This window comes from Tauraco erythrolophus, chromosome 6 (assembly GCF_009769465.1).
Source record: "Tauraco erythrolophus isolate bTauEry1 chromosome 6, bTauEry1.pri, whole genome shotgun sequence".
Classification (NCBI taxonomy): Eukaryota; Metazoa; Chordata; class Aves; order Musophagiformes; family Musophagidae; genus Tauraco; species Tauraco erythrolophus.
In genome coordinates, this window is record NC_141470.1 from 21,601,215 (window position 1) to 21,745,393 (window position 144,179).

Genomic DNA, 144,179 nt, shown 5'->3' on the forward strand with positions numbered 1-144,179 from the left:
GTGCTATGCAAGGTGAAGCTGACAGAGCCAGAGGAAAAACACCAAAACCAAGCAAACAAGAGAAAAGCACACTTAGAAAGTACCCCTGAAGATTAGGTATTTTTCTAAATTAACAGCTGTATTCAGCATCACCATCAACCAATGACAAAGCAGTGACTATCCCCAATACCTGTCTCAATGGAAGTAGAGAGTTGTAGCCTGTTATTACAAATCCAGGCCTGCACATCCCCCCCCATGCAGAACCACTTCACGCACCTGCTGCACCACACAGCCAAAAAGCCATATGGCCAACAGTTGAAACCAAAAGATAACACACCTTTAGAACATCTACAGCTGCAAGTACCAGTTCACAGTTTATTGCAGAGTCTGGTACAGACTTTTGCTTCTTCAAGACTTTGCTTCTGGTATTTTCTCACTACCAGCCTTACTCCTGGCTGAACTTACGCCAGCCTTTGCTCATCTGGCTCCGTCTGCTGCCAGAAAGCTTCAGGCTGCTCAAATCCTGGAACAAAGCTGCTGGCTTAAAATTTTTGCTTTAGGAATACCTCAGTTTTCACTAAAGGCAGACACCTGAAGTGGAGAATGACAGTGGAGCAGGTACCTGTCCTAGCTATTGAAGAGGTGCCAGGTCCTTCAGAAGGCTGGAAAGCAATCCAGATGCAATGGCTAGTTTCTGCTCATCTGGAAGTCGATGGCACTACAAAGCACCCCAGCTGATGGATACTTCCTCCTTATGCAGTGACAACAAGCAACAGATCAGTGAAAAAGAATGATCTAAGGTGCACTATATACATGATTTCCATGTGCTCCAAGAAAATGCTTTATCTGAGGGAGGACAGCCGTCTTAAATATAGCCATATTCCTTGCCAGTAAACAGACATGGTTGCCAAACCAATTCCCTAGTCTTCCCATTGCTGGCTGAAAAAAAAAAACCAACACAGGAGAGATCCTGTATCTACATCCAAAAGGAAGGACTGGTATTTGGTGACTTTTTTCCATTTGACTCAATTGATAAAATAACCAGCACTGCAAGCAAAACAGGGCAGGTACCGTTAAAGAGCGATGATGCCTGTCTATTCCACAAGGAAACCTGACAAGAAATTCCATATACAAAACAAGAATTAGATTTAAGAGTTATAGCAGCTTCTTTCCCAGAAAAGACTTTGGTGTAACAGCCTTATAAATCTGAAAATTTCAGCCTAACTCTATAGTTATGTGTAATGTGCATTCAAAGCAGCACTCTGCTCCAAGAGTCTAAAATTTGTTGTCTATAACCTTTGTATCAAAATAATATCAAAAGTTAACAACTTGCTAAGACAAATGGGAATACTCTGTAGCTTTCCAGGTCTTGTTTCACGTTACTGCAGGCGCAGATTCATGGAAACAATACCTTATCTTCTCATGTTTGAAACCTGGATTTTCACAACCATAACTTCTATTTTTGAATGAGATTCTGTTATTATATACTTTACTGTATTGCAGCAATACCAGCTGGTCCTGTTATGTTTGCCATTCTACTGGCGTACACTGAATGATGCTTCTCTGCGTTGCCAGTGGTGGATCCTGCTGTAGCCACAAAACTCAGAAGAAATCCAGATAAGAAGTGATATATTTCATCCATGACTATTCATTTCTTAACCCACAACGGATGAGCATAAGGCACTTGCAGCTCGGTACTAATGACCAAGTGAGGAAGTACAAAGGTTACTGCCTAATCAATTTTTCCTCCTGTCGTCTGGAATAGCATCCTACAAGGCTTAACTGCGCAAACTTGGTTGCACTGAATTACAACATCTGAAGACAAAATCTCTTCTGTCTAAGAGAAATGGAAAGATGGATGGCAGAGAAACGGAAGGAGAAGTCTGAGTGCTTTATCGACCCAAATGACATCCTATGAATGGTAAGCAATAAAAATTTATTGAGAAATAGAAAACTTCTTACTTACCCTTATCACTGCCCATCAAATTGTTAATGCCGCAGAAAAATGCAAAATTCCCTTAAACCGCATATTTAAAAATCTTGCAATTTTATTTGCATATAAAGGCCGCTAGATATAATATCACAATAAATTTAAAGAAAAAACTGCTTTTCTAAATTCCATTAACAAGGTAACATAAAAAAGAACAAAGCTCAATAGCATTTACAGTGGTAGAACAGAAGTAACTATCTGCAACAATATTTTGTGCTAGCGAGATTGCATTTACACACAGTGCAAAATAAGAAGAAGGAAATAAAGAGACAAGAAGAATATTTAAATATAAAGGACAACTAAGCCTTATTTTAGTTAGGCTTGATTGTATCCATTTGACTCTATACATGCCTGAACTACAACAAAGATTTAACTTGGGCTCTTGAAGGCCTTGAGCACTTGGAAAATGTGTCACATCCTTCATAATTTAGATGTGCTGTACAGCATAATTTTGCAGATGCTATACTGGCAATATTAAATCCTAGCTTAGTTATAATGCACAAAAAATACATATATATATAAATTCATATTTAAAAGGAGTCCGCATTTACATTTTTTTTTTACTGCATGAAATACCTGCTCTTTGCAGCTTTCACCCACAGTCTTTTAAAGCTAAAATAATTTAAAAACAAACAATAAAAAGTAGATATCACATACAGGCTGTGGCTATCTATATCAGTCTTTAACATAGAAAGCAGGTAGAGACAAACAATTGAGAAGCCTATTTTCCCCTTGCAGCATTCTACTGTTAATAGAAACAAGTTTCAGTACATGCACACGTATCAAGAGGCAAATGGACCCCAAAATACTGTTTGTGCTACAAAAAAGAAAATTGATATAAATGGAGATGAAAAGCTAACATTTAGACTAGGGAAAAAGAAGACACTTAAAAAACCCCGACAATAACATAAGTTGTGCAAATTTGGGTGTTTTTAAATGCTGCCTATTTTTAGCTTATAATATAATATTAAAATAAGGTCTCTCACTTATTAAAAGAAAGCTTGGCTGTCCTTTTGAGAACACTATAACAATTTACAATGGCAAATTTATTGAAAAACAAAATTCATTTTACAAATTCACAATGCTTTATCAATTTAAAATGAATGCTGCATTTCCAAAAAGCACAACCTCTAACTCTTCTTCGTTTCCTTTGTACCAGTAATTTACAAAAACAAACAAACAAAAACCTCCCCAAACCCACCCCAAACCAAAAAGCCCATAGTTCCCCCAAATTCTCACACCTCCCCCCGATTTTGAAATAAACATGTAACAATGTACGTTTTATAATTAGAAAATGGCAGTTTATAGACCTTCCCCGGTTCCAAATGTGTAGTAGTGCTTCATGAACCTTGAGGGGTTGGAAGGTCAAATATAATTGGAGGGTTGGTTGGTTGAAAGCTGACTGTACATGTTGAAGCGTTGATGTACGTTGTGTAACCGTCTGTCATAATGCCATAACCTGTAGGGAGAACATGTTACACTCACTGTAATATAAACAAACAACACTGCCCATGGGCAGCTGCACTGAAAGCTTGTTGTGAGATCAATGCTTTGGAATAAAATTAAATTAATTCCTTCAAAATGATACAAGCTCTTGAAAGCTGCCACAAAAGCTTGATTAAAAAAAAAAAATACAATGTACTGTACTTGATATAAGAACTGATGTTTTCGTTCTATGTACAAACTTTTTACCCCCATGGAAAATCCTCTGTTGCAACTGATACAGCAAAACCAGAAAAAAAACCCACATATGTACTGTTTCTAATTACTTAATCAGTGAGCTGTAGTTTGCATGCCTGTAATGTCTGTCACAAGAAAAAGATCAATCAGGAGCAAAGGATTTAGAAGTAACTTCAGTTTCACCTACAAAAAACCACCCCTCTCTGGGCAATGAACGGAACCCAGTAAGCCTTCCCCATGCCAGCCCTTATCATCCAGTTCCTCATCACAGGACTGCCAAGCTGGTGTATGTGCTGCCTTGTGAAACCTCGGAAACTCGTTAGTGGGTTAAAAATGTATGCACATACATATTTTATTTATTTATTTATTAAATTTACCAGTGAAAACCATGACTAAGGAAAGGAATCTCCGGCTACAAACACAACAGAGCACTGGAGGCCAATGGATGATCCCTAGCTTAAGCAGAAAATTGAGGTGAAGGTTAAACAGATGACTGCTTTTCATTACGAAGGGATCTTGATAACTCATTCCCGAATAAAAAAGCAAGAAGCAGTGAATATTAATCACAGGTTTTTCAGCATGCCAAGGACCTGACCCCTCAGTAACACTATGGCATCAGTTTCAGGATGCTGAAGACTGTTCTCAACCTTCTAAACATCTGGCCAGTAACGCTGTTGTTCAGAGTGCATCTCAGTAAACAGCAGCAATGCTGTTTCTCTGCTGGCTTTTGTCTTCTCTCCCACTTGCCACACAGGAATAGGACATAACGGAAGGCTGTGTACTCCAATGCTTTTGGGCAAGTGGAGCAAACTATAGCAACCCATGAACTGAGTCACACCTGAGCCTTCTTTCAACAAACATGATGTGAGAAAACTAATGATAGCAAAAGTACAGAGATACTGAGAAAGCAGAAGCTCTCCTCTTACAGACATTCTCTCAAGGATAAGGAGAGAGGGGCCCCAGTTCCACCAGTGCAAAACATGAGAAAAAGTTTTGCTGTTGTTTTCAGCTGACATCCACAGAAAGCCAACAAAGAAGCTAGTAAAAAAATCAAGAAACAATTTGGCACCAAATGTACTTTTTCTAAAAAAAAAAGAAAACCATCAGAGTTTCATGGAGGAAGAGAAATTCCCATTGCTAGCCCAGAGGGAAAAAATGTTTTTCTTTTAAACCATTATGATACAGTACAGATCACCGCTGTCTGAAAGCTAAGATAAATACAGCTACCCACAGTGTCTATCAGAAAGAATAATCACGTCAGAATTGCTGCACTGTCCGCCTGTATTACTTTATTTATTTAGACTGGCAATTTTGATTTAGATCATCTCATGGTGGGAGAAACCTTGTGTGCAGTTGTTCTTGCTTATCAACCAGGAAAAAAACCTGCATCACCAAAATGTATGTATAGCCTCCATTGACTTAATGGAATGTGGTGCTTGTTCATCTCAGCTGGAGTTGGATGAGAATTAATTGCACTGTAAGATAATGCTCTTAACACTGGGCTATTTCTTTCTGTACTGAAACAAGCCATTCTTATGTCTTCTGTGTAAGTACTACACAGGATTTTAACTTTTCTGTAGTATTCTTGTAAGAATGTATTTGAATTTCACTTTTAGTATGTACTACCACCTCTCCCATGAGATTTAAACGTAAGGTGCTGCCCATGGTTCCTCAGTGCTTTCTCATAATAATAATATTGTACATTAAAATACCTTCCTCTTCCGTTACTTAACATTATTACAACTAGAAGTTTCATCATCCAACGTGCCTACAAAGGGTGTAGACAATTTACATATTTTAGCTGAAAGTCTTGTTGTATTATTCACTTATTCTTAATATATAAGGATTAATATTTATACAAAATATCCAATCTTTTACTGGGTATGTTAAAAGACTGCTATTCATGCCACTACACTTAAGGTCATGTCAGTATTTCCATTATAATCTCTTTATTTACAGATACCAGGCATGAAACTCATTGTAAAAAGTCAAAAGGGCTTCAGAAAAACCAACACCACTAGTAGAGAAAGCTGTCCTTTTTTTATTTTTCTTTTACAAAGTCCTCCAAATCTTTAAGCCTATGGAGAACCTAATTAGAGTCAATGGAGAAACCTCCAGGGGAGACAATATTAAGCATTTAATGTGTAATTTTGAGTTCTAGGGTCACAAAGTCTTACACTCTCTCTCAGGCAGAACTCAATGTTTGTCTCTTAGCCACATGAAAGCTACAAAATGGTATTAAATATTTAAGTATCTCCAAGATGTGTTTAATCTCTCAGTCTCTTCCACTACCACAAACTGAGCTTATTGTTCTTGAAGCTTCATACTCTGCCGGATCTGGTACTGACAGTGGGGAAATGTCTCTTCTAGAATACGAGATTGCTGGAAGGTTACATACACGGTACAAACTGTATTACAGGATGCTTTTAGAAATGTATGCAAAGTGAGTTCTGGCAATCTCTCCTCCTGATGTCTGATTCAAGATGCCCTCCTTTCTGCTTTTCCTTATACACTGAGGGAGGTAAGCTGAGACAGTGAGTTGTCTATGATTTTCTTTTTTTTTTTCTAGCACCTTTCTTGGCTCCTGTGCTCGGAATAATGGGAATAATTTTCATTTTGGCTTGCAAGTGTGGGGATCTCATCTGTTTCTCTAACTAAGTTTGTCAAAATTTGAATTGCTTTCAAATAACCTGTACAGAACAACCTTTGCACAGTGAAGGATGTAGGTGGCTAAATGTAGCACATGTTCCTGAAGCACCCTGTTTTAATTCTGGCATAAATTTACAAAGTATTGTGCATGCAATTGCTCCCCTCAATTCCCTACCTACTTTAGTCTGATACATCATTATTTACCCTTTGCAAGGCACCATCAAAATGCACTTCTTTGAAATTAGCCTGAGATCGAAGAGGGGAGTAGTGCTGCTCCTTACCTTCATGAATCCCACCAAATACATGGAGTTTGGGCCTTACTCGCCTCTGCACTGTGTTCAACAGTTCCACACAACCCACTCTCTGCAGCTCCTTTGGAACCCAGTCTCGAAAACCTGAAGGCAAAATGCAATCAATACTATTAATTTTCCTCTATTCAGGTAAGGTTTCACGTAGTCTTTCAGGAAGTCATAATTCACGGAAGGTTTATTACATTATCTGTAGTCGTAACCTCTCCAATTAAAGCACACAATGGCTTTTAAGAAACGTTTCACTGTCACTTTGTCTTCCTTAAGATTTCCTCCCTCCATCTGCATTAATATTTTTCTGGATGTGACCTGTTTTTTTAAACTATAGGTTTAGACTCATCTTCCACCTTGAAACCCTGGGACGTTTATTCCTGGCACTGCTGCAGATTTTTCTTCTCTTTCCTCTGGCTCTCACAGCAGTCAGCTTCCCAAGCCAGCTAGATGGTTACTCCAGAAACGAAATACCTCAGGAAGATCAGCTGATCTATGACCCAACACCTCTGCCACCCTAAAGATTTAAAATATGGTCTCCCACAACTACCAGAGAACCACAGTCTGAAAGCATCGGGTTAATTCTGAGTCGCTGGTCACCACCAACAAGCAACGTAGCAAAACAGCTTTCAACAAGCTAGTGTGAATTGACCATGTTGCCACTCAGTCCTTCAGATAATACGGAAAAACGCACAGAACTTGACATCAGTTTTTGCAGAAGTCTGCTGCCTGGACTAGCACCGATAAGGATCAGCAGAGCAAGATGAATAAGGAGGAGTAAAAGGGAAATCCAGAGCCACAACCAACTGTAGCACCCTTCTACTGACTTTAGAGTAATTATACCCTGTGCCAAGTTTATCCCCCTTAGTAAAAACATGTTGTGACGTGAACTTGACTGAATTTCAGAGAGAACAGAGTCCAGTTACAGCTCTATCTCCCTTAATATTTATGTAATTTAAAAAGCAGCATTTTGTCAATATTATCATGCAGGCTAAGACCTAGACCCCCTCTTTTTAGGCACAGTACTAGCACCTAATCTGTATCTGTAGTTAAAATACGGTACCAACCTTTTGAAATTGAACTTCATAATCTTCATCAAACTCAAAATTTAAGAACCCTTATTCAATTAAAGCACTCATTAGCGTCTGCAGCATCACAGCATTTCTATATGAGCCCAATTCAGAGCAGATGGATTAGCAACCCATTTAAAACAGCACCCACGAAACATTATAAACATGCTTGGGGTTTTTTTTTCTTCTTCGGGAAAATAAACAGATTAAAAGAGTGCTATTTGAAGCGTTGGTTTCAATACCCAGTGTGCTCCACTGTCAGTGGATGGTGTATCACTGCTTTATCAACGCAGCACGCTGGTAGCTCTAGTAAGATTAAACAGAATTTGCAGATCGTCTTATCACATTCTCTAAGCAGTATTAATAGAGTAACCAAGATATGAGAGAAGCGGTAAGTGCGTTACTGGTCAAAAACTTTCTGTACGTTTTTTCTCCATTAGCTCTGCTTAGATTGCTGACTCTTAACTTACTCTTGATACAAAACATAAGCAGGCATCAATCCCTAACTCCACGGTCACCAAGACGCTCTATGAGTGCACCAACACAGCCTGGTAGCATTTAAATGCTGTTTTACAACGGCACCTTGCAATTCTGAGAAATTTTTTTTTATATTCACTACCATCTCAAAAGTCAGTGAGTTCATGTGATCATGTGAGGATCTGACCCCTTGGATTTCAAAAGATTACTAAAACCCCGACGAACTCACAGTCTACCAACAATAACGGTAATGAAGAGATTGACACATTTTCTTATCCTGATAAGTCATATTTAAAAAGCAACCAAAACATTAAAGGTAAGTCCTAGACTGCTTGCTACACATGTCTTAAACAAAAGCAGTACGTAATGTACGATATCTTGTGGGGTACATGATAGGGAAAAAAATAGTGGGGAATTTCAAATGGTTTTAGTGTAGGCTTTAATGACTTTAGATATGCTGAAACTAAGTACTCCTTGCCTCTGTTGAATGAGCGTCTCAGTGTCTTTTTGAGACCATGAGAACTTAGTTTAGAACTTAGAATTACAATGGAGGTCAATGAATTACATTTACAAGGCAAGCAATCTTTAACTAAATGAGAAACTTCAACTAATTCATAAAAAACCAAATTATGCATTCATATACTTGTCCTCACCTGTCGTAAGTTTGAGTAAGGAACAATTATCTGAAGACATAATTTTAATCCTTCACAAATTTGCTATAAGCCAACTAGTATCTTTAACACTACTGTTACATAGTCTAAGTTTCCAAGGAAATGATCAAGGAGAATATGTGACTACATACTCCTGAGCCCTGGACTGCATACTCTAAAACCTTAACGAAACTTGTCATTGTAGCAGAAAAATATTTTAGAAGTTTTAGTCAATCTCTGAAAAATCACGTGGGATTGGAAACTGTTTGTCAGAGGAACACTATTCTTAAATAAAATGCCAAACTCTAACGGCTATGCAATCAGATATTTGATTTTTCCTAGCTTGAGTTAAACAAAAAATATAATTTTTAGTAAAAAGCACCAGGAAGCTCAACACATCTGCTAAGCCTAATAATTACTTCACGCTTCTTCCATAACAGGTTTAGCAATAGTTTTGAGTTAGGGTGACATTACAGTCTGGCTTATAGCATTATTAATTTTGCTTATATTTGAAGTAAAATTCTCATGCAAAAAAATCACACACAGCTTTTGTTTCACTTACCAAGGGGAGGTCCATGTGTCATTAGTATATCAATTCCCTCAGGAATAAGGTTCCACTTGTCTAGCAAAGACTGACCTCTGGGTAGGTTAAAGCCCCATCCATTAAACCATGGCGTCCTTTGGGGGAAAATAAGATGAACTGCATCAGTGTAAAATAAAAATATCTTCCCTTCTCCAATTTTTCTGAATTGAAATAACTTCCGTACTTCAGAGATTACTTGCAGATAGCCTTTTTGAAGGGGATGTTGCTAAAACAAACTGGTTCAAATCCATACATACACTAATCCATACGTTTGAATTTAGATTAATATCCTGTGCTCTTTTTGTACACGAATTTTCAGCCCTGAGGGTGTTTATCCACCAGAGCGAAGGGAAAAAAGTTAAAATAACACAGACTAAACCCAAAGCTTTCTTCCAACGTTGAGGATGTTCAAAGAGAAGAACTCCTTCCTTATGTTACATACCAAACCAAACCAAAATCTCAGTAGTTTTTGGAGGCAAAAGAATTTCTCACAGCACAAGGCAGCTAGTGGGTAACAGCTGAATGGAAAGGCCGTATGATGCAGTGGTTATACGCACCATCTGTCCTACAGTATTTCACTACAATCAAACTTGCTCCTTCTAGCAATTTTAATATCAGAACACTGTCATAACTTGTCTTTCAACTCCTGAGCCTCCTAGAGGTCTTGATCACATAATGTTTAGCCTCACAATGACTTTTTAAAGCAATCTTATAATTTAAATTCATTTAGTATTCTTAAGGGAAGCTGAGATCCTCAGCATCCTCCACCATAGCATAGCGTTGTTCTGAGACGTTGGTTTATTCATCAACTCAGCACGTAGTGATGAAAAGTGCACCTTCTAGGAGCACTTTTTCAATGTATAGCAGCCAAACTGAATCATTTTGATGCAGGTATATTATAATACAGCCTTTCCTTATCACATAAGTCCACAGAGCAATTGTTCTGAAGAGATAATATAATATTTACATCCGTTACTAACAACTTTTTATACACCTGTTAGAATTTTACTAATTTTAAGAGTTTTCATCCATGCATGTGTTTCCTAAAGCTCAAGCAACAGATTTAGACTGTGTTGCTTCATTTTCTAGGTAGGTACTCCCATCCTAGCCCTAGCCATCTGGGCTATCTTTCTAAGAGTTCAAGCTACCTCTGTGATCTTCTGTGCACTGCAGTTCTGAAAATAAAAAATAAGAATTGAGGGGAAAAAACTAACTCCAAACCAATCTTAAAGAAAAGCATACCTGTTAAAAGGAGAGAGATCATTAAGAGTCCCTACATCATTTCATTATGTAATCTGCCTCCTGCACCCTCTAAATTATGCATTTTTTCAGCCTCAAATATGCATTCAAGTGGAAATTTCCTGCTGAGATTTCATCTCTATTTTTTTTTTTATTATTAACTGAAGTTATTTTGTTTTCCAGAGACAATCATTTGACGAGTGAATAGTATACCCGGTTATATGTATGGTCTGAATTCCTGACAATCAGCAGTATGGGAAAACAGCAGGCGCTGCTAATATAGGAGCAGGAAGGTCACTGGTGTCTTAATAACAAATAATAGACATATCCCATGCAGTCTTACTGAACTAATACTTATATTACACACACATAGGAACTCGTTAAACCTAGCAGACTTCCTGGATACTGGATGAATGCTAAAAAGAGACAGGAAAATTAGATGTTAGTTAAACATTTTATGTAAGCTATGGGTTCCCTCACGTGCATAGCAACGAAACTTCACCTTTCACTGCTGTCTTACTCTGCACCCACTGAAATGTTTAAAAAAGTTCACGTGTTGTAAAGTAAGGTCACTGTACCTCACACGGGAGCTCTGTAGGCAACTGAATTGAAACTGAAGCACGTGTCATAGCTTTAGCTAAATCACAAGTGTTTCTGCTTTTCTATGATTGACCTTTCTGAAACACGTATCTGAACTTCCTTTCCTATAACGTTCCTAGATTTTAACATATCAAGATTATCGTAACCTTTAGGGCTCAGTTAAAAGTTAAAATATAGTTTGGCTAAACATTTGGCTGCTTAAAAAAACCAAACACAGCGCACAGGTTGAACTTTTCACTGTCAATTAATGATTCTTTCCCCACTTGCCTTCTCTTGCAGATAATACTGTAGTTATTACACCATAGTTAAACCTGAAATGTGAAACCACATCTGTGATCTCTCTGGAGACTACCACCACAGAAAAACCTGGATTTGTCTGCAGGTTTTTTTATTTATTTTATTTTCTTCTGAAGCACTGGGGGGAGGAGGAGGAGGGAACCTGAGCTCTGATATATTCTTCATTCCCCAGCCTCTGTAATTAGCTGTGACTAACAGGCACCACATGGGAATCCACTTGTAAGAAAACTTTCGAGAAACCTTCTCCATTATGCAGCATGCGCACAAAAAAAAAAAGACGGCCAAGTACTTCTTAATATACTAAATATTTTCATACTAAATAAATAATCGAGGAGAAGAGTAGGCATGACTGGAGGAACACCTGGATTTAGGTTTCAGGCATTTAAAACACAACGAGCATTGCATATTGGCTGAGAGTACCGTGCCCTGACCGGCCCCCAGCTCTCCGAGGTGGCTCCGGCCTCACCAGAAAGCCAAGAGGAAAGAAGACGCGTTCAGAGCACCACCAAGAAGAAAAATGGCTTCATGGCACAGATCCAGGTTTAGATGAGACCACAAGGAAGGTCACCCGATGTTTGCGTTAAGCTGTGTTGCAGCACAAATGAATGGGAGTTGACGTGCTGTGAATCCTGTGAGGGGACAGAGGAATCGCTGTTTACCCCCAGCAAATTTTAAATGGGTGTGGGAAAGACAAAGACTGCACTGTAGGTAGGTAGCATCCCCATCGAGGAGTATCAGATAGGGATATTTCACTCCTATTAGTGCTCTTTTTTGCATACGTAAGAGTCAAAAAGAGTTGCTCTCAGCTTTTAAACAATTTAGAGAAAAAAAAACTGTGCACATAGTATACATGCCTTCTGCAGCACATTCCCAAGCTGATTATTTACTGGAGAAACTTCCTCCTATCTAGGAAGAAAAGTCTATAATGAACTTTGGCTGCACCCACCTGTGGTAAATTGTCATCAGGTGCAAATAAAGGCTCCTTAGTCATTAGTAACCATATTTAAGATCTGATATATTTTTCTTTCCTATGAAGCTGTAAGTAGAAGATTTTCGTTAACTCCTAAAACCATTATAGTATCCTTCATTTTTAAGTAGCTGGCAAGAAAAGAAAGCTATCAGCTGTTGAATAATGTCACAAGGGAAGCACAGACCTAAAAACCACAGGGATTAGTAATGAGAGATTACAAATTATTTTGTCATTTTACATTTGATGGACCAGAAACACTTCCTCATGCTCAATGCACAGTGTGACATGGCTCCCGCTAGCCTGGCGTGTCAGCCCACGTCCAGGAGAACCTAATTGAGCCTCTGCTCATCAGAACCACGCCACACTTCACAGCATCCTTCATGTGCCATCAAACCGTCACGATAATTCTTGATCCCTGGCTCACCTGACAGCTCAGCCCTCCCCCGACTGCAAAGCTTCCTTATCATTTAGGGGTAGCAGTTATGTTGGCACCAGATGTGACACAGGGAATATCCTCATGAAAGGCAGACACCTGGCCCATCGTTACTCTCTTCAGTTCTTCATTTCTAAGCAGAAATCTCCACAGATGCCCCTCCACCTGGCATTTTGGAAGTTACATTTTCTGCAATTAAAAGAATGCTTATGCAGTAGGCTGCATATTATCTTCACATCTTGTGCTGTGAGAGAGTCAGACATCACTTGACATATTACCAAGAAGGAGGGGATCTTAAGCTTCGCAACAAGACTCACCCTCCCTTTGCAGGTGTGTTGGAAGAACCCCCTCACAAGACACACAAATCCATCTGCTTTAAAGGCAGGGAGCTGCCTCTTCAGCTGATCCAATCTCCCTCCTCCCAAGTAACTGTGTATAGTTTTACTATTTACCTTACAGTTTAAAAAAAAAAAAAAAAAGGCACTGTGATAGAGTATTGTTTCATGACACAAAATCACAACCACTTCTTGGTGTTATTACACCTCAGAAGCAAACAGCATCATACGGGGAAACAGGAGACACAAGGCCATGGCCAAGTTCATCCAGGAGATAACAGGAATTTAAATTCCTTTTGGAACTTTAACATTTTTAAAGGATGATATCTCCTACTACCTACTTTCATCTCTTCTCTGGCTCATGAATTTAATTACCTGATCCTCAGAGTTCAACAACTCAAAAGGTAAATGTACAATGAGACCTCCTAGATTCAGGTTTTCGTTTTACCTCCACCAGTAAATCCATTTATTTCAATAGTTACTTCTAAACAGGATTAGAAAAAATAAATTATCTCACAGGTTTTTAATCCTGTGTATTCATTCATTTTTAAGGCTACCCAGTCTTTTAGGAACGCTTCAATTTTATCCTTAATCCAATGAGTAAAGTGCACAGGAGGCAAAAATCTCAATCTGTTTCCTTCCACAGGACAACAGCCGAGGGGGTCTCTAAAAGCCATCGCAGCAGGAAGCACTTCTACACAACTAATAACAATAATGAAATGTTCTTTATTTTGTCACTGTTCAACTGAATGTACAGACCTGGCTCCCTGTTAGCAGAACAAAACCAGTGGGACAAGACACCGATACGCACTCCTAGACCTGTTTGGTTACAGGATTAGCCTATGAACAAACGCCCAAAGTATCTAGTACAGTCCCAGAAGAAAGCTGCAGCAGTGTGGTGAACTAGCAGAGAACAAAGTGCAAAAGGGGAAAAAGAGAAGAAAAGGGGGAAAATAAAAAGTGGCCTTTGTGCACATAAAAGAAAAGCCTTTCAATTCTTCTCCCTCCATCCCAAGCACTGTGCACAAATGTTTGCCCGGGCAGAGCAGCACACACGTGCCCGTCTCCATTCAGTCAATAGACAGAGCGTGCCTGGTGGGAATACACAAAAAGGGATTGTAGCATGGGGCGAGGGAGAAGGGGAAGGAGAGTGTGTGTAATCATGGAGACAAAAGGCTGAGCAGGGCAAGGGCACATTGTATTAAGGAAGCACATTTTACAAGATAAGAGCTTCTATAAAGGCTCTGAAACTTGCCTTCAGTGCTACAAAGCAGGTTTTAGTTAAGCTCTTTCTTACAGTGAATATTAAAATGCTTTTTCATAATGTAACAACAACCAGGAAATCTTAAAGGCTAAATGATTTCCTAAATGCGCTCATTATAAGTAATGTTGTGATACTGGTAAAAGGCATGGTCTGGTGGCTCCAGCTGTATTCATTCCCACTAGCATTTACCTGCTGTGCCTCAGTGTCCCATTTAGAAAGTGAGGACAAATACACAACCAAGAAGCAAGGTTCCTTGGGATTATGCTTACCCTGCATCTTTAAACAGCCAAAGCTCTCACAAAAGCGGGTACTAGCACTGTGATTATGTTAGCCATGTCACTGTATGTGTCTCCTTATTACCGACCTGCACAGAAGTCGTGAAGTCCCTAAAACATAGGTTCTGCTATTTTTACAAAGTTACAAAATCTGAAGCCTCAATAGCTGCTGGTAATTTTTTTTTTTTTTTTGGTAGGTTTTCTCTCTCTCTTTGAACTCACACACACAACCTCTAAAAACTTACTGGTTGCCTAAATGACAAAACATGTGAGAAACACAACCCGCACAAATCCACCATGTTTGGAGGGAAAGAGTCCACACAATGTCTTTTCTGTTCGAAGCAGTCCTCCACAATGAAAGTTGCAGCAACCACCACCATCCCCACAAGCTAGTGTGACCTAGTATCCTCCTTGTACCAAGCTGTTTTCAATTTCTACCTCAAACTGTGCAAACTGGTCAATGGAGATTTTAGCTCAGATTCCTGCCAGATAGAGACCGGTGCTTGAATCTCTCAGCAGTAAGAAGAAAAAGCTAGAACCTCAACTGCTGCCATTCATCATGTTCCACAGATGTGCTGATCTGGATCAGGTTATTGCCTAAACAGGGACAGATACAGAAGTAAGCACAGCTTTAGCCGTCCTATACAGCTAAAAAATGCTACATGAAAAGAATTCTCTTATGCATCTTGCAGTTCTTCCCTCTCCCACTCTCTGTGCATCTCTGCCTTTGCTGCTTAACAGGTAACTGAGCTCTGGTTCCCAAATCAAAAGCCTACTACTACCTCTGTGGATACCTTTCAGTGCTTGGTTTCTCTGATGGTCCATACCAACCACTGGCATCTTCTATCCTGTGTCTTGAATGGTAAGTGATGCATTTTGGAGGAGGAACATAAAACATCTGCTCAGTTCACGTTTTATGTTAAAAATGCAGAACATCACAAAGAGTATTTAAGACCACAACTCGTCTTCTATGGGGAAGATGTGTTTTAAATAAAAAAAGAAAACAGAATGAAGTTGTGTAAAGAAACACATGAAAACATGCCAGGGTTTAAGAATCTGAAGTCCAAAGGAGCAGACACGCAGGAGGTTCAAATGCCAGCAATGTCACGGAGGATGACAAGACGCAGAGGACAGCAGGATGAAGAGCACAGGGCCCGCTGAGGACAGTGGGAAAGAATACACAATGAAGTGGAGGAGAAGACAACACCAGGAAACCACTGGATACTGGAAAGGAGAAGAAAGGAGTGGATGAATTTTTTAAAGTTTACGACTCAGACAACCTTTGCTCAAGTGTCTGAATTGCTCATCAAAGAGGAAATTTCCTCCAAATCTTCTGAGGTTTTCCAATCCCTAACTGTATTGTAATTATTTTATTTAGGGCTTTACTTAATGAGGTCTGGGAGGTATTTTAATATCCCAAAATATGAAAATAATTCAAACTTGACTCAAGGGCTAATTTCATTCTACTTTTAAAAAGAACAGAATTATGAAGGCCTACTAATAGAAGCAAGTATTAGACCTTGCGTATTTCTGTGCTGCATATGGTTGAGGATGGCGTGAAGGACAGACCTCATCTAAGCTAGCACCAGCCTCAGCTGGGTCCATACAGTAAGTACACTGCATTTCCCCGCACAGTGATGGGTGCACTGTGGCAGCAGCTCAGGCTATGAAGTACCATGCAGGACTGATTTGCAGAACTACTCCTCATTCCAGAGTGGTTACATTCTCCCCTTCATTGCCATACTGCATCCCTGTGCAGGGTACATGCACCCTTGAAGTGTCAAAGGATGCTGCAGGACAGAAAAGAGTTTGAACTCCTCAATTGTTACAGTAGAATCTTGCAGTCTTTGTAGAAACATAGAGAATCATGGAATATCTATCCAGAGGAAGGAGCTCTCTGAAGCTCATAACATAAATCTAATGTCCGTTCCGAGGGACAGGCTGGGGGGAAGAGGAAAGAAAAGGAAAAAAGCAGCAGGCTGAAATTTTCATTCAATTTTGCTCAACGACTGTCCATGTTATAGAATGATGCTTGGATGCCTGGTTTCTTCTAGTAAACGTGATCACAATACGCTAGTTGTATTACATCTTAAATTAATTTTCTACATGCCTCTTATTATCCTTGCAGGAAATGCAAATTGACAAAGCTTCCACCCCAGGTAGATCTGGAAGAGGGTTTTATTAGTAGCCCTGTTTCTGCAATGACAACATGAATTAAAGTAGAGCAAAAGCAAAGGGAGGTAAAGACTTCTCCAAAACACGCATATTTGTGCATATTTTTGATTAACCTGGGGAATGTATGTGCCTGTGATGTAAAAAAGCAAAATCTGTAAAGATGTAATTGGAATCCTGTAGCTTCTGTTGAATACTTTATATATTTATAAAAGTATCCTTTGGAAAACACTAACTGAAGATGAATCACCTTTAAAAGAAGCAAGCTACATTTCAGTGAATTGTGAAACAATGTTGCCAGATATAAGGCAGTACAACAAATAAAACACAAGTAGTTATGCCTGCCTGCCTGCCCTATTGGTAAATTCGGTTCTTGTTCCTAAAACAGCCTCTAGAAATGTCATGTTTTTGAATGCCACTTAAACCAGAATTCTTTAGCATCGCTAGTGCGTCTCTGTAGTTCCCCTGAAAGGCTATGCTGGTCAGAGAACAACATGATTGCTTATTTATTCATTAATAAAAACTGAAGTCACAAACCAGAGGAATTCCAAATATGTGTTTTGATGTAGTGTTTCAGCACCTTTACATAACTTTACATCTGCACCCCATACTGCTCTTAATATAGATAACTTAATGACATTGACATGAAAGGTGAGTCTTCCTCCAGAGGATTAGGTTTGGCTGGGGACTCCCCAAGAGCCTCTGAGCCAATGTACCAGTTCACTGCTGCCCAGAGGGGCCACAGCCCCCCCCATACATCCCTCAACAGCCCTTGTACCAGCTCCAGTTCTTGCAGGTCCTATTTGAATCCTGACCAACAAATGAGGGAGAACACTAGATGATGTCACTACTTCTATAAGCCATGGTGCAAAACCCAGCCACAGATGATGGAGGAAAAACCAATAGCTGGGCTACCTGAAAGGCAGTAACTTTCTCAGCCTGTTGTTCTCCAAAGACAAGAGAGACCTGCCTTTTTATGCTTACAGGAATACCTACTAGTTATCACATCTATGTTTTGAGCCACCTTAGGAATGAAATCTATCACCCACTACTCTTAATCTCTCACCGTAAAACTGTGGCTAGTACACACCTAAAAAGGACTCTGAGTTAAAAAGTCTCTCAAACAGTGGGCTTACATCAGAGCCAAATTTAGCTCTTGTTTTTCCATTGCTTTAGAGCTTTCCACATAATACACGTCCATGCTCTAGCACATAGAATCAAGAAGAAAAGATTTTGGTCTTTGCGCCTTTATGTCCCGGATGCCTGGGTTGCATTTGCTTTTCCTGATCTAATTTCCAGAGTTAACAAATCAGTTTGTTGTTTTGAAAAGTAAAAAACAACCAAAAAAAAACCCCACTAAGCACAAACTTGCATCACAATCACAGGAACTCAAAGGCTTTCAAAAACTCTTTTCAAGTACCTTACAAGTAATAATTACTTCAGCCTTGGAACAGGCTAGATAGAGGTACTGTGTAGAACTAGACTGATTACACCAGAATATATATTTGCCAGGATAAGTGTCTAAGTGACTTGCTTAAAGAGAATCAGATGGTAGACACAGAATGCCGCCCTCCATGATTTTCACTATTAGTCTTTAACAATAAGTAATTACCCTTACCTCCTCCAAACGATTTAAAATCAGACACTGAGATTGCTTATTGCCAGATGGTGCTGTTTATCTATAAATACCTCACTATTTTTATTTATATTTTGCTCAAATGCTGCTTAGCATTCTTCAGAAAGAAACTGAGACTTTCCAGAATGCCTGGTAGGAAAATCAAACAAGTTTCACATGTGTTAGTCTTCCGTGCACACATAGCCCACCATATCTAATTGTAGGAACTTGTAACATAATCTTCCGAAATTTACAGAAAAGAATGGAAACAGTTAGTTATAATTAGGCCACAGGATGCTCCCAGCATTTCTTGTTTGTTTGACGTCTGTGCTACCTTCCGTTTCAGCTTATTCTTGAAGCTGGATGTCAAGTCGCTTACCCTTGCTAACCAGATGAAAACAGCCAAAACAAAGTTTCCAGTGTCACAATACCACTTATTTGGCATTTAGGTACAGTATAAAATAGCATGGCTGGAATTTAAGCAATAATACTGATTTACTATTTAATTATAAGCTTTAGGAAATGTCATTTATTTAAAAGATATGCAGATTTGCTTCATTTTCTTCATTTATTACAGCCTTTGCTTTGTGCAGAAATTTAACATCTGGCCTACTCAAAATTTCACCTTTACTGAAAACCGTGATCCTGCTTTGGAGTCTGCAGGAAGGGAAAGCTAGCAACTCCTGTCCAATCTTCATGCAAAACACTGCTATTTAATTTGTCAAACTCTGTCAACCAAAAACTAAAAAAAAAAAAAAAAAAGTCATCTGGGGAAAGGGGTGATTGTGGATCTCCAAATGCATCTCACACCTCCTTCTCAGCTCAGCAAACCTCGGGAGGCTTTTGTGCAAACAAAGTTCACACATACAAAATCCTATACCCAATATCACATGCATACTGTGTGTGTGTGTGTGTATGTACAAAAATACATTTATCTCCTGTTGCTCTGCCTGCGACAAGGAGTCCAACAAATAACTTGAAGAAACGGCTCGATGTACTCCCAAACCAATGAAAACTCCAACTGCTGTAGCACTCAAGCATGACCCTAGTAATATAAGCTAACATTTCAGGTTATTACCTGGAGGAGCTGTCTTATGCATGAGCCAATTTAGCAAACCAATTAAAGTAATACAGTTACGTGATCAACAGGTGAACACGAAGAAAAAAAAAATGACAGAAGACACCAAGAAAAAAAACATACGGGGGTCATAAAAGAAGCAGAAGCTGCTTACAAGACTGCAGAGAGCATTCGGCATCACAGAGGTAAAAGGAGCATTATTTTAATTGAAAAGGATCTGTTTTTATGCATGGGTCACTTGCTTTTGTTGGCTTCAAGATCATTAAACAAAGAGCTCAGATTACATGCAGGTCAATTTACAAAAACATTTAATTTTAGGCTCACCCACTTCATGTCCTCCTTCAAAGAGGTTTGTGGGAGATGCAGGTTATCATAGACTGAAAAAGTAGTTTCACTCTTCTGGTGAAAAACAACTAACATGAAAACTTAATTAGAAGCCAACATAGTAGAATTTTTACCTCAGTATCAGTGACTCCACCTGACCAACAAAATGCTATTCATGCTCTTTCCAGTTCTCACCCTGATGAAGAGGGGATTTTGACCCCCACATCTCCCCAAGGCAACGTGCAACAACCAATTCCTCTCGAGAGATTGTTAAGGGAACATAATTAAGTGCAAGCAATCAGCAGTAAAAAAAAAAAAAAAAAAAAAAAGAAAAAAAAAGAGGTAGGGAAGATGTCTTTCTCATCAACCAACAGTCAAAACTCCAGGTTTTATTGAAAAGCCGAGTTGCCTCCTAGTTGGATTGCAACGTAGTACCAAACCTCTGGGTAGCAGCTGACCCAAACTGCTTCTCCTAGAACCATAAAGCACGAGCCCCAGCCAGGGGCACAGCCCAGTGCGCAATGTGCTGGCATGATCAGATGTTTCTGGCGCTAAGAATGCTGTGCTATAGGTTCACAATTACATATTCGTCCCTTGGGATCATATCCACTTGTATTTTTAAAAATTACACTTTCAAACAAAAAGTTGTGAGCTCATATTCCAAGTTCTCACCTGAAGTAAATTTTTTACTGCGAGTTACAAGCCTATGAATGATGGTTATAATAGAAAGGCAGACTGACATTTAAATAGAGTGGCATTAGAATAATAGCTTTACATTAGTATTTATGAGAGGCTGAATAACCACAGAGTTAACATACTGTATTTTCTGGCAATAAAAAATCTGTTGAAAACAAAAGGTCATTTTATTTGATAACGTAAACAAATTAGATTTGTATTGTATGGTCAAGAGACTAAAAGAGAGATCAGTTCTTAAGAGGAGAAGTCAGTACATCAGGATGGCTAGGACTGGTTTGGTTTTAATTCTTTAACCACGTCGCAAAGCCTGCGGTTCATAACCCACAGCCATACGTTGCTGTACATCGTAGGTTTTAATACAGGTCCCAGATTCAGCCTGATCCGATAAAAACCTGAAACTTGCAGTAGGCCATTATGTGGGCAAACTATTCATTTTATATTCACCTCCTTGTCGTGTCAGTGCAGAGGTCATCTAAAGAGGGGGCCTAATTAATCAAACTGTCAGAGCCAATGAGGAGGAGCATGTTAATAGGACTTTTATTTCACCCAGGAAAGCAGCGGTCTGACAGGAACCAGAAAATATGGCCTTGATGTTGCTGTTTATTAGCAATGCTGAGATCAGTGGTAATAGGTGCCAAGCAGCCTGTGTTTGATAAAGCGCTGAATGTCAAGAACCTGCACCAACTAGAAATTAGACTGACAAAGGCAAGAATCTCAGCATATTGATAGCCACCGGAGAGCAGGTACGGTCTCGGATGCGATCACGAAACCAGAACCTGCACAGGACATGTTCTTGTTTCTCCAAAGTAAAGCAAAAAAAAAACCCCAAATCCCAAAACCACCACCCCCCGCCCTCAAATACCAAAACCCACCAGCTATTTTCCTGCACTTAAGGTGAGGCTTGCAATATTTAACTCCTGTTTGGCATAATAAGCAAACACAGTGGCCTTAGCACAGAAAGCCCTAAACTTGGTACAACAGTGCTGAATCACGCAGAAGCATAGAATGTTAGGGATTGGAAGGGACCCCAAAGTATCATCTAGTCCAATCCCCCTGCCAGAGCAGGATCATCTAGATCAGATCACACAAGAACACGTCCAGGTGGGTTTTGAACATCTCCATAGAAGGAGACTCCACAACCTCTCTGGGCAGCCTGTTCCAGTGTTCCGTTACCCTTACTGGGAAGAAGTTCTTCCTCATGTTTAAGCGGAACCTCCTACGTTCCAGCTTATATCCATTTCCCCTTGTCCTATCATTGGATGTCAGTGAGAAGAGCCTGGCTCCATCCTCATGACAGTCACCCTTTACATATTTATAAACATTAATGAGGTCCCCCACAGTCTCCTCTTCCCCAAGCTAAAGAGACCCCCTCAGCCTTTCCTCATAAGGGAGATGCTCCACTCCCTTAATCATCTTTGTGGCCCTGCGCTGGACTGTCTCGAGCAGTTCCTTGTCCTTCTTGAACTGAGGGGCCCAGAACTGGACACAATATTCCAGATGCAGCCTCACCAGGGCAGAGTAGAGGGGGAGGAGAACCTCCTCTTGACCTACTAACCACACCCCTTCTAATACACCCCAGGATGCCATTGGCCTTCTTGGCCACAAGGGCACATTGCTGGCTCATGGTCATCCTGCTGTCCACCAGGACCCCCAAGTCCCTTTCCCCTGTGCTGTTCCCCAACAGTTCAGTCCCCAACTTGTACTGGTACATGGGGTTGTTCTTACCCAGATGCAAGACTCTACACTTGCCCTTGTTGTATTTCATTAAATTTCTCCCTGCCCAACTCTCCAGCCTGTCCAGGTCTCTCTGAATGGCAGCACAGCCTTCAGGTGTGTCAGCCACTCCTCCCAGTTTAGCGACATCAGCAGACTTGCTGACCATGCACTCTATTCCCTCATCCAAGTCAATGATGAATATGTTGAGCAATACTGGTTCCAGTACTGACCCTTGAGGGACTCCACTGGATACAGGCCTCCAACTGGACTCTGTCCCATTGACCACTACCCTCTGGCTTCTATCCTTCAGCCAGTTCACAATCCACCTCACTACCCAATCATCAGATCACACTTCCTCAGTTTAGCTGTAAGGATGTCATGGGAGACTGTGTCAAATGCTTTACTGAAGTCAAGACAGACGACATCCACTGCTCTACCATCATCCAACCACTGGGTGATGTCCTCATAAAAGGCTATCAGGTTTAAAGGATTGCCTTGATGGGATCCCATGGTGGTGTAAGGCCAGAACACCACTGTGGCCCTACATTACCCTTTGAGAGAACTGGTAGGATTGTGAATGGTCTAAGACTTGTTTAATAAGCCGACACTAACTGATCCAGATCAATGCAGAGGCTGCACCAGATGAAGGCAGCGTGGCACAGGCAGCAGTTTCGGTCTGTGCACCTCTTGCCTGTGTTAGATCGAGTTAAACCCCGGCCCCACAAAACACAACGACAATGCAAAAACAAACGCAGTGAAGATTCATTTCTTATCCAAAGCCTTTCCACAAAATTGATGTTCTTAACACAAAGTGCATGCCCATAGTAAGAAGAAAGCAAGTCTATCTAAAAGGGAGTGAGTGGGAGATATAAGAGACGCTCACCGTTTTTGAAGGGCGCTGGACTCTTTTTAGCAGCAGCCATGGCATTGCTGTGTGGGTGATATATGTAAAATTTTAAATTAATTATTTTAGTAATGCACCCTTACATGATTTCTCAGGCTGCAATGTATTTTGTACTTCAGGCCATGGTAGGCTTTATAATAACTACTTTCTGAAGCCATTTTAATTAATTTTTTTTTCCCCCCAACACCATATTTCCAAATGAATAGAGAGCCAACATTAAATAGCCTTCTAAATAGAGAGCTGCAGGAATCCACTCTGATGGGATAAAGCACTCAGAATCACACCCTTAGCAATGCCCCTAGAAAGGTTTAAGCATAAACATAGTAGCCAAAAGGAAACACACTGCAAAGGGGAACCTCAGACACTGATGGGGCATGCAAGTTCCTGGCTAAGTCAAAATCTTTCTTGGTGGAAGAGGAAAGCTGTTTTGTTTATGTTTGCTGCCATGGATCCAAATATCTTCATACTGAATTATCTTCTTTTCATTTTTTTTTCTTTCCCCTCCCTAAGAATACTCCATTGTCTGGATCTTCCTCTTAAGCCAGGAATACTAAATTGGAATCAAATGATGCAGAACTGAGTTCTGTGCCTCTCACTCGGGTGAGTCAGCCTCCCAGGCAGCTGCACTCCATCCTGGGGCTCGCAGCAGCCTGTCGGGAAAGGCAGGAGCCCAGAGTAGTCCTGCCTTCTGCGCTGCCCACAGCTGTCCCGTGTGAGTGGACTAACACAATTCACCCTACGAAGATAAGAGAGAGATGCTCGCAGTGAGGTATTTTTTCTTTGGTGGCAAAGCCACTTGGAAAACCTCCTGCCTCTCTCCTGAGCCTTCCCTGCTCCTCCATGCCCCAGGCACCGCTCCCTTCTGGTGGTACTGCTGAGACTGAGATGGGGTCACCGACATCACCCATGTTAAAAAAAAAACCTGGAAGATCTTTTCAGTTATTGGTTTTACAGAGTTTCAATCTTCAACAGCACAAATACAGCACTGGAGAACGACAGCACTGGGCTCAGGGCAGGAACTGCTTCTCTGATGGCAAAACTCACTTAAAGCTTTACCATCAAACTACAGCTTTAAAGATAACAATTCACCCCGATCGTAAAAGAAATATGAAGAATAATCAAGACATTCCTCCCTTCCTAATCTTCTGCTGTTAACAGTGTCCATTCGAACGGTTAAATTATACTTATTGCCCCTTACAGTTTCATACTTCCTAATTTAAGCAATGTAAGGCACACCCTCTATGCTTCACAGAAAATATGTCAGATTGAAAACAAATGCAGAAAGCTAAAATGTGGTCCAAATGACTATCTTTGGAGCTTTAGATGGCTGTTTTCACAGCTACAAGAAAAATAAATGTTGGTGGGTAAAATCTAATAATGTTTACGAGCCTCATTTTTATATTTCTCAGTGCAGCAGTATTAAAAACGTATTAAAGTCAGTTCAGCATATGAAGTAGCACAAAAATTGAAACTATGTTAAGTGAGTATCTTTTTAATAAGTATTGAGAGGGTTTTTCTGCCATTGACAATGTATTACTTAGCCATTAACATAGCATTTCATCAGGAGTAGGATTTTATTACCTAGATTGTACTATTAGTTTATGGGATGTGGGGGGAGGTTTGAATTTTTTTTATAATGACATATCTTCATTTACTATCATTGTGTAGTCACAGTAGACAAGTAACTATTTCCTCAGAAGCTTTGTAAAAGTGTAATTTTTAAATTGCTTGCCTAACTTCACAGAGATATTGCTTGTATTTTGAAACAAAAGAAAATCTGCACCTTAAACCCAATGACATTGCTATAGGAACCTTATTTACAGTATGATAAAAAAACAGTCCTTTCTTACAGCCTCATTAAATCTAAGCCTCATTTAACTACTAGGACATTTTTACAATGGGTTTACTGACATACTATGATAAATGCCTGTATAACATCCTTCAACAATAGCCCCGACTATAGCCATAACCACAATGTGTATAAACACTGCATCAGTTTAACAATGCGCTGTCCTGAATAGTAGGAAGTGAAGTACGCTAAAACACATTTTTACTAACCCCCACATCTCCAAACCCTGCGTTTGCTGAGTTGTTTCACTGGTTTCTGTTTTGTTTTGGGAGGCTGCTCTGTTTTGTCTTCTCAGTGCGAAAAGAAACTTTCTCCTTAAAATTATGAGAATTCCGATGCTGAACTTTTTTCATATTACAGGATCCCTTTGAAATTTTGACTAGGCAGAAAGGTTTCCTGAAATTTGATTCTTTAGAGATAAAAGGGTTGGCTGCAGGATGAAAGCAGCCCTACCCTTTTTTCCATGTCAGAGAAATGAATGGAATAGCTTATGAATACATGTAACTCACCCATTCAGAAGCCACATTGGTGCCTATTTGTCCTGAAATATCAGTGTTAGGTTACTGTGCAAAGCAAAATAACTGTTAGCCAGCATGAACTTGATTCACAAGAACAATGAGGGCCAGAACAAGGTTTTTAGAGACTTAACAAACTTTCCAAACTTTAAAGTAATGCAAGGAATTAAAAGGCATTTCTGTGGCAATCATGCTTTCAAAACACCTTTATAAATGGTTAGCCATTGCAAGGAATCGAGGAGTACCAGAATTGTATGACAAAGTAAAACTGAACAGGCTCAACTGCTTTCCTGTTCATGGCTGGCCTCTGATTTAATTTCACATCAAATGATATCACAAAGCTGGACATGGTAAACCTACAGTATTTTCACTGGAGACTAGGGTCTGACATTCTGTCTAAATGAAATTTCCCAGTTGTCCCAAACACTTTTTATCTTATTTCCATGCTAGCAGTTGAAATGTCACTATGTATTGCCACAATGACAGATGAGCAAAGACACAAGAAAGCAACAGAGCTAGTTTCTCCAACGAACCATGCCTGGGAAATGTGAAAATTTATGTTTGCCCCTAGCTTCTGGTCCACTCTCAGGTATTAATGGTAATATAGGGAGTAAGCTCTGCAATGTGACTTCATGCATGCTGAAATATAGAGCACGAGTTAAGAAAACTTTGTATGCACCTATGTATGTATCTATATACATACACATTATTAAAACACACCACTAAGGGCCAAATCTTGCAAATACTTTTTACTTCCCTTCCACAGGTTATCTCGCTAAGGTTAGTGAGAAACTGACAGCAGTAAAACCCCTGTAATATAGAATATTGAGCCATATAGCCATAATACATATTTTGTGTGGATTAATAGACTGAGGCTTGGATGGTTTTGATAAAAAAAAAGGTAAAGAAAACATCCTTCAGAAAACTTTTGTGCAAGAGATGATGCCTCCTGCTCACTGGGATTTCAGAATCTGCAAAGACTTACATTTAGTGACAGTGGCAAGAAGCCCATGGTAACATTTATCATGACACTAACTTGTGTGAGTATTTCTATTAACTACAATCCAACTGTTTTAAGGCCAATTTCAAGTTCAAACTCTGAACTTCAGTTTCTCTTTTCTAAATCATTTTCTTGCTGTAATGAAATAATAAGCTTCTGCCTTTAAAAAGCAACTTCTTTGTCACAGAGCTGGTAACTGCTAGAAGAAAAATGGATGGGCTTATAGTACCAATTAACACCTAAATACTGCTTACCCTCTCTTCCATTTCAGTAACTGCTCACTTGGAATAACACTCTTGTCTACCTCACCTCAGTGAGACAGGAGCACTGGCCACTCGTGGCAATGACTCTTTCTGAGCAAAGCTAAAAAAGGAGCAGAGCATCTGCATGCAGCAACCTCCATCTAGAAACATCTAGTACCTGTCATCAATGTGTGTGAACGCTGGTCTCAGTGAAGTCAATGTTCAAAATTTCACCCATGATTTATTTTTCAGTAAGTCATTTCTCACTGTTCTGCTCTTTGATGTTGCTTTGCTTCTGAGAACACAGAAGATACAAAAAGGTGCATTTCTATTAGCAACATCCACTTTAAAACTTCACATTCTACCCTCTTTATAAGGCCCTGCTGCCATCTACTCTTTGATACAAGCTGTTCTTCAGCCTTCACCTGCCTTTATCCTCAGAAGAAATCATTTGACTATCACAATACCTTATGTGTAAAAAAACCCAGAGGTCATCATGGTCTCTCTTATAAGCATTAGGAAATGAACGTTTGAGTAGTAGAGGTAGGGTAAAAATAGGGTTCTGCACCACATTTTGGCTAGTTTCCCCCTGAAGATGTAAATCCATACAACTATTTTCTTTAACAGTACACAACTGAGGTTCCAGATGATCAGAGTCTTCCATGACTGAGATGACACGAGTGAGATATACCGTATTTAAGGAATATATTTTCAGAGCTCAATAGTGGGATGCATCTGAAACCCTCCTCTTTCAGGAATGCAGGAGACAACCTGCCCCCAGAAGACAAACAACCCGAGCCATTTCCTTAGCTTACCATTCCTTTGCTACAGCTGAGAGAAAAAAGGGGGAAGGGAAGCACAAGACTACAGATGGTGACTTCAGTTTATTCAGTACTTTAGTGGTTAAAAAACATCCTCAGAAAGTCCTCCTCATTCAGGAGACATGAATTAAATACTCTTTAAACAAAAACTAGAGGAATAGCCTCACCATCCCCTACAGGCAAGGCCAGTAAGTCTATGCATGCATGCACAGACACATATATAATATAAATATTCCATATATTTTTTTCATTATAATGAATTTTACAACGTGCATAGAAAATGAGCATGATTTGGCATGTTAAAGTAGCGTGACATACTTGCATATCAAAACATACAAGACCTTATCAACGTTGTATCAATATGAATTTTTAAAAGGGAGAGCAGTATTAACTTTCTGTTTCAATGTCTAATTGCTTAACCGCAAACTGTATTCAGATAGATGAATTAGCAAAGTGTTTAAAATACAAGCTATTGCTAGCTGTCATCAGGAATGAGTTTTCCACAATGCTTAACATTTTCAGTGTCTAAATCTCTGTCATGACATCCTTCTGAAGTAAGTCTATCCCTGTTGTACTTTATTTCTTACAATAACAGGTCATATTTGTTTCTGATGTATTATTAGGTACAGTGAATGCAAAGCTATTAATACGAGTCCTTGTCAGCTAAATTTAGCCATTCAAAAGTCAAATGTTTGGTACAAGGTAGTTTGCTGGGCTCCTTCATATGCAACAGAGACAGACAAGTCCTTGCAAAGGGTAATTCAACTTTTCCAAAGGCTGACGTTCAAAGCAGCTGGGATGGATTGCAGGCAGTGCTTTCTGTCTCCTTTAACTAAAAATGAAGCTGAACTTAGCTTAGCTTAAACTCTCAACTTTTAAATAAAATAAAGCACCTCAAACTCCCTCAAAAAACTCAACAACAAAATAAAACATTTTTACGTTAAGGAACATCATACGTTATGTAAAATATAGCTTCTGTAAAAAAGTAGTGAGAAACATGTTTGTTCACATGAGCGTGCATGTATATATACAGCACATAAAATCTGACACCTAAAAAAATGTATATACCAACTTCTGGCAATATTGAAAACCCTTCAGCATGTTTCTTCTTTGAAAGCATGCAATGCTTATAAGGAGGCAACTGTGATACTGCTTTTAAGCTATTTTCGTAAGGGCCCTTGACAAGCTTCATATAAAATATTCAGCATTGATGCTTTCAAGTCCACACAATTTAACTTAAAGCGCTCTCTGTCTCACATTATAAATAGGGTTATTATAAAGGTGGGTGGTGTGTGATTAGATGCTTTCCCTTACCCTTCCCTTACCTTGTGATTGCATCACAAACATAAGCAAAATCAAAAATGATTTCTTTTTAGAATTAAAATCAGTGAAAGTTTTAACAGTTTTTAGGAAATGTTAAGAATTTCACATCCCCTGTTTCAAATAGTCATGTTTACATCTCCAACAAGTACGGCACAGCTGAAAAGCAGTTGGAATTGTAAGGGTCCTCTATTTATTTAGTCCTCTAGTATGACACTATATTGGTCAGCCTTTTATTGGGAAGACTTGTGTTCTGAACTAAACCTTTGAAATGAAATCCTGGCTTTACAGAACTCAGAAGTCAATGCTGGTGATTTCAGAGAGAGCTGGCTTTCCTCCTTAATCTTTTATTTTATCTGCATAATGAACCAATACCTGCTCAATGTAAGAAGTTCTTAAAAAAATATACTGAAATGTTGGAAAACATCTACGCTGTAGAGAACACAGCACCCACATAACTTTTCAGATTATAACTGCAATGAAGGACTCTTTGCAGGCATAAAGCAAAAGCCATTTTCAAATTCTTACAGTCCTGGAGACTTCAATAAATTTTTCTAAGCTATTTAGATGCCAAAGCTGGCATCAAGATGGAGATATGGTTGAGCCTGTATGCTGTATTTCATAATGTAAATCTGCAGGTCCTTATCAGGCAGAATTCCAAGTACAGTATTTAATCTTCTCATCTGTTGTCTAAGAACTTCAGGATCAAGCACATAATTTAAAGCCTACTGAGATCAGTGGAAAAAATCCTATTGGCTTCAATAAGCTTTTGGATCAGACTCAGAGGACCACAGTCAGAAAGTTAGCTAGGGCCTAAAATGCATCTAGTGAGTCTCCCAGAGAACCAGCGCAGGGCTTTCTGCAGATGCTGAACACCCTTTCATGACTGAGTGCTTTCTGCATGGATTCTGAAAACATTCTTAGTTGAACTATGCCGATTTTGCTAGCTCAGCATCAAAACTTCTAGTTATCTTAAGTTTTCCTCTCAATTTTTCTATATTCCTAACCTGAACTATACTAATCAGACATCTTTTTAATTCTTGTTTTGCTGGAAATCTGGTGCCTCTTTCACTCTCCTTTTTTTTCCACCCTTTCTCCTGCCTGTTTCATACACTTGGGAATTTATCCTTGACAATAGAACTTCATGATAAAATAGAGACTAATACACTTTTTAACTTCTACTCGTGTTATGCAAAGATATTTTAAACTTCTGTTGAACTCAAGCTATAGGAAATGGTGATTTCAAACTGGACTTGATACATTCTATGGTCATTCAGCTATCCCTATAATATTTTAGATGTAATTCTGTTCTTCCCAAAGAGAAAATTGCTTAATTATCAGGGCCTTTTGCTCACACTATTCATGGAAATAGATATACTTTTTTTAGCATATTTAAAGATATTAAATTATGAAAACCAGTTCACATAAGGTAAACTATCAGAGATAATTATTTGATAGTTCATTACAATGACTACAGTAGATTTATTTATAGTAAGTGCCGTGTTTTATAACATGGTACCAAAATCAGATACTTCTACACACCCTAAAAGCCTCCTTTGGCACTAGCAGATTGAAAATCACTCAACCTGTTAGTCCAGTCCTCTTAAAATCCAGACACACTTCTCTCTGTTCTATCACATCACACGGCCACTGCAATCAATTTCCTTGTCCAAAGCCCACTCAGGTCAGTCTGCTGTCTTACAAGAGCTGTATATGCACACAGGTAAATATGATTTGCAATCTTCTGTGTTATTAACCTACCATTTAACCTTTAAAGATATGTTTTACCAAAGCCTCTACAAGCACAATGTCTATTTTAGCTGGAGAATATCAGGCGTACAAAGCAAGGTTTATACAGTAACTTCTGCTTGACTGCAAAATATATCAAAACAGAGTGAGTTCTCTGTCTGCCTTGAGGGGAACAATGGTCCTCTGTCTTCTCATCCCAGAGCTGACAGTCATTTCCAGGGACTGAAACTTCATTTGCCATTGAAATGAGCAGAAATTTGCCCACTAATTTAACTGTATCAAGATTTAATTCCAGGTGATGATTGGCAAGACATTTACTATAGAGTTATTGCAAAACATATTTCATTAACGACAATAAAACACTGGAAATCCATGAAGGTGGAATCAAAAGGACCAGGCCAAATGCTCACTAAAGTCAACAGAAAGACGAAGTGAGCTCTGGATCGTACCTTGCTTACAAAGCAAAATCTTCTTTAGAGCTAGCAAACTTTTACACAAAGGAATAGAGGCATGTTACTGACCATCTATATAAAATCCCCATAGAATAAAATTGAAAATGTAGATACAAATGGTGAAAACACAGCGAGGAAGCAGGAAGAGAAGCAAGATCGTGTTTCCACAAACACTTACGCACAATACTCACACGCATTCAGGGAAGCCATTTGTAATAAATTAAATTTTTCACAAAGAAATTTGCAGGATAAGGTCCTCTGCTTACTTTCAGCGGCCTCATTACATATTTGAGAAATCAAGCACAGAAACCACAGTTCGTAAACTTCTTTGCTGCAAGTTCTAAACAGCAACTTTTCAATCCTGAACAGTTACACACGCAGGGCAATATAAGTAGAATCAGAAGTATAGATGAAAGGTATGATATGAACAGCTTTCCAACTTTCACCCTCAACTATTTAGTCCAACTAGAATAACATCTTTTGCTTACACCAATATTTACCTCCTCGTCATTGAAGAGGAAAAAAAAGTCAGACCAACTTTTAAATTAAATTACATACCATGCCTCCAGAAACAATTAATACTTCTTGAAAGGATAGTTAAGAACAGCAATAAAAGAAAAACCTAGATTATTATAACTGTGCAGAATTTCTTCTTGAACTAAAGTTTATTCCTTAAATTCCTTAATCTTACTCCTTAATTTCTTCTTGAACTAAAGCTTATTCCTTAAATTTCTTATTAATTGCTCATGTTGTAAGGTCAGCTGCTACAAAATCACAATTAGCTAAGACTTTTAACGCACAATTCAGCATGACACTTCTGTATGAAAGCCAGCGCTTTTGACAGGTAGGCTGAAAAGCACAAGAAACAAAACAAAAAAAGCAAACACGAAAATCTGAGATTGATCCCTGGGGAAGACTTACCTGCAGCACTTGCTTGCTATCAACCCTGACTGAATCCATCAGCAAAAGCACCACCCATGCCCATGAGCTTCTCCAGACTTTGTGAAGAGCACCGCAGCTTTCCAGAAGCTGCAGCTGTAACAAGCTCACCAAGCTCATCTCGATTTGCATTAGCTGTGTTCCAGAAAGCACAACACAACTCCAGAAGCAGAAAAATACTGAATTTTAGCTTGCTATGTATGCAGTTTTAGTTTGCAATGAGTGGGATGGCTTCTTATTATTTATTGCTAGTTTTCACTATTCCATGACAGAAGAACGCTGATGCCTTCACTCTTCTATCACTTCCAAAGGCATTCAGTCTCCAAAAACAGCTCTGACTTTACTGATTGGTTGCTTTCTTGCGCAATTGATTTTAAATAAGTTTCCATGGGAAAGAATATTTTGGAACACGCAATAAGAATAATTAACAACTATAATTAAAATAAAAACACGGTGGAATGACATTCAAAATCTTCAGCACATTGTTAGCATAAACTTCTCATATTGTGTAACTAAACAAAAAAACAATTATCACAAACAGCTGTAATCCCTAGCACAATAAGAGGGGGAACATGCTACTAAGCAGAAAAGTAGCCTGACATGTGGCTTCTCTGTTCTCTTCAGCAAGTTTATCACAGCCTTGCAGCAGAAATTATGAAGACTCACAACAACAAATGGTGGTGGGGAAACAAAGTTATATTTCTGATTTAATTAACTTGGATTTTTATTTTAGGTTTTTACATAATGAATTCTAGTTTGTAATTAAGTACATTATTAGTATTATTTTGGACAGCTAATTATTTTAACACTTACCCTCAATCTGTAACTACCCACATGAAGTTTACGCTTACAATAATATATTAAAATCATTAACATGCTAAAAAGTGCACAATATTTAATTGCTCCTAAAGTTAAAAGTCAAGCCGCTGAACTGGCAGAAATCACGAAATAAGCCTCCGAGAATCACAGTTTGCTGAAAAGATTTTTATTGTCTGGTTATTGTCTGCTTTGGAGACGATAACATGTTTTTTATTTTAGCCCGTACACGTACTTCATATGAATGTTTGGTTAAAATGAAAAAAATAATATAAAACAGAGTGGGAATCAGAAAAGCAAGATACCACCTGCAATTAATGAATAAAAACTAAGTATGAAATACGAGGTCCATTATCTCTGCAATCTTGAAAGACTAGCTTGACCAGGAACAATAGTTCAGTTTAAAAACTGAGACAAAGGTAATACTTTGTCTTACAAGATAAAATTTCCTGTAATGAATTTACTTTTTCCTCTATGTATTTAGAGGTCCTAGTAGTTTTATTCTGGTAAGAGAACAAATTTTAAACTGTTGCTTGTATTCATTCAGAAATTAATTCTAATAATTTGCATTTAAAGATAGCTTGAATTAATGAGAAAAAAAGTTTAAAAAGCATAACTCATCACTTTATTACCAGCAAAATTTTAAACGTATATACAAAAAATATAAAGTGTAAGAATGTAAAATAAAAATGTAATTACTCTAATGCATAGTAAGCTGTGCTGTTATTTAAATAATAATATGTAGCATAATGCCCAAAGGTAACAAGAATGAAACGTTTCCAATTAGCAACAATCAACTTTCTTCAAATAAATAATTACTTGTAGATTTTCAAGTAGTACAAAAGCAAAACCAAGAGTGCAGCTAGTTATAAAAATCACTTAGATTTAAAACAGCCCACCGTGAAAAAAAAAAACCACTTTCTTTTACAAACGGGTTAACTTGGCAAACGGTACCATGTTTTTTTGATGTGCTCCCGAGGGTTTTCCGTAAGTAATATTGTCTACCTAAATCTTTCTGCAGCTCCTTTACGGTGCTAGGCAGCGCTCTACTTCCCACAGCATGCCCTCGCTCTGCACCTTGCCCCTGTTTATCTACCTTATCAGCTCAGGAAGAAATTTCGGCAAAACTCTTCCTCTGGTCACCGATATCTCTGGGAACCGAACCCATTAAGATATTTCTGACCTCTACTCATGCTATTTTAACTGTCTGCTGTACAGGAAGGAACTGATAAAAATAGGATTACAATGCCCTTACAGATGAACTAGCAGGAGGCTTGATTGTGATTGATGCCTGAATAAATATACAATAACAGGCCCTACATTTCAACACTGCTTTTGATAGAAGGTAAGAAGTAGTGTCGGTTTTCACCGCCTGGACTGCAAGACTCTTTTCTCAAATACCTGGGAAATACCTTTGATTGACGATTGAATCTTCTACTTTTAGTCTGATTTAAATAAAGAGCAGGAGGTGGTTATTAGTAGGTAGGAATGAATATTAGCATTATTTTGTAAGGCACAAAGGTGCATTTCTTCCCACAGGTACTTATATGTGGCCCACCCCCAAGTTCAAATGAAGGTCTAAATTCCTTTGAAGTCTAAATATCTTCCCCACAGATATTCAGTGCCAAGATAGGTCTATTGGAAAAATAAGCCACATCCCAGCAGTTCCATGGAAAACAAACAGGCTGGACTCAGAGTTTAGGGTGGGGAAAGGAGGGCTGGGATGGCCAGGTCTTTGACAACTCATCACTTCCTTGGGAGATGAAGTTCTCAACAGGCATTTCGGTACAGACTTGAGTCTGGGGGAACAGCTTCTACAGCATAGGCACATTAGCCAACCCACTGCCAGGTTTGGATAGCAACAAGAGAGCACAGTATTTCCAGCAAACAATTTCAGATGGTTTGCCTGACTCCGCTGTACTGCAGCACAGACTGAATCCTGTCTGCACTCTTTTAATCCTTCTTAATAAACTAATTATTAATGAGTGATGCATTTACCATCTCAAACAGAAATTCAGGAAGTAAATTCAGCGCAGTTTTTATTAACCTTCCTCTTTTTGGAGAAGAGGGCTTCAAGTGTCCTGAAATCACACGTTATCAGCTCCTACTTCAAGTAACACAGTTATCTATTCCACTTCAACAGTATCTTAAATACGCCCCTTCTTATCCTGCAAAAAATAGACACCTACTTAGCTTCCCAGAGCAATGATCCAGCCAAGTAGCTAAGTAAGTACACAAACTTCAAGCAAATAGCTCCACTGGCTCCTTCGAAATCATTCATGAAGGTCAGTCTGCATCTGCTCAGTGCCTTGAGGATCATCTTGCTAAAAAGTTAACAGTAATACATGACACTTTCACAGGGCTTCGCGTGCTAAAAACTACTGTCCAAATGGCAAGCAGCAAGGAAAGCATATACATATTACGAGCCTCATTTTGTAGATGAAGAAATCAAGGCAAAGAAACCAGTCACTTGCTGATCCTTGTACAGTGAGACAGTGTCAGAGCTGGGACTCCCCTTCCCTGTTCCCTCACCCATATGCTCCATCCTTCTGGCATCCACGTGGATCGCTAACTGGAAGCATAGTCAGCACAAGCAGCAGCTGCCTGGCAGCCTGCAGGTCTGCAAACAAACTTTTAAAATTCAGTTCCACTGATTACTACAGTCTGTGGCAATTAATATAGAGCAATACTATTATTAAAAAGTCATTTCATTAAACTGTGATACATACCAGCACAGTATCATTCAAGAAGCAGAAGGACCAGACCGCCTTGAAGATATGTGTTGTTCTACAAGTGTAGTAACTGTGCCAACTATTAATTCTGAAGGCATTGACAGGCATACGTGACCAGCTCTCACAAACTACGACACTTTTCTAGAGCACTCTCTCTCCGCTTCACCAAGAAGCCATGACCCGACAGCTCACCTCCTGAAGAAACCAATGCATTTATTGTATCTCCTTCTTATCCACTTACCTTTCTGAAATATGTCCAAATTAAAATTATTTCAGAGCGGTCACCTATGTGAAATTGCCTTTTGCATACACACATAAGTGCAAATCCCACGGCTTTCTGATGGGAGGGTACAGTAACTTCTTAATGGATTTCTCCTCAAGGGTTCAACATGCTAAGAACATACGCCAGCTAAGTAACACTGTGAAAATATATCATGGCCGCTTTCCACTACCTGCTTTATACAGAAAGCCCTTTACTTCAAATGGGACACCCTTACGTTTACAGAAGTACGAAGTTATGTGCCAAACCTGTCACTCCATCTCTCACTATTCATTATTAGCAGATCTTACTGAAGTACTAATTCTGTTTTGAAGCCATCGTTCAACAAGACGGTAAACCCCATTCGAGTGTACCTAGCACTCGATCAGAACTTGATCAAACCCCAAAGCACTGCAGCAACAAGATGCAAAGCATTTACCCAGTACAAACTCAGCCAGTTCAAAGTTTGGAGCACAACTGAAGGAGTAACTGTGTCCCTCCCGCAGTCACCACACACTCCCTGCTTTATGCTCTGGGGAATGAAGCAGAAACCTGACTGACTCGGAGGAAGTCTGTATTAGCAGGGAATACAGCAGAGCTCAGACTCAGTATTACGGATCACGGAACTGAGATGAAGTTGCCTCCCGGCCTCCCTTCCCTTCCCTAATTTCAGTGGGATTTAAACGTTTGCAGAGTGACATCAAAATCACTGTGTTTAAGGTCATTTAATACAGCATCTCACTGCATAGTGGCACTGGAGAAGTTGCCCCCTTCGGCAGGGAGAAGCAAGAAAGCCTGGCTCAGAGCGGCTGGCGATGTACGAGCACCGCACACGCCGTGAGCAATTTCTTCATTCAGGACTGCAGTACTCTCCAGCCCTAACCAACCAAAAGGTAGTAACAAGTGCTCTGGTTTTGTGTTACTATAGCTCTGGATTAGCACAGTCGTAAATCAGGGCTGTGACCCATTTTTAGTACCTTTTCTTCTCTGGGTTATGATGATCCAGTTGTGATTTGACCCGCATGCCATTCCAACCAAGCTGTGACGAATAAACTCTCCACACTACACTTCATAATGTAAAAATCAATTTTGCACGGAGCTTGTAAAATCAAGCCAAACATACAGAAAAGAAACTGAAACTTCCCAAGATGGTTGGACTTGATGATCTCTAAGGTCTTTTCCAACCTAGAAATCTATGAATCTATGAATCTATTCAACTGCTGATGACACAACTCATTATTCAAGTTCATGCAGATGTACACAGCGTAAACGGAAAAGTCATGAAGCAAAAGATTTTTTCCTATTGCGATTTAAAATATCTTAGAATTTGAATGAAACATAAATTCAGTGGGTTACTAAACAAATGATACATACTCTCAAGCTGCACAGCAAGAAAGCACTTAAACCCATGTTGAACTTGAGCAAACACATAAATCTTACAAATTTCACAAGAATGAAAGCATGCACTTGAAATTAAGGTGAGAGTTTACTGTTGCCTTTGCAAACAGTGTGAACGAAATTTCAAATAGACACATATATGTATATGTGTGTGTGTATAAAATTACAAAATAAAAAAGCTCTGCCCATGATGACTACTGACAAACAAGCAACAGAATTCAAAGCCTGAGATGTGAACAGAAGAATTCTATCTGGAGTATTTTTACTTTTAAAATCACATCCTGGAGAAGCAGTGAGAAGCATGGTGATGTGTACACAGTGAATTAGGAGTGATACTGAGAATTATATCCTAGTAAGTCTAAATTCAGCACAGAATAAAATTATGGTGTAATTGGGGTGAGGGGTGGGTGGGGGTGGAGGAGGTGTAATTGCTCTAAGAAAGGAGAATTATAGCTACTCAGATGCTAAGACGTCAAAGTGTTTCAAAACCATAGCTCTATTTTATCATATTTAATTTTTGTAAATATATTAAACTCAGTCAAGTTAGTAGATTAAAATAATATAGCAGATGTATCATCCCAGACTTTGGCAAAATGTGATACAATCCCTTTTCAAAAACATAAAATTGGCTTGCCGACAAGGACTATCACACAGATGAATAGTGGCTAAAGGGCTATAAACAAATAGATTGCAGCAGCACAAGGGAGGTGCTAGTGGATTGCCACAGGGATTGGTATTAGGATCACTTTATTTAACATCTTTATTAATGATCTGGAAGAACGGGTAAACAGTACATTAATTAAATTCACAAATTTCAACATAGTGAGAGGTGTTATAAACATGATAGTGGGGAAAGAAATTATGCAAAGGAGGTTAGAAACACTGAGAGAAGTAAGAAAAAGGGATTCCTTCTGAAAAAACGCAGGTTAATGCATCTGAGAAAAATTTAAAAACATAAATAATCAGTAAGAGGAAGAAATCCGAAAGCCATTAAGCTGAAACAAAAGACCTACAGGCAGCAGCTGACAGCAAATTATGTATGAGCTTGCAACATGAATGGGAAAAAGAATAAAATGATCTGGGCTACACACATGGATGTATCGCAAGATATCAAAAAGACAGTGTGACTCAAGTCTGGACTTTTTGCAGAAGCAAAGAAACATACGGTCACCATACTACATCAGCTAGCCAAGCATCTCTTCTCTTCTCCACATACAGTACGTTAGCGACATCCATGCAGAATACTGGAGGTGGTTTGGGTCTGAGCCTCTTGTGAAAATTTTTTCTTAAAAAAACAGCCAACCAACCAAACCCAATACCCAGGAATATAAAAAACCCTCACCAGAAAAAAGAAAGAGCAAAACTGAAAAATCTGAATAGATTACAAAGACTGAGTAGTATAAAGTAATTGACCCAGAGCCTGAAAGGTACAAGAACATAAACATCACGAAAGGTACAAGAAGCATTTAGGCTCATATCATCAAATATGGTACAACTTGTATTTTTTTAAAAATGAAATGAACATAGGAAGAATATAAGTGGAAAATTAGTTACCATTAGTAACACCTACTACACTAAGGAATAATCTCAAAAGGAATTAACTAAAACTCCTTTTCTTCATTCATTAAAACTGGGCAAAACATTCAAAAATACAGTGTAGGAGAAAATCCTGCAATGGCAGAATGACTTAATAGGTCTTTTCCATATCTAACTTCAATGATTCCAAAAAAGACAATAAGCAGAGACTACTCTCTGCAAAATTAAATCACTGGGAATCAACTGGAAAATGAAAATTAAATCACAGGAAAGTATTTTGTTCTTTGTACGCATTAGCATTAATCACATGCAAAAGTAAAATATTAGTTAATTTGATTCTCTGTGCCTTCCAGACTCTGGTCGAAATGAATCAATGCAGGAAGAGTGATTTCTCTGATAATTGGGGAAATGATAACGAGGGAGGAAAAAAAGAAGAAAAAAAAAAAAAAAAAACAACACAAAAAACCACAACCCCAAAACACCTACAAACAACAAAATCCCCCACCCAAAAAAACCCCCATGAAACAGTAGAAATAGCTGGTGAAAATGAAATTACCAAAAAGGGACTGGAGAAAACCACGTTAAGGGTGTCTATTTCTTCTGAATTCCTAGTAATAACAATATATGTAAAATCAAGAGCAGGCGTGACATATTTGCAAGGTGCAGTACATTTGGGAACCTCTTCTCCTTAATGGCTGTGGAACAGGTTACTTGGGTGCACGTAAGCGGCTCACTCGGCTATTCGCATCGGGATCACGTCAGCCATAAGGCACAACTGAGGCATTACATCTGCACTGCGTCAGCAGAGGGAGGAACGTGCCACGCCAGCATTTAACTCGGCTCTTCAGGCTGTGAAAGGTCAAACTGGGCAAACCATCGCCTAAGGAAGCGGTTTGTAACTGGGACTGAGTCAGCACAAAGCCTTTCAAACGCAGCAGTAAGGGACCAGTCCTCAGCGTGGCCAACAAGAACTCAGGTGTGGACTTCACTGGAAGTCAAGACTGGGCCCATTTTGCAATTTGCAAAAATTTAAGCCTGTGCACTAGAGAAACTGAGGCGTGTGCCGTGGGAATACAGAAAAAACGGGCATGAACACAGTGAGAGGCAAGCACAGCTGCTGAGACAAATCCAGCTGCCTCAGGACCAGGGTTTTTTCCAGACAGCAGCCCAAGTTCTGCAGTTCAGTGATAGATTTTATTGAGCTGGCAAAGAAATACGTAATCAACCTAACAAAAACTTTAAAAAAAAACAAAAAAAAAACAAAGGAATAGTATGGAAAAAATAACTAGGCGTCTGGTTTGTTTCTTCTGATACATTTTAAATATAGATACTTTCCTCCTACAGGGAGGAAATACTGTATTTAATTAGAAGCATAAATCATTATGCTTTTATAGTTAGTAATATCTTCTATAATGAAACTAGATTAGTTTCTCACTACATATGCTGTTTATTGTCCAAATTTTATGATAAGTTCTAATAATGGAAGTGTTACAGAACAGTTCACTTTGGGGTTTTTTTTTGCTTATATTCCACCAACTCTTAGATTATTTTTTGCTATATGCACATCAGCAGAAATCTGTCTGGCTTTCTACCTACTGTAGAAAAATACACACTTATCTTAAACGGCCCTCTGGAAGTTAGGGGACAGATTTATCTTTAAAACTCTATAGAGTTTAAAACTTGGCCTCCTATCTGTGATCAAAGCCAGAATTTTAATCCTGGCAGGTTCTTGTCATTCAAAACGCACCTAACGAGCGGTTCTGCTGCAACAGGATCCGTCCCGCAGCTGGCGCTCAGCTCTCCATCAACCCATAGCCCCAAATGTCACTAACTTCAGCAATTTTCTACAGGACTGCAATTGTTTTCCTCTTTCTCGTTTCCCCATCCTACAGCAACACAAAACACAAAGAAAGCGCAGCAGACACCTCACTGATTTCATTGCCATTTAAGACAACCCCAGCGGCTCTGTGCCGCGGACGGATGAGGAAAGCACATTAAGCACTTGCAACAGAACATCCAAGTAGACCTGTTTTGCAGCCTGATTAATAGAAACAACCTCTAAGGACTAATCACAAGTCGAGCCCTGTTTTGTAGATTAATAGAACAAAGGCACAAGAGAATAGGGAAGGTTACAGGACTGGAATATAATAAGAAAAGGTGTACACTCTAGGTAGTTTGACTGCTAGTAATTATCGGTTAAAGGCACATCCTTACAGTGAGGTCTCACTGTTCTGTGCTAAAACAGCTCAATTCCAGATGGATGATCAGCCTCTGCATCTCTGGATATTTTATCTGTATTTTAATGCCAAAATTTATGAAAAAAAAAAAAAAATCTTTCTCTGAAACCGAGCATACTTACACCTCACACCTTAAGTATCACTTAAATTTCTGTTGATTAGGTGATTACAAAATTTGCAGTTATACATACGTAGCTCAGCAAATACAATACTGGCATATTATGAATGACTGTAACTCAAAACACTGCTGCCACTATGATATGGTAGCATATGCTAAAACCCAGCAGAGATCCCACATATCCCATCTGATCCTGCGAGGAGGTGTGCTGCTCCTGCCGTGCTATCCTGGCCAGCGGATTTTGCTGGCCCTGAGCAGGATTCCACCATATGAGGAAAAGGTACTAAGCCAGAGAAGAGTCCTACAAATAAACCCCTTTGAAGCTAAATGTAAGATAACATACATTTTTTCATTACCTGGAGTTTTGTTGATGTTCAATAACAATTAGAAGTCATGCATGAATTATGTGGAGTGTCTACACAAATACCATACGCGAAATGATGGAACTTTTTCATGCCTTTGAGGAAAACTATTTCCCTGCTTTTGAAAGTATTCAATTTGGTTTGCTATAACAATGAAATGTAGTGAAGGTAACGGCAACACAAAATGCTGCATCTGTGCCTGCTTGAGAGCTCCAGAATATCCTCAACAAATACAAAAACTGTGTTAAATTCAGAAACAGAAGAGGGAGACAAACTTACTAAGCACTGAAAAAACAAATTCAGGTATCCATAACCCTGGAAATTACAGTGTATTGGGGCATCCCATTTTAAAAAATATGAACAATTTACAACTACGGCTTTCGAATTAGTGCTCAGTTTGCCTTTCTCTTCCATTTTCCTGCAAAGCAGGACATGGAAGTGTCCCAAGCAGCCCAGATGGAACATCAAGAGAGGTGTTAAAGAGAACACCTTTCTTGCAGTTTCTTGTTATTACATTCCCAGTTTTGGAAACAAGATGCACTAAAATCTGTGCCAGGAAAAGGAGATCAAAAGATTCATTCTTCCTTCTTACGTAAAGCTTTCTTATATAAAGTTTGAGGCGATACACAGTCCGTAAGTATACTTGCAGGGTACAAGCTCATAAACCTTACTCAAGAGGGCGATACAGTCAGCAGATGCAAATATCAGCTTTTGTCGATACGATACACTGATTCACACGCATACAGAAATAAACTGTCTTTCTGATGAACCAGACCACACAACTTTCCTCTCAGTCCTACCCATCCAGCAAATGCTGCTCAAGCATCAAAACGAAAGATGAGAGCTCTCCAGACACAGAGCATAGACAAGCTGGCAGATCTGCAGATACGATACTCAAGTACTCACAACATTACTCGCAAATAAATACGACACACTTGTCAGACAATTTCCAATCATCACAAGCTCATTTTCTAGGAAGTGTTATTTCCTCTGCTAAAGTAGCCCTAGGCGCAGGGCTTCCAAGCATGACATGCATGTCAGTAAGGCAAACGTGAAGCACAGATATCAAAGCATACTGTGTTTAGCGTTTCTCTAAAACACTACAGAAGAGGAACGCAGAATTGAGTTACTAAGTGGTAACTCCCATTACTTTCTCCCAGGTACAGTGTGCATGCAGCCCGTAAAACGATGTCCTTGTCTGTGCAAAATTAACTAAGGAGGTAGCAAGGCATCGCAGTTTGTGGTCTTCTGTGCTTACACTCAGTGTAAGCAACTCAGTCACATCTATGAAGCTTATCATGTAAGCTGCTGACACCTTCCTTCCTGCTTGTAAACCACTGCCAACGCCTTCTCTCTGTGTGCACGTATACAAACACAGCTCTCAGCCATATTAACATCTTGGTATTTAACTAGCAGAGTCAGAAATGTCAGCAACTCATACTTTAGATGCACACAAACCATAATATAGACTAGCACCTAAACATTTTAGAGGTGGTTATAAATACCCGGCGGTCTCATTGATTTTCAACTGAATCCATGAGTGTTGACCACTTCTGAAATAAGGTGCCAGGTCTATTCTACTGAACGGATTCTCATGAAAATCTGATGAACGTAGCTGTCACTCTTGACCTTTACGTCTATGCTCAGATTCACGATCAGTGTCCTCTTATTTGAAGTGCTTGTGCAATTTTTGCCATATTTCATAGCCTCTGTGAACTACTTTAAGCATTTTATACACATGTCAAGGTAAAGTTAGCGTTCTGATCGATAAGTATTAGATAAATACGACGCAAATCATCTTGAAGACAGTAATGAGAAATCTTACCCTTCACTGGGAGCTAACAATCTAGTCACTTGCTACCTGACTTACTTTTGTATTAAAACAAAGTACAGTTTTTCAAAAAAAATTTCTCTTCCATTTCTATTGCATTTTATCACCATCACATAATGTAAGCTTTATCATCAGCTCCACCTGAAGCAATGAAAACCAGATTTTTTCCTGTTTGTCCTGAATAGATGAACTATGAAGCAAGCCACCTGTAGACTACACTTCTTTCAAATTCCTGACAGTATACAGGACAAAACCTACCTTTTCCCATGAACTCCCCAATCTCGTTCATTTCACTGCATCTTGTGAAGACACTTGGAAGTATCTCTATTTTTTCCAATTACAACTTAATTCAGCAAAGCTCTTAATATGCGTATCTGTATTTAACTGACAATTATATATTTAATTAAAGCTCATTACTAATCTCATTGAGTCAGTGAAACCACCCATGTCTCAAACTTGGTACATTTAGGTACCTTGTTGAAGTGGAGGGTTTTGGCTATATTCTTCCAGTGTGGGTTGACACACTGTGAAGGTATCGGCCCATGTAGTCTATTCTCACTTAGGGTCACAACTCCTGACTTAGAAAAGATTCATGCATCCAGTGCTTTTATGTTCATGGTGTTTGGATCTAAATATCCTGTTAGAAACACACGCAACATTCATGCACATTGGGCTGGATGGGCCTCAACCTTCCATTGATAACAGCACTTGCAGTCTGCCTGCAGCAAAGTCTGGGTCTCCCACTCAGTTCCTCACTGCAGTCCTGGTTTCTCTGGCTCATCAGCTTCTCCAGAGGGCCCCAAACCTCCTTGTGCTCCAGCTGCCAGGCCCTGGCTTGTGTTTGCCTGCACGTCCTCTGACAGCCTCCTTGCCTGTCACTCAAAGCATCCATCTGCTCCTTACTTCCTCCTGCTCAGGGTATACCACATAGGTGCAATGAAGGAAAGAAAGGAATGGGGCTTGAAGAGCATCAAACAATGCAAAATCCAGTCTGATGTCAGCTCGTCAAAGTTCAAGCCCCTCTCTTCTCCACTCTCCTACTGTGAAGGCGGCTGTCCTTGAGTGAAGTAACTTTTCAGTTAACCTTAACAGCATGGTATTTTCAGTTTTGTCTTTGTTCCCTTCCACACTAGGCCACCACAAAGGTATGGCACACATACAGGTAAAGAAAATGGAAAAATAGGAGTTGTGAAGAAGCCGCATGGAAGAATTTATTCAAGCAAGCATCAACACACAACACTGAGTCCAATCCTGTAAGGAACAACATAACTCCACATTTGGGTTAACTCTCTCCTTCTCTTTCCCCAGCTCCAAATCTCTAAGGGGTTCAGACCTCCTCCCAAGGTGAAGTCTGTAGCAGCCAAGTTGAAAATTTCAGGACTTTCGTAGAATCATAGAATGGTTTGGTTTGGAAGAGACTTCAAAGATCATCATCTAGTTCCAACCCCCCTGACATGGGCAGGGACACCCTCCACTACACCAGGTTGCCCAAAGCCTCATCCAACCTGGCCTTGAACACTTCCAGGGATGGGGCATCCACAACTTCTCTGGGCAACCTGTTCCACTGCCTCATCACCCTCGATGTAAAAAATTTCTTCCTTATATCCAATCTAAATCTGCCCTCTTTCAGTTTAAAGCCATTACCCCTTGTCCTATCACTATATATCCTTGGAAAAAGTCCCTCTCCAGGTTTCCTGAAGGTCTCCTTTAAGTACTGGAAGGCTGCTATAAGATCACCCCGGAGCCTTCTCTTCTCCAGGCTGAACAGCCCCAACTCTCTCAGCCTGTCTTCATAGCAGAGGTGCTCCAGCCCTTGGATCATCTTCATGGCCCTCCTCTGGACTTGTTCCAGTAGCTCCATGTCCTTCTTATGTTGGGGACTCCAGAGCTGAACACAGTATTCCAGGTGGGGTCTCACGAGAGCAGAGTAGAGGGGCAGAATCACCTCCCTCGACCTGCTGGCCACGCTTCTTTTGATGCAGCCCAGGATACGGTCGGCTTTCTGGGCTGCCAGTGCACATTGCAAGCTCATGTTGAGCTTCTCATCCACCAGCACTCCCAAGTCCTTTTCCTCCGTGCTGCTCTCAATCCATTCTTTGCCCAGCCTGTACTTCTGCTTGGGATTGCCCTGACCCATGTGCAGGACCTTGCACTTGGCCTTGTTGAACTTCATGAGGTTCTCACAGGCCTACCTCTCCAGCCTGTCAAGGTCCTCTGGATGGCATCCCTTCCCTCCAGCGTGTCCACCACACCACACAGCTTGGTGTTGTCAGCAAACTTGCTGAGGATGCACTCGATCCCACTGTCCATGTCGCCGACAAAGATGTTAAATAGCACTGGCCCCAGTACTGACCTCTGAAGAACACCACTCGTCACTGGCCTCCACTTGGACATCAAGCTGTTGACTGCAACTCTTTGAGTGCGACCATCATCAAATGATGTGGTCCATTCATCAAATCCATATCTCTCCAGTTTAGAGACAAGGATGTCGTGTGGGACAGTATCAAATGCTTTGGACAAGTCCAGGTAGATGATGTCAGTTGCTCTTCCCTTATCCACCAACACTGTAACCTCATCACGGAAGGTCACCAATTTTTTTTGTAGTATTCTAGTTAATTCCTACTCTTCCTAACTCCTCACTGTGTGCCAATGCTTTCAGCCTGCTCAGTGCACACAAATGCCATACTGACCAATGTGTTATTCCAGTGTTCAGCAAAAGGAAAACCAATGTCTTGTTCCTGGACAACTGGCAATTGAAAACAAACAAACAAAAAAAAACCCAAAACCAACAACCAAAAAATATCAACCAAAACAAAAACAACACAGACCAAAGCAAAACTACAAACACAAGCAAAACTTGTTGGTTTTGTAAGCACAACTCGTCTATCAAGATGATCTCATTGCTGAGCAAACCACACTTCAACCTGTAAACAGGAGATCACCATAAATAATTAGCCCCTCAACGGCACAGCTCACTCATTGTGGCTCTTTGCTGTTTTGCACAGCACCTACTGAACTCCAGGAAAACGGAGGAGGAATTCAAGGCAAGGAGCAGATTCCCACAATCATCTGTTTGGTATTGCTCTGAAGGAGTTCAAATCCCTGTTTTCACACTAGGAAAGATTCAATAGAGTTAGGAGAGCCAACATTTTATGTCTGTTTTAACTGGCTAGACTTTCACCCACAAATAGACATGGTTTGTGTGTTACACTAGTAATGAATACTAGTTCTTATATATAGTTCTTATTTCTGCTGAAGTCAAGCCTGAAGGAAAGGTTAAGACTTCATTATTTGCCCCAGTGCCAGGATGCAGAGCTTTCCAAAGAATTAGCTAGGACAGGTTAGCATTACAGTATTTAAGATGACTTACATTTAAAATTACAAACATTCCACTATTTATTTGGAAAAAGGAAAGAAAAAAAAAAAAAGAAAGAAAGCAAGCTTTTAAAAGTAAAATGGACCATTTTTTACTTAGAAGTGAATCTGATATCAAAGAGATTGAAGAAAAATCAGCAACATTCCCAACAAGGCAAAAAATGTAAACAAACCACTGGAATTCTAGACCAGGGGGAATAAATTCTTCGATCCTAAAATGAAAGACTTGAAGGACAAATGCCAAGAAAAATGAAACAGAAGCCTGCACCTTTAAACAGAACCACGCTACAGCAGTGGTGTGTTTGTTTAACACACAGACAGATGACTTCAGTCTTTGCCAATACTTTCCTCAGTTGCTGACTTCTACTGCATAAACGCCGCAATTCCTGAAAAACTGGTACAACACCAACAGTCTCGTCCAGTCCCCCCCGCTTCGCTCACTGCTAAAGAGCAATGAAGAACTTTATTGCTGAGTAGTCCAATTTCTATTCCTCTCTTTTGTGGGCGCGAGCTAATTGCCAACTAAGACTATGAAAATAAAAGAAATGAGATCCATTCCAACCCATCACTATATTTGAATCCCATCATGTGAGTTGCCAATTGGTTTTCCAGTCCTCACACTCAATATCTGCTGCTAATTTGCTTGCTATTTCAAGAACTTGAAGACTGTCAGCAAAATCCATGATGCATTACAAAACTTATAATTGAAAAGAAAAAAAAAACACACCCCAAACCAACATCTGATGCTTTTCTGACAGGATAAACACAAAGTCTGAAAACACTGATAAGAAGGATGGATATGTGCTAACTTAAGAGCTATTTGTATTAAAATAGGATTGCAAATGAAGTAGCAAAAGAAACAGAGTTACAGAAGTCAGTTCAAATTTATACAAAACAATTTGATGAAACCTCCAATTTTTCCACTGGGCTAAAAAGAAAGGAAAAAAAAATGCACAAAACATTATTTTTAAAGGAGACGGCTGAACCTGCCTATATTTTCTTAAGGCCGCATTATCTATGCCAATTAAAATTTTGTTTCTGAAGAAGAGTTAAGGCACTTCCTCTAGAGTTACTAAAAAAAGCAAATGAAAGCCTTGGCTTTGCAGAGGTGAGCGATAGTGAGCTGTTTGTTCTTGACCTCTGGATCACCCTACAGATCAAATTCTTGGACATAGGAAAAACCCACTAGTATTCATTAAAAGCAACTGGGAGGCCAGCTTTGTGCTTCTATTCTTGAGACCTGAACAAGCTACAACTCGACAAATGTGCAGGATATTGCTGAACAATGCTGCTGTTCCTGTCAGAAGGGAAGAACTTTATTCCCGGCCTCATTCAGGATAAATTGATTTTCATCACAATGATGCAAATCGCAGATTTCTGTCATTATTTAAATAATCGATTTTAATCTTCTACGTTTTTGTGCTTTTCAGTTGTTTCCATAAAGTTGATTCCGTTAACCACTAAAATGCATTGATTTATAGCAAATTAGCTCTTATATTAAACATTTTCTTCCCTCTAAAAAACAAATATATATGCTGAAAGTCTTGCTTCTTCAGTTTTAGTTTTCATTCTGCTAGATATGGTTGGAATTTGCCCATACATTTTAATAGCTAAAAATAATGTAAATGATTAGTTTATTAGATTGTTTTATACTTATGGCTTGTGACATTTTTGTGGAATTTTTATGGAGAACAGAATTTAAAATCCATAAATAAGCCTATTGCCCCATTACTCATGAAATTAACTACTATAAATTTATATGCACACAAAATAAAGCTCATCAGAATACTTTTTCATTTCAACTATTTTTGTCTTTCAAAACAAACCACAAAAGCTACCTATAGAGCTGAACAGCAGACCAAAATAAAACAGAGAAAAATATTCTCCCTGAACAATTGCTTCTGTCAAAACGTGGTTTAAACAAATTCTGGCTCCAGTTAACTGCAGTTCTCTGGTGGTTTGAATGCTTTTAAAGCTTCATTAGGAAACAGACATTACTAGAATATTTGTATTCAAATGTCTATAGCACACTATAGTAAATTCAGTCCTTAGCACGATTAACAAATTCAAATATAATTTAAAAAAAAAAACACACGCATTTTAAAATAACATTTGAATTTAAATAAAATGTATACGTATTCACTTATAAATATTCAACACCTGAAGCTGCACTAAAAACAGACTGTCTCTCCTTACCCTTTTACAGACATACCAGCATGAGTTACGCTTACATATACTTCACAAAGGGAGTTATAAGATTTAAAAATTCATATATCTATTACTGTTTGTATTTTCTGTCCTGTTCAATAAATAGCCTCAATCTCAAATTTCCAAAGGAGAAAATGTTTCCACTGGAATCATTAACAGTTTTGACTGCATTAAGTATCAATTATTTTCCCACCAAACAAGCCAGGTTCATAGGGCAAAGTGAGAAGGAAGAGAAAAGAGAGACATATTATTTGTGGATTGTTATCTATAGACCAAATGGAAAATCTTCAGCCATTTTGCTCCTTCAAGGTACATCAAAGAATCTCCTATTTAAGGTGTGAGAATGTCAGTTACATTTTCCACCTCTGAAAATGAGCAGAGCTCCGAACATGATTCATGTCCCACCCTTGCTCTTTTCTCTTTTAGGAGCTGATACTCTTGTTTTCAACTCCCCTCCAGCTAGTGCCATTTAATACTCTCAAAACCATCAGGCTAAATTCAAATTTTCTGCTCCTTAGAGGCTGTTGATATGCACCACCGCACATTCCAATTGCAAATACACATGAATGCTCCCGTGTATTGTAAGTTATTTTCTACATACAAATTCTACTAAATTGTAAGTTAGGAGGCACTACTTGAATTCTCTTAGGTCTTTAGAAAGCTTTCAGATGTACCATAAGTAATAACATGTAATGAATATGGACTGATATTTTTTTCTGTAGTTACACTGAGTTGGCAATTTACATTTTCTAAATAGATAGATGACTTATAGCCAGTTTTCCCAGTATTGTGGCAATTACTACTTAGAAACCTCTGACAGACTGAAACCTCCAGAATCACAGCTGTTATTCTTGGTTTGATCCCTCTTTTTAAATTAAAACCAGTAGCTTTATCAGCAAATGAGAATTTTTTCCCTCTGGAAATACTTGCAAAAATGCACATAAATTGAACATGCCAACTTATCTCATTTTAGGGTTGGAGCATCTTCTGGGTTAATGACCAGTGTTCCACATCTGTGACAGAACTAATTGGGGTAAGGAGGCCATAAATATATAACAAGACCCCCACAAATTCTCTTCCTTTGGGGTAATCTGAAGATTATAGTAGTAAAGTGATATGTGATTGGAGGGGAAAGAGGAAAAATTAAAAAGTGCTAACAGGCTTGTCTGATCATTCTGTTTCAGTTTCCAGGCACAGAACAGATTTGGAACAGATTTTTCTAGTATCTGATATGATTTTTCCTTCCTCTAACAGATGAACTAAAATGCAGAAACTAGCTGAACTTTCACATCTTCCAGGAACTGTCATTGTTTAAATAAAAAAAAAAAAAACAACAAAAAAAAAACACAACAGAGAGAAAAGACGACACCACATCTCTATGCTCTGAACACAGACTAGCTGATCTAAAAAGCTGTTTTCAAAATGATAGCCTCAGCTCCACATCAACAGTTGCTCAAAACACGCGCGACAACAGTTTTTCACAGCTGAACATAAACGAAACATCCTTCAATAGAGAGAAGTTGGCACTTGGCTGGAGCTCAGCATTCCTTTCTAGCAAACTTGCTTCATTTCCCATTGATCACTAATGGGGAAAATCCAGTTACCAATGGATTACAAGGAGGAATAATTAAGATTTGTCTTCCATGAGTAGGTCAGAACACATATGCTGTTCACTTGTTACTGTTAAAACAACTCAGTTCCTTGATATGGCGTCCCTTAATATTCCAGAACAAACATTCTAAATCTACGTGTATACCCGTAAAATGAAAGAATTCTAAGTGCATCTGGAAACAAAAGGATAACAGATTGCCATATGGCTTCAGGAAGCAAAAGAGGGGGGAAAGATCACTGCATTTTGCCAGTACATATAAATGTAAATGTAAGGGCATATCACATGGTTCTCCATTTCAGAATACCAACCTCTCTCTCTCTCCCAGACCTGGATTCTATGTTCTCTAGATCCTTCCAGCAGCTCTGTAGTAAACAGAGTTCAGGTAAATCTGCCCCAAGTAAATCTGAAAAGATGCCTACACTTCATAATCTTTGCATGTCTGCAGAATATAAGCACTCTGAGACATACATATGAAGGACGTTGAACACAATCTTAATCTTAGCAGCTAACCTTCCAGCGCACCCAGCTGCTCACCTTGCAGCAAAAGTCTCAAATCCACCTCATACTACCCAAGGCCTTACATGCCCTGTCTTCTTCTGTGTGTTATTTGCTGCTATTACTAAAAAAATTACTTTGAAATGTCTTTAAGAGATGATTCCTAACTTGAATTAAGATCATCTTTCCCAATTAGCTGACACTGCAGGAATTAGAGTACTTAGTTTTTAGCTAAGCAACGTCAGGCTAATTTAAACTACTAGCTAAAGGCTATGACTTAAATTAAAAAAATTAGTAGCTTAAGTCAAGAATGTGAGATACAGAGCTAGATCACAGTTTCCTAGCCAGCATTAACGTGCACAATATGACAAAAAAAAAACATTGTCAGAAGCATCAATGTGTATGGCGTTGTATGAATCGCCAAGGCCTGAGGGCCAAACAGTCAACAGAGAGAGATAAGATGAAGGGGAAAATTTCTAATGTCTGTATAGGTTTGCCCCATTCTTTGGTTCAACCCCTGTCATTCCCCCTTCCTCTTCTACTTTCACCTTTAGAAGAAGCCTGACATGTAAAACATAAGTTAAAAGCTTATAATAAACCCTTCTTATAGGTGTGCATAAATTAGCATCTAAGTACTCCAGCTGACAATTGAGAACAAGTAGAATTAACGATTATCACCATCACTGAAGTTCAGGTTGCTGGTAGAGCCTGAAAGGATTGTGGCTGTTGTTAGCCTGAGAATTCAGAACAAGTTCTACCCAAGACTCTACACAGAGATATGAGGCATCACAATTAGACAACATGTAGAAAAAACAAGGAAGAGTCTCTTTAGAACAAAACTGGACAGCAATTTTTCCTGCGTATGCTTGTCACGGGGGTGGAATAATATCAAAACTGGCTTGAAATTTCATTATTGCACAACTTTACAAGCAAAAGAAAACAATGCCTAGAACCGATCAGAAATAACACTTGAAGCACCTGCTGCCTGGTACCTTGTGTGCTGTGTGGGTGTTAAATGCTACCATACTAATCTATTAGCACAGCAGACATAAATACCTAAACAGCACACAGGATAATGGAGCGTCCCTCATACATACTAAGATGCTGCTGCAGTTAATCCACAAGCATGGAGCGGATATTGAGTCCACAATTTTTTAAGTGCATTCAGCAGGCAGAATAATTACAATTCCTTTTGTCTTATTTCACACACATGGCTAAATACAGCCTATTTATCCACAAAAAAAACGTGGCAATTGTTTCAGGGTGGTTTACAGCTAAGTTTGATACTGTTTTGCAGGGCACTATAACAAAGCAGCTTCATGCATTTTCAACAGGAAAGATTCCTGCCGTGGCTCAAGAAATAAACAGCAAAGAAAGTTTAAATTGAGACTTACCACGGGGCACCGTATATTCGGAATCCTTTAACTGTTACCTCTGAATCTTGTAAGTAAATACTATTTGTCAGGAGTGACTGAACATTGTCAAAGTCCTCTGGTTTCAATTTGGACACAGAGGGAAAGCGGTAGTAATCTTGTTTAACAAGGTCTGCCATGAATTCCTTATCAAATGTCAGTTCATGATTCCCAGCAATCACTATTTTATATTCATATGGTAGGTTTCCTGAAATAACAAAAAAAGAGGACTTAATTAGCACATTTTCCTCCCACACCAGCATTGCCGGCACAATACGCAGACAGCTAGCAGTGACAGAATGAAATACCCAAGATCTGTGTGCATCTCCGTGTTGAGCAGAAGTTATTAATGCTGCTTCTCTTCCATTGAATGAAATAGCATTAAAATGTAAAGCAATGTCACACAAAACAATGTCATAATAAAAAGTGTGTGCTGCAGAGTAAAACAAAACAAGCTGGTAGGCACCAAACCTCCAAAGGTGGCATAAACTGCCACTGCTCCCTTGCTTTCAACTGATGACACGCTGATTTAGAGTAGCCTAAGACGTGATGCTGAGGTTCTACCACTTAATTCGTGGGTCTGGGTCAAAGTCAGCAGTCCTGAATCCCAATCCACAGGAGGGACCTGCAGTGAGATAGCTCAGGTGTCTGAGCAGGTGGGTAGACCAGAGCCTGCACTATGCCTCACAAGTATGTCCTGAGGGTACCAGGCACGGGGTACTGAATTAGGCTGCTGCTGGTGGTGTTCTTTAAATTATGCCATTATTGGGATTAATTTGTGTTCAAGTGGCACTTATTCCAAACCTAGCCTGTTCTTCAAAGCTTCAACTAACTTGCAAGGACTTTCCCTTTATTATTATTACGCATTTTACGGTAGTATCTCATTTCTGTAAGAAGTACACATGTAGAAGAGTCATGAAACTCAGACAAATAAGATTTAAGTAGGGAAAAGGAAATGTGGTTAATTCATTTACATAGAGGGTCAGAGAGAAACAATACAGGCTTGATTACCCCAGTTCAGGGCAACTATTCCCATTGTTTAAAAGGAGGGATGGATCAAGGCCATGGAGTTCAGAAACAGATTTTCAAGTACTTGGCACCAACAATCAGTGCCAAATCTTCCAAATAAACATACTGGGTGCTGAGCTCCCTTAAAAATATGGTTCTATAGAGTGATGTCTTCACAGAAGTTAGGTTCTTTTACAAAATCTGTCCCACTGTGACTTGCCAAAAGTCATACGTAAATTTGCATCAAAGCTAAATTCTACTGCCTTCACCATATGCCTGATTTCCTAGTCTTATACCAAACCACTCATTTTGGTGTTTACTCCCAATAATCATTTAGAAAAGATTGGTTTTGTTGTGATGTTGTTTGGGTTTTTTTTCATAAAGGCAAGCAAAATGTACGTGGAAATCTAAGCGTCCATCTTCCAGTTCTGGTACTCCCAACTCTGCCTCAAGGAATGCAAAATCGGATGCTATGTATTTCTTGTGAATACAGTTCTCCTAAATAGATGTGGCTTTGCTAGTTTAAAACTTGTCTTTCAACTTTCAAAACTGTTTGGATTTGTGGTTTTGTTAAAAAGTAAGTTTCAAAGTAAAGCTGTAAGCATTTACAACAAGATTAACTTTCCCCTAAATAAGACCTATGGGGAACTAGTCGAAACCCTCTGCTTTTTGATCTTTACAGCATGGAAACAGGAATTACACAAGATATGTACATAAACATCATCTTTGCAAAATTAGTTAATTCTGGACAGAAACCCAAACAGCTACAAATCCCCTGGAAAAACAAGCAGACCGCTTCATAAACACCTAAAATCTGAACAAAATGCAGATCATGCATATTCATAACTCTCTGCAGTCCTGCATTAGATTAAAAGCTGGGGGAGATGCAATAAATGCTCCTCTGCAGTTTATGGCTCACTCCTTTCCCTCTTCCTTCCTCATCTCTGCAACATGCTGCTCTGCAATTCACTATTATTTAAAAACTCAATGTGGCAGGTACCTACAATTCCTTCTCTCTATGACTCCTGGGCACAAGGTAAAATTGCTATTTTCTCCTCTCTCAGGAAACATAAAAGATACCACCAGCATGAAATTTGATACACTTGTCATAACTATCAATCCCCCAAAACAAGCTAGATGTGATAAAATTCTTGGAGAAGTAGGATGGAAAAGCTAAATTCAGGTTTCTGCCAAGTTACCAATGTTTGCCAGTTTTAGCAGAGAAAACTTCTCATCTTACTGGATAAATGTCCAAGTTTTACACTTTCTCCCATTTACTTTGATAGACATTGGGCATTTGATAGACCAGGGCATTTTGCTGGTATTATGTCCAATTAAGTCTAGGACGTTTTTGCTTGAAGTCAATGGGTTTTTATCTTGACATCTTGAAAAAGAGGGCTTACTTTTAAGACACACAGGACACAAAAAGACAAACCAATGGTGGCATCAGCGATTATTAAAACACATAAATGTAACATTATACACGTTACATAAGCACCTGAATCAGTAGGGAAAACCAAACAGCATTTACCGCGACTGGTGTCAATACAATCAAGCCATTGATTTTGAGGAGAGGCTCTGCTTGGTCAGTTCTTGAGAGCCAGGAAGGCATCAGGGAGAGAAGAGCCTGTCCCCAGTGCCACCAGGCAGCTCAGGACATGGCCCCACCAGTGAAACCTAAGGACCAACACCAAGACTGAGGAATAAGGCAAAACAGGCCCTGGAGAAGAAATCTCATGGAGACCAGAGTTCATCAGCACCTACCCGTAAGCTCCAGCTTAGCGGTACTGCCCACCCATAGCCTGTGAGCCGGAGCGTAACCAGAGCTGGCTGAGGATGTAGCAGCTGCACACCCAGGTCCCCCATCCAGCAACAAGACATCGGGATGTGCTTCACTCTTTATTTGTACGTACTTTAATGTTTACCACAGGATGGGCCCCAAGGTCTGACCTGGCTCCCCACCTAGTTCCCTGACTTTATAGCCAGTCACATTTTGCTTTCCTTTTCCGGAGCCGGCCCAGGAGCTGGCGATGAGCAACACCACTCATCCAAATGCAAATGCATCAAAAGCCCAGCCCAAGCAAAGGTGAGCAGCAAGAGGAAGTCTCATCTATTTCTCTCCTCTTCCCTGAGGAAAGACCATATAGCACTAATCACCATACTAAATTACCTGCAATCAGATTAGCTATTTATTCATCACATTCGGGTTTTCCCTTCCTAAAAGGCCCTGTGCCAGTGCACAACGTTCATTCTCTCTGATACAATTTATGCAATATTTTGGCGTGTTTTCTTTTGGCAGTCTTGTCCTTGGTCTATAATCTGCTGATCTTCTATGTTTAACACGAAACATAAACAGTCACACAAAAGTCTCCTACTCCGTGTATTTTAGTTTATCTTGACCAGATTAATCTCTGCGTATCTACATCCGTGTTCTCTGTACAGAGAGACACTGTAGCACAATATACAGGTTAAAAGGCACTTCCTCATTTTCTTTCACTAAATTGGTTAGCTATGTTTGGTTTTCATCAGTCTAATTTCCTAACTATTAAATTTTCCATCGTGTATCAGTAACATTATTCATCCTAATTTATACTGTGAATATGGAAAACAGATAATCACTTTTCAAACTAGGAAAAGTTTGATTTGTTTGCTGGGATGAGCACTTCAGAAATCCCAATTATCAACTCCCAGAGTAATAACCGAGTTTAAATTAAAAACACTTAAATGTGTAACAGATGAGACCAAAAGGCTAAAATTACAGCTACTAAAAATGATTAGGGCATCAAGTCTGTGAAGTAGAGTCACTTATACTTGAATATTTGAAATCCTACATATTTATGTGTCTATACACACACAGAGTATGTGTGTATATTCAATATATATTAATATTATTTTGGTTAAGATGTGTTTAAACATCTGCCTTCAATAGTAGAAGCAAGGGCACAAGGTAATCATTGATCAAGAAAATATTGCAATTAGACATATTGTTCTCCTCAGGAAGACAAAAGGTCAGTATCACTCTTGGTCAAATAAAAGCAGATAGTTAAGTGTGCATAACTTGTAAAAACAGAATTGTTTATAGTAAATATATTAATCTGAGAGTCTCAGAAGATTTCTGTGACTTCTTATTTAACAAGCCAACCCCCGAGCATTCATCCTTGCTCGTGTGCCACTACATCTGTTTGCCAACACAAGGACTTGCTGGCCACAGAGCACAGTGGATCAGGAAACTGATCCAGCTGAAAACCGATGAGGCAAAAAAGGAATGTGGCTCTATGAATGCTGGCAAGGTAGGACTTCTTTTCCTGGCTGCAACCACTTACATCACTTTAAAGCATAAGCTGAACAACAGACTGACTTTAGTTACACCTATTACGTGGGACGGGGGGGTGGGGAAGCTGGGAGGTGGGGAGTTGTTTGTTTTTTTATTTTTAACCTATGTAGAAGGCGTTCCAGTGTTTTTTAAATTCATTTTAAGTACTCAATCCTAGGAGTCCATAATCCGTTGAACAACTGTTCCCATTTTAATGGCATGCTTCATATGAGTACAATTTAGTCACACAACCCAAGTTCTGTAGGGCTGCCAGACATGAAAAGGAGTCTGACTGGCAACAAACGTTAACTGCCGAGTCCCTGTAAAAATAGAAAATCACATTATTTTTTGACTACTGTTACCTACAAAACCCACAGGGAAGTAGGAGAATCAGAAATAATGTGATACTAGCTGCCTATATAGCGGTAGAAACCTGTATTTACACACAAACGCTAGGCAAGTGCTTTTGATGTGAAGCTCTGAATACGCACACGCATGCATTAACTATTAAAATCACACAACACTTCCACGATATGTGAAGCGTTTTCATGCCCATTTCATAGCCTCATAGACCCTTTGGCCATATGCTGAGAAATGGGCTGAGAAACCTTGAAGTACAAATCTTAGTCCCTTCAAAAAGAAGAGAAATCTGTACAAGTGAGATGCCTGTGCAAGCGAATCATCTCGAATTTATGGTACATCATACATGCTTCAAAAAGTACAAAACTGGTCATGGAGCATTCACCTATAACCAACCACAAACAGGTCCAAGGACAAACACTGAAGGAGCAGATTTTGTGTCATTCCTATGCACTTCCAGTCTCTGCAGCAGGTTGCTATCAGTTGTCTAGCCATAGCTGGCCACACATGGGCAGCAAGCAAAGGTGACCAGCAGAACCTGCCACTGTTCAGCAGCTCTGTAACTCTTCATAGACATTCCTCATGGAAAGCCCATTCCATCTGAGGGCCATGGTTACTCTCTCTTCCCAGCATTTACAGCATAATCGCAAACACGCAGGCCCCTTTCAGCTTTTTAAAAGAAAGTGTCTCAAAGGCTCTGGTTTCTCCTTCGGCAGCAACAAATGAGTTGGACTGTGTAAGTACAGTTATGTAGACTCGAGCTTTCAAATGAGAAGCTGGACTTCTCACACCAACAATCCACTGCAGGTACTGAGATAAAAAACTGGGTAGGAAAAAAACACATCTTTTCTAGGACGAGGCTGACCAACTGACTGTGAAAATATTCTGGGCGTTTTAATCAAACAGCCTTCACAAAAAGTCCTCAATGGAAAAGCTAAAACTGATGACAACCAACATACTGGCTGAAAGTGTAACCCATGTATTTCTATATATTTTACCTCTGTGTCTGTAGAAATCTACAGAATGAAACAACTAAAATTAAAAAAAAAGCAGGCAAATAAAAGACAGAACATGGACAAAACCAGAACATGCTTCTAAAGAAGTACAAAGAGCTGAAGTACAAGATCTCTCAAAGTCTTCTTGATGAAAAGTATTCCACCAGCTTTTTAAACTATCATCGGTTCAGATGCTGCTTTTTTTTTTCCCCCTCCAAAAGAAAATTTTGGAGAAAGAAAAATACAGGCAAAACACACATGGGCAACACAGCAAGAGGAGTAGATGAATGAAAGTTTAACTGTTTTGCCTTTATGCAAAGAAAACATCAGACTGCAGCACAGGGAGAAGCAAAGGCTGAGACCCGTGAATTCCTGTGATAAATCTAAGGCTTGTACATTAAAGCTCCCCTTTGTTGAAAACGCTGTTAGACACAACAAAACAGAAATGTTAGGTAAGTGCAAGCTCTGCCTCTGACCTTTCACTCTGTAACCGTCAGGCTTCATTAATTTTCACACGGCCTGACAGCTCTAGCGTTAATACTCACACTTGCGGATCGAGCCACACAGCAGGTTCAGACTGCTACCTTCTCCTCTGAAACTCATGCATTAGGATTTCTTCCATGCTGGCAATGGAAAACCAAGTCTAAGAAACATTAAACACAAAAAACTACGTTACAATAATGCCAAGGTTGAGTCATAAACCCATGAAAGCAAGGAAGTACGGAGTGAATCGTGCCTCAGCGCCTATAGCTCAGCTACGTAGCACCAAGGTATCGCAGCAAATATGGTCCTCTCCCAGCGACCGCAGGTACAGGTGCTACTTAACCTATATGGGCACTTAGGAGAAGTCTGATGCTGCAGGATGAGCAGTACCTAATACCAAGTGTGCCCACTGGTGTTCTCTCTCATAGTTAAATAAAGTGAATTTTGCACAACACTGGGCCATAACATCGCCAAGCGCAGTACGAACTGTATGCAGCAGAACCTGGTTAACTACAGGTCTGACTTAACGATCCTTTGACATTGGCAACAATTCCTTGCTTTTATGTATTTATGCCTCAACCATAACATTATTCTAATGTAACTGTTTGTGATTAATATCCTTCTCCTCTCTGTTAAAAGAAAAAACGTAGCACAACATAAGCAACAATCTTTTGTTTCACCTCAGTGTTCCATTTCTTCCTTAGCATTATTCTGGCGTGACATGTGTTGGGTTTTGATCTGAAAGTTGTTTTGAATTTCACTGGGTACTGTTAATGAAACATTTTTTTCTTGAAACACAGAAAGCTGTGCTAAAGTTTTATCAATTAATACATGACATTTATTTGTTTTGAAACAGACAGAATCTGAAGTTTTTGTTTAGTCTAACCTCAAAACCAAAAAAGCCTCCACATTTTGCAGCTCTCAGCACTGCCAACTCTAGGTGTAAAAAGTCCTCAAAATTGACTTTAAAATTACAAAATTTGAAACAGAAGCAGCACAGATTTCTCTGCTTAGTGCCTAGAAAGGCTTTCTTTTCAGGCTTGTGATTGCATAACCTAAAAGATGAAGCTTTAAAGAAAAAAAGATAAAAATCTAAAAATCACATAACTTAAAAAAGCTGACAGCTATGAAGTTTCTCTTTAAGAATAGTAAATTCTGAAATAACAGCCCTATTTTTTCCCTTTAATTTCTAAAAACGATTCTTGCAGAAATGGTAGTTCCTCCTACTCTCCTCTTTCCCATAAGCAAAGCAATACATAAAGGACTACCACGACCGCTTTCAAAGAGATCTTTTAAGTAAAATAGCATTCACTTGGAAAAACGTATAAGGTTTTCAGGGAAGAACATCATCTGTCTGGCAGAGCTGAAGGGTGTTCCTCTACGCAGAATTACGTCATATTTACACTTATAGTGAGATTTGCATCTAACCCCCGTAGCTGAAGATCCACAGTGCATGCATACTGCAAATACATAGAAATATGCTATATTTTGTTCAATAGAATTTTACATTTTCTCTTGTGATCAAGATACTAAAGTATCAGGGCTGACAAATTTTCCATTGATTTCAGCTCCATGTGGTTTCCAAAGACTCAGATCTTGAAGTCAGAATACCAAGGCTGAGAACAGGAACATAAACTCTGCCTTCACAGTGCGAGTGGGGCTAAGCAGAAATGTTCTCCTTGAACTTGATTAAGACTAAATTGAAAAGGAACATTTTTGGTTACTATTACATTAGGCTAAAAATATAGAAATGAACCCTCATACTATCTAAATCTAATAAGAAAAAGCCATCTCAATTTCAAAATTTTCAAAGCATTCTCTATAAATGCATCACAGATCAATTTACATGGTACTTTTGCCAATAAGCAAAACGAAATCACAGGTTCCAATTGGCTTAACTCATATTGGAAAGTGCGAAAGCAAATGCTAGAAAATGCAATTACTGCAAACAAACTCCATTTTCTCCACTCAGGAGGGAATTTCAGGGAACATTTTATTGCCCTCAAATAATATTTCTAAAGGCATCAATACACAATTCTATTTTCTTTTCAGAGTCCCCCCACACTATATAACCTAATCCTCTATAAAGAAACTCACCAGATTTAAAAAAAATATATTAGTTGTTGATATTACCTTGTGCACACACATACTGTATCAATTTAAATGATTTTTCCTCCATGAATCTTAAGAATATAAAAACCAACAGTTACTGTCTGACACAAACAGATCTGGACCTACTTCCCGTAACATACCCTTTGCCTCTGTAATTTACAATTCCAATTAAGCCTTTTTTTCTAAAACAAATGAATAAAAGCCATCAGAAAGGAGGTCATCTTGAGAAACAATTATACAGAAAGTAATTAAGCTAATCATAATTATCACAGACCACATCTTGGTACACTGCAAAAGGCCAGTGAAAGCTAAGGACAAGATTTTCCAGACAAAGTAAAATCTTTATTTAAAAGAGAAACAAGTCTGGATAACAAGTCTTCACTACTGATTGAAGGAAAACTTGCTGAAGGAAATGATTATTATGAATGCAGAACCCAGACCTTGATTCTGCCCCATTTTTTTTTGCCTTATTAACAAGGACCTTTGCGTGAGCAGCAGAACTTCCTTTTCTGTCCACAGGACTGAAAAACACACCTCTACCAGGATGCTTCCAACACCTACCTACCTAGCTTAAGATAAACAAATAAATCAATCGGGGAAACACACATAATCACCAAAACCATTCTCCTGTTTCTCTCCTCTCTGAACTTGTTCCCATTATTTGTTTTCTCGTTTTTAAATAAAAGTCTTTGAGGCTTACAAGGAACAAAGCAGTATGGAGCGACTGGAATGAGTCCAGAGGAGAGCCACGAAGATGATCTGAGGGCTGGAGCACCTCTGCTATGAAGACAGGCTGAGAGAGTTGGGGCTGTTCAGCCTGGAGAAGAGAAGGCTCCAGGGTGATCTTATAGCAGCCTTCCAGTACTTAAAGGGGGCCTACAGGAAAGCTGGAGAGGGACTTTTTACAAGGGTGTGTAGTGATAGGACAAGGGGCAATGGATTTAAACTGAAAGAGGGCAGATTTAGGTTAGATATAAGGAAGAAATTCTTTACATTGAGGGTGGTGAGGTACTGGAACAGGTTGCCCAGAGAAGTTGTAGATGCCCCATCCCTGGAGGTGTTCAAGGCCAGGTTGGATGAGGCTTTGGGCAACCTGGTGTAGTGGAGGATTTCCCTGCCCATGGCAGGTGGGTTGGAACTAGATGATCTTTGAGGTCCCTTCCAACCCTAACCATTCTATGATTCTATGAAAGCAGTGAGCAGACACCTCTCTCTATCTCACATCCTGGTAAAGCCTAGTCAATATTTCTAAAAAAATCCCTCCAAATATTTCCTTTTTTCTGTATCCCAGGAAGGTGATCAGAGGATTTCTTACAAGAAGAAAAATCCCAAATATATAAACAAGAAATTTCTGATAACTATTTTAATTTTCCTTCCATAATATAGCATATTTTACATAAGTTCTCAATTTTTATACACGGAACTGAAATCCTGCCTTTCAAAACTATGATTTTGAGTACGTTGTTGGTAAACTACAAAACATCCTGGGGCTCACATGTAACTGACTACCAACTCTAATGTAACATGGATAAATTCCCACAACGATAAGGAAAAAAATAAGGGAAAACAAGAATAATCAGAAGGAAAACAAACTGAAAGGTTTTAAAAACATAGACTGCTATCTCAAAGCAGGACATCAGCTTTTTAATAACTGACAATGTAACATTCTCTAGTGTGCTAAAGCAAATAGCTGCTTTTGAAATTTTACCCTGTGATCATGTTTGGTGCTTTTACTTGTTAAAATTAAAGTATAAGAAGCAAGTTTGATATTCAAAGGTGGTTTTAAACGTATTTTCAGTTAGTGATGCTGATGTTTGTTGAGAATTGTTTCTTCCTTTTCTAAGCTGGAAGAGGAAAAATCTAAACCCTGAACTAAACTCCACATCTAGAAGTAGCTCGATATCCATTTGACAGCACTACGTACTGTATTTCAGAATTACCTCTGCGGTCCTTTCCTGAAATTTTTACAGAGGATAAAATCCAAACAGAAGGTACACAGAGAACACAAACAGAAATTACAGGCAACTGAAAATATTCAGGCAGGTCTTTATGAACCTCCAATATTATTTTCTGAAACCCACATTTAAATTTACTATTCTAAATAAACCTAAACATTCCATTGTAGTCTTTCAAGATGAACATGGATACCAGGAATCTCCTGAGCCCTGTAAGGAAATTCCTTTTAATAACCCAGCCCACAGAGAGGTTTCTTAGCTACTAAAGGAGACAACCAAATCACTCCAGCTGTATCATGTTATTACAAGGAACCGAATTCCTCTTATGTAGCTTTTTTTTCCCCCAGCCATCTAGAATTGTCTGAGCAGAATGGTACATAGCCTCAGATACCTTCCTTGTATGTTTAAGCACATATAGTAACCCCAAACACTAAAAGAGAGAGAGAGAGAGAAGGAAACCTTAAGCTTAATAAAGGTCTAGAGCGTTAACTATGGAAATTGGTGCCAGTGATTTCTAAGTTTCGAATCTCACTCCTGTTACTATTTCTTGCTGCCTCCTCTCTCTTCTCCTGGCTTAGCAGAATTTCAATTACCGAATTATTTATGCTACAACATCCCAGGATCTCATGACAGACAGTTCAGACTAAAGTTTTTTAAAAATCTAAGGCACCGCTCTTTGAATTTCAGTGGGCAAACCTATGTGCTGAAATATCTCCTAATCGTCCTTCCAAAGAAGGAAGAACAAAACAGATCAGTGAAAAACAGTATATGTAATGTAAACTCCACTCTACAATATAAAGAGTTTGAGTGCTTTATTTGTGAGGGAATTCAGGTGGAACTCTCATCCTTCCGATCCTTGTTACTACAAGTACATAGGCTCTTTGCTGCAGCCATCTATTCCTTCATAAGGATAATATTAAACACTCAACCTACTGAGATAGTGAAATGGTTCTGAACCAAGTTAAATGGATATGCAAGATTTATGGAACTTGTACTTGTGCATTTGAGTTTACAGTAACATTTTCACAAGGTGCTGGAAAACTTGTATGATGCCGTGGCTGTAGTTTCCTTTTGTGTACAGAAGGGCATCGAGGATTCCGGTACATGAATAAGTATTTCTCTGTCATTAAAAGCTACCATTAACTTATTTTTCACCTAGTGTGCTTTCTGGAGAGTAGGATCTCTCTTGACTTACCCATTTTAGCCATCATTTCTAGACTTAAAAAAAAAAAAAAAAAAGACAACTGAAAAACTTGCCATAAAAAGGCATGATATGCAGACCTTAAGTTTTGCTGAATAAAGCGACAACTATAGTTAATCAGAGCAGGTCATTAAGACAAAGCACTACGGGAACAGCTATTTCAGTCACTTACACAAAGGTAACGATTTATTTCTTATTTATACTCCTTTCTGCTAAGGTTTTGCCCTTTCACCTCAAAGGCAACCATCATTGTTTTTACAGCTGGCTTCACGGAAGCATTTGTTTATGAATGGCTATATTGCTTCCACTATAACCGTACACACATCCTCTCTAGTAACTCACTCAAAATGCCAGGACCCGTTTTAACATTCATAGCCAGAGCTGTCAGTCACCGGAGCAGCAGCTCTTCCTTCCCTCCATCCCCAGGGCAGCCCGGGTGACTGTCGCAGCGAGGTGTTCCCCGCAGCCATCCCTGCTCCAGCCATCCCTCCCTGCCTTTCATACTCCAGCTAACGGCACAGGGTTATAATTTACAACCAGGAGACGACAAATGGCGGACGGCTTTCCCTACAGCCGAACCACTCTAGGAATTAATTCATATGGGGTTTTATGAGGGGACATTAGTCCAGGACCTTCACTCTCAGGACCACAAGTATGGCTACAGCTCCGTTATTTTATTCCCAGAGACCACCGAAGCTTGCAGCAGGGATAGAGGACAGCAGAAGGAACGAACTCCTTCCCCACATCGCTCAGGAGAAATCGCCTGTGCAAAAATGTAGGAAACCTCTCGGTTGCCTTGCAGCTTTTCTGCTCGTCTCCCAGTAGTGAAGGCAAACGCTAAATGCTGCTTAGGGAGTGGGGAGCCTTAAGAGCAACATATAGGGGAGAGCAGCTTGGATAGAAGTAAGGAAACGTGGCTAACTTTTTTGTCATTTGCAGCTCTGTTTTAAAATAAAACTCTCTGTGTTTCTGTGGCTGGTCACATAAAAAGAAAATTTAATGGTAAGGAAAAAAAGAGCTACTGCAGTCTGATACCCAGCCCAATCTGTAATATTAAAGATTCTAGTTCATTAGAAAAGATGTAAGTAATTCTGAGGTCTTTAAGGTTCATTTATCAACAGTTATAGGAAATTCAAAGTATAGAGTGTTCCTGAGCTCTCATTTCTTAATTTTATTAAATTGGGAAGAAATGAAGCTCTGGAAAAAGCAGGTGAATCTCCACTACTTTACATCTGTGTGCTCTCATTTGTCCCCCTCTTCTTTGTAGCCTCTGTCCCTCCCCTAGTTTGATGTTATTTTGTTCTCTTCTGTGTTGGCTTTGCATCTTCTTGCCTCTCTCCTTACATTGCTGTCCCCTGTTGTGCTGCTTTGTTCCTTCTCTACTAAACGTACCATCAACAGTAAGTGAGGGTTTGGTAACCATCACTTCACAGCTGGGGCACAGGATAAGAAAAGAGACCAGAACAGCTCAGTGAAGTGAGGCACTGAAGTGACCTGAGCCTCAACATGATCTCCAAGTCCTCAGAAACTCAGTTCCCAAAGCTGTGGAAGGGTCACCATGAAGTGGCCCGCATGTGAGCCAAATGCTGAGACCAGCCCAGCACCATGAGACATGGCAGCAGAGTGGGTCCTCCCAGTCTTGCACCAGGGTCACCAACTGGACACTGATCATGGGCCCTGTCACCACACTACGGAGCAAGCACCATTATTCACGCTGTTATGCTCAGGAAGACAAAGCAGGACAAAGAAAACACAAATTCCTTTAGCTCTGGGAGAAGGGGTTCTCTTCTCCTTTTTCTCCCCACCTGTGGTACCAGAGTGCCCACGAATATAACACCCATCCTCTGAAACCCATATATTCTCTAAATACAGTCAATAAAGATTTCAAGCTCTTCTAACAAAGGCAACTGGGGTGGATGGGAGAGGTGGAGTTGCACAGGTCTGTCTTTCGCAGCCCTTTTGTGCCAAGACACATTCCCAATACATAAAATGCATGCAGAATTTGCCTGAGCTCAAATACTCAGCTTCAGCCCACCGCAACAAGAGGGTTAATTAACACGCTATGCAGGCTGGTTATAGCCAACAAGAAGCAACAACCTATTTTTCTTTAACAAAAAAAAAGAAGTCAGTAATTCTTGGAACATTTATTAACCCCCTAGTATAGGCAATTACTGTAAGATAAAGGTCTGCCAGTCTTGCATTAACATAAAGTGCTGCATGTTGCTTTTCTACAGCATGGTAATGGCCACAACAGTGTGAATAAAGGCTAACATTTGAGTTCTAAGCTTGATTCAGCCCCCTCCTGATCTAACATTTTTGGCAGATCTTCACCCTCAGTGGCTGGCCATGTAAAGAAAAAAAAAATTAAAAATCATTTTATATAAGCCAAAAAATGCTGGATGGCATTTTACTGAGATATAGTTTTGTAGCTCACTTTAAGGTAAATCTCACGCATTTCCTAACATGCAGAACCGAAAAGAGAAAGGGAGGTGGGAAGCACAAAACCCAAAGATCTTTCCTATGTCTGCTAGGTTCTGTAGTTGCATACAACATTAAAAAACACAACATCAGTGGCGATTAAAAAAAAAAAAAAAAAGGCTTTGTAATAGACAGGAGACTGCCAACCAGCTTTAAATTGAATTACACAGCCTGCTAATCTTTATGATGAAATAAAATTTCTTTGAACACTACACATTATACTAAAATCTGCAGTGCTTTCTCCCCCCAGCCCCAATCTCTCTCTGCTCAAAGCAACTCCTCCACCCTGAAACCATTGTTCTTCCTAAGCAGGAATGTGATGCTCTACTAAAATAAATACTTCTTGTTTTAATTAGATATTGTTAGTATTGTGCGTCTGATGTGGAAATCTGGGAGAGAGGCGTTTTTGCACTTGTATTTTTGATGCAAGATTTAATTCGTAAGGGACAAAATAAATTGATGGTGTACAAATAACACATACTTTGACCGCTTTCCATTTAAATCATTCTCATGCTATCATATGCTCCTGCAGCAGCAATGCTGGAGAAAGAATCTGATGACAATGTCTATAAAACTTTCTATTTGGGTGGCATTACTTGTTTCATGCGTGGTCAGTACAACAACCATAAATCTTTGTTCTGTTTTAAAGTGGATTTGCGGGAAAGAGGGAATTGAGAGGAAGAATTATTTTGGTTATTTTATAAATTTGTTTTGGTTACGGTTTGTTATTTGAAACCTGATCATCCCTCCCACTTTAAGACAACAGCAGACCAGGAAAGCAGATCCAAGAAATGACTGAGCAATTATTGTGATTGAAAGTCCTGTCCAAGAATTGTGCAATACTTTCCAGTGCTCGCTGGCTCCTTTCTTTCATTGAAAATTACTAAATGAATATGTTAGGTTTAAATATATAGAGAGTCATTGATTCCAGAACATTATTCTCCTTGCAAGCACAATTCACCTGAGCCAAGTTTTCTTACAGCTGTCAAATAACACCTTACTGTTTGGTTTGACTGATCATGGTACGTAGAATACAATCTGTACAGAGAATTTTACATTGCATCTCTAGTAAATTACTGACTACGGTTCAGAAAAAAACCTTCAAATTTCTCTGTATGTCTTTAACACATAGTAAAAAATAGTTTCTTGTGAAATTTCTTTATGAAGAGTTGCCAGGAATAACAAGAGCAAAACAAGAAACAATTGATCAGATATAAATAAACTTACACTGCTGCTAATGCACAGATTCCACTTTAGTCAGTGGAAATTTTACTATCTTGACACTAATTTCTATACAATTACTTCTATTTTAACTTTTAAGTTATATCTTTAGGGTTCTGTTTTCCACAAAGCATCTAGTATAAATCTATAAATATGAAGAAGCAGCTATAATAAGCATAATACAAAAGCAGAATTTTGCACTTTTTTTTTCCCCACTTTTGTTTTCACATTTCACCGTAGCTTGCTACATCAGAAAAACATTATTCAGCTTATTACCAAAAATCCACAAGGCTGTATTTTCCCACTATTTCATAAATACAATAAAATGTAAAATTCAAATTATTTTTTATCCTCTAAGAAGAAAAAATTAAAATTACTATTTACATATATGAAAAAGTTGTACGCAAATAAAAGCTGAGCACTGATGATTTAGTCCATCTATACGGAAATTTAAAACTAAGTACAAATGAGAATTTAACCGTGCAATTAAACACAGTTCAAGTTAGAACAAAAGCAAAGCAAATATTCTTAAGTACTGATACTTCAGTAAAATCTAAATAGACTTGGAAGAAGCTGTTAAAAACTTTACTGTAAGGACAGAGTGAGATACATAACCCAGAGAACTAAATAAGTAAAAAACCCCACCAAACAACAAAAAAAAACAACAACTGTGAAGACTCTAGATTTCATCTTATAAATCTGAGGGTTTTTTTAAATGAAATTGCATCGACACGTTTCAAACTCATAATGGGCAGCATCTATTAGCAACTAGAATTAATAGGCAAGCAGACACAATAAAACTGTCAGTACAGGCTCGCCAGTGCACCTTCCGCTCTCCATTATTCTCCAGTTCAGAGCATCTCTGAAACAGGCAGCCAGCATGGTCTGGATCCTGCAAATGACACGAAATTCCTAACAGTATCTGAGGGATAGCAGAACACCAACACCAACAGAAGAGTCAACGGTCTTCAGCAGCCAGCTCAACCTCTCATTAAAATAACCATATCCCATTCCAGCGTCTGAAGCCTAAAGAAGCTTCTCGCCAGAGTCACTCACAGAAGACATAGCTGTTTTCAAAATTAGACTAATAGATTTTCCAGGGAGTTGCCTCCCTCTCTCTCAGAACAGCTGTGCAAAACTCATACATACTTACAGGATTAAAGCTACCTCAGCATTTTCTTTCACTTGCAATGAATACAATTTTTTTTCAAGTGCTAAGTAAGAGTTTTGTTCATCAAAATGTTATTTTATGTTTAGTCAATTATTCATTCTAGCTATAACAAGTAGAGCGATATAGGGTTCAAAACATGCTCCAGATGGTAAAAGCACAAATCAGAAATAAATCAATTTATAAAAATAGGAAGAGATTTGTTTTTATTGCCATAATTTTACTTTAAAATATTCATAAGCTTCCTTCTGCTTCTAAATTAGTTCAGAATACTTTGAGCTAATATCCGTCTGAATTTGGAGAAATTTAGAGCTTACTGGTTTGTTTTCATAAAGAAGTGTCACGTCAGATGCTAAAATACTTCATATCAGAAACATACTTCTAAGGAGGAAAAGCTCTCAAGAATAAATACTTTGTCACAATGAAACTGTTTTCAGAGTATATTAGCAAAAGCAACACATTCACACAAAATCCTAAATGAAATATGCCTGCAGAGGAGATGAAGCACAGATAAAATGAGAGAACAACTGAGCCAGATCAGAGAGACTGAGAAAGGATACAAGAGGAATGTGACCCTGAATTTTCAAACAGTGATAAGAAAAGAGCTTGATCTCACTATCACACTATTTTGTTACAGTTCATTTTTTTTTCAAATTAAATTATACTATCTTCAAGATCAAACACTATTTTGCCAGGTGTCTGGCTTAGAGTTTTGGATATAATTTCAAGTTTCTACAGTACTAATGCAGAAGTCTTTTTCTACAGTACTAATGCAGAAGTCTAAGCGTAGACTTGAACCAAGTGTCTGTCCATACCTCCGAGAGCAACATCACGTTTCCTGTGCTCTTCCCATTTTGTCATCTATTCCATGTAATAGCCAGCAATTCCAAGCTGAAGTTGCTCTTTTCAATAACTAAACATTCACACAAAAATGAAATTTAAGAGTTGACAATACATTTCTGAGGACCACATCCATATATGCACAGTGCAACAAGAAAACCTCCACATTAAAATAGTATAATCATTCTCTTCTTCTCACATTAAGTCACATGATGGAGGAAACACACCACAGAAAAAAAGCTGAATTTTTATTTTAGCCCTATCAACAATGTTTATACTAAAGGCAAGGATATATTACATGGAAACAAATATGTGTTCCAGTACATACATATTTGGCCACTAAACCATTCGCAAAGTTCCTCAAGTCATTATCCCACAGAAATTAAAAGGAACATGCATTCAAAACAAAAGCAAGACACAAAAGAAAAAACATGAAACAGTCACATTGCTGAATTCCAGAAAAACTCTGAAAAAAACGAGCCAAATTCTACTCTCAGCTCCACGGACATGTAACCAGCAGTAATTTCACCTACTGTATTTATTTATACTACCACTGCAGAATTTTGCCTAGTTTATCTAGTAATATGCCTTATACTAGAAGTCTTGCATGGGAAAAAAAATCCCAAAACCAAAAATGAACACAGTGAGAGATAATCACTAGACAAAAAAGAACAAAACTGGCTATTTCAGAAAAATGACCGAACCAGATGCACATTATTCACACAAGTAAGGATATGCACAATCGGGCCTACACTAATTGAGCACAATAGACAAATCGTCACTCATTAAAGATCTATCTGCCTGAATTTATCTTTGCTTTCTCTTCATTTCTTATGAGTTACTCAATCACTTCCTATCATCCAGGATAGGAAATATTACACTATGAAGACAGAGCTATAATTAGATATTCCTGTATTTCATTTCCCATATATGACTGAATGAGAATGGATGGGAAAAATACAAACAGTGATAATAACAGTATGTTGAAACATTCAGTAAGAAATATATTGGGCATAGAATAACATCTTAATTCTTCCTCAGCACATAATGCTGTGTTTATTGCAAGGTCAGTTAAGATACTATAAGAGATTTTTAATGAAAACAATTATAAATTTAAAATAACTGTGTTTAAGCATTTAACAGTCACTAAGGTCAAGTGATTACAGCAGTTACAAGACCCAAGGGACATGTTCACACCAAAACAAAGTGAATAAATTACCTCAGTCAGTGTATGTAATCACTAAGTGACCACAGAGGTTATTCAGCATATGAGCCCAGACGACTTTCACGCAAAACCAATAATGAAAATTTATCAGCCAAAGAGAAAAAAAAGCATAAGAATTAGTAAAAGTTGAAGGAAGGGCTGAGAACAAGGAGGAGTGGGAAAGAGGGCATAGAAGGCATGTTTCATGATCTGGCTGCAGAGGCAAGGAAGAAGGATGAATGTTAAAAAAATGGGATGGACAAGATGCCAAACGTTTTGCTCTCATGAGATAACCGAAGACTTGCAAAGGGATGTGAGACCCACAAAATGTAAAATTCCAAGGCTGACAGAAGTGCTCTCAGTCCTGTATAACTCTGGCATGTGTTAAACCCATGTACAAGCGACGCTGAGGTTCAGAATAATCATCTTTTAACTTTTCCCTTGGCTTTACAGCCAAGAAAATTATGGACAGTTATTGTGTCTTAGTTATCCCATTATATAATCCTAGTGGAGATGAAGCCCTGATTTTTACCATAGAGTAGGTAAAGTATGCTGTAGAATGAAACCTAGCTTTGCTCTCACTTCTCTCCCTCAAGGTACAAATGATACAGATGGCCTTGTCTTCATTCCTACTTTACAACATGATAGCCAGTGGAGAAAACCACGCACACAAAAGATATGAAAACCCCTTTCTATAAGGAAAATGTATTTGATGGGAGTTCTCAGACCAGTGCTTTGGAATAAGGTTCCTACCAACTATGATGAAAAAAGGTGCCTCTCACTATATGGCAGAAGAAAAAGGAATCCTGCTTGTTCCTGCCTGCCACTGGTATGTATTTTTTAAACTATTACATGTCATTGTCAAACAACCTTGAAGGTATTAATCTTCACACTATACATAGTAAATAGTAAAACATGATTACTCGCATTTTGCAGATAGGAGCCTGAAGTAAAGTAGCAAAAGGACACACCTGACTTCATAGTGTTTCGATTCCAAATGAGGAGAGGACAGCACTGGTGCAAGTATGCACCAATGTGACCAGATTTCTCAGGGGAATCAGATTCCTGCCCCACCTTATGCCACAAATCTAATAACTGGTATTGTCGTCTATATGAAAATGCAAGTAGACTCTGCATTAAGAAAAAGAGGAATGAAATAACCAAAGATGTTTTCTCTGTACCTGAAATATGAAAGCCTGAGGCCAAAGGCGGTAGGTCCTCACACCGTCAAAGCTTCCAGTTTCAATGTCACTGACTGCCAAAGAATGCAAAACCTGCTTTCTCAGATAAATACCATACTGACTCTTACAAGAACAGTATATATGCTACGAAAGCCCATGGTAAATTATTGAGGTTGGAACAAAATCTAATCAAAGGGTCATAATTCTTCTGTTGCAAATGTTAAACCAAGGATCCATGTGATAAAATAATAATGATAATAATGTTTGAAATTGAGTCCCCATCCCTGGATGTGTTTAAGAATAGGGTGGATGATCTACTTAGCGATATGGTTTAATGGGGATTAGGGATGGTTGGACTCGATGATCTCTAAGGTCTTTTCCAACCTAGAAATCTATGAATCTATGAAATAGAGGGAATGCCAAGTGGCTGCCAATACTGTAAGATTCCCTATGAAAGGGTGAAAACACAGTAGCAGCTTACTTGTTTTGGCTTTCAGCAGTACTGAGCGAGCATTTTCAAATGCCAAGCGCTGGGCATGAGCTCTGGTTGTATCAAAACAGTACTTGTGAAATGACCCAAGGTCCAAAGAGGCACTTGGCAACCGGACACTGCTTTTAGCAGTGTATTCAGGATGGACTTCGGAGGTCTATGCTCTCCAGAAAGAAATTCCTTTCCTGGAGCTGCCTGGCATCTGTAACAACTGAACCTCGTTGAACAGCAGCCCTGCGCCTAGCTTCTCTTCGAGGATGGAAGCTCAGCAGGACCACACCGCCCACTCCCAGGGAAGCTGTGCAGTCTCCCACTGCCTTTGGGGTGCTTGCTTCTCCTCCTCCTCCTCCTTCACAACACCAACATTTACAGGTCATCACAAAGATCACACAAAAGTTGAGGAAGATGATTCCATTCCTACAGTGTCTCTTCCCTCAACCTACGTACATATCCACCTACTTGTACCACTTCTTACTTCCCATTCCTGCAATTACATTCCCAGAAAAAGGATAGTTTTGAGCCCATAAAAATCCAATACATCTTTCTAGAAATAAGAATGATAAAATTAAATTACAGTAACATGGCAGTACCTGGAAGCCCCAATCCCACATGAACAGCAATAAAAAGAAGGAAAAACGTTCTTTAAAACTAGGCTATGGAAATCAGAGGAGGTCAGTAGGAAGATAAAAAGAACAGTATGAAGAAAATGCAAAGGAGGGTGAAAAGACAGAGAATGTGGAAGCTCTTCAATTTAAAAATTCCTTTTGCAAATCCAAATGTTCTTCACTTATCTCTTGAAGGGTCAGCCAAGGAACTCCAATGGAATAAAATGATGCTATTAAAAGCATGTAGAAATGTGGCCATCATACAGCAGGCAAGAGAAAGTGCAGTGATGGAGGTAAAGTATGATGACAAAGCTCTGCTTTCAAAGGTTTTAAATAATGCTGTAAATTCATTCTAACGTTTCTTGAAAATCAGCTGCTTGAGATACCTTCATCTCTGAGTATTTCTAGTGCAAGTGGTGACACGGCAGTACACAGTCAGCCTACCAGTGGCATTTATATCAGGAGCATCCTACACAAGTTCTCATCCTTCATTTCGGTCTTCTGCTGTTGCAATTTAATTGCCCTCAACTGTAGCAACACACTGCATCAAGGCACTGCTATCAAAAGGCGTCCTACTGAAGAGGCATCAAGCACCTGCGTTCAAAGTAAAAACCCCGGTACTCTAACTTAAAGGGGCAATCATGTGAATACCACCCCAAAAAAGTTCTCCTTTTCCGAACAGTATAATTGATTTTGGCATCCTGTGTTGTGGAAAGAAGAGCTTCCATCATTTCCAAATATATCATAGCTTTCGGCATTCAAAAAAAGCATTCAAGCATCAAAAAAAATATTTCAGCTTTCAATTATAGCAAACCCAAAATGCAGTAAGTAATAGTTTTGGCTGTGGACATAAACCCTCCCCAGCATCAACGATCAGGATGCTGTATGCCTTCGTATGAAGTGCCACCACCCTCTATGCGCACACAGAAGGCTGCACAGTCCTTGCTGTGGAATGACAGGATCTCTTCCCCCAGGATAATGCAGAAACACAGCAAAGTCTCTACATTTGTCTTAATTAACAGAATCACACTGAAGCTAGAAACAGCACATCACATGAGGACAAGTGAAGCAAGGGTAGGGGGAGATTTTCAAGTGCTCTAATTCAATTAGGAGGCAGTGACTGACACTTGGACAGGAGAGGTTAATTGGGGTCACCAAAACGCAGTAATTCCTTACCTAACCAGTCATTAAACTTCTTAACCTCTGAGGGCAGTCCCAGCTCGGTGAAATCGCCCGTGTGGAGAAGGATGTCCCCATAAGGCATCTGGATGCCATCTGTTCTGGAGTGTGTATCTGAGACGCAGACAAATCGCGTGTGGCCCGCTGGTTTTGGAGTGTCATATGGGATAGGGTCGACCCTAAAGCAGACACATAAAGATCTCACAATAGTTACAAGGTTAAAACCCTGACATCTATTACTTCAGATATCAACACAGATCTGTCTCCACACAAGCGTGCATGCACACGCATACGCATCCATTTACACACACTGCGCTGCAAGAACAGACTTGCCAAAAATCCAGAAGAGACCACAGTGCTTTTTACTTACCTGGTGAGGAAGGAAGATAAGGAAATACAGAAGATAGGGCCAGTTTCTGATGCCAAAGTTAATTTAAACATTGGAAAAAATCAAATTGAGAGACTTTGAATTCAGATTTTCTTTTTTTTCCCCATCATCTGCTTTATACATGAACAGGTACACGGGTGTTGTGGTTTAACCCAGCCGGCAACTAAACTGCACACAGCCGCTCACCCATCCTCCCCACCCCCCGGGGATGGGGAAGAGATTTAAAGGGGAAAAGGGAAAGAGACCCGTGGGTTGAGATAAGAACAATTTACTACTACTACTACTAATAAATGAATATAGGTATGTACAATGATAAATATATATACAAACAAGTGATGCACAGTGTAATTGCTCACCACCCCTTGACCAAGGCCTGTTCTGTTGCAGACTAACGATCCTGAAACAGGTAAGTCCTGACACCGCAACCCTGGACAAGTGAGAGGACCAAAAAGAGAGTGAGAGAGAGACAGCACTACAAGAGTGAGAGCCCTGGAAGATCAAAGGCCCTTCTTTCTGGCTGACCCTCATTTTTCTACTGGGCATGACACTGCATGATATGGAATACTAATTGGCCAGTTTGGCCCTCAATCCTAAATCTAAGTACAAATCATAAGGGGAGTTGTGGACCCCCCCGTCCCGGCCATGCTCCCCTCTGTACCAGGTCTCACAGGTGGGCCAGCAACAGGCTCTCACTTGAGCCGAGCAGCTCAGCATCTGATGTTGTTCAAGGGCATAGGCACTCCTACAGATTCCAGCAGGAATATTTATTTACACACAATCAGGTACACTCAGGAGTGCCTTGATGAAGCCTGGAAATTGCAAAACTGAGTCTAATGACAACTACCCTCACACAAAATCCTGAGCTCATCTTCCCAAAATCTACAAGGTCAGGAACTAAAGTGGTACAGCACTAAGCAACCACAGATAAAACTTCTTTTTCTGTAGCCAATGATGTTAAAAATTTAGTTCAATTGGTTATTTGCAAGCTACATTAGTTAATTTGATCTTCTCAACTATATGCGACCCAGCACAGAATTTTGGTTTTGAGGTGGTTTGGGCTTTGTTTTTTAAATTTAAACAGAACAGAGAAAAATAATAGGGAAGTGAAGTTGCTTTATGCATACTTAGTTGTTAGAAGCTCTAATTTGTAACAGAATAACTTAAAATACAAAAGGCAATCTATTGCCTACTTTGGAATAGCAATTACTTCACTGCAGAGTTACCATAATTTGATTTGCTCAACTTAACATTTGAATAGCACAGCATCTGAATTAGCACAGAAAACCCCATCCCAACTCCACAAAACTTCAGCCTATTCCACTGATGTGCCACTTTGATCATGGTTAGGGCCTAGTTTCAGCTAGAAATCTTAAGGTACGTAGATGTTATGTCAGAACAACAGTCTGCTTACATCTCAAATCATGAGAGCAGTGAAACCAAGATCTAAGCATTCTAAAGCACACAAAATACTGCTGTGCTAAGACTTACTGGGACAAACTGGCACAACAACAGAAATTCAAAGATCAGTGCCTGAAAGTAAAAAGAAAATTAAACTGGTTTTATTAGTTTTGCTCTCCACACTTGAATGAAAAGAAAAACAACTAACTAGCACACATCACTGTGAACCTGTTTTTCTTAAATCCCCATAGTTGTAATAAGATGCATGATCAGTAATACAAAATATATCACAAATCCTAATAAAATATAGACTGTTGAAGTATTCCTTTATTTACTGAACTGTATTTACTATTTTTAGCAAACTAAATAATTATTTAGTATTTACAATACACTGAACTGTGTGAAAACTTCCACCAGTGTCTTTAACTTCAGCTCCCCACATAGGCAAGACCAAAAGCATCCTCAAGGGAGCAATTGAGCTCCCCACACGGGGTGCTTACAGTGGTTCAAGAACTCAACTCCATATGGACACGTACTTATCCCCAATGGAAAAATGTCCATGTGAATGTACTTACTAACAAGATTTTACTCAGACTTTTAGATTTGGTAGAATGTTTACTAATAGATAAAAGTTTGGGGAGCAGAGGGGGAAGATATTTGTTAGACTCCATTTTCCTAGGTACCATAATTAATTATTTCCAATCAAACGGTATTTACCATAAACATACCACGTTTGGCTGGTATGGTCCACTGAATCAATTTGCAAAATTCAAGCTCTGCAAGACGAAGTTTCTTTAATTTGGTCTTTACTTTAAAAACAGATTTTACTGCAGGCTGGACTGGATGGGAAGGGGCAGTTTGGTAGATAATGTGGGGGTTTTTTTGTTTTTGCTATTGCACCTCCTACTCCACCCAAAGTACCAGGTACGATTAATTGAGCCACAGATCTATTTACCACTAAAGAAATCCACTGCAAAAATCTGGAACTCTGACAATCATTAGATTCTTCTTCTCTGCAAGGGTCAGATACTAATAAGGTTATTATTACAGAGGAAAATTAATTTACCCATTGAAATCACATTGGCAAGCTGGGTAGAACTATAATTACAGGTCATAGTGCTTTTGTATTTGGTGTCTTCCTCCCAATTACTGACAGTAAGCTGAAACTTTTTTAATAGTATGTCACACACTAAACACGGGAGGTCTCCAAATCAACATTTTTGCACATCCAAGTATGCTTACTCCAGACAACACAAAAAATGAACACCAACTTCCATCACTACCACATACCTCGTTCAGATTGTCTCTGCTTGAGCTATGGCCAGCACTGCCTGCCTCTGGGGAGTGCTATTTTGTTTGCACGCAGCAGCTACGCTTTTGCTATTCTCTGCAGCTTACTTCAAAACCCTCCTTTGCTTTAGGCAATCCCTACTAGACTATAACACCAAAATCTGGTTTAGGATTTTTCTATTCATGCAATCACTTATAGAAAATTCTATAATCGAAATTCATTAAGTTCCTGACCCTTCTTTCTCCTCTTTACAAACACTATGATGTTGCCAAGTAACCTTTTTTCTACATCTTAGCTTAATTTCTTCTCTTATTCAGCAGCGCTTGCCTACTAAGTATTTGAAAGTGAGATACTGAAGGTTATTGTGCTCAGCCCATCAATTTATCTTACTCAAAATAGTCCTTCAATAGAAACTTAATAAAAGTGGTGTTATTGCCAGTCCTAAAGGCTCAAGTTTTCTTTTCATCCACAGCTACAGTATGGCAGAGTAATGCCAGATTTTTCTTTTTCACTACATCATGAGAGGATTGGCCTCTGAACCTGCAACATCAGCTACCGCAGTTGGAGAGGCACTACCCTTTCACAGCTTCTGGCGACACACTGCTCGCTAGCAGGCTTCTGCCTGGGCTGGGAACGTCGTCCATTCTTCTGGTGATCCGCTCAACTCACGACCCAACATCTGGGGATTACAGACTGGCATTTCTAAAAGCTCTGTAATAGTTAGGCATCTGACCCTCAGTGCAATTCAACAAGAGGTAAAATAATTATTTCAGCCCTGACCACTACCAGTCTCTGCTGAATCAGAGCACATACCTAAGAAATTCAACACGTTCTTTACCATTTGCTCCAAACACAGTGCATCCAGCTAACTTTGACACCCTCCATCACCACCAATACTTTATTTTTCCAATCTTCTTGAGCTGGCAGACTGAAACACTTTATAGATTATTTGATCACTGCCTTTGGAAAAGCATGCTCGTAGAAAGATGCAGTACATGTTATTCCATAATAATTTAAATGTTCATACATTAGGATTAATACAGCAATCAGGAAATGAAAAACAACCTAACAAAATAGCCAAGTATCAAAACGAATGAGGATTTTTTTGCCTTAAGTTAGTAAATGATTTTAGGCATCTAACTTCCTTTAGAGACAGCTGTCAACAGATACCTATCTACCCTAAGGTACCTTGCACCATAGAAAATCAGGCACTTAGGTGTTTTTTCCAAAGTTTATGTAAGACCTAGAATGAAATCCCATAAGGCAGTTGAGCAATGACTGCTTTCTAAGATCGTGACAGTAATGTATGATCTGCCCCATTTAATGCATTTATGACAAGGGTTTAGGAATCAGAAGGGACAATGGAATCTTCATACACTTCTATAAGGATCTTGTTTATCAGGTAATTTCTTGGCTTTACTAAACTGCCCTTACCACCAGTCGTTCTCATTCAGAGCCCTTCAGGTACCAACCTCAAATTTTCAGTTCCTCACACATTGCTGCAGCTGAAATCAAATGACAAAACCAGGCTCCGAGTTGGCTTGCTCAGCTATCACTGATCAGTATCTTCCTTCAAAACCACGGTTACCATGGCACTTCCAAGGCAGCAGGGCCGTGTCAGGAAGGAGCCGAGGGCTGCCCCTTGCCCGGCCGGCTGTGCACGCGGCAGCCCACGCACGGGTGTAGCTGCTCCCGGGGACTGCACGGATTTGAGAGCTGTACGCTGTCCTCATCCATCAGATGGCAAATTTTGTCATGGCTTTATGTTTTAAAAGTGAAGATGAAATAATTAAACAGCAATCAGCAACACAGAAGTTATCAAAGGGATTCTGACAGTGAAGTAGGAGGGCTGAATTCAGAAACTCACTGAGGAGGAAAACATTGGGCCTTTCACATGCACGGAGGCAGAGGACTTGATTTAGGATGTCACGCTATGGAACAGACGGGTGAGCCGTGTATTTCGGCCCCAGCTTACGCTAGTTACTCATAACGATGTCTTATAAATCAGCAGCGCTAGAAAGCACCTCCGAGACAGAAAGGGCAGTGCAGCCCTCCAAGAGACATAGCTGCAGGCAGAATTACAGTGGGACCCTGTTTTCAAAGAAAATTTAGAAAAGGCACAAGCACCATTTTTCTGAAAGAAATAAAGTTTTGTTTCCAAAGGATAATTCTGCATGGGTGAGTTCGAATGCTGAAAATACAGGGCTCTGGCTGCGTTAGCCAGTCCCTAGGATTGCCTGTGCTTAGAGAAGCTGAACCCACAGTCCTTTCACTTCCCTGCTCTCTTGGGTTTTGAGATATGCAGACCCCAAATCCCCTCTTATAGAACAATTCCCAAGGAACCAATTCATCCGTGAAGATGGAATAAAAATCTTAAACATTAAGCCAGGAAGAATTTCCAGTTCCTAAAGTCCAATAAATCACTCAGATGAATGTAGCACCTATGCCTGACAAAACGTTTACAGATGCTGAAAATCCCTCCCCCTGCCCCAAACCCTGCAACTCAGACCGGCACTATTACTGTTTACAGTCCCCTACTTTTTAAGCTGGTTCTGTTGGCTCTGCTACAGGTGAACAAGGCAGTGGTCAGCACACCAAGATGTGTGTCAGCACACCCAAGCTCACCAGATGCATGACTAGTCCCATGACACACGGGCCCATATTCTTCCCATGCTTCATCACATTGTATGTCGTCTTTTCAACTCTTAATAATTTCTCCACTAGGTTATATCTGACTGATTTTGTGGGCTTGCTTTCTATGACATCTAAATTAGTATTCATTACGGACTGATTTAAGCACAGAGTACAAGTTTGTGTACCACATAAAATTTGTATGTGTTGTTGCACTTACTCTGCTGGTTTGGGAGTCATTTGGAGATGAGCTATCTAGTAACTATTCTATATTAAAAACATATCTATATTACTAGCTTCTAAAAAACCACCTACTCATGCTTGCTATGAATAGTCATAGTTTTATTTATTTACAGTTTAGCTTCCTCTTGCAAAATCTTCATACTCTTCCTGCTACTCTTAATTTCAAAATTTGTAAACCAAATACTTTTTTAAAGAGCCAGTTAGGTTGGTATATTTATTTTTAGGATTAAAATACAAACATTGTCTGCAAAAACACTTTTAAAAAGCTCGTTTCTAAGTGCTGTTAGTTCCCCCTCCTCAGCTAAGGCAATAAAGGATAATTTTGTTGAAATTGGAAAACAAAAGCAATGTATTCTCTACATCTTCATCTTTTTCTCTTTTTGAATTCATACATCTGCCTCTACACATGCTCCCTCTGGCATGGGAAGTTCAGAAGAGAATAAGGGGAATTTCTGTGAAAACTCCTTGCTACAGTACTTAAAGTATTTGTTACTGAAGCCGAATCTCAGGGTTTTGATATATTGTGATACTTGTTATTTCTCTTAAATCCCAAGTCACGGCACTGGGTGATCATGCGATATCTGAGGCTTAATTATTTTTGTCAAAATATACCAATAGGTCTCTCAGTTGAAGAAAAATGCATGAAACGCATCTGTATGCCCTGCAGATGTTGAAGAAAATAAAAGATGTGTAACTGTTCTTATCTTTAAAAAAAATCTCTCTTCTATTAGGCCAACTTCATAATTTTAGAACCAGTTTTTAATACCACAGACCAGAAGGACCGTATCAAAATCAAACTGTAAACGTGTCTACATTTTGAAACAAAAATTTAACATCTGAATTTAAAATTTTTGGCTTTTTTATATTTTAAGTTTTAAAATATAGCATCATTTAGCTTTGTTGATCAGGCTGATATGGACACATTACACTAAAGACTTCATACACTGATACCGGATTAAAAATGAGAACTCCAGCATCAAGCGCGGAGCAGACACAGTGCCCCTTTCTTCATTAGAACTTACTCAAAATCTTTTGAGCTGCTTCACTCTCCCAAAGCTACAAGACAGCAACTCTTCTGTGCCTGTGTTGCTCTTCAACTGCATCTCCCACAGCTGCTCTGGATGCAGCTCCCCAAATTTGTAAGGCATCTTGTAAGACGAAGGCATTTTCTTTTTTCTTCTGCCAAAGCATTCCTATTTCTTATGATTACTACTGTCACAGCACTCATCTCAACATCCAACATTTCAACTCCCCCACGCGCCCCAGCTGCAGGATGTTGGCAGCCAGAGCCACAGCAGCAACAGCACGCATTGGGACAGCCTTCTTCCCACACGTGCTGCCCGTCTGGGACACCCCATGGCCGGCCGGGCAGAGCAAGCACGTGTCCTCGCCCACCACGATGGAACACCAGGGAAAGAGCCATTGCTGGGCACACATAGGAGCTAACAGCACACAGTCAAGACCAAGGCTCTTGGATGACAGAAATCCAGAAAAGAGCAAATTACACTAAAGGAAGCTGTAATACTGTTGGGACGGTGACCAAGACCTTGGATTTTCTCTAGGGACTCACCAGGCCCCAGGGGTTTCATCCAGTGCTCTCTCCCCTTCGCCACAAGCTCAGTCACCCATGCTCAGGTGCCGGCACGCACGGCAGTGCCTCCCAGCTGCTCCGACCAGCTGGCTTTGCTCCCTCAACCGGCTCAGCTCACTGAGTCCAACAGGCTGTGGCATCTTTATCTCTTTGAGCTATCTCACCATGGTTGCCCTTGAACACGGGCTAGATGCTGGTTTCCTAAGCACAGCTGTAGATCCCAATCCTAAATGAGACTCTACAGGAAGACAGCCCAGCGACTGGAACTTATAAAAAGGAAAATAAAGTACATGCCTGGAACAGAGGGAGGAGGTGAAGGAGAATACTCCACCCAGCTGTCAACAACTGTTTTCATTTTCTTCCTTAAGAAATTCTAGTAGCCATGGGTAAAGCAGACACCACAGGTTAACATGGCTTTAGAGTGGCTAACAAACTGGAGAAAAAGCCAGGTGGGGTGGTGGGACTGAAAGGAAACTCAGCAGGGCAAACGCTCTGGTAACAGCATGCCACTGATGGTGGCTTCGGCCTGACACCAGGCAGGAGAGGTGAAAGCCAGAACACCAGGAGAGAATGACTGCAGGTTGGCACTCCCACAGGGCCACCTCAGCAGCTCTGCCTCCTTCCAGCAGCTCATTCCCCACCCCCAGTAGGGAAAAATAAATTTTCATAAATACGTTTGAAGCTGTAGTGTCTATTTTATAAAACGGTTTGGCAAATCAATTGACTTCTTAGTATTTATATCTGATCTCCTGATTTTGAAAGGGAAACTACAAGAACTTTGATGAAGAGGATGGGCAGGTGATCTGATCACGTTGTACCCTCCAGTGGAAAGTGGACTGTCTGCAAATTCTTTACAGCATGAACTCAGCACATCATATAGCTATCCAGACATCTCTGGCCAGAAAAATATATAAACGCACATACACAGAGCTGATTGTAATACAACACATGCTGAACCACACATAGCCAAACACTAATTTCCTCTCAATAAACACAATGAATGTCAAAATATAGCATTCCTTTAGTTGGCTGCTGTCAGCCATCAATTGTTTAAATCATATATATTAGTGCTTTTGTTAACTTAGCTGATCTTCCAGCATGGTCAAACACCAAGAAAACATCTGATTTCTTCTCTGGCCAAAAAGAAAGGGATGTAAATACCTTCCAACACTCCCACTGATGGATGTTATTTATACAAGCACACGTATCTAAGAACAGACTACCCCAAATTAGCTAGAAAGCCACACCTCTTCTGGAGACCTCCATCTTCATTTGTTGCCTATCAAAAACCTTAAAGAGAGTTCTGGAAACTGTAAAACAGAGGTCCAATGTTTATTTCAGAAATTGCATTAATTGTGTCTCATTGCAATGTGGAAAAAAAAAATAATTCTATTTACAAACCCACATAAGGATTCAATGCACCACTCAGCAGCTTACTGCTAACAATTTCAACAATTATAGCTGCAGGGAAATGATGGATCTTTTTATTACAGGTTTTGGAGCTGTTTTACTTCCAGTGAGATTTATGAGATTAAACAGAAAAGACCTGTATTATCCACTATCATCATTTGGGCAAACTAAAGAAAACCCTCCTTTATAAGGAATTTATAATAATACATCTTCTCATCCCAACACAAACCTCAACTCTGTTAAGCCCAGATTCTGGTCAGTAATAAAACCATAAAGAGGTAAAATTCATATTTTCTCTGGTAATCTGTGGGGGCAAATAGTCATCTGGTATTTTTTCCGAAGTATCTAACCTCCTTTGATATTAATAGGAATTCAGAAACTGAATTCCTTGAGCGCTTCTGAAAATCCTATTAATCATCTCTTTGCAGATGAAATTTCTTTTTAATCGATGAAATACCTTCTAAAACTTGGGTATAAGTGACTTTGCAAAGGCTAGGGAAGCAAAACAGAACTGAAACCAGTGTCAACACCAGTACAAGCATCACTCTAAGGTCCAGGCAACAAAAGTTCCTCCTTTAAATAAAACAGTAAATCGCCATTTTTATGCTGGTATGGTTTAAATTAAAAGTAATTAAGAAGCACTTTTCCCACATTCTTGCACTGTTGTTGTTGGGGGACTGCTATAAATTATGCCTTCCCCCCACCCTGAAAAAACTCATTTACTCATAAAACTGCACCTACCAGGAAGATATGTCAATAAGCTCCCTATAATGAAGGCACATTTTTATTTCCCTACTCTAAGCTCTACAAACATCAACTCATTAAAAATACTCAGAATATAATCTGGCATCCCAAACTCCAAAGAGAAGAGAATTTAGATCCAATTTTAATTTAAGGACAATGAGATTTGAAAAATTCACATTTTTATATCTCAGCAAGAGTGAGGCTAAATTAATGTGTGGTATTTCTCCAATTATTTCAACTCTATGAGTCATAAAATGGGGCGGACTTATTTCTAGAGTGGAAACCATGAAGAAGGCTTTAGTCCTTGCTTCAACAGTAAAACAGTTTTTCAAATTGTAATGCAAAAAAAAAAAAAAAAAACCAACAAAACAGATCTCCAGGATATATTAAATTTAACTGGTTTCACTCTAACTTGGCACATCAAAAATGCCATCTTTTTCAGAAATTAGGACGATTTTGGTCAGAGGGACAGATGTAGAAAACGAATGAAAGGACTTACAATCACAACACTCTGCCAAAAAAAAGAATTGTTTAAAAGAAATTACTACAGCATGTATTCCATTTCTTATGGTCGCTCATGCGGCCCAGAAGGCCAACCGCATCCTGGGATGTATCAAGAGACGCGTGGTCAGCAGGTCAAGAGAGGTGATTCTCCCCCTCTACTCTGCTCTTGTGAGACCCCACCTCGAATACTATGTCCAGTTCTGGTATCCCCACCGTAAGAAAGACATAGATCTGTTGGAGCATGTTCAGAGGAGGGCCACAAAGATGATCCAGGGGCTGGAGCACCTCTGCTACGAGGACAGGTTGCGGGAGCTGGGATTGTTCAGCCTTGAAAAGAGAAGACTTCGGGGGGGACCTAATAGCTGCCTTCCAATACCTGAAGGGAACTTACAGGAAGGCTGGGGAGGGACTTTTTACAAGAGTGTCCACTGATAGGACAAGGGGAAATGGGTTTAAGTTGAAGGAGAACAGAGTTAGATTAGATCTTAGGAAGAAATTCTTCAGTACAAGGGTGGTAAGACTTTGGAATAAATTGCCCAGAGAGGTTGTGGATGTCCCCTCTCTGGAGGTGTTCAAGGCCAGGTTGGATGGTGCCTTGAGTAGCCTGGTCTAGTTGAGAGGCGTCCCTGCCCATGACAGGGAGGTTGGATTAGATGATCTCTGAGGTCCCTTCCAGCCTATGCCGTTCTATGATTCTATGATTCATATTAAGAATGAAAACGAGTGTCCTAAAATGTACAGAACTCACAAGCATGACTCAAAACATCTTGGAGATGATAAATTCAGCAATAGACAATAACTCTTGCGTAATAAGGCAACTGTACAACTGGACTTGAAGGCATACAAAATATTGAGGAGAATTGATTATCTTGCAGAATTTGCTAGGAAATCTAAAATCTACCTTCCTGTTTCAGAAACAAACAGTGTTTAGACACGCACAGAATTGAGCCTCGAGTGTTTGCTGAGAAACATCTGAGGTTGGTTCTGATTTCCCCCGCCTTCTCCATATATAATTTGGTCTAAAGTATAGTAGCTACTTGAAACATCACTGACTTGCAGCTCACTGTTCTTTAATCCACAAGTTAACTATACAGTGTAAGTAAGAAACCCTGCACTTAGCCCTCTCAAACATTTTACTTTCTGACCTGAAGGTATCACCCTCTCCAGGGATGAGATGCAATTCCACCTCCATGCAAGCGGAGCCTTAGCCCTCTCCTGAACAGAGTGCTAATCATGAGTCTCTCTGCTACTCTGCCTTATGATTTGACTTCCACAGGGGTGATGGAACCGAGTCCAAAAAAGCTGTTCAAAGGAAGGACAATTCATGCTGGGCAAACACCATCAGTTCCCATTTTTAAGTTACTAAGGGCAGAGAGTGCCATCAACATGCCTGTGAAATTGCCATTGATGCTAGTGGGAGATCGGTGAACAAACAGAGTGGAACATACAACTCAAATAAAAAGAAATTTCTTAGTATTCATGCAGCACCAGATACTATTTTAAAGCAGTAAATTGGCAGACACTGTATGTTAGCTAAAAAATCCATTTGTGGATCTGAACCAGTACAAAAATCTGTCTCGTTAGGATGTGTATTCTCTACTGCATCTAAGCTCTAACGAACTTTTTTAAGATATTAGTAATAAAATGCTTCCCATCCAAAAATGGGCATTTTCCTACTAAATAAAGCTCTTCATAATAGCTATGCTGTCTTAAAAGGCATTTTGCCACTCAGTCTCGTGTATATGAATTATTTCAGCCCTTGTCAAAGGTTTCAGCCTCCAGCTCTTAAGGTTTAAGAAGCTTTCTGCACGGAAGATGATAAAATACAGACTGCAATTTAGCTCTCCTTCTAAAGTTAAGTCCGTGCGTTTTACAGGAATAGAGAGAGGAGATCAGTAACTAGCTTCTACCAACACCAAAATACAGGTTTGTACTCAGCATCTAGGTTACTGAAAAGCTTGGTACATTAAAATGCTTAATTGAAATTATGTAAGCTTTCATGATATATAGTCACACAGCTGGCCTGATATTTCTATACTGCTAGTAATTCCATTGCCACAAATTTTGACACCAGTCATCTTAAGCTCAACTTGAACCCTAGATTTAGAGTGGTGAGAGATCTGAATCAGTCTCAGGATGTACAGAAAAGTACATATTTACTTTGTATAATTTTCTTTGAAGTAGGGCAAAAAAAAAATCCCAAAAACCCCAAACTAGAACTCAGTTCTGCTCTTACGTATGCTCTCAACCCTTCACAGTAACTTCGCTGAAGACACAGAAACACAAAAGATGACTGTGAGCATCTACTGGAGAGAATTTTGCACTTTTAACTTTCTATCCTTTATCCTCCTAGTGCAATTGTCGTCACTATAGCCAACATCATCTCCCTGACACATGTCTAACATGAAACCTGGTTGCAGACAGAACTGGATTCAATCAACAAAACGCTGCAATTCCTTGGTAACTGGATTGGAGAAGGTTGTAGCGTGCTATACTGTAGATACTGAAAGCAGGTTCTTTTATTTGTAAAAGATTGTGCCAAACACATTCCCAGCTAAAAAGATTATACCAGTTAGCTTTCTCCCTCTTTTCTCTCTCTCCAGTATTAAACAACTTATGACAAGGAAACCACAGGTCAAATAGTATACATTCCACAATATTTCAAGACATAAACATTAGTTTGAAGGAGAAAAAGCTTGGTAGATAAAGCTATAGTGAGGGGGAGAAATAAAATCTCATGTTTGCACTAGCAGAACACTGCATGAATGCAGCTTCAGCTGGAGATATTCCTTAGAAATGCACAATTCATTCTGACTTACTTTCTTCCCCCCTTTATTTTCTTTTCAAACCTTGCTCGTTATTTGGTGTTCTCATGCACTTTCTCCTAAGCCATGAGTACTTACATGCTAGAGGCTGCTGAACTCAACACCAATGCCTTACAGAAAAAAAAAAAAAACCACCAAAACACCTTACAGATAAAAACCAGAATAATTTTTTAATATTTTTGTTGCACCATCACTGTAACTTGTCCATGGCATTTATTTGACGCACATCAAGTTCAGACAATATTATGAGAAGCATTGCTGCATATATGATCAGGAGGTTTTATCAATTATGCAGTTAATAGGCAGAGTGTTTGCGGGCAACCACAGTGTCAGAGGTTATCTGAGAACATTTTTGGTTTGCTTATACTGCTATCATAAAAATTAATGACTTAAAAGTCCTCAGTGGGAGTATCTGGGACATTCACAGTTATCAGAATTGTTACTGACTTCTGCAGTTAGCAATTATTCTTACTGTGTTAAATCATTTACTTCCAAATATGTATCTCCAAAAATCAAATAAATCCAAAAATGAACTATAGTCAAGATAGAAATCTACCTCAGGGATACTTCTAGAAAACTCAATTTAAAAATGCATTTACTTTCGCTTCTATGCCAGTAACAAAGACAGGAGAAAAGAGGGAAGAACAACAGAACAATTTTGATTTCAATATTATCTACAAGTTAATTCTAAAGCCAAATAAGCTGAAACCGCTGAATATGCAGTTTCTATATGTGAGCAGTAGTAAGGTATTATCACATATGACTCAGAGGTTGTTGCTAATTGTACAAATCTACTTAGTAATCACTTAATATGCAACAGAACACAAGACCTTGAAAGCTTCAAAAACTAGCTGCTTTCCAAATCCGTACATTGTGTGTACTATCAAAATTTTGGTTCACGTGGCAGATGTAGAAGTGCACTGCTGAAAGTAATTTCTATGCCAAATACAAAAAGCAAATGTTCTGTAGCTTTGAAATTTAGAGAAAGAGTTTCACCCTGAAAAGCTCCGGGAAGGAGGGAAACAAGCTGCACCACATAACATTTTATGATACAAAATGAGATATGAGCAACGTAATTTCACTTACGTGATTCAGTTACAAGCGATGCAAATGCAATCGCACTGATTACACTTCAAAACAAAAGCGGGAATTTCATTACTTCAACCAATGCATTAGACATGTAAAAATTATGAAACATCCTATCTGCAGTAGAACAAGTAGAATACATCATTTCACATTTAGATGGGAATAACCAAGGCGGGTGAAATTCATCCTATTGTGGTGGGTGTTGGTAAGGCATAAACTGAGTAACACAACATTTAAGCTCACATAGTCAGTGGTACATAAGGTCTTATGCACAGAGATGAATTCCACCAAACTTGTCATTAATAAGCTAAAGACAGAAAAATTATACCTCAGATCCCTTAAGTGCCGAGTTAAAAACAAACAAACAAACAACGAAACTGACAAAAAAAACCCACCCAACTCCACACTTTTTTAATGCAAAAGAATCTTTTCCATTGATTTTATTTATCTTCTCAAGCTTGAGAATATGAGGAGGTTACTCCAAAGACAGGCTGTGTGAATTAGAAGCACCACAGCTTTTCCTATATGACTCCCCAGGGAGTCTATTTATTAGGCACAGTCCTGTTTTCTGATTTAGCTTAAGCACTTTTCCTAGAGAATAAGAGCATCCACGTCAAGAGGAATTTCAGATTACCAGCTGCAGAACTGCCTCTTCTGTAGGAACTAGCTGAAATCAGTTTCCCTATATGGATACACAGTCTTGTTTTTCATGTTCATACTCCTCTTAGTATTTAAAAGGAAAAGAAACATAAATGCTTTTAATACGTATTCCAATAATAAAAACTAAAGGGAAGCTTCAGCTACTTGAAAATCCACAGCAAAACTGACAAACTAGCAAAACCAAAATAAATATATGGAATATCACAGTGCACTCATTGTCAGCTGTACTAACTTGGGTGGGTTGTTGTTGGGTTTGTTTAAACAGCCAAACCTATTTTTGATTTGACTAAGAATATGTGTAAAATCGCACCCACCTATCCATCCACAGTAATTTTTCTCAGTGTGCAAACGAAATGCCAGTTCTTTTCCCTGCCATTATGCAGCATGAAAAAATATCTTCCAGGGACAGACTACAACCAAATTCCATAACAGCTCTGCAAGGCTACGAGGAATTGTAAATTTAAAAAAAAAAAAAAAAGGATTCCATGATTTTACAGCAAAAAATCATTACAAAACATCCCGTAAAAGACAGTAACTAAAACTTCCCAGCATCTTTGACAGGCTTGTAACTATTAAGGTGTTCTGTAAGGTAACAGGATAATTCAGTAAGTTGCCCAAGGAAACAAAAAAAAACCAACCCACAACTGTTATCAGAATCCGGTAACAGCTGTCCTAACCATTTCTTCATTTACATCTAGATCCATTTGCTTTTTAGTTTTCCTTACATTTCTGCATCCTGGTGTTGCCACTGAAATTTCCAGTTGGACAGCACGAAGGGCTTGTGCTCGTGCGTACCGAAGTCAATAAAGTCAGAGTTCACAGTAACCATAATGGTACAGGAATGTGAGCTAAGGGAAACTATTTTTTTCACATCAATACTTTAACAGTCATCTATATTAAACAAAATTAGCAGTTAAAGATTCTTAGTTCTTTGACTAAAGTGACTAATTTCCTGCAACCTTCCTCCTCCAAACTTTTTGGCAATCATGAACAGACTTACAGACTGTTTCATAACGAACACTGCCCTTCAGGGCAAAACTGGCAAGATACTTCAGTCTGTTCCAGAAATCCCTTCTGCACTTGATTATTCCATCTAGTTCTACTCTATTGGTTTACTTTGGCCCATAAAATCCTGAGCTTCATCTTCTGCAGACTGTGAAGACTTGAGTCTAACTATACCCCTAAAGGGCAAAACTGGCTCTTTCTATAATTAAAAGGCTCTGGTCAATCTGTCTTCTGGAAAATCGACTGCTCCAAACTTTTCCTCAAGGACTGCATTGTCTGCAGGCTGCTCTAGAAATCAAACGGTAACACACTCAGAGGCTTTCCAGTAGCAACTACTTGTGATAAGAAACCATCTCTAGCACTTGCTTTTTTCCACTGGTATTACCTACGGTAACAAGGACCACGTCTAATTCTCTCCTTGTCAAGTAACATCAGAAATTTTTAAAATAATGATCATCTTTAACTGATGGAGAATATCATGCAGTTTCAAAAAGCTATGCTAATCTCACCCACACAAATGACATTTTCTTGTCTGAAACATCATCATCTCCCCAAAGACCATTTCTCACTGAAGTAACACCTTGCTGTTACTATGGTTTGATACCTGTATACCCTTTACGTCATGCCACCAAGATAGCACCAAATACAACTTAGTTTAACAAGCACAGGTGTCTATTTTTTGTAAAACAGCTAAAGTGGCCAACAACCACTTCCATACAGATCAATGACATTCACTGTGTCACAATACCCTTACAAAGTCACTCTCCCTCTGTGCACACCCACACACCAGATGTGATCCAGTAACTCGCTCTGCCCTTGACCTTTGCTAAATAACCATGTCCAGAGAATACCCCAAATTACAGAATTGCCACTGAACTACTACTCAGCACGATGCGACCTGCCAGGTGTACACACCATCAGCCCCAAGACCTCCACAAGCAGGGGTATGCCCAGCCATGCTCGACTCAAGCCAGCTATCCAAAGAGCATCTAACCTCACACAAATTTAATGAGGTCTCTGATTCATAGCATGTGCTACTCACTTTTCAGTTCCCAGCCTGATGGCAAAAATGCAATTCCAATCCAAGGATGATGACTACATGCTTATATGTGGAGGGACAACTGCAGTATGGTACAAAGGGAATGTAGCCCTTGGACATTATATATGGCCTGCCACCAGTTTAACAAGATGTCAGAGATGCGCACCAAGGATAATACAATGTACAGCCACTTTTATGTTTTGAAGTAAGCACAGGGAAGTGCTCTGGAGTGCATAAACTATGCTATGATTTTTCACACCACTAAGCAAAACAGAGGAAACCGTTAACCATGAAGACCTGTTGTCTCCTGGATTTTCTCTGATGGTTCCCAGCCCATGATTCTCTCTCCCATGAGGCTCTCACCAAGCTCTGACTCATGGGAGGTAACAACTTGTACCAGGAAGCCTATCAAGATCATCACCTTCACCATCCATCCCACTCACAGATCCCGGTAAACACCACTATTTGCAGGTTAACGGTGTTAAAATACACAAGCACAGACTTGGTCCTCTTTAAAAGTGTGTAAAAGGTGAGTCATGAGCTGTTTCATGGGTACATGTCAGAAAAAAGGGAAAAAAAGGCCTTCATCCTCTCCCACTAACCCAGAACCTACACTGGGAACCTATAGACAGGTGGCTGGTCACAACCTCCCAACCACTCCTTGTTTCCAGGCATGTTTTCAGTCAAACCTTTTCCCAATCCTATTTATAGTGCAGCTGCACCAACAACTGTCTTCAGCCAGCACCACAAGTCAAGACTTCAGGCATCACAGCCTAGAAGGGAGTATTCACAGGACAGCCGTGCAGACCTAGACCTAGCTGTTCTCCTGTGCCTCCTGCTCCTCATGGCACAGCCACTGACTCAGACTGGCCCTGGAAGTTGCGTGGCCCCTCCACGAGCTGATTCAGCTCAGCAGACAGACAAGTGAGTACGAGCACAAGTGAAGCAACGGGAGCACTGGGTCACAGCAGGAATGAAGGCAGTGGGCTGCTCCTTTCAGCAGAAGCTACGTGTTGAATCAACACAGCAGTTTTCCTAAACGTTAAGTGGGTTTTTTTCTTCCTATAAGACAAAAATAATAAACTCCTTGGTCTAATGAGAGCCTTCTCTAATTCCAGACACAGTTTGATCTCACATCCTACATTCGACTTCTAGATGACTCCTTTTGTTAGAGACAGTATTAGGTCTGGATGGGAAACAGACTTCCTAAACAGACAAATTAAAAGCAAACAAACAAAATGAATGAAGAAAGAAAAAAAAGAAAAGCAATTAACTTTAATATACTGAGATAACAAGAGCCCTGACTGGAGTTTGTTTATTGTGCTAAGGGACTGTATTTCACAACCTTTTTCGCACCTTTCTTTCCTTCCATCTCAGTCCTAACCATCCATGCTTTTTTGTTACTCCTTTTATCTTCCTTGAACAAAACTGAATCCTTACATGGTCTCATGTATTTATTTGAACTTTAAAAGCAGCAAGTGCCCATGCTATATATGCAGAGTTCTGCTCTGCTCAGATTTACAGACTTTTTTGTTTTCCTACAACCACTTCATTTTTTTCCTGAGGGATACACTGACATGAATGCCACATTAACTGCCAAGTCTACAAGAAGAACATTTCAATCACCCATTACGACAAAGAATCAGACCTCTGAAGTCCAATGGCCAGACACTGTTTCATGCCCCTCCAGTAACCCCGCAGCATGGCTATCACTGCCACTTCTTATCTTATCGCCATTTCAAACATCCTCCGCTATGGTCAGACAAAGAGCCAGACCTAAACAATGATGTTAAATGAAGACTTCCTCCCAATGCAGTCTTGAACTTCTAATGAAACTGATCACTCCTTAGCAAGATAAACTAGGCTGGGGTTTTACAAGCTTTAAAATCGAACTCAAGAGAATGTCAAAAGGAAGAAAGCTTCCAGAGAACAGCAAAGCTATCACTGCACGTAAGCATCCTCTCTGGGAAATAGGTATGCATCAACTGTATGCATATGTACATATACACACACGTAGAAACAATTATACACCTGTGGGTTTTTTAATGCCTTCATTTTTTAATCACAGAAAAAAAAATTATCAGTCAAATTCTCCTCTGTTACACCTGGTGGGCAGAAAAAAAAATTCAAGGAGGCTTTTTTGGCTCATTAGATTTTAAAAGGCAGCTGAAGCGGCTGGGAGTTTTCCAGAGTAAAGAACTCAACATTTTTTAATTTCATTAAAATTCAGACAACTGTACTAGAAAGTGATGTCAGTTAGAGAAAATTATTTTTGCAATGTTTTTATAAAAATAAAAGATCCAATATATATGAAACAAAACAAAAAACCTAAACCCAGGAAGGAGCAAGACTTCTGCTTCCTTAGTTTTTCTCCATCTGGCTGTTCGCTGTCAAGAGTATAAGCTTTTTTGCCAGCATAATCTGTTTCCTCATTAGGTGGATCTGTTAACATGATTAACATTAGAACTATACCAGCAAACTTCACTAAAATAGATCTGGCCTCTGTTCAGACTAACTGCCCTTTCTTCCAGGGGAGCCACAGGTAGGAGCTCTAAATGAGGATTAAGGGTTTTCAAGGAGAGAAGAACATCCTGTCCAAGGCTCCACACAGCAAGGACCATCCTTCATTCATCACCCTCCATTAGCGCAGATTTAAGTGGGACCATGCTGACTGCCTGCAGATCCCCAGAGGCCTCAGTACCAGGGAAGGTCCAGAGACGCTATCCCACAGCTCAAAACGGGGTACGCCTTTTCAGACCTTGCACCGTCACTCGTCGTGGCCACACCAGCAGGACAGCTGGCAGCTCAGCGCTCTCCACGCTGTAAAGCACTACTCTGGCCCTGCAGAAAGTCAAATTCCACACTGATCTCCATAGGTGCACTCAGGCCCTTCAGGATATAGAAATTATCTCCTATTACTCTTGAACAACGGTGGGAAATTCTTGACATCTTGTTTGGGAATTACATGAAAGTCTCATGTGGGGTTGTTCTAGCTCTGCAATTCACCTACACTGAACTCTAAACCATCCGACACCACAAGACACATACAGCAACAACTTCATAGCTATGTCTCACAGAGTACTTCTGCAAACAAAACGCGCAGCCAGCCATGCGTTGAACACGAGGCCATCACTAATCAGCACGGGTCTACAGGTCGATGATCTCGCCTTTCAGCAGCAGCACCAGCCTCTGCAGCTCCCAGTCCCCTCTCACTGCAGCCACTTCCTCCTCCAGCAGCCTTCTCGGCTGTGCCAGTACAACTGGCTGCAGGGACAGATGGTGAATAGCACTGGAGAACTGAACTGGGCTATGTAAGAGTTTCCCTCTCACTCCAGGGGATCATTCTGAATTCCCAGTTATGTTACATGTACAACACAGACACATGCGGGAGAACAGAACAGCAGAGCAAAGGAGTGAGGGCTATTCAAGTTGGCAGTACCATCACCCCCAAAAAAAAGGGGGCAAAAAAGCTCTTATAAAACAACAGCTTCACAGACTCATCATCATCATGAATTTAACAAGCAGTGGCTTAAACCAGTTCTCACACCACAGTGGATGTTACAAGGGATGTTAGTTTGAGCAGCTTAAGGCAGCCCCAGGTTGCAGGTCTTTGTGAAACCACAGTGCAAATTGGATCACTGACCTGTTGGGAAGTTTAACATCACATCTGAAGCTAGTGGTGAACCTTGACTAGGTGGGCAAGCGAATGCTTTGCTAGGTTGACTTCATCTGTGATTAAGCCATACAAAAGAGGCAGAAATATCACAAGGAAAAAAAAAACAAAATATACATACATTGCCTTTTTTAGCAATATAGCTCAGTTTAGGAAAATATTCCACAGCATCTTACTGTTTCTGCAAGGATAGCAAAGACTTAAACTCAAAAATCTTGATCCCACTGAAACTTCTGTCAAAACTTCCACGCACAGAGGTTGCAGTTCACTATTTCAAAACACTTCCCCACCACCAACTACAAAGTGGCCTTTCAAATGTGTACGATGGGCTACGTGGCTCAGTGAAAGCACAAGTGACTGAAGTTCTACCCTCTTCTTATTTTCATAAACTTTAGGTCAAGTGCTGCGAAGCAGCATCACAGAAAGCTCCTTCAGGATTCACTCCAAGAGAGTCAGGAGCAGCCCCCTTCTTACTAAGGGCAGGGAGCAGAAGAATGGGAAAGCAAGTAAAGCTCTCAATATAGGGAGTTCTCTATATGCTATTCCTCTGTAATAACACAAGCACTTTAGAACCTTAAAAGACCTTTTCAGACATCGTGTCACTACTAAACAGCTAATATAACAGGAAATTTTAAGTCAAATAGTATATTAGTCAAAACAACACAAATAAATAGCAACGTTGCCAGGCTTAGCATAAAAATGAAAAACACTAATGAAACATAGTGCAGTTTGTTCATACCATGTGCAGTCTAGAATCATGCATAATGTAACAGTGCAACTGCTAACAGCAGGCTCACAGAAGATAATTTACACTTGTTTTTATGGACATGAGGAACTGATCTTTGAAGTTGTCCCTAATGAGATTCTGCTTGGCCCTAACAGCATCCTGAGAGAATGTGCTGGTTTTCTCCCCTGCATCCGGTGCATATTTATAATGCAGAATCCAGACCTATTTAAATTGCACATGTGGACTGGTGTCCCCCCATGCCATCGCAAAGTCGGATTCTCACAGTGGGGAAAAGACCTACTAAAACATTTCCATTTACCTTCAAGTCTTTTTGTAATTACCCATACCACCTTTACTAATTGCCGAAAGATACATGGGGGTTAATGAATAAGGTTTCTTTTTTCTTTGTACAGTTGAACTCCTACCTTGATTAAGCTGCCAGGTCACTGGCAGCTGTATCACACATTGAAGACGTGTCCAAAATACAGTCATAAGGTTCCTCAGAGAAAACAGAAGTGTAGCTGCGTAATGGATCAGAAGACTTTATTTCAAAAACACAGGCAAGCAGCATCAGTAAGACAAATGGAAAACTTTTTTTTTGCTATGCCCTATGTAGTCATTGCTTTAATACTATACCCATCTGTTTTTAAAAGCCCTTTCAGTTAGGAGAGCTGCAAGAACATTCAATCAACATCACTAAAATATCAAGTTGCAACTCATGCAGTAGCCACACCACCATCTACAACCAGGAGATATCGTATCATGAGTATAGCAAACTGGCAATGGGTGAAACACACCATGTTCACGGAGAACCGACCTCAGCTCCGTCATGGTCAAAGAACACAGGTAGTTACATCTGTAGTAACAGGTACAGTAACACAATCCTTCTACAGTACTGGACTAAAAATGACTGCAACAGTTAGATAAACATTTAAAAACATTCATTTAAGTGCTGCCTGACATAACTTTGGGACATGAGTACTCGTAGCACCGCTGCTAACAAGTGTGATTGTCCGCCCTGAAACAGGGTATTGACCCATGTTTCACAACAATCTAAATGAGGACAGCCTAGGTTTTATTCTCTCTTCCATACTTCTAGATATATCCAACCATATACCATGGTTCTTGACTACCACGGTTTCAAGTCAAAGTATTCAAGTAAACTAGGGCTGATTTTCATTCAGAGTAATACACTGAAGCGCAAACTAAGGAAGTTCAGGAAACGTTTTCATGCACCATTCAACTGTTCCTTCTGCAGGGTAACAGCCTTCAGGAGAGTGCTAAAATCAGAACGCTGAGGATGGAAACTCCAGCAGCCATCCTTTCTAGCTGATACATAACATACTTAAGTTATAGCATCAGCGAGTCAACGTTTTAACTCTTAGTTCTCTGCCTTTTTCTGTTTGGAAAAAAATCCATAATTCTTTGAACATACTTGTCAGCACTGTTCATGCCCTACAAATGTACAGCATATTGTTTAAGATTAGATGACTCAGGGGATAGATAGCAGGATACCCGATTTTTCATTTAGAGCTCATTGTCTAATCTGACCCTAAACAAACAGAAATTCTATACCCTGACAGCTGTTTAGTGCCTTTTTTTAAAAAAAAAAAAAAAAAAAAACAACACAAAGGACTCTGCTTTAGTTCCTATGAAGACATTCATGTAACAAAGACCACCACGGCAACCGGTGTTCTCTGAAGAAGCTCTAGTTTGAATGGAGGTAGAGACTAATCTACCCTCCCGGTTCCACATGAAGTCCCTACAGGTAAGAGACGAGAGTCATTTGTGGGGAACTTATGAAGGAAGCTTTAACAGTAACTACAATAGCTCTGTGTGCATACGTGGAGAAAGAGATCTGTTCCCAGTGCACTGTCTGACACTGCTCACAAGCACACTAAGCCCAACAGAAGAAAAATTGTAAAGAATTTTAAAAAAAAAGAAATAAAAAAGCGTGCCTTTAAAGCTGCTAGGTTCTGGGCACAGCACAGAAAGGTTCAAATGACCTTGCCTCAGTATGTTAACGTACAACCTCTTGGTCAGCATTGCCAGATTCCCTTGTGAACAACTACAAGGCATTAAGTCTGGAAGCTCAAAATCTAAAAAAGCTTTTGTTAGGAAAATAATAAAACACATACAAACCTAAAAGACAGACTCCAGTACTACTGCTGCAGCAGTAATGTGCCATATATTACTGCTACACTTCATGCTAGAGCAAGACTGCATTTAAACACATATGCAGACAGTAAAATCGTAACAAATGAAATATAGCTGCAGGTGCAAGGTGTGCTAAGAACTATACTTTAGGTCAACATATTATCTCTCATTATTTCTGGGTATTTGAGATCATTCATCCAATTCTCATCTTCCATTTGTTCTGTATTAGTCACCTCCAGTACATTCCTCTTGCATTTTATTAGACAAGAGTCTGGACCTTAAAGAAACTGCATTGCCTCTTTATAAATAAGATATCCAAAAATTGCCATTTCCTGCACCAAATCTTCTATAGATTCCCATTTAATTTGAACTAATTAATCAAAAAGACCCTCTACCAACTTCTTGACTCTATGTGTTTCAGTTTACACCTTCTAACTTCGCGCTGAATAAAATGATTCATAATAGGCCTTCCTCATTCTGTAGAATGTCTTAAAAACCTTCTAAGAGAAATACTGAAAACAGTGACTCTAGCATATCACAGTATGAAGTGACAGACTATCAAGGAAGCCAGGTGGATCCAAGTTAATATGCAACCTAAATTAATATTCCTCTTGACAATCTAGTCTGAATGCAAGGACTCTTTTAAGGAAAACATTCTCTGTATTAATGACATCTAAAATGAATCAGCCTGAAAACAAAATAAAATCCCCCCTAAACACAGACCATTTAAATTTCTTGAAACCAGTATGAGGATTTCCTTTCACCTCTGGCTCAGAGAAAATGAAGGCTCTACTCTACTCACATACATTTTAAAAGCAACTTGCTTTCTTGAAGGCATAGATTTTATGGTAATAGACAACTAACAACAAATGATGAAAAATCCAAGAGTTGAAGGTCTTCATTTTGTTGCCAAGATGATGTATCAGGTTCTGAGAGGAACAGTATGTGTGATCCTTCCATTAACACAGCGGCACTCTCAGAAAGCAGCAATGCAAAGCAGCTGAGCAGAACACACCAAAGGACACAGAGCAAAAGAAAAAAAAAAAAGAAAAAAAAGCCCTATACCACCCCTAGTAGATTATCATCATCGTTTTAATTCTCAGATGGTGTCTGAAACTCGTATTACAGTATTTGAACCGTGCAGTCTTGTTATACTGACATTTCGAGCAGAAAAACTGTCTCAAGAACTTTGTCCAAACAATTAAGATACTCTCCAAAACATCTAAGAAGTTGCAATACGAGTCGTAATTCTCCTTCCGTAACCTAAAGAGGGTGTTCCAAGTGTAAACTTTCAAGGTATAGAATAACGATAGCAGAATAAAATTTGTTCCTCTTGTATATTACGGCTTCCTTTCAAAGCTGCAAACATTACTGTTTAACAAACAAAAGATGATGGAAAAATCAAACTAATGTCAAGAGAGATATAATCAAAATGAAAACAATTTATTTAAAAAACTTTCAAGTAATTTCAAAGATTGCACCTGAGTTCTATGTGATTTTTTAATGTATAACTATGTATTTATTTAGTTTTAACTTATTCACTCCTTTCCACCAGAAGGAAAAGTGAATGCCTGGCTGACTTGAAATTTACAAAATAAACAAACTATAAAGATGAAATTTCCCTTTTCTTTAATATCTGTTAATTATCATAATCTTATATGTACATTGCTAACAACTAGAGAAAAGAAGTTCCTGAAAGAATCAGTTTAAAATCGAGGGAGCACTTAATCTGGCATCTCTAAGTGACCAGTCCTGTCCCACTGGAAGCAGTAAAAGTGTCACTAATCACTGCATTTAACAAGTATAGGACAAGACTCCTATTTATTAAATATGCTGGACCACATGAAATTTTAATTCGGTACAATTATTTTCCCCAAAAGTACTACTTCACCATTCACAGGAAAGAAAATAACCCTTTGTTAATTCTCACTGCTGGCCAAAAGCGAATGTGCTTTAAGAAACAAAGAAGCCTAGAGTAATTAAAAAGTAATGACTTTTTCCTTTGTGCTCCCTATATAAAAGGGGCATGAGGGAAGATATACTAGATTAGCACCTTTTCCTTCCCATAAACTGATACAATAGCTAAACATTTAGGAGTAATGTGCTGACCCTGGTGCTCCCAGTCACTACACTCAATTCCTTATACCAGAGAAATTGTAAACGTGGTAAATAGCAAGTTTCCTGGCTTACAAATACATCACATATAGTCCCTTTATCATACTCCTTTCTCCCTCCCTCCCCCATTCTCTCTCCATCTGCTGCCCTCCTGGGAAAGGAGTGCTACACTTAATGGCTGTGTGCTTTTAAGTCTAATGTGCTGGATATAAGTTAATGCCCAGTACAGTAAATGGGGACTCTGCTGTGAGGAAGCCTCCAGTACTGTTTTTTTCCCTGTCAACATCCAGTGGAATCTCTGTGGCCTTAATGTCAAGCAGCATGGAAGGAAGAGAGAGTCTGGGAATATGAAATCCATAACCTGTGTGACAAAAACAAATCTTGCAAGACACCACAAAGCACAATCATTGAAATAAACTTTTGGTAAAAGCAGGAGACATTTGGGATTTTCTTATTTGTCTCTCCCCTTGGAGACATTTGAGATTTTCTTATTTGTTTCTCCCCTCAATATGATGATTTAAATTTAGAAAATACACCCATTATAAAACAGGGCGTATAAAAACAGGGGCAAGCATTTCCCCATCAGTGGAGAGAACACAGGTGAACTCTGTTGACAGCATTCTGATCTACAAGACAAGAGAATGAAATAACATGGGCTTGATCCATCAGAGTTATGCAGAGGATGACCATATTTGGGGATTATGGGCTAACCTGCTCTCTAGACACCCTCTCTGCCCCCACCCTTAAAGCTTCAGCAGCATCATGCAACACCAGTGCTCACCCAACAGCATTTTGCTTCAGCCAACCTTCACGCAGCAGATCCTGCAGGATACATACTGCTGATGTGCTGGGAGAAATCTCCAGGTTTATGGAGGTTAAGACCAAACTTTACAGTCAACTCTTCAGGAGAGAAATAAACTGCAACTCCAGGTACCTAAAGTTTATTGTTTGGAATCCAGACTTGCTGTTTTCTGTTCTAACCACTTCTTACTGCTCCAGGCATGTTACTGGCTACCGTCCATGTTACTGGGTACAAGATTATCATACACTGCCTTTTTGTTTGAAAAAGGCATCAAAATAAAAATCATTAAATGAAGTCTAGTCATGTTTACAACAGGACAGAATTGGTTTGACTTCAGTGTTTTAAACGCATACACGTTTTGGTCACAGCTTTCCTCATTTTATAATCAAAAGCAACCACACACAGCATCACAAAACTTACTCTCTGCAATGTAAGACCTAAAAATTGCAATCTTAACGGCTTACATCAAAAATGAAAGTAAACGTACAAGACTTGAATTTCCAAATCACATCAAACAACAAGCTCTTTATATCTTCTGAAATACCTTCTATGAAATATATGCAGGTATTTATGCAGACATGCTTACCTCCTTTCTCTATTTTACATTGCTCTACACGTTCGTATTACAGAAGACACCAGAAAGCCCGCATCAGGCCTTCTGCTAGCAGAAACAACCATGAGGAAGTCCATGCAACTACAATTCAAACCACTGGAAACAAAAAGCCATTGCTCCAAGGACCAAAACTCTCAACTTGATGGAATACTCTCTAGGGACTTGGAAAATCCTGGCATGAATTAAGAAGTGAATGATTTTACCTTGCAAGACTGAGAGGACTTCCTACCTATCACTGGCACTCCACTCTCTCTGCTAGCACATATCACCTGGGGCAACGCAGGTAATCCCGACATCAAACTTTACTGTATTTTCAAAGAAGTAACTTTACAAGCCCACTGTTGAGAGATGCATGTTTTAAAGAAATATCCTTGCCTCACTGTATTTCTGCTATGCCTAAGCACGTTTATTTTCTCAAGTTATGACACTTTATGGAATTCAAAAGCAAAACTCTTCAAGCGTTCTTCTGGGAAGGAGACATGGTGGCTCTCCATTCCTGGATTTTTCTGTACATACCCAGGGTAGGCAACTGACTCGGAAATTAAGCCACCTCTGGTAGCTCAAGATTAGAAATGTAAACTCAAAAAGTTACTGTGTAACATTCAGTACAAAAGCGATGTTCATCACCAACACTTGATCACTTCTGAAACAATCCTGCATCACACATAAGTAAACTGCAGATAGTAATTTAACATACAACATAGATGTCTAAATCCACATTGTTTACAGGGCTTTTCTTCTGCTTATTTGTCCAGCAAGATATTCATGCAAGGATTTGTAAAATAAAATAACAAAGTGTGTGATAGGTAGGTGCAGAACTTTCCTTGGGCTTGGAACAGCCATGTGTCTCAGGCAACACACTCTCTCATCACTGCTGGCAGGGAACACCAGCCTCATTCTGCCACTAGAAGAAAACCATGAGCCAAAAACTCTACAACGGGATTTGCAGTGTGAGGCCTGAAAATTTTGTAAAGTATTAACTCCCTGTTTGGAAGTCTATGCTCTAGAAGTCTTTTCACAGGACAGATTACACCCTCAACTCAGTACAACATCCTGATTGTAAAGTACCTCCATCTTTTTTGTCTAAGTACTTCATAACAAAGAACTGCCTTGGTGAGCAGTCTCCCTCCACCAGAAGGTACTGTGGTAGTGATCACTGCTGCAAAAACCATTCCTGGGCAGATCCCATCACACACCTCCCATAAGATATGAACACACTGTATATCATACATAGACATGAAACAGTCAACTGTCCCTCAGTATAACCAACCACTAAATGAACTACATAGGTAATACTATAACGTAGAATCAGATCATGTAATGAAAATTTCCATTTATAGTGCTCAGCTACTGAAATGGGGCCTTAAAATTGAAGTACTTGTTACCGGAAGGCTTTTTTACATGATTAATACAACATAAAAGAACATTAACATACATGTGCATGAAAACCAATTTTCTTTTTTATTCCCTCTCAGGGTTTACCACAGGGGCCAGACTGACTCTAAAAGGTGTTGTTTTAAGAGCGTGATTTCATCAGTGAAAAAGTAAGGTGAAGAAACTTCCATCTCCTCCTACCCTTGCCCATCGGCTGATCTGTAAGCTTGCTGCCTTCCTGCCTGTGCTGGCCATCCCCATAACCCACTACTGGTGAGGTTAAACCAAGAAAGAGATCACTAAAAGCAGCTTGAGGGAGGGAGGGGAAGCCAAAAATGACTGAAGAGACATTTTTAACCTAGACTGTTTCAGTGGCACGGTCTATACAGTAGCCTCACAAAAAACTGTGGCAACACTGCCAGGGAGGTGTCAAAGCGTGCGGCACAGGGGCAGGACCGAGCAGCTGGAGAACGGCAGGGTCAGCGCTGAAGTCGGTGCATATCAAGAACTTCTCCCCTTCCAGCCATGTGAGTAACCTACGGACACGGCTTTTTACAGTCAGATGACCAGCGGTAACTGCACCAGGCCAATATCTCATTCTGAGGGACTGACTGACTTTGATAGGTATGGAGACTGCTCTGGCAGCTGGTTCCCACCAGCTCTAGAGGCAAAGAGTTTTATCAGCAATTTAAACCAGATCTGGCTTCCATCTTAGAACAGAGCGATTCAGAAATACAGTCAGTAATAGCACAATGTTGAAAAAAAATATTTTAAATCTGTCCTACATTTATAATAATAATATTTGCACTTTTACAGCATCAGCCTTCCAGGGATGTCAGAACAAGTTGGTATTATTCCTTTTTACAATGACAGAAAGAGAGGTCAGAAACTTCATCAATTTTTCAAGAGAGTTTAGCATATTACGACTACACTGAGTAAACACAATACAAAGGGGCTAAATTTGAGTTTTAATTACAAAACTGCAATCCCTGAGCCTTGTGTCACCACTGTATGCACTTCACTTTCAGCATGCTCCACTCCAGCATTTCATAAGGCTTTAAATACAAGCATATCCTATGAAAAGGTTTTTATTCTCATTTTACATGTAAAATTTAAGTTTAGCACTTCTGTTACACTCAGACTTTTGCAAAATAGGTAACTTCAAATAACGTAAAATCATTAAGATCAGTAGAGATCTTAACTCACACAGACATATCCACATGCACATGCTCCAGTAAAACAGTTTTCTTAACAATTAAAATCAGCATCCTTGCAACTCAGCTTACGTTGTTCCATGGCAGGAGAATCAGAAAACGCAATCTATTAACAGCCCTGTTCTTGAGCGGGGACTATTTATTTTGGGACAGCTGTGATTCTCACCTCCAGCTGTCGTCCTCCCCGCCTTTCCCCTGGAATCCCCATGCCACTGCAGGGAGAGCTCAGCTGCTTTGAGGCAGCTGCTGAAGCGGTACTGCTGTGGGCTTCAGAAGAAAAGGTTTGTTTTACTTGACACACGGAATTGTAAACTGCTGCATTTCAGCAGCCACCGATGCTACTGAGGGACCAGCAAGGGACAGGAGACTAAAACTGCACAAAGGTAACCTGACTGATTGTGAGCCACGACCCTGTTAAAAACTCCTGTGTCCAAAAGTAAGGCTCAAGTTTAACTATACTCGTTTAAGGTACTCATGTTTTCACCATTAGAGCTTAAATGTAACTTAATTGTTTCAGGCAGTACTACTTTGGGTGGTTTTTTAAATTTATTTAGAAAAATAAGCAGTGAAAAGGAGCTTAGGTGGTCATGAGCTATGTATGCTTTTATAAGAAGCATTACTAATAGACATAGCAATGATTTCCACCAAAACTATGATACTCTATCACATCAGTATCAACTGAAATAGCCTGCCCAGTTACACTAGGTATAGCTAACTAGCTTAAGACTGAACCTCTGTATTATCTCAACCAATATTATTACATGTACAAACTCCGCTATTCTGTAAATGTCAAATGAGCCCATTCTCTATTGATGCCAACTCTTTCTCCCTCCCTTTATGTATCACACACCTTATATGAAACGGAAGTTGAGAACACTACAAATCAAATGCATGACTTCCCACTAATCTCAGTGGGAGTTTATAAAACCCATTAAATGCAGGATGGTTTCCCCAAGAAAAAAAAAATATGCAAGATCCTATTTCTCAAGGTTAGCAGTCTAATAAAGATCTGTGGGTTTTAACAATTTAAGGCTTCACCACAGTTGAAAGTTTTTTCTTCTATGATTATACTGCTATATTTTTATATTACCATTATTATTATATATACACATTTACACACACTCCTTCGTTTAAATACTTTATTCAACTATACATATATACTTCCACTAATATAAAATGCTGTTTATACTCTTTGTTTTAAAATAAGAATATTCACATGGGGAATTACTCCAGTACAGAAAAGGCAGTAAAATTATACAGTTACAGATTGTTCAATATATCTCCAGGTATGCATAAACTCATTTAGAAGACTTTTGCTCTGGCACAGAAACCTCATTCTTTCTTACTCCTCTAGTACTGAATTTAAACCATACCAGAGCTTTAACTTGTACTCCAAGTACCCTAAAAACAAGCCACCAAGCCATTCTGGTGAGACCAGAGGAAAGCTAATGAACTCCTCCAAAAGGCTCAGCCTGCAGCAGCTCAGGCCACAGGCAGTTCATCTCCTCAGAACTCCCTCATCCGCACCAGCTGCGCCTGTCGAAATGGCCATTTTCCACAACAGATACGCAAAGTTTATTTCACTCTCCTCTTTTTTTTTTTCTCTGAAAGTAAATGGAGTGTTTACTCAAATAAGAGATTTTTTTCCCTCTGGTTAAAACCTAAGAAAGTAATTTTCCATTTGGATTTGTCCTATTTTCTTCTCAGCTCCTTTCCATTGGTCTGAGGAAAAAACGAGACGAGAAGGTTCCACAAAACTGAGCCATAGTAATTTCTGTTATATTAAAATGGTTTAAAGACCCACTGTGGCAAACTGCAGTAAAGCTACAGAACTAAAAGCAGAAAGAAAAAAAAAACTTATGAAAAAAGAGGGAACACCCTACGCAAACAATGAATATACCTGATGAATTCAATTATCTTCTAAGTTTAGCCATTTTTACTTTTTTTCCTACTGTTTCCTTACAATAGTAAAAATTTCTCTATCTTTTCTACTTTAAGGCTTCAGCTTCAGAGGATGAAGCCTTCTGCAGCTTAAAGAACACCTGCCCTGGGCTTCCAGCTCCTCCTGCGTGTGCCCGTCCTACTGCTGCTCACCGGCATTGTTGGCACCAATATGACCGCAGCCTCATACAGAACATCTCAAGGGTCTAAACAGCCTTACGAGCTTTTTCTTTAAAACCTTCTACTACTTGGCAGCACTACACTGAAGGAGCCAGAGGCATTTGCCTCTTGAGTCACAATTCCCGACAAAAAATGAGAGAGTACAAAGACTTTCAGAAGAATAATAATCATTAAGAAGCAAAGGCAGGCACATCATAATTGTTATTATTTTGCAGCTGCCCTTTAAAGCAGGAAACTAAAGTGATGCAGTTAATTAAAACTAACTGAAAGTAAACATGACCTCGCATTGAAATACAAACAATTTATAACATTTTCAGAAAATAAGTAAACCTGAGGGTGGGAACGCTGCCTCAAGATGACAAAAAACTTTAACATGAGATCCCTTTATCCAAAATAATTGTACAGTAAAAACTGTCTTTAGAACACCTGTTCAAACATTAATTAGTAGAGAAATAAAGTACAAAGACTGGACAAACTGATTCAAAATTCATACTCTACCAGAGCCTAAGTAACTGACAAAACTGCTGTCACAGCCAGCCCAAGCAAAGGGAGCTTTAATACACTGTTATTTACCTGATAGTACACTTAAACGGATTCACTAAGTGCTGGTGTAAAAATACACATAAAGATGATAAAAGAGACCTGAACCCCTGCTGACTGAACACCACCATGTGAAAGGCACAAAATGAAAGTGGGAGAAAAAGCGCAGGACACGTGTCTCCCGAATAGGCAGCATAATGCCAGCAGTGCCTTAACCACCAGGTTTACACTGGCGATACTCCACAGACTCTCCACTTACTCTGTGTGAGAGTCAAGCCCAAAGGATACTGGAACCAGAAATGGCTCAGTATATGCCAAGAATCCAGTTCTCACCTCTGCACGTGAAGATGCGCATTCATAAAGAAATTACTTTTAAAAAAATTATTTCCTTTAGGGAAGAACATTGTCCTTAAGCTGCACCCAGCCACTGATTTATGGTATGCAGCAGGGCTTCATAGCAATATATTGCCCTGCTATTCCAATACATGTCGTAACACTCAGTTCCTGTGTTGCTTTACTCATGTTTCATCACCCCATGATTTTTCAAATAAATTTTTCACGAGAGTAGAATAAAACCTCCTCAAACTCCCTCTTAAAAAAATAAAAAAAAAATTAAAAATGCACGCATGACTTTAAGATGGCAAAAAGAAAAGCAGACTGTAAACCCAAATCAAATCAAACAATCCTGGCAGCTGCAGCAATGTGGCACTAGCAAAGGTACAATAGAGTAAAAAGATCACAGTTTCTGTGTTAATACTGTTTTTACCAATTTTCTGTTCATGTTTTTTGCTTGATGACATCCTCTTTCAGAAATATGCACACTTCCACTACAAAACATTGGGAAGACAAATAAGGACCCCCTCTGACGCTACCACACAACCCAGTCCCTCCTCCCCAGAAATAATACTACAGTTCTTACCGTCACACAAACCCATAGCCACGGCTGTATCTTCACTTCCTTGCTTTCCTCTACCCACAATTCTAGACACCTGGTAGGATCCTGTCATTTTTACCTCAACAGGTTTTCTAAAACCCATCATTCTCTATCTAGACCCACACCTGAACTAACCTCCTGCACAGCAATGTTGTTTTCTTTGCTTCCATTGTAAATCTGAGACTAATCCCCTTCTAATTTTTCATCTTCCTTTTGGTATGCCATACCCTTCCTTGAAGCCAAATTACTGTTTTTAAGAAAGCTACAGTATTTCAGTTAAAAATCCTTTAAAACACTGTCACTATATAGTAGGTTATAGCTTCAGTATTTATTTCAATTATATAATTTAAATAAGTAAAATATATTTTAAGACATCTGTCAAATCACTATTGCTTACGAGATATACAAATTATTAAGGAAGTTGCTGTATAAATGTTTGTGAGTTTTTGAAACACAGCACAAGTACAACGTTGAATGCCACACTTAGTTGGTCCTAAAATCAGTCCCCACTGAAATCGGTATCAGTAAGAAGGGGCTCATTAACACTTTAAAACTAAAAACTAAATTTCTAATTTATTTTACTTGTTCTGAATTCATTCTCTACATAGAATTTGTACTTTAGTCTGGAGTGCAAAACACGCAATGGAACTTTGCTGACATAAGGTGTGAAAAGTGAATCAAGAAATATAAATATTTCTAAAAGAAGAGTTAAGGCATCATTGTAGTAATGAATCAGATGCAATTAATGAAAACTTCTTCCACCTTGAAAAGTCACATGCACGACAGACACTTCAGCATCCTTCCTAAAGTTGCCTTTAGAAGATTGTAACCACGTGAAATCCTATTAGGAGGTGCTGAACCCCTACATTGTAACTCTTCCGGCAGGCTTCTACATAACAAAAATGTAACGAAGTTCCATACAACTTTTTCCCCCCTTATTATGCAAAATCCTTATCAAATTCAACAGTGTGACACCGTTCAAAACCCTGACTAACAATGGCACGCAGGAGGTCAAGAGATGCCGCCTTTGTTTTAGTTTCGCGTGCTTTTCAGTCTATTAATGTTAAAAGGAAAAAAGAACCTTCACAGAAATAACCGATAAAGATCAAACCGAACTAAACAATGGGAAGGAAATTCAGAGTTAAAGCTGGTACTTAGCTCTTACCGCGAACCATTGTGCCCAGGCTCTGGGCAGCAGAACGATCCTGCGGGTCAGAGGACACCCGGGAATGACAAGGTGAGGTAAGAAGCCCTCAGCTCTCCACCTCCCACCTTTCTGTTGGCTTGAGGTCGGGCCAGGGACGTCGTTTTAACGCCGTTTTTTGTATTTTTCGGAGGGAACTGCCGGGCAGCCCCCGACTCCTTTGTGCTGCGGGTTGCGAGTGGGAACGCGGCACACGCTCCACTCGCAACCAGGAGGACAAAGGATTCGGTGATCGCGGGGCGGGGGGGCCGAAGAGAGGGGACGGACACAATTAGTCCCAATTAGGCCTATTTCGCAGCTGAGTGTAAGGGCTGGGGGAAGGGAGCTTGAATTTTAAAGCAACGGGTCCCTCAGGCGAGTTACAGTGACATCAGTAAAGCGACAAGTTTCAGCAAATGTGCCCTGTTCGCCATCGCTGGGGCAAGTGCCACCAAGTCGGTGGGACCGCACCTCAGACAGGAGGAGTCACCTCCAGGAGATGCTGGAGCAGCGTTTTTCTCCAACACACCACGTTAAGAAATTCGATAACCGTTTTGCCTATTATAAGCTAATGCACCTAACCAATTTTTTCCAGTTTTCCACCCGTTCCTTCAGCAGCACTTCTCAGTTTCAACGCACACGCACACACACGCAAAGGAAACGTCAGGAATACTCACATGTGCACGTGCGGAGGCTGGAACCTGCTCTGGTTGATGTTGTAGTGCGTAAACGCCTGCGTTGGATTGGAGCTGTATTCATCCACCGTTATGGTAACTTTGCCTTGTGAAGGAATTCCATGAGCCATCCTTCCTCCTTATTGACATGAGCAGCTCACAACTTCCCAAGGCTAGGAGCGGGGTAGGGCATTGTGTTCCAGGCGGCTCCTGACTCCAAGCAGCTCCTCATCAACTCCACAGATCTCTGCCAGGAGAAAAAGACAGCACACGCTGCTATGAACTTAAAGGAGACGCAGACAAACATATGCAGACATATTACTCTATCTTCTCCTGATTTCCATTCGAAGATCTTTTCCTGTATTTTTAATGTATTCGTCACCCAACTCTCTAAGCATTAACTATTCACATTTTTTTTCCATTACCTCATCATTTAACTCCACCATCATTAAATACATCCACAGGATGAATGCTGAAAATAAGGCTTTATCTTTGGGCGTGTGGTGGGGGGGAAATTAAAATCTATGTTGAAAGTTCCAGTTACATACTCCACATTTACTGTTCTTTATTTTAAATAACATCTCGTGCTAACTGCAAGCATGAAAATTAACAAGTGGACCCAGTTTCCTGAAATGGCTTTCCACAAATACGCACGCTTGCTTTCAAGGCCCTGTTTCTGCTTTACAAAATAAGTTACATCTGAGAGACTTATGAGAAGCTGATTCAAAGCAGAAAATTTTACAATTGCAGAGCAAAAGGTGCACCCAGATACCCTTGAATCAAAGTGTTTCTCTGTCCAGAGAAAGGCTCGTATCTAGACAACATTAACTAAATATCCATGTTATAGCAATGAAACTGGTTTGGATTCATCACCCAACAGTGATGATTTATCTGACAGATTTAAGTGCGACTTTATGCATAAATATTTCTGCATAAGATTAAAGAAATATGCTCTTCCCTCTCTATGCATCCCTATCTTTCACTTATTCAAAGTGCTCTTAAACGCATTTCACATTAAGACTGGAAGCATTCTATAATATCAGTGTAAGCCCAATAGCCAGAAACTTCCCAAACCTCTTCTCTGTTGAGTTCCCTGCACAGAATCTCAGCTTCAGTTTCTTCAATCAATAAACTGAGGATACTCAGCTGCCTTCTTTTCAGAGGGACTTTGTGAAAATTGATCAGCTGATGTTCGAAGAATACTTCCAAGATGATCAACTCTTTAAAAGCCCTGTTCATGGGTAGATGCTCAGTTGGGGCACGCTATCCTAGCTGCAAGGACTTACACGAAATCATGACACTCTGCATCAGTTGATTCCCACTCTTAGTTGCTGTATGCAATAGAGGATTTTTTGTATCTCGTGTGTAATTTACAAAAGTAAATCAGTGCTTACTGGGAAGACAAAGAGATAGGAAAGAGAAGAGAGTGACTTGAGCCTTAGGCATCAGACTAAGCAGTATTTCTTCAGTGTGATGTTCCCGGACTTCTCTTAGGTCCCAGAGAGAAATGTGTTTGCCATGTGTAACGTTAAAACGTTTGGAATCTTTGATTTGTATTCAAAATATATTTTTAATACAAAGACTAATTTCCAGTTTGGCATGAAGCACGATAAAAATGCCCTGCAAATGGCAGATGGCCTGCTATAGGCCATTTATTTTAGTATTTTACAACCTCAGGCCTATGTAGGCTTCCATATGTTAGTTGGGTTAAGACATTCTGCAACCTTCATTCCAGTAATTGAGTTCTATCCTTCATCTTCTTTATTATTGGAGGAGGAAAAAAATAAAGATGAAACTAAACCATGAAGTTTCCATTTAAAAACTGAGTCACTAGTGAGACAGTACATCTCTATAACTAAGGCTATGGTCTGGTCTTTGCACTAACCCCCTCTCCTAAGAATAAGCGAAATAGTTTCAGGGGTAAAAATCAGCAAGGGGAGCTTGATTAAACCAAGTCTTTGCTGCGTTAGCCACGATGCAAGATGCGTGCAACAACTGCTCTCGAATCGTAATGTAGTGGTTACCATACCAAGTTTGCAGCTGTTTCCTTAATTTCCTTTACAATTATATTTTAGTGTTATTTTGCATAACAGTAAAACACAACACCTGCTTCAAATTGCAGTCCTGTTCCAAGTACTGTAATTCTTTTGAGATAGAAACTACGGAAGAGTGTGCAACACAGAGCAGCATAATTGCCCTGCACAGAAAAGTAAATACAAATGAAAACATCTTCCTGTTAGAGAAATGACTGTCATTAACAAGAACGCTAGCCATCAAAGCTCCCAGGAAAAAAACCCAAGTTTTTCTTTTACACAGCAAGAACTTTAGCGTCTGCATAAATTAAGAAGCAGTGTGAAAATTACACGTGTAATGTTATTTTTTTGCAATTAAAAGCTACAATATAAACCAACACGCTAAGCTAACAACAAAAATATGCTTGGGCTTTCAGAAAAGCTAAATCACGCTATTTTCAGTAATCTAGCATCAGAAAGGTCAGAACATTAGATTTCATATTATAGTTCACTCATGGAAAAAAAATCCAATTTGTTCATGAGGGTAAATTATATATAAAGATAATAAGCATTTTTTACAAGGTTTATAACAATCCATGTTACAGAAAGAAATTACAACTAACTGGCATAAAACAAACAATAAGAGGATACTTGAATAGCTGTATTAAATACTTTAAAGTTGACTTTCAGTAAGATTATAAATATATAAGCTGCAATTGCTTCCCATTGTTCCAATCTTTAATCTTAAGAATACATATCTGTACTTAAATTAAGACAAAGCTGAACAAAGCATCCTTTTAAAATGAAATTCAACAACAATTGCCAGACTAGGAAACAAGTAACATTCGAAGCTGGCTTTTGCGTCAATTGTCTAATTTCCATTTAGTCCTCCACAGACCACTACAGCTCACCTACCAGAATTACCTAATTATTACCTTCTTTACTGTGAACTTCTCAGAAGAAAATATCAAAAAGGAGATGAACGCTTCAAAACTTTAAAAGCATTTATTTTAGGCCCAAGATTAAAAAAGAATTTTAAAAGGCTACTTTGAATCACTACCGGTCTTCTTTCTCCAACTGCAACCACTCTTTGAAGATTACATACAGGAGAGGAGCACAAAAGAATAAAAGTTGCATTATTTTTCACATCTGTCAAGTAAAACAATGCGCAATATCTTCCACGCCTTATGTGGCAGTTTTAAGTAAGAATGACTATATTAAAAACCTAAATGAAGATTTTTTTTTTTTCCAGCATGTTGCCTTTTCCCAAACATAGCTGTTATCCTGGGAGCAACAAACCTTTTCCAGCGTGGATTCGTACCGACAGTGAGACAGGAGATGTGCCATTGTATACATCTGCTCAGTTTTACAGGTATAAACCGGCACTATTTCATAAAAGACCTGACACAAACTTATGCGCAGCCAATTTTAAATCAGTAATACTACTGCCGTGTCAAAAAAACTATCACAAAATACGCACAGATAAGTCATTTTAAGACGTAACGTTACATTTCACGGAGAGCTACACACACGAGCTCTACGTACGCACATACAGGCACGCGAAAAATGCATTTCCCTCAAATGAAATATTTACGCCTTCCTCATCTGAATTTCAGAAATTTGCCTTCTGGCTGGTCTCGCGTTGTAAAAGACAATATCGAAAGGCAGGAGACGGAAAGGGTTAATTCCGTGTCAACACCTTCTGTTGATACATCCACTATCCGACACCGTTACAGTAACAAAACACGGTACAGCCCCCCGGGGCGCGGGCACCGGCCGCTCCAACAGCCCCCACACCCCGAAAGCCGGCACCCGCCCCCCCTCCTCACCGTTTGTCACCCTGCGCCTCGGGGACCATTCCGCAACTGCCCCAACAGCCCCCGCGATGCTGCGCTGCAGTTTGCGGGCAACTCCGGGCTCCCGCCTGCCCACCACGTCCGAGGCGGAGGCACCGGTGGGAAGGGGGGCCGGACCCCGACTTTCCCCCTTTTCCCCCCCCCGCCACCGACTCCCGGTACCTGGGCTCCCGGCCGCTCCCCACCTCCGCCCGCCGCCGGCTCCCGGGCCGCCCCGGCCGCGGCCCCGCGGGGCGCCGGGCTCGCCCCCCCGGTGATTGATGGCTCTGGGTGGCCAATGGCTCCGGCGCGGCCCCGTCCCGGCGTGTGCCGCAGCCCCCGCCCCGCGCCCCCTGCCCTGCCCTGGACCCCCCCCCCGGCCTGCCACCGAGGGGGCATTTCTCCAGTTTTTGTGCGATACGTGTCATGGCGCATAAAGTTCACATCACCCCCCGCTCCAGCTGCCACAGAACCGGAATGTTGTTTTGGGTTTTTTTGTTTGTTTTTTGTTGTTGTTTTTTTTTTTTTTTTTTTCGGGGACGACAAGGATGCTCGGGGGAGGGATGCAATAAACTCCACTGCGAGCCGCAGGCGAGCGCGGCGCGGAGAGAGAGGGGGGGGATGCCCGCTGTCTTTTTATTCCAGCAGTGCCAACCGCGCCAACCCCGCACCTCGCCCCCACCCCCGGAGGCTTTCCAAGTGCTTAAGGCCTCCGGGATCAGGGTTTCAAAGCGGGTTCTCCCGCCGGCGAAACGGAGAGAGGAAACTCCGCCGGGGAACGGCAAAGCTAACCCGCTCTACTCGCCTTACTTTTGCGGCATGTGTCTCCCCCCCCACCACCACCACCCACACCCCCGGCTCCCTCCGCGCCGGGAGCCCCGTTTCCGTCTCCCGCCGGCTGCTCTCCGCTGCGCCCGCCGGGGCTGCCGCCCGCCCGCTGGCCCCAGCCAGCACAATGCTCCCCGGCCTACCCTCCCGGCCCCGCCGCGGCACCCCCCGCCCCGATCCCCGAGCCAGGAGCCGGCACACCGCCTCCCGCCCCCAGGCCACTTCCAGCGCTGCAACTGCCCCCCACCCCGTCCCCTCCTGCCTCCACCCCGGCCAAGGAGCAAAGCGGCGGAGGGCAGCGGGGGCACGGCCTGGGGGAGGAGGGCAGGGCAGCCTCGCTCAGCGCCGCTGAAAAAGCCGCCTCGGCTGCGGCGAACCGCCGCCGCCGCCGCACCGACCCGACCCGACCCAGCGGGCTCAGGGCGGTCACGCCGGGGGAGGCTGGGAGAGCAGGCGGCCAGTTTTATCCTTATTATTGTTTGCAGAAGGCTGGCCTCGGCGCCGCCGCCGCCGGAGCTCCTACCCGCCCGCCTCCCCCCTCCGCTCTCGTCCATGACACGGCACCTCTAACCCGCCGCTTTGTGCGCCGCTGCCCCCGCCGGGAACACCCCCCCCCCGGCACGCAGACACCGACCCGGGGCCGCTCACCTTCCCTCCGCCGGCTGCCGCTGCGGGCGGGTCGGAGATGCCTTCAGCGCGGGCAGCGGGGCCGCTCCATGGGGCTGCGGGGGCGCGGCCGGGGCAGAGCCTGCGCCCGACCCCGCGGCGGTGCCCGGCGGCGGCCTGGGTCTGGGTCCGGCTCCGGGTCTGGGTCCGGGTCCGGGGCGGCGGCGAGGGCGGGCGCGGTGCAGTGAGCGGGACTGCCACTGGGGTCAGGGAGCAGGCACCAGGAAACACGGCGGCCACGGAGAGCTGCTCGCAATCGCACACACACACACACACACGCACAGCTCCTCCCGCCGCCTCGCACTTCACCCCCCCGGGCAGGGAGGGAGGGAGGAATCGCTGCTGCATTTCCCAAGTGCGGCACAGCCTGCCCCCGCCGAGCCCGCAGGAGCAGCGGCTCTGCCGCCCAGCCCGGGTCAAGGGGGTGCCGGCTTGCCACAGCCCCGGGGGAGCGGGGAGGGCTGCGCCGGGAGCCCGCCGGGACACCCCCCCGGCACACACACCCCGCCGAGGGGCAGCGCCCGGGAGGCCGCGGCAGGCGCCCGGCTCGCACCCCTTACACGCAGCCGGCCCGGCGTCGCTTATCGCTGCTCGGCTCTTCCTCTGCCTAGATAAATAATAAAATAAATAACAACAACAACAACAGCAATTTGAAAAAAAAAAAAAAATCCTCGAAACAGGTTTTCACATCTTCCGCACCTTTCATCATTAGGTATTAATGCAGTGCTCTGCTCTTTCTGTAGATAAGCCAACCTCAGCAACCAGAAAAGACATAAAGAAACACTCCTGTAGGGTTAGCCTTTGAGGCTGAACATTGTCTTAGGGTAATTGGGGCTTTCCTATGGAGAGGAAGAATCAGGGAGGCTGCTGTTGTCTTTTTTTTTTCTGTCTTTTTTTTTTTTTTTTCGGAAATCCACAGCAATTGTGTCAACAGCCACAACAGTAACAAAGTAAAGATTAGAGGTGTTTGTTCTTTTACTTTCAAAACAGCAAACGGAAGGGGGGACTTCCACAGCCATACACTTAACAACGGAAAGAAAAAAAGAAAAAAAGGAAAAAAGGAAAAAATTTCAAATAATTTTGAATAATCGAGCTGAGAGAAAATAAAAGCTCCTAACTGGCCTCTCAGAGTAAGTAGTGTCCTACATATTTTAAATAGGTAATTTGACTCTGGCCAATCTTCGGATATGCATAGCAACTAGGCAGGTTTTTCTTGGTTGTTGAAAACAATGAGGAGGGTCCCCGGTATTGCCAGACAGAAATCCACTAGGATGGATTGTCCCGTTTAGAAGCATGGTAAATTAAGAAAAATCAACCCGGAAAAATGACTAAACGGCGTTAAGTTTTTTCCTGTTTGATATTGGACCTTTCAGTCTGATTCTTTTATTATTGCCATTTTCCTTTTTAATAGAAGTAAGCACTGTGAACCACCAAAGAAAAATTCCCGTTTCAGATAAAATGGCCCACAGATGAGTCGTCCTCCTTATCAAATCAAAGGAATATTTCCAGGGAATTTTTGCCTGGAATGGAGTCTGAGGCTGTAGTTCCACAAATATTTTGAAGTGACTTATTCTGACACAGCTGCAAAATAAGCAGTCCAGCATTCAGCCCACTCACCTGGCTTCTGCCCCTGCACTAGCCCTCCTGTGAAAACAGGGAACCCCACCCGGGAAACCGATCCAGTCAGCACTGGGGAAAAGCAGTCTGTTTTGCTGTGGGTCAGTCTCCTCATCCGATCCACTTCGTAACTGCACAAGTGCTTCTGCTGGAACAAGTCAAGGAGCGTGATGAGCAACTGGGGACACAAAGAGAACAGGATAGCTTCATTGGTACCACTGCCAGCTTAAATATAAAAACATGGGGTAAAAGGCGTGAGGAGGAGTTGGTTTGATCCTGAACCTGCTGCACTCCTTCTCTGCAGCTGCAGCAGAAGGGACTTTTCCTGTATGTGTGTCCTCGTACCACATCTAGAGTCCCCAGCACTACAAAAATGAGCTTCTAGCACAGAGCAAAACTCAGGGTAGAAGCCTGGGTAGGTGACTGGACTGAGAATTAGAAAGTCCAAAGACCTTCTCTCTGGTACCTTATATGGTGAGAGACAAATCAGACATGACCCCAGTGTCTCAGCATCCTAGTACTGAAATTAACATTTACCTAATTCACTAGTCCTTATATAAAGCAACATATGTGGCCTGAAAGTTAGTGGTACCGATTTTGCTCATATGAATCCAGAGTGGGGCCTGATTCTGAGGTGACATCTTTTTCACAATACTAAACGTTCAGCAGCAACACCAAGCTGTAACACAGTCATCGGAAGCACTGTTTTTAATATATGACTCAAAAGACTCTGAAACATCTTCTGTCAAAAGCACGTAACAAAACTCTTCCTTTTTACAAACTACTTGTTTTCTGTTTCCCTGAGAACAATGTGGTTTCCAAAGATGTACCCACTTTTAGAAATATGCTGGCCCTGGAGTTACTAAAAGAAGGAAAAATATTTTTCTTACATTGATTAAAGGGTTTTTTCAGGAAGATTTGCATTTTGTTGCCTTTCTTCTCTAATTCACAAGTGCAGCATCAAAATGCAAGTCTGTAAAAAGAGAAAAATAAAACGTCTTTATTTTGGCTGAAAGATGTATTTATTAATACACACTTGACAAGAGGATCTCAGAGATAAATTTGAGAGATTAAAAAGTAAACAAGCTGTTTATTGTGTTACAGCACTGATTTTTCTAGTTGGGCAAAATTCAAAACAGTGAACAAGCAGCTTTTGTTTATGTTAATACTTCCTATTCATAATGTTAAAAGTGTATGTTATACATGAAACCTTAGTCACGTTCAGAGTTTGCTCTGGATATTTTTTTTTCACTTTTACAAATCCAAAGTGAGTACCATCAAATGTACAGATGCAGCAGATGCATGTTAAAAAACACTACAGTATCACAAAAAGCATACAGATTCCTCAAAATCTATTACATCATCTCTAATACACTTCCTAGATACCACTGTCTCCAGTTTCTGCCAAGCACAAGAAAGAGCTAAGAACTTTTGAGACACACATTGGGTAGTCCAGAGTGAACCATGGACACTCATCTCCCTTCGCTCTTTACTTCAGGAAAAATCTTCCCTAAGTATCTGTGGAGCAATGCAAGAAAGATGTAATTTAAAATCCACCTCCAAGAACTCATTCATTAAATAATAAGATATTCTGAGTGATCTTTTACACAGAAAGGAATTGAAAAAAGCCTTTAAAAACCTTTCAAACTATATATCACAACACTGGTCTGTGGTCACAGCACTGTCCTGACCCAGGTCCTACCAGGTCAGGATGTACTACATCATGCAGTGCATTGCTGTGCTCCAAAATTTGCTGCATGTTGCTCGCTGAGGGTACTCTCAGAGTAAGCTAACTCAAGAATATTCCATCGTTTGACCAAAGGAGGGAAGACCTGATTGCAAGGCCACAACTCACTGTATAAAATGATCAACAATGCTACTTCAAGGGTGTTTCCATAACTCCCTCACTCCTCTGCCACTTGCTTCTCCCATACTCCAGGGATACAAAGCATGCAAGAAGAATAAATTCAGTTTTTAAAAAAGTCTCCTTCCAAAAAGGCAAAAAGGATTCAAAGGTGGATCGATTTCCCGGTCTAGCTCACAGCATAGTCTTCTGAATGCTTATGCTGACGTAATATAGAACGCCACAGTCTGCAGTCCGGCATCAAGACCAGCACAGGGCATGCTACAGTTTCCTAAAAAGTTAGGCCAGTGTTTCACATTGTCTTTTACTTTCGACACATTATCAGAGGGGTTTTATTTGTTTTAATACATGTATTTCCTGGATTTTTAGCCATTTTAAGACCAGAGCATCAACGGTTCTCATTTGTCTTGCAGACAGAATTCAGTTCAGCCTGCAGAGACTGGGGCATACTGGTACGCTAATAAATTACCTACAGTACTAGACAACGTATATTTTGATTTGTTAATGTTCTAGGAAAGTAGAGTTTGATCCAGTGGACAACCACTGGTAGCAATCTATGCCAAAAGACACCGGACGCACCATATTGCAATACAGACCACTGCGATTCTGCCAAAAACTGTATCTTGACAGGCTTGTTCCCCTCATTAAAGTAGAAATTCTTCAGTAACTGTGGAACAGAAGACAACCGGAGCAAACTATGTTAGTTTAGGCTTCATGCCCCACTGTGCAGATACTGCATTCCAAATTTGGAGAATATAGTTGCATAGATTAAAAGTTCTCCATTGCTCCCCTCCTCCATTTGTAGCCTGTAAGTCACAAAGCATTTGGTGTTCATGCTAGCCAGCCACATGAAAACAAGAGAAAAACATAGTATCAGATATAAAAAAACCCAAACAAATGGAAAAAAACAGGATTCCAATTTTGAAGATACAAACTGGGGTTTTTTAGCTCTTAGAGCTTCTTTCCCTTAAGAAAATCACAGCCTGGAAGTAGCAGCTAATTAAACCCTAAAAACTGAGTTTAAAGAATAAATGTCATTTGGCTTTTGATTTTTGTAATCTCCACTGTTACAAATTTTTATCTGACTTTTTCTCTCACAAATATAGGCCCATACACCAACCTGTTCAACACTCCAGTAAATAATATGTCTTCAGGAAGAATCCATGGCCTGTTCATAGAAGTGCACCAGCTTTTTGAGAAAAAGAACGATTCTCAAAAGGAAGTGAAACTCGAGCCTTCTGTCAGAATCTGCAGAGAGAGAGGAGCACATCATTATAATGCTGATAGAGCATCAGGCAAGACTACTGAAGGAAGTATCACTAGTTGTCCTCTGGGCATTCTCTCTATATTCGATGGACCAGAACATTGTCACAGGATAATGGTTGTCTGCTGCCTTGCCCCTATTAAATTAAATTAAATATTTGATTGGAACTTTCCTACTTCCTCTCTGCGGAAATAAGAAGTCATGCAAAAAAGCTGCAGGTGAATCATTTGCCCTTCTGAAAACTCCCAGTGTAACTGCTAGCCAAGGTACCTAGAAAGGAAACATTTCTATTTTTTGTTTGTTTTGAACATTCCACCAAATGTTCTTTTTTCAAAATTGAGAAGGATGTATGGGTGATTTATTCCTAGAGCAGGCAGTGATATCAGTTTTGAATATACATAAAGATGCAAGTACTGTTTGACGTACAGCAGTTATTGCAAAGACAGTACTGCAGGAGCTCCCAGACACTGCTGGCTCCGGGCACACTACAAGGAAAGGATTTGGTCATCACGTTTTGGTCAATGAGCTGTGGCAGGGAATATGGACCTGTGGAAGTAATGTGAGGTGTTCAAACATCCTATTTATCATGTATCAATTTACCTGTTCAGGAGAAGGTAGATGCCTTTTTCCTTAAGTGATTATTTTATCACCTCACTGGTCTCCAATACACTGAGGCAAAGCCAATGCACAAGAAAACCTTCAGTTTAATCCAGCTGCAGTGCAAGCACTCAAAGCTCATTATTCCAAATAATTCCAAAACTTCAAGTTCTGTCAGGAAACAGGCATTTAGTAGTACAGTAAAGAGTATTACAAATCTCTCTTCTCCTTAACCTTTAACTTATTCAACAATTCCCTTCCCTCTCCATCACATAGATTACCTCATCCTGTGGCAGACTCTGTCCACAGTACATTTCTGTTCCTGGATGTATGATGAACTGTGTCCCCATGAGTTTTGAGAAGTCACAGTGGTATCAGACAGCTTCCTGTCTATGCTCCCCTCTACCCATGTCCTTCTGACTTTAGACAGAAGATTCTGTGAAGTAGGTTTCTATTGCATGGAGTGCATTCTGCAAATGACAGACTCCACGAACTGAAATTCCTGCAGAGAGACAAAAATTCTTCACTCTATTCCTGAGAGAAGTCACGTATGAAATTCTCAACATCAGTCAAAATTCACATGGAAAACAAATCACAAAACTGATATAGACCTCAGCTCGCAGTGCAAGTAAAGCAGTTTACATGGTGGTGCAGAAGAGATTCATTCATTCATAGATTCATAGATTTCTAGGTTGGAAAAGACCTTAGAGATCATCGAGTCCAACCATCCCTAATCCCCATTAAACCATATCCTCAAGTAGCTCATCCACCCTATTCTTAAACACATCCAGGGATGGGGACTCAACCACCTCCCTGGGCAGCCTATTCCAGTGGCTGACAACCCTTTCAGAGAAGAAATACTTCCTAACATCCAACCTGAATCTCCCCTGACTAAGCTTATGCCCATTTCCTCTTGTTCTATCACCCGTCACTAATGTAAAGAGCCCTTCCCCTACCTCCCCACCATCTTTTCTCAAGTATTTATAGGCCGTAATCAGGTCTCCCCTCAGCCTCCTCTTCTCCAGGCTAAACAGCCCCAACTCCCTCAGCCGCTCCTCATAAGTTTTATTTTCCAGCCCCTTGACCAGTTTAGTCGCCCTTCTTTGGACCCACTCCTGGAGCTCAATATCTCTCTTAAAGCGAGGGGCCCAAAACTGGACACAATATTCCAGGTGCGGCCTCACCAGTGCTGAGTACAGGGGCGGGATCACTTCCCTGCTCCTGCTGGTCACACTATTCTTGATACACACCAGTATCCCATTGGCCTTTTTGGCCACCTGGGCACACTGCTGGCTCATATCAAGCCGGTAGTCAACCAACACCCCCAGGTCCTTCTCCGCCAGGCAGCTCTCCAGCCACTCCTCCCCAAGCCTATAGCGATGCTTGGGGTTTTTATACCCCAAGTGAAGGACTCTGCACTTGGCCTTATTAAAGCTCATGCCATTGGCCTCAGCCCAACGATCCCGTCTGTTCAAATCCCTCTGAAGGGCCTCCCTACCCTCGAGCAGATCGACACAGCCTCCCAGCTTGGTGTCGTCCGCAAATTTACTGAGGGTACATTCAATCCCCTCATCCAGGTCATTGATAAAGATGTTAAACAGAACTGGACCCAGCACTGAGCCCTGGGGAACCCCACTGGTGACCGGCCTCCAGCCGGATTTAGCCCCATTTACCACCACTCTTTGGGCCCGGCCATCCAGCCAGTTTTTAACCCAAAGGAGGGTGTGCCTATCCAGGCCAGCAGTTATCAGTTTCTCCACCAGAACACTATGAGAAACTGTATCAAAGGCTTTACTGAGGTCCAGAAAAACTACATCCACAGCCCTTCCCTCGTCAACCAGGCGGGTCACCCTGTCATAGAAGGTGATCAGGTTTGATTGGCAAGACCTGCCTTTCATAAACCCATGTTGACTGGGCCTGATCACCCGGTTAACCTGTATGTGCTCATTAATAGCACTCAAGATAACCTGTTCCATGACTTTGCCCGTCACCGAGGTCAGACTGACAGGCCTGTAGTTCCCCGGATCCTCCTTCCGCCCTTTTTTGTAAATGGGGGTAACATCCGCCAGCCTCCAGTCCAGCGGAACTTCCCCAGTGAGCCAAGACTGCCCAAAGATAATGGACAGGGGTTTGGCAATGACATCCGCCAGCTCTCTCAGGACTCTCGGGTGGATACCATCAGGCCCCATAGACTTGTGGGCATCCAGCCGAAGGAGCAGATCCTTGACCCGTTCCTCTTGGATCACAGGAGCTTCGATCTGCTCTCCCTCCCTGCACTCAGACACCGAAGGCCAGCTCACCTGGGAACTGCTGACCTTATTATTAAAGACTGAGGCAAAGAAGGCATTAAGGACCTCAGCCTTGTCTTCATCCCTAGTGACTAACGTACCCCCTGAGTCCAGTAGGGGCTGGAGGTGATCTTTAGCCCTCCTTTTGTTATTAATATATTTATAGAAAGACTTTTTGTTGTCCCTTACGGAGCTGGCTAGTCTAAGTTCCAATTGGGCTTTTGCCTCCCTGATTATCTCCCTACATGCCCTAACTTCCTCCCTGTATTGATTCCTGGATGCCTGCCCATTCTTCCAAGACTTGTAGACATCCCTTTTTCTTTTGAGATGTTCCCAAATCTCCTTTGTTATCCAAGCTGGTTTTCTACCCCGGCGGCTCGACTTCCGGCACACAGGGACAGCTCGCTCCTGTGCCTCCAGTATTTCCTTTTTGAATAGTAACCATCCCTCCTGCGCCCCCTTACCCTTGAGAGCTGTCTCCCATTGGACTTTGTTAACCAGACTTCTAAACAGCCCAAAGTCAGCTCTCCCAAAGTCCAGCTTGGCCGTTTTAGTGTTCCCCCTCCTAACTTCCCCTAGAATTGAGAATTCTATTATCTCGTGGTCACTAAGCCCCAGGCGTCCTCCAACCTTCACATCTCCCACAAGACCTTCTCTGTTCACAAACAGCAGGTCTAGGGGAGCTCCTTCTCTAGTCGGTTCACTAACCAGTTGTGAGAGGAAGTTGTCCTCCACACTCTGCAGGAACCGCCTAGACTGTTTCCTGACTGCCATGTTATACTTCCAACAGACATCAGGCAGGTTAAAGTCACCCATAAGGACAAGGGCTAGTGAGCGCGAGACTTCCCCCAGTTGTTTAAAGAATAGCTCATCAGTCTCACTGTCCTGATAGGGTGGCCTGTAGCAGATACCCACTACAATATCCGCCTTCATAGGCCCCTCTTTGATTCCCGTCTTTGAGAGAATATTACTTCTACGCTGTCTAGAAGATTTTTTTTTGAAGGCTCCAGATTTAACAGCAAATTCATCTGATGATGATGACTGTTGTCAAGAGTTACTCAGAGTTAACCTCTTTACATCTAAACAAATAGGCACCAGAGCTTCACTTCATGCCTTGCATAATTAACTTTATGCTTTTGACCGACATCGAGAACCACGGTCTCCAGCACATCTACGCCTGGTTTCAGTTTATGGACTCCAAATTACCTTTGGGTCAGGAGTGCAGTCCCTTTATAGAAAATTGTAGGGAATTGGAGGATGAACATAATGGAAAGCCTTTAAAGGGGTGAGGTGCTCCAACATGGAGATCTTTCCAATTTGAGCATGAAGTTAAGAACAAGACTCCCTAAAGAAAGGAAAAGACTTTCAGAGTCATTCTCAGCAGTCTTGTCACTTTGAATGTCCCCAGTAACACTGCTGATCTGAAGGTACATGTAAACCTAGAGCCTGAAGCCAAAATCTTTATTCTGCGTTAACTATCATAATTATCAAACTGTTGTACAGAAAATACAGTTCAGGATGCCTAAGAATCCTCTCATTCTATAGTGAAAGAACAAAGCTTGAATTTGCATGCAGTGCTCTCTAATGTAAAATAGGCTTCTGGAAAGAAATGGATAAGATCTTCTGATATAATCTCTGGTTAACGTTAATTTTTATCCCTCGATTTGATGTTTTAAAATCAACATTCCATTGCAGTTATTGTCTAGATTTTTAATGTACCCAGGCCGAAAGCACTTGCTAAGAACTGAGGGATTCTACACTCTTTGTCGCAGACACCTTAGGAAAAAAAACCCTGTATTCCAGTTATTGTCTAGCATTTGAGTTCAGTGTTGGCAAACTGGTCCCTGCATGTCTTAGAGGCATATGGAAATTGATGATGAAAGTGTCTAGTATAACTAGAAGTATAATTTGATGAAAACTGAAGCAGTGAACTGTGAGAAACTGCTAAATCAGTGTCATCAAACTCTGCTTGAAAAATAATGAAACAGAAATACCACTAGGACATGAGAAATGCAGGGCAAGGACTGTGACACCAGAGAATAAAGACAAAAATTAAGGAATCATACAAGATACTATTTTAATTGTTATTTTTGAAACACATGCCCAAAATACAATACAACATTCCTGTCCAAATTCATTTTATGGAGACAGTGACATCATGTCTCCTCCAAATTGTTCAAGCCCAAATCTTGGCACAAGCTCTTCCAACATAATACCATGTTTGGCCCCGGCACTCTTGCCTGTCTACCCGTAACCATGTGCAGAATAAGAACAGCACCGTGGCCAACGCAAATCCTAGTTATAGCTCAGGTCCCTCGGGGCAAGAGAAAAAGACCAAAATAGAAAACATACTATGGTTTTAAAGCAATAATATTGGTAGGAAAATAAAACAAATGTAACCTCAGAAGTAAGATGACATTTATTGCCTAAAAGTTAACAATTCCTGAAGCTGTAAAAGTACTCTATAAATAAGACCTGAAGATGGCAGTGAAAATATCCTGATATTGCTTTATTCATACATTTTGAATGAAAACAAAACAAACTTCAACAGAAATCTGAGATCAAGTGGGCAAAAGAAGAATACATTGTATGTTTTAAGGATTTGCCTACATCAGTAAACACACTCAAATTACTGAAAAAACATTAATGATTCTATTCAGCTGTACCCATGTTTCGAGATAGCAACATGTGTATGTATGCTCAAGAAAGGGATATAAGGTTGCATATTCAAAGACTTGCCAGAAAATTTGCACAAAAAAGATCACAGGGAAACAGAGACAGCTGGAAAAATTGGAGCAGGGGCTCCAATTTTCATGCCAGTGTTACACCTAATGCAAAGGGAATGCAGATGATGGACTGCAAGCTATATGTTACTCTTTCTGCCGCTTAGCAGTGTGCTTGTAGAGCTGAAAAAGAACTGGGAAGTAACAAAAAAACCCAAAACCAAACAACAAAACAAAACAAAACAAAATGACACAGAAATGATAGCAAGTGTGCTATTGTAAATGAAAATATTTATGTCAGGATATTTATTACAGTCACATTAACATTTTCATATATAAAAAGTAATCGTCATGATCAAGCAGTGGATGCCAAACACTAATTACTTTAAAGTGTAGTCTGATTTGGAAATTCAACTAAACCATACCCACAATCAATCTCACCATGGCATTCACACAGCAGAAACCATGAAATAGAAAATATCTCTAAACAAACATCTCTTGAAGGTCCTATATCATGCTTTCAGAGAATGATAACGAGAAGTTTCTGCACATGGATTTATCCAGCTTAATGATCAATAAGCCTAATTAGAAAGTTGTGCTAACAAATATCTATAAGACTTTTTTCTGTTAGGGAATATACAGATAGAAGGCTTAGTAGAAAAAGGGTAAGTGGAATCTTGAGAGGATTTTCTGGTAATACATTCAAGTTTCTAAACTAATCTAGGCATTTTTTCCATGGGTTTTGATATCTTTTCCCATGAGGTGATCTCAAAACCTGTGTGTTAAAAAGTCATTTTCTCTGTCAGTTACTGTTAACCCCGACGATGAACTTGAGAAACCGTCTTCTGTCGGTGTTCCCACCCCTGCCCAGACCTACTGACCACAGTTCCATCTTTTGTGATGTTATTACTGCAAATTCAAAACTGTGATCTTATTGTAAAAAATGCCTCCTAAAAGAAAACCATTATAAAATCAGTTTATAAATCTCAGTTAGAGTTTAACCAGGGTACCTTTCTGGTACACAGGGTTCCCGTGGATTCCCGTTGTGCATTCAAGTTTGCACACAGCATAGCATTTGACAGCATCTGAGAGAAGCAGAGTCACAGTCTGTTTGTAGCACCCTCATTGTCATAGTGACCCATCTATTGAGACGTCTCACCTCTGGAAAGGAGAAGTGAAAAGGGAAAAAATTAAAAATACAAAAATAGCAGTGCAAAAGACAAAGGACAAAGTGGGGGTTCAGATCTCAACTTTCCACAAGCCCAATGGCATACGCAGTATGGGGCTAAACCTACAAAGTTCTATAGCCTCTGAAACAAATCCAGACACAAAACTCCCCCAAATTTGCTAATGTCTCTACCCAGATGTAAGATAAACTAATAGTCTGACAATGACTCCCATTTAAAACAAGCTGTTAACCTCAAGAAGGTCAAAATCTAGACTAAACCTGGACAAATGTATATTTAAGCTTCTGCCCAAGCTTCAGACTAAAGGCTATACTTTATGTTGTTGGGTCAGAGAGCAGAAGCTACAGATTCACCTTCATCCCACTGAAATCCTTGGTTTCACTTCTAGCTAAATTGATAAAATTGAAAGGAACATATGCTCTGCTCTGCCTTGAGATCAGACCCTTATATCTGAGATGAGACATCAGCTGTTAATAGAAAAGCTTTTTTTTAAGTATACATGATTTTTAGCCAGCAATTTCATATGTAAAACCTACTAAACCATAGTATTTCATCCATTGTTGTTTGTTTCTTTCTATTTTTTCAAGTTTAGCCTACCATAAAGCACTCTGTAAGCTTAGAAATAAAATTTACCACCTATGGGAGCTCTACAATGGGTAAATTATTTCTGCGTATCTGGAGGTGTCCATTAAAATGAATAGTGTGAACCAATGAACAGTAAAGGAGGAGATCACCGCTATCAGTCCACACTTTAGCACTTTCAGTTCAGAATCTGGCTTACTACGTACACTTACGTTACTTTGAAACATTCACTTACCTTCTGATGGATTTTCCTCAGTGTGCGCTTTTCCACACATTTGTCGGATCAGAACGCTACAGTTACCTACGTTCAATACTGTCAAATTAGCAAAGCAAAAATCAATGATTAAAGCCCACAAGCCACGAGATTGCCATAGTCTGCAAACTGCTTAATTTCCTTCTTTTTTTTTCTTTTAAGGCTTTGTTCTTGTTACATTGTTGTAAGAGTCCCTATGCTGTTATTCTATATTTACATTAGAATGTGTGCACGCGCAGCATGCGTACTTGGAGAAAACTTCTGTGGCTGCTGCTGAATGAGCTCTGGTATCCCAGAGATCAGCGTGACCTGAACACTGCACCCGTACGGACCTCCACTGACTTCTGATATGTATCTTTTGACAGCAGGTGTTAGAGCCTCTGATGGAAGAGAACTCCAAGGTTTTCAGCTCTGGGTTCTGCACATGTGTCGTGGGTTAGGCCACTCCAGCAACTGAACCCCACACACAGCTGCTCACTCACTCTCCCCCAGCCCCAGGGATGAGGGAGAGAATTAAAGGATAAACAGGAAACCCGTGGGTTGAGATAAGAACAATTTAATACAGATGATTTAATACACAGTGTAGATGCTCACCACCCCCTCGCATCCACAGCCCGTCTCGTCCCGAAGCTGCAATCCCGGACAAACGCGAGGCCCCGAAATAGAGAGGGGCAGAGAGAGATAGTACTCTGAGAGTGGGAGTACTGGAAGAGGGAGAAAGGAAAAAAAAAGGCAATAGAGCAAAAGTGCAGAAGCGCAAAAGGGCAAAAGCGGCGAAAGAGCCAAAGCGCAAAAGCCCTTCTGTCCGGCTGACCCTCACTTTTATACTGGGCATGACGCTGCATGATATGGAATACTAATTGGCCAGTTTGGCCCTCAATCTTAAATTCCACCACAAATCACAAGGGGAATTGTGGCCCCCTTGTCCCAGCTATGCTCCCCCCTTTTCCCGCCATGCTTCTGCACTCCGGCACACTGAAAAGTCCTTGGAGTCTCATGTCCAACCACAAACATCAGCTTGCTATCAACATTCTTCTCAGAGTGAGCCTCTGAGTAAAACCAAAACACGGAGCTCTTCTAGCTGCTAAAAAGAGGAGCTAACCCTGTCCCAGCTAAAACCAGGACAACATGTAATGAAAAATTTATTTCTATGTGTGACTCATAGGAAAAAAAAGTCAGGCTTTCAGGATTTTAGAAGTGAGTTTAAAAATGGAAACAACAGGAAAATAAAACTAAACTGTCTGAGAACTGATGCAATAGCCACTGTCTTAAAATGTCTCTGGCCATATCGATACTGATTTTTTACTATTGTTTTGTACTTCCCTAAGAGCCATAACAGGATGAGAGTCATCAGAGGAGATATTCTATCTGACTTATCAAATGGCAATGTTTTGTAATGACAAACTGTAGCTAGAGAATAAGAGGAGTTAGAAGGGCTCAAAAGATACTATGAACTAGGTACACACTCTATAGACTACAATTTCTCTTTCAAACACAGAGCTGAAGCACAGGCTTCTGGAAGAGCCAAAGGCTCCATTCAGGCCTAGCACAAGCCCCCCACTTTTCCAGTTCTCCTCAGAAGGACTGGAACAGGGTTTTGAGAAAGACGAATTTGATTCATGTCTAATGCTTAAAAATCATCCCTCCCAGCATCAGCATCACCCCATCATGAACCAGAACTTAATCTTAGATTTTCTCTGAAAATCCCACTATATTCAGAGACAATTTGGGAATTACAAGGAACTCGGGATCTGTTTCCTTTCAGATACTGACTAAATATTCAAAAGTCAATCTTGTTCCTACTGAAAGAGGTACGAGTTTTACCGTCAGTTTAAACAGAAGTGAGATCAAGTTGCGGACTTACAAACCTGCACCTATTAGACTTTTTTTTTTTTAGCTTGGAATGTTATGTACAAAAAGGTCACTTCAAAAGCAAACCCAAATATAACGTATGTGCAATTTAAGACTCCCTAGCTGACAGACCAGAGTAAAGGTGTCACTCTGTAACAGAGGATGTTGATAATAGTGTCATCTAGGCCAATCTATACAGATTCTCTTTTAAACAGTAGCTGGTGCTAAATTCAAAGTTCTTGTTTGTGAGTAAAAGACAGACTCCACCAGCACTCAATGATTCATGCTGCCTGCTCCAGAAGCCACGCAGCTTCAGAATTTTTTTTTTTTTTTGCTAAGCTCTTCACACATCAGTTTGAAAATCTGATCCAACAGATATCGAGGGAATCCCAGCTGGTAGTTGATTGGTACACAGCCTCCTTTACTGAAGCCAGGATTTGCGTTTTCTGTTCTGAAACATGACAATCGAGAAGTAGTAGATCTAAACATATTTCACTAACAAAAGTCTCCATGTCCAATAACCCACTTGTCACCATTCTTCATTTTGTCTCTCATAGCATTTGTTTGGTACAGAAGGATGATACATGCTACATTTTAAACATCTACACTAAAAATGAATATTAGAAAATCCTATACTGTATTTTATCTGTCAGAGGTCATCAGAAGCTGTATTTCAAGAAAACTGAAGGCATTAGATGTAGTTTGCCCAGTAGATTAATACTGAGCTGTGAACTTTCATCCTCTGCAGCAAGATTTCCATCCAACTGACATAGAACTGACATGCAGTAACACTTACAACCAGGGGGATCCAATTTAGACGGAGTTCAAATGGTTTCAAGCTACTCATAGGTCACAGAGGTAAGGTATGCATAAGAGAGCTGGCTTTAATCAGAAGGTTTTCAGTAATGTCACACCAGAAGTGATAGGCCACATTGAAAAAGAACTGGATGTTAGGCTTGAGAATTAAATTATCAAATATATTTAAATATTCTGAATATATTCTTTAAGACATTTTCACAAGCCCCAAACAATTTGGAGTTTTTTTTCAGAACAATAGAAAAAGACATGGAATTTTGCACGAGCATAAAAACCACTTCTTTCCCATGTAGCATCATATCTGTGATGTCTATCTTTGGAAGTTTCTAGGGAAGAAATGTAATCCAAAACAAAAACCAAAACAGCTCCATTACAGGTGTCAGTTTGGAAATAATCTTTAAAAAGACTCAATATTTTCTCCATAATGGAGCATTAGAACACAGGAAAATTGAGAGGCACAGGAAGGATTACAGTGAGAGAGAGGATTTAGGAAAGGCCAATTTTAATGCAGTTATCAAATACTGACCTACTTGTGGAACAGGCAGGTGGAATCTCAAGTTAACATTTCATACTGAAGAACAATGTGAAAATGAGAGGACTCATTGAAAGACATGTAATTGAAAGACAACGTGTTATTCTCTTGAGACTTTTAAAGGCTATATTCCATCCAGAAACCCCTGAATCTGTCAGGTGTTATTATTTCAAGTTTTCCTGACCAGTTTGGCTGTATCGAAATCAGCCCTGTGCCCTCCTTTTCACATAGATAGGCTGTGAGCTTTGTCTCTATGCCATCAGAGATGCCAGGAAGTAAACTGTGAAACAGCTCAGTAATACAATGGAAACCATAACACCTTTTGTACAGTCATTCCTACTGGTTTGCACTCTGTTTAAGAACTGCTGCTCAGCAGAATTAAAAAAAAAAGCAACTACTGCACAAAGACTAGCAGACAAGGTATGTTGAGTTTCTGAAGATTTTCATTGAGTTTTGTTATAAAAAGGATGAAAAAATACTTACTCCTGTGCCTGTCTACAATATCCTCTCTGCAAAATTTCAAGTCAATGCCACAAAGAGAAGAGGGAACTTGAAGAAGTCTGTCACTAGAAATACAGTGTTGGATCTCATGTCATATTACAGCAAGCATGGCTCAGCCTCAAAGCAGAGACAAGGAATCTGGCAGAGTGGGATTCAGGGTTTTCCTACTGAATACTCACCCAGAAGCCGCGTCACAATCAACAAAATTACACCTTCATAACCCATTACTTTCACCACATCCTCCACTGATTATTTAAAATGTATAAGCATGAAAGAAAAACTGAGGAATTCAAAATCTGTGTTTTGTTAAACAGGATAAATTACGGCTTGAGTTCCTTACTATTAGAAATCAGATTGCTTCCTGTACCTGGCTTGCTCAAGTACCTCTATTTCAGGTAGCTCTTTAAAGAACTCTAAGATGTGTGATACATGCATAACTTTGAACACTGGACTAGCTAAAGCATCTCCATTTGGGTTAGTAAAATAAAAATTTATTTTTTTCCCCCCAAACTAGGAAGCTTTTAAAGACCGATCCATCACTGTTCACTAAGTCCATATCCATTTTTCTTCCTAGTACTGAATGAACAAGTGGTTTATCACAGTCAGAAACTATCATTCATCTTATGAAGGTGCGTCTTTCTTTTCTTGCTCTCACTCACTGGCCAGACTAGCATCACAAAATTACATGTGCTATTCTTCAATTCTAATTACACTTCACAGCTCAACGTCCTACACCTAAGTTTCTTCAGCTTCACAGGAAAAATAGCTGTACTGCCTGAATAGTCCACAGAAGCCAAATATTAAGAGATTCTTTCTTTGCTTTCAGCCTACCGGATCATATAATTATTGAATTATGAAAGAGTAATTTTTCTTACTTGTCATTGGCACCTTGCCTAACAAAATAACATTCTAAAATAACAAGAACTAGCACATGTCCAATCACTTCAAATCCTCCATATAACCCATTCAATCCTTCCTATATTTACCCTGTAAAACTCTGAAGCCTTTGATTATGTGTTTCCGTTTCCACATGCAATTGCACAATTCTAAGCTGATGGACTTAAGAGCACAGGGATTGCACCTAAGCAGAAGTGCAGCATACTCCTGTAATTAAAACATATCACAATTAAGTGAGATGTAGCTTTCCTTCTTCATTTTTGCTGGAAAACCATGCTATGCTGCTTTTTGCCTTTTAACACATCCTAATGACTCATGGTATTTAAAACTGAGTTCAATATTTTTCTTAAGACAGCTATATATGTTTTATTTCATACTTTTGCCAAGACTCCCCATATACTCTTCCAACAATTACAGTGTTCCTTTCATGGTTTTAATTTTTAGTTTCCATGGTTCCATAAAGTAGAAATTGCTAAATGATCTCTAAGCTCATGGCTGGAAGTATCTCTTTATTCCACCCTACAGCTACATAGAACCTTGGACAGACTTTGAACACCCATCTTTTTGGGCTTCTTTTCAGAAGCTGGCCATTAGACTCTAGCCCCAGGTCTCCTCCTTGCTTCCCTGAAGCACTCCATCATTAAAGCACTATCCAAGGTTCTCTTATCTTCTTCCACTAATCATCAGTTTTATTAGCTGTCTCCTTCAAAATGCAAAAATCCCACAGTAACTGGAGAATTTAGCAGATTAGCATTTCTTCTTACCAGAGAACTGTTGAGGCATCTCAGCTTCTCATCCTTCTTGAGGGATTTGTATTTATTTTTACATAGTGAAATAGAGAAAACCAATATGTTGTTAGGATGTATCTCAGATCAATTGAATGTGAAATGGGAAACACGTTTAGTTGTACTCTTGAAATCCCTGCTAGCAGAATGCCCTTATGTGGCAATGAATGGGACTTCCTTCAATCTGCTGCTAAATGACTCCATCCTACCCGGCTTGTTAACGATCTGGCGTCAGTTATTCATCTCTATACCAGTGCAACACTTCTGGCACGAAGACTTTCGTGCTAAAGAAAATCCAATTAGTGCAGAATGCTTCAGTACATCCCTTCCACAATGCAAACTATCGTGCTTTCATCATCATATCCTCTGCTCTCTACACTGGGAAGCTTGTGAATCCTAAAGCTTTGCAATGAACTACTCACTCCTTCAGCAAACCAGATTCTTAAGCAAGAAGGCAGGGCTCATCTGGAAGGGAGCAAGCACTTCCATGAAGGCTGACCTAAAACTGTAGAATGAACCGCCTCAGGAAAAAAGAGATCATCTCAAATCTTCCGCATCATCTGTTCCAATGTCAAGGTACGTTTTAAAAACTTGCTTAAATTTATTAATTAATTAGGATTAAAAAGGAATCCACATGTGTATTTAAAAAAACAAAACCAAAACAAACATAAAGAGAAAATAAAAACAAACATTACCAAACCAAACAGCCTACAGAGCACATGACTCCATATCTTCAAAAATAAAACACCCTCCCTCCAACTGCTGCTGAAAAGGTACTAGAACATGGACATAAGATAAAGAGTTTCTAGCCTTTCCAAGTGCTGCTTTGAGTGCTGTTTAAGGAGTCAAGCACAGTACAGCACAGAGCAGTGATTTTGTTGTAGAAATAAAGATGTCAGAATGGAAACAACTATGCCTTAACATCAACACACCAAACATTGCTCACAGATTTCCCCTCATGCTGCTTTTCATTTATTGTCTACCTAGGCTCTACTCAGAGCTTACACTTCTCTCCAATGAATTGCCCAACCTAGTTTGTCAGCTGAAAAAAACTCATACCAATTAAAAATGTTTTCCTCATTGAGTTGAAACATACACAACACCCATTCCCATTAAACTGCCACTGGACAGTGATGCTACATAGGACTTGAGATGTTTCATGTTTTTCAAACGATTAGCATAAAAATCTCTACATAAAAATAAAGTAGTGACAATTATAACAGTTAAACTACCTCCTCTTTGTGGCTGCACACCACCTTTAAAAATATCAGAGAGGATGTTTATTTTAGTCCTAAATATGATTTATCTGTTGATTCTTCAGTATTTATATTTCAACAGCCTCCAAACCATTAAGCTATCCCACGAGATGCATACCCAAAAACATCCTTAACCACCTCCACTTCCAGGACAACAGAATATGTGGATCTGAACATTCTGGTTAGCTGGCTCATAGTGACCAAAAGGTCAATTGCCTGGGAAATGAAAGGAATTATAAGGGTTAACTTGTGGGCTACCTCAAAACACATTTGTGTTCTTTTGCAATAAAACACCAAACTGAACGATCATTAAATAATGGTTGCATGATCTGAGATTTGGAAAACCTAGACATATTCAATCGCTTTCTCTGATTATGTCTGTACTTATTTGGCTTTACCAGAGATATCTCAATCCCTAAATAATTAACCTACAACCAATATGTATGAAATTGCCTCACTAAGCTCACTATCCAGGATTGTTTGCTGTTAAATTAGTAGAATAAATAATTTACACCAAAAAAAAATGTGCACATGATAGCGCCAATAAACCTGGGGAACTTGTTCATTATTTGCCAGAAAATTGGATGAAACACAATTCCCCAAGTACAAGCCATTCTGTAGAGTAAAAGGTGTATTAGCATTATTGCAGCATGTAGGGAACAAACGAAGTCTCATGACTGTTCTCTTCAGAGTGTGCTCTCTTCATTAGCCTTTTCTCCAGACCTATAAATACATGCAATATACTGTACATATGAGAACATAGGAGACTGAATGTTTGCATATGAAGTACGTTTCTTACAGGAAAAAAAAAATCACAAAAGCATTGCAGATCATTACTGAATAAACAAGGAGCTAAAAGAATAATATTTAACACTGAAATGGCAGCTCTGTATCAGTTGGAAAATCCACAAATCAGCTTTTCCAGTGGCAAAGGTTACTACTGCTAACTCTAAACACTCAAGAAAATTGCTTTGTAAATTTGTAATTCACAGGACTTTTATCATTTTAAGATCGTTTCAAAATGAACTGTTGATAGAACTTCTCTCTTGCAAAGTTCTGCTTGATTACTCATATAGCACTTGCTCCAGCACACAATGAATCGGTGTCTGTGCTAATGTCACTGGGAGCTGAAACAGCCCTGCTGGCAAAGAACACAATACTGACTCTTGTGAAAACTTCAGAAATAGTTTAAAAATAGTTATTCTAAAGGCACATTCAGAATTCTCAACTCAAAATTCATGTTTAGAAATAAAGAATTTTAGAAATAATTTAGAAATAAAATTCACTGAGAACAATTTGGCACAGAAACCAGTTCTGAGGCCAAACCAGCGTTTATGACTTTGTTGTGGGTCCGCCTCCCATTAGGTTCCTGAAAACTGCAAGCTCCTGTACTCAAATTGTTTGCAGTGCTCGAAGGTGCGCTGCACAGCAAGGCACAAGGAAGAGACTCTCTCTGTCCCTTGTAGCTTGAGTTTTTGTCCCAGAAGCACTGCTTCCCTGGCCTCCCTGGATTACACAGCCCCCTGAAGAGATGCGCAGGCAGGGAATGCCCTAACCTAAAGAATCAGCTCCAAGGGCTTTCTGCTCTTCAAGCTACATTTTTCCTACAAAGAGAGATGGTCACCACTCTTGTGTTCTTGCTGAAGCCGAGGGACAGAGCCACAGACACATTAATCACATCCAGGGAAGGTGCAGCAGAGTCCCTGGTTGGACGCAGCCTCTTGTTTAAGTTCGAATTAAATGCTAGGTCTCAGCTTGATTTGTGGCGGTTTGTTGTTCTTTATTATCTGATAGCAAGTATTCTGGGACATGTTTCCTGGCCTTACTCATGCTGAAAACACAACAATCTTTTTTATAAAAACCCTAAACATTTCTCCCTAGATTATGAATCATGTAGTTGCATGACCTGAGTCCCTACACTTCCTACAATCTATCTTATTTTACTGAAAGAAATCATAGATATGAATGCCAGCTTACCTCTTCTTCTAGAAAACAATACTGGGGATACCAATTTCACTCATCTTTATCCCAAAAGAACAACAACAACAAAAAGGTTAGCCCTGTGGAGCAAAAGGTGTCCCAATGTCATTGTTGCATGCAAGGATCAGATAAGCACCTGGTTTGTTCTGTCTGTGAAGACAGCTTTATCCAAATAAAGCATAGTGCATTTTATCATTCTGTAATGGAAAAGACCTGTCACTCTTTGAATATCATCATATGGTTGGTGGCCAGCAGATAATGGACTGTTAAGTGTCAAGGTGACTGGCTTTGAATGTGCACAAAACTAAAAATTATAGACCTGTCATTCCATAGGCAGGCCACAATTAGCTGTCTATGCAACTTGAAATTTCCATTTTGCCAGCTGAATAATCAATTGGCTACAGTTTCTCAATATAGATGCATTTTTAGGCTCTTTGCACTCAGGATTTTATCTTTTTTTATAAGGTTTTTCAAATAACTGTGCAATGCACTTAAGCAGATGGGGTTAGGAGTGAACTGCGCAGTTATCTCCTCCCGGAACACATGCACAAATACGTTCACCAATATTTTACAATCAACACTTTCCACGTTAATTTCCTCTAGCTATGCTCTACTTTATAATGTTTCTGCCAGGGATGTGGTGCTAAGGAACACAAGCTACACAAAATTCACAGCTTCAGACTTCACTGCTGTTTGTTTCTATTAACAACATAATATTCTTTTTCTACATTTTACTATCAGTCCACCCTGATATGACTTCATAATAGAACACGACTTAGAAAGAAAACATTTTCATTGGTGTCCCCCCCCTCCCCATCAAACCATGACATTACTTCAAAAAGGGAAAGTATTTTCTTTCTGGAGAATTTTCTTCTGTATTGCTTACTAACAAAATTTTAAGGTGGTTGGGGCAGAGACCTTATTTTATGCTGCTAAAACAGTAGAGACAAATACAGTGATATAGCAATAATGACTCTTACACTCTGCTTCGAAACTAAACAAGCAATGCAATCAAAGAAGGTCAGAATCCCACGACATATATTAATGTATGTACTGTAGCCCTTTCCGTGCTGGAGAAGCAGCAATCATTTGCTGTCTTACAGGCTGTCTGCGTTTGAGAAAGAAATTGCATAACGTTGTGCCTGAATGTGAGAACAGGTTTACAAAACGGGGAGCTTGGTAACTTCTGGGTTTATAAACACAATATCAGGACAAGTGCTGCCTCAATGTCTTTTTGATATGAAAAAGTTCTTTAAAGATATGTTACTGTAAATCTCTTTTTTTTAAAAAAAATCTTTTTTCTCTCTTTTAACTCAGCCCAATTTGTAACACATGATGGGCAGAACTCTTCCCATCTGATGTGGAAATGCTACACATAGGTTCTGGCCAAAGCCACTTGGGATAACAGAAAGACATCTGGGATCGTCAATGGGCTTTGAATCAGGCTGCAATATGTAGCCTTCCATTTTTATAGTACTTCATATACTGATAAAGCCTTTGCACACAGTCCTGGGAGGTACACAGTGGTACTCTGATAATCTGAAGAGGGCTGCTGATCATCGAAGTCTATGACTGAGTCTGTAGTTACATGGCATATGGGCTTTAATGACGACTGGCTCAAGTGGTAACAGCTTGAGGAGCTCCTGGGCTTCCCTCATAGACCCATGATCATTTCCTTTCCCATAGCACAATTTACTCTTTCTTCATTTGTCCTATGTAAGTGCTCCCCTCATCCTTTTTTGATGATGACTTTTAACAGCAGTTATTTGAACAGTATAATTTACAGCAAGTCATAGAAGTAGCTCTATGTACAAAGCTGAGGACGTGGCAAATTACAGCAAGAGAGCAGCAACAAGAGGCTGGAGGGAGCAGAGGGGAAAGTTCTTAAATTCACATTGCACAACTACACTGTTAGCCTGAATTTCCTCCCTGCTTTTTCTCCTCTCTCCCACTAGAAATAGAAGGTTAGGCCATTAGAGAATTCAATTGGTTCCAGATGGACCCTTAACCCAGCTCTTCTAATAAAAACATTTTCCTGTTAAACAACCTGTGTCAGACGGAATAGATGAAATTCATCTTTAGTATACCGCCACTGAAGCCTGGAAAGACAAACCTGAACTACGAGTATCTGTACTGCAAATACAAAAGGGTAACACAACAATGATTTATCTCACAATTAGGCAGTGGTAATTAAAAAGTAATACTGTGGCACACATACAATACAAGCTTCTAAGAAAAGTTACAAAAAATTATAGCTGTCTTTTTTAAAGGCAGTGTTCCATTTGTATATTTTCTATTAAATTCTTCAGAAAAATCAAAATATAGCACTTGACAGTTTCACTCTTAAATCATCTCCTTCACGGGCTACCGCCATTGTTAACAAATTTTGGGTTATTTTACTTTTATTTTTTAATATATAAATCAAAGAGCCAGTTTTGCTTGTACAGAAGTCAGTGTCAAAAATCTCCAAGTTTTCTCATCAGACTATGGTCAATCCTTCTGCACATTAGAACAAAACCTTTACTCTTCCAGATTAACATTTAAAGTACTTGGAAAATAAGAATAGATGGTGATTTTGCATCAGGCGACAGGTTGCTTAAGTAGCTCCCATCCTCCTTCCTCCAGCCTTCATTCCGCCCCATGTGCCAACCAGTGTTTTGGCTGGCACAGACATTTGTGTTGCTGTGCAGTCAGCATGTATTTTATCTTTTACCAGCTGGATCTATTCCTTGATCAGGTTCATCGTGCCACTGTGCAAAAAGTTGGGGCAAGAAACACAAGAGCTGGGAACAACCTGACAGGAGTGGGTATAGATGCCCAAGCTGCTTAAGCGATGACTACTAGTGAATAAACGCTCTGAGTACCACAGCCTATGTAGCTTGTCTGTCTATCCTAGGTCCTTAGGGAGCTTCTATTTTGTTTCAATTTCATTCAAATATATTTGTTCATACATCACCTTTGCAAGAAGTGCTGCAATTCCCAATTTACAGCTACGGAACTGAACTGCAGCAACATTTTCAAAAACATCTTTCAGACAGACTTAAATTCTGAGTGCCTACAATGCTTTCAAAATGAGCTTTTAATTGATCTAGATGCTTTTGAAATTGTTTGCTTAAAAAAACAATGAAAAAATGGGTTCTAGGTTCGCATCCTAACCAGCAAGCTGTCCTGGCACTCTTGCTCTGTGCATTTGCTTCCATTTTCCCACCAGAGATGGCTGTGATATAATTTATTATGATCGTGAAACTGATTATGCATTCTGAAGTCAGCAGATTTACCTTAAAATAACACAGTGCCTCAGTGAAAACCATTACATGTTCACAGTGGAATCTGTCTGGGCAAATCAAAAAAAAAAAAAAAAATGTTACTTGCCTCAGATTGCACTCACCCTCCCCCAACACACACACACAGACACACACACTCACTCTGTTTTATCCTGTAACTATTTGAAACAAGAAAAAAAAATGAGTGTTTTTGTCCATTCTAGAAATTAAAACTTTTACAGAGGCAGGATGAGTGGATTTTCCCTCCATGTTTCCAGAGGGACCTGCACTCGGAATGGTTTGTCAGCTATTTGATCTTTCAATACTTCGCTTTGAGACAAGGGAAGAGCTTTTGCACTGCAGTTAAGAGCATGTGAGAGGTGTCTCAGTCCATACAAGCAGTCTGCATACGTCGCTATATGCTAGCAGAGGTCTGAAAGAAAAAGAAAAAAAGTCACATCTCCACCTTTTTCTTTCTAACATCTCTTCATCTCAGAAGACCGCTGTGTTGCCAGACCATCCACAGAGGGATGAAATAACTCCCAGCTAAACTGGCCTTCAGTCAGACCAGAGTCACACATACATGGCTCAGGGTTGCCTTGTAGAAACGCAATTTATTTTCATCAAACAATACTTTCCTACGGAAGTTTCTAAGCCTTGAAATATGAGAGCCCTACGTCCCTGTAATTCCTGTTTAGAGCGGATGAAAACATCTTGGATCCTCAGTTACACAGAAACTTAGGAAAAGGGAAAAACAGAGTCACTGGCAAAATGAAGACAGGGCATTTGCACAAAGGGCTGGATTATCTAACGCAGAACTGAACATGCTCCCCCCACCCTTCTGTGCATTTGCCTTTTGAGTAACGCTGCTCTGCAGCACTGTTTGTGATCCTTTTTCCTGTTTGTACTGGTAGGCCTATCAAATCGGAAGGGGCAATACCAGGATGCACAGCGTTTGCCAGCATAACTGCTGTTCTTTCCAGTGAAGCTGCAAGGAAAAGAATCGCATTGGCATCCCCCCCCGCTGCTGTCTGAGGTGCTATGGGATGCATCGCCTCCAGCAGCACCGCATTTTATGTACAGCAGTATGGAGAGTTGGAGAAGTTACCATGACATTGAATCACCCCCTCCCTCCATTTCACCACATGGCATTTACATCTCCCTTCGAGGTGAAAACAGATGAAGCAACAGATAAAGCATGAAATAAGGCTGGACCCACCCCTGCTCCACCTGGAGCTCTGCTGCTGGCTTCGCTGGAGCAAGGACAAGCCCTTTACCTGCACCGAGATCAACATAACTTTGAACAAAACCAAGAATATCTGTTGGCCCTTGGCTGCTACGCAACTAAACTCTCAAAGCAGTGATGCTGTCACGGCATCCAGCTGCTAAAAGAGGTGCGGGCAAAAGATCCTGCTCGATTTCTGAGAACGGGAAAACACTTGCTAAAAACTCCCGCACTCTCAATTCTGCTGCTATTTCACCTCGAAAGCATTAGGTTTCCAAAAGCCCACTGGTACAGGAAGGCAGCTTTCCTTCTTAAAGCTGAGGGTACATTCATATTCTACATTAAACCGACCATAAATAATATAGCGACTGCACGTGCCAATACTAAAAACAGGGGCTGCGCGACGCATACGGAGTAGCGACGTTCCCCAGCTACGTAACGAAACACCGGCGGGGAAATTCACCCCGCGTGTTTCGGGAGGGGAGCGCGGGAAGACTCCCTCCCGAGAACGGCTGTGTCACACCGAGCGCAGCCGCGGAACGGCAACCTCGCGCCGGCGCCCGGCGCTGGCAGCCTCCATGGGCGCCGAGGCCGCGCTCCCATCTCCCGGCGGCCGCTCCTGCCCGCCGCCCGCCGCCCGCCGCCGCCAATGGGCTCGGGCCCGGCAAGGTCACCGCGCCGGCCGCGCTCGGGATTGGCTGCGGCGCCGCGGCGTGTTCTTGCTGTCTGATTTGATCGGAGGCAGGGGGTGGTCTGCAATCAAACAGAGAAAAGGTCCTGGAGAAGGTAATTAAATCCTGTCAGAGGCAATTATCGGTTCCAGGGCCATGACTCTGGCACTGAATGCAGATGATCTGAAGCTCTATTCTTGTAGAAATTCAAGAGGGCTTCTGGCGCGGATCAGTCAGACATAAAGGGAACAGCAGGCTTTCTGCAAACAATGCGGCGCTCTATTTTGAAGCTTTTTGCACGTCTTTTTTTTTTTTTTTTTCCCTTCCCCCCCCCCGCCCCGTTCTCAGAGTTTGGTTACCGCTGATCAAAAATAGTGCCTTCTCCCCACGTTCTCATTAATTTAATAGATAAGATTTACTTACCTATTACACACATAATGACGAGCTACATAAGAGAAATTTCTGTTCTGAAACGCCGCCCGCTTAAAACGTCTTTCATCAAGACAAAACCGCTTTAGACAATAGAAACATATCAAATTATTGATGTTTTACTGGAAAAAACAAACGCATCAGAATTGGATTATGTACCCAGAAGGGCAATGTCTCATCTCTAAATCCTGTGGATGCCAAAAGGGAATAAATAAACGACATCCTCCTGCCACAGTGTAATGATGCCAACACGAGTGTATCAGAAGTGCTCTGACATATTGAAAAAGGCATGTGTTTCACTGATACAAACAACACAGTTTACATTTAGTTCCACAAAGCCCAAGATATTATTTACTAGACATTTGTCTTACTTTACTCTGATGTGACAAACCCCATCTGAGAAAAAAACCTGAAATTTTAACCAGAAATTAAATAAACTAAACAAAAATAATAATAATAAAAAAAAACCCAACAAAATCTCACAGTCCTCCTTTAACAAAAGCATCTTCCTGATTTTACATAAGACCTTTTTTCCCCTCAAGTGTGCATCAGTTTCTTATTTCAGAGCCAGACTACAAGCTCAGTTGTGCCACAGTAAATCAGGATTGACACCATTAAAGTACGTGGAATTATTTTAGCTTTTAGAGAGAGCAGAAGCGGGGCCTCTGCCTGCCTCAGCCTGGGCTGCAGTTGCTTCTTGCACCCAGGCACAGGGTGTGGAAGGGAAAAAAGAGCTGGGGTGTGCGAAGGGCCATGGGGGAAACATACCCACAGATTAACTGCGACTGTAGGTCTTCCTGAACAGGCTTCGTTCACTGGTAATGCGTTCCCTTCCGATTTAGTTCTAAATGTCTCGAAATAGCATGCGTTCAGTAAAAAACCCCAGATTTTTACTAAACCTTTCCTTTCACTGCGTTTTCATTTGCTGAACTGACTTTGTAAACTGCTGTTTAAACACAAATATTGCTGCTGCTGAAACATTTCACACAGTATTAGTGTAAATTCTCTGTTATTTCTGTGAGGGCACTGGGGTTTTTTTTTTGTCTGGTTGGTTCCCTGCATTTCCCCCACAGCCCTGCAGAGGCCATGTGCTTGCATAGCATCATTTCATTTCATATGAATGCACACCTGGAGAGAGGGGATTATAGCTGCAGTTTCACATTTCCTCATGCAGATAAGGCATAGGGCTGGTTGAAAGAAATGAATTTAAGCTTTTCTTCAACATTTCAGTCACCTCATAGAATAGGAAGGAGGCATGTGTGTGGTGGGTCCTATGACCTGCTGCCTCCTTAGTAATTATTTCCCCTCATGAGCAAGCACAGCAGAGGGAAAAACCTTTCTCCCTCGGACCATGCCCAGAGGCAGGGCCTTCTGTCAGTCAGACCCACAGTTCACTTGGAGTCCTGCTCCTGCAACCACGTGGAGTCTCATGAAGCATCTCCTTTTGGCCAGTAAGCCCACATTAAGAAAACATAAGACAGAAAATTGCACAGAGAAGCATAAAGGGAGAGACTACCATAAGCCCAATGGAGCTAAGACTCAAATTCCATGAGTCTTTATAAATCCATATGGACACTTTCAGTTGTAGAGAGAAGGGCCACTACAACTTTAGTAGCAAAGGAACATCTAAGTCTCTATAATTCCTTCATTCTTGAATTTCAGTGTGAAATTACTGAAAAAGGCATTGCAGTTCGTGACAACCACCACAGTAGTTTCTGAAGTTCAAGGCATTTGTCAACTAAGAGTTGAATGAAGCATGAACTTGGTTGACACAATTATCAAACAGCCATCAGAAAATGACTACTTCAGTCACTATCAGCTTCCAGCAGTTTCTAACCAGTGACATGTTGCCTATCACCAACTAGTCGAGCCTTCCTCTCTCCCCCTCGCCCCAATATTGATCAGTTGATATTAGTAAATTTTTTCTTTGAACCCTTTTGGAAAAGGAAAATTTTACTTCTGACTAGTGTCTGTGAAGGAAAGTACTGCTATTCTTAGTTTTCAAGAGTAACTTTTGGGCATAAACCGGCAAAATAACAAGCATCAGATAATATTGTCTTTGGCTTTACAGTGCCATCTCTGTCACTGTGCTGTGATAACACAGAGCCTCATCCACTTCACTTTAGATTCTTAGCCTTGTCAACATAAACACATTATGTGCATATTCCTGGGCCAGTTTATAAAGGCCTTAGAGAATTTGAAAGAAACTTAAACATTTACTGATGGTTTATACAGCATTGAACAATATTGAGAACAAGTTGTCTTCCAGAAGCAGATTTGCACTATCGTTGTCGCGTACTCTAGTATTCTCTATAAAAGCACATCAAAACCAAAAGGCTGAGGTAGCTCCCTGTGCCATAGCTGTCAAGGCTGACTTCAAGATTCCATACATTTCTTGTGAAGTTGATATGATCCTGATTATGGAAATGCTTGCTTATTAGAAGATACGCAAAATACTTTAAATTCCTACCTGTATTTCAAAAAATGCTCATTCATCATTTGGCTCTCCTTATATATAAATCTGTGTGTTTGAGAGAGAGAATATATTTCTATATGTTCCTTTATACTTGAACATTACATACTTTAGCCTTGTGAAGGTTATTGAGCAGTAATTAGGAGAAATAGCAGTAGCTGTTCTTGCACCAAAATGTTTGATTTTTGATTCACAGGCAGGGCATATGACTACTTCTTATTTGTATAAAAGTGAATCTTAATCATCTGAGTAAACCAAATATTTTCTTTATGATGCAAAAAGTGTTTTGTTTCATGGACGCTCTAAAACATTCAGTTCAAATCTACTATTTCCCTTACTAGGAAATTTGAGCAAGCATGATAATAAAACTTGAAAAAGGCAGAAATGGTGAATATCAAGTTGATTACAAATAAATACTTCTTGATTTTTTTTGCAGTAATTGTTTATGTGTCATTAATATTAATACTCTGTAAAAC

At 40.2% G+C, this 144,179-nt stretch overlaps 1 protein-coding gene across 1 annotated transcript; it reads right to left on the reverse strand.

Annotated features, from left to right (window-relative positions):
• Nucleotides 1–3,309: 3,309 nt before the first annotated feature.
• MPPED2 (metallophosphoesterase domain containing 2) lies at nt 3,310–109,439 on the reverse strand. Its single transcript, XM_086613565.1, has 6 exons — nt 109,312–109,439; nt 74,364–74,545; nt 52,556–52,781; nt 9,357–9,472; nt 6,580–6,693; nt 3,310–3,428 (listed from the first exon to the last, which is right to left on the reverse strand). The coding sequence occupies exons 1-6, from the start codon at nt 109,437–109,439 to the stop codon at nt 3,310–3,312; spliced, it is 885 nt and encodes a 294-aa protein (XP_086469691.1).
• Nucleotides 109,440–144,179: the final 34,740 nt, after the last annotated feature.

What these genes read in the sequence shown, in the direction of transcription:
- MPPED2 (XM_086613565.1), bottom strand. Translation starts at nt 109,439, where the DNA reads ATGGCTCATGGAATTCCTTCACAAGGCAAAGTTACCATAACGGTGGAT. An exon ending in GACACATGGACCTCCCCTTG is followed by an intron (nt 6,694 to 9,356) that starts GTAAGTGAAACA and finishes TTTTGCCTTCAG; the next exon opens with GTTTTCGAGACTGGGTTCCA. An exon ending in ATTTGGTGGGATTCATGAAG is followed by an intron (nt 3,429 to 6,579) that starts GTAAGGAGCAGC and finishes TTCTCCCTACAG; the next exon opens with GTTATGGCATTATGACAGAC.